At 42.0% G+C, this 144,179-nt stretch overlaps 2 protein-coding genes across 4 annotated transcripts; one reads left to right on the forward strand and one right to left on the reverse strand.

The window, feature by feature from the left end:
• The first annotated feature begins 9,594 nt into the window (after positions 1-9,594).
• LRP3 (LDL receptor related protein 3) lies at positions 9,595-35,985 on the forward strand. 3 transcript variants are annotated; one of them, XM_062586134.1, is made up of 7 exons: positions 9,595-9,686; positions 14,481-14,528; positions 20,543-20,681; positions 28,432-28,640; positions 28,920-30,006; positions 30,992-31,124; positions 31,661-35,985. In XM_062586134.1, the coding sequence occupies exons 1-7, from the start codon at positions 9,620-9,622 to the stop codon at positions 32,486-32,488; spliced, it is 2,511 nt and encodes an 836-aa protein (XP_062442118.1). In that variant the 5' UTR covers positions 9,595-9,619; the 3' UTR covers positions 32,489-35,985. The 3 variants fall into 3 exon arrangements, with proteins under 3 accessions (XP_062442118.1, XP_062442119.1, XP_062442120.1); XM_062586135.1 differs by lacking the exon at positions 14,481-14,528; XM_062586136.1 differs by lacking the exons at positions 9,595-9,686; positions 20,543-20,681 and adding an exon at positions 13,873-14,395.
• Positions 35,986-40,590: 4,605 nt separating this feature from the next.
• Positions 40,591-87,805, reverse strand: SLC7A10 (solute carrier family 7 member 10). Its single transcript, XM_062586233.1, has 11 exons — positions 87,703-87,805; positions 59,861-60,065; positions 50,658-50,809; positions 50,010-50,135; positions 48,780-48,933; positions 46,879-47,002; positions 46,680-46,783; positions 45,478-45,574; positions 42,519-42,668; positions 41,876-42,053; positions 40,591-40,797 (listed from the first exon to the last, which is right to left on the reverse strand). The coding sequence occupies exons 1-11, from the start codon at positions 87,803-87,805 to the stop codon at positions 40,670-40,672; spliced, it is 1,521 nt and encodes a 506-aa protein (XP_062442217.1). The 3' UTR covers positions 40,591-40,669.
• Positions 87,806-144,179: the final 56,374 nt, after the last annotated feature.

Here is a 144,179-nt window from a genome sequence, read left to right on the forward strand (position 1 = left end):
TAACTTTTACTACTCAACAACCACGGCAATGAGTGCATAAAAATATTTTTGCTCACTTGTTTTAAGATGGGCTGTGAATAATGATAGATACATAAAATCTAATTAGAGTGAGTTCCCAAAGCAGCTGGTTGGTTGAATCTGTAACTGAAAAACAACATAATCTGCCTCTAAATGCTTCTGACAAGGTAAATAAAAATTTAAGTGTAAATAATACTTTTCCTTCTCTTCAAATAAAATTTTAAACTGGATTAATCTTCACAGCATCTCTGCAGACATTGTGAACCGAAGTACATGCTGCCATGGGAAAATACATTATAAGGGTATTTGAACACTGATAGCTGTATATGAGTATGTCAAGCCGAGTATCATGAGAATTTCTGGAGTACATACATTGCACTTCCCTGAACCTCTCTCCAATCTGTACAAAGAGCAAAATACTTTTCTGTTATCTACTTTAAATTTAGAATTTGTAACTCTGCTAGTTCTTTCTACCAGCTTGGTTGCTTTCTGCCTAAGAAAATTCATAAACATGTAATGTGTAAATGTAGAAAAAAAATCTATTATTATTGTTATCTGTTGTAATATTCCCTACCCCCCCCCCCGGAACATCTGTTTACGTTTTAGCTTTTCCAGACCAAGAACTCTGTACAGACTCGACATATTTATGAAGGGTAAAATTACCTACGCATCAATTTGATTTTGAGTAGCTACTGTTTCTCACTCCTCTGCCTATTTCTCCGTATATTGACAACTGTATTTTTAAGATCATCTTTTTTTTTTTGATTTTATTTCCTTATTTCTGTTAAAATAATACTTTTTATTAATTTATTCAGTTTCTCTGTCTAGCCGCTTCATCTCCCACTCAATTAAGGGAATAACTGGAATGTTTTGACAGGCACATAAATATTCTGGGAAGGGATGACATCTCTGGGCAGTAGTGCATGCAGCCGTGCCACGGTTGCCCTCCAGGATAAATAAACAAATGTCAGCTCAGGGGAGTACCATAGGTCCTGTGCTGGGGTGTTGATGCATATGAAAGAGGATCTGAGAAGACTCTTTCTTAATAAAAAGAGAAATACAAGGGCAAGAATTTTCTCATATTTTCCTGGACTTTCTCTCTCTCAATTTTTGACAAATATTTCACCTCCTCTGTTTAGAAAGCTCTTTCTTTGCTAGCATCATATCTACACGGGATGTTGCATTACAATATATACAGTTACACAATATAGGTCTCAAAAGTCATTTGGAGGATTTCCCAAAAATCTTCTGAAAGCTTTGTGAAAACAAGTAGCTGTGCTCTCTTAATATGGTTTTGATCACTAAGTATCCTCATATTCTTTTTCTTTTTTCCTTCCCCCACCAGGCATATTTATATACTATGTGTGTATGAATCTGTGGGGCTGTATCTTGTTCGTTCAGATACTTTCTTATGATACCTCCTCTTGTCCAGGTTGTCAGGCAGTTGCTGCAAGGGGATTTCTCCTGCACGTTCTTCACCTCATTTACCATGTGCTGGTCCTTACGTACATGAGTTGGTCAGAAGGTACAGCTGGCATCCATAGCTCTGCTGCGCATAATGACTTGCAGTTAAAAGGATATATTGGATTACTTGGTTCTCTTTATGCCAAAAAAAAAAAAAAAATCTAGCTTTTCATGTTTTCGAGCTTCACTGAAGGATGAAGCAACTTTGATTCGTCTGCAAATCTCTTACATTAGTTCTGTTCCATGGTTCATGCTTATCCTCTTTTCTTTTGTTTGTTTTATTTTCTCCAGCTTTTTCAGTAATGTGTTTTGAATTAGCATGCTAATTTGTCATAATGTTACTCGTCTTTATTTTAACCAGTATACACTTCAATTCCATGCTTCAGACAGCTCTCACTTTGAAGAGATCTTGTACACTCTTCAACAAAAAAAAAAAATAGCCTAAGCAGTGAGGAGCAGAGATTAAATCGTTACACCGGGCAGGTATAGTTTCTCATCGGTAGCTATTAGCCCACCACTCTGATGACACGCTTCCAGTTTTTGTTTGAGACACCGAGTGTTCACACAATAGCTAGTTCTTGTTGCTGCTGACGGGTGCAGGCTCAGCGAGGCGCCCGAGGAGGGTGGCAGAGCTTCTGTGGCATGGAAACGTGCTGCACAGGCCAGTAGCTGAGGCACTGGCCTGTCTTGCAGCCCCTTTGTTTTAAGTATTGGCACGCGGTCTGCCCGGTGAGATGACCTTCAAGCACGTATCAGGATCTTCATCTCCTGGTGCTTTAAAATTGCCTCCCCTTTGAGTGCCTTTTTATAAGTTCCTCTTCAAATTAGCTGCCTGGTTATTGTCCTGATGAGCCAATGTATTGTCACTCGTATGCCCTTGCTAATATGTTGTCTATACTGTGAGCCTAGCTGCATTCTCTGGGTGGAAAACCATGGGGGAATTCGGTGAGTTCATGCACTCCTTTACATCCTTTCTCATCCCTGCTGTTGAACAGCCTCTTGGATGCTTAGTTCCAAATTTTTGCCATGTTTTCTGTCTATGCATATTAAGAAGAGCTTTGCAATCATTTGGGAAATAAGATGTAATTTGCTCTTTTATGAACCCAGAAATTACCGTGCTATGAATATGTATTGAGAACTTACATAAAAAGTGGAAAAAAGGGCTAGTAATGATTTTAGATAATTCAAAGGACATGCTCATAATGTAAAATCATTAGACTTTTAAAAATATATTGGCTATTGCAATGAATAAGAAACACAATGCTCTGTGCAGAACTTTACACTCAAAACCCTGCCACTGGAACATTGCAAAAATGTAACTCTAAAGTAAGCAAACAAAAGAAACAAAACTGCAAAGCAATGTTAGCTGCAACCCATGGGACAGGCGAAACACCAGCCATACTTCTCTGTTAGGACTGAATACGGGCTCTAAGGAAACTTAGTGGGCCAAATTTAGTGAAAAAGATTAGCCATAGCAGTTAAACTTTAGGTATCAGTAACACAATGACTAGTGGAAAAAATGCGCAAAATAATTTGTCAGCGAGGCACAAGGAGCCTGGTTATACTTACTCCTCTGTTGGGCTTTTCCTGCTGGACTAGTGATAGGATGCAAGTAAAGAGGGCCGTGTATAGTGGAACTGATATCTTCGGTTTGTACTGGAACCAGCGCGGTGCGTGGGCTCTCGCCTGCGGTGCTGTGATCTGCCCCGGCACGTCTGGCGGCAGGGGCAGAGCCCCGGCTCCCCGCTACTCGCCCTGCCGCTGCTCAGGCGTCAGCTCGCTGAACCTCCTCTTCTGGCTAACTGGTATCTGCCTCAAGCCTTTGCACAAGCTCCCCGGTGGTCAGAGGGGGTGAAAGACCACTTCCAACATTGCGAGCAGTGCGAGGCAGCGGGCAGCGGTACCCGCCGGAGCGTGCGGGGTGATGTGACGGGGAAGCCGCGCTGCAGCCTCTCCATCCCCTCTGCGCCCGTGTTCAGCCCTCCTACAGCTGGTGCAGAAGTCAGTCACTGAATGCATTTCAAGGTGTCTGTTCAGTCCTAAATATGTTTTGCTTTTCCATGCATGCTCAATTTTATGTATGGCTGACTGCATGCAACACCTTTTTAATTTTTTTTTCCATTACAAAATTGGGGACTAGAAGCATGTGGCTGAGCAACCTGATGCTGCTGTTTTCATCTGCTCTGATAACAATATACATTCTAAGCAAAGACAGCATTTGTCCTTTCCCTGGGAGGTAGTTTTAATGCACAGGCACTGTGTTCATCCTGACCTAGAGTATTCATATTTCTAATTCCAAGCAAAGATTTTGTATGTCAAGGAGAACAGTAAATCCTTTAATGACTCCAGCTACCAGAGAGAATAAGCCCCTAACATAACCAAAGCATAAAAGGATTTATCATAAATTAAATTAAATTGTCCAAAGTCTGCTCATCAGCAGATATGAGGGAACAGACAGAACAAATAAATTAATTTAGCATCTTAGTAGACTGGATTTTTACTATTGTCATGCAGTGCTTTTCCAGTATGTAGGTAATAAAACTAACATTATCACCGTTTAAATCAATCCAAATAAATTTATTAAATGATAAAGGTTGCCAAAGGGGGTAGGAGATGAACTGTGTTGTTGATTCTTCTTTATTTATTTATTTTTCCTACCGTGGGATCACAAGTGAAGTAAGTTTTGAGGAGCTCATCTGACCTACTTAAACTGCAGAGCCTCTGTGCCGCTTTGTGTGATTGGAAAGCTGCGCGGAGGATCCCAAGATGAAGCACTGCAGAGCGCGTTGCTGGTGGAGAACTGTGTGCATTGGCAGGTGGCAGCAGGGAACCTGGTGGAACAACTGACATAATTGCTGGCATAAAGCAGTGCTATGAGATTACACTCTAAAAAATGAATCATACTGAAAATATTTAAAGGTGAGGAGAGAAGTGAAAATGTGCTGCGCATGGTCTGGCCTTTTTTTCCATTGCCCAAAATAACTTACCTTCCAGTGGAACTTATTTATAAAGCGAAGTTTAATGGATTCTGATAAGAAACCTTGATAAACTCCTCAAGTTATTTTTGCAGCCAAGACAATTCTGTTCCTCTCCTGTAATTATGCCACTATATGCTTCAAAATTCTCATCTTAGTAATGCTGTTCAGTAAAAACATGACCTAATTTACTTAATGGAACAGGTTACATAGACCTTCAGATTTTTAAGCTAAGGTAAGTCACAAGTATGAAAAAAAAGATGTAATTAATGCTGTCTTGCTAGACAACAGAACCCTTTCAAGAGAAAATTATTTTATTTTTCAAGCAAAATTGCCTTAATGTAATAGCTACTCATAACGTGGTCTGCTTGATAAAAATTCAAGATCTTAGTGAACATTTACAGTATCACAGAGGAACATCACAGCTTTGTACTTTTTTTGAAATAATACCTGTATGTTGATGAACTTGTTACAATTTTTCTCCATCAAACAAAGTTATCTGGATTCGCTTTCTGTAATTCCAACTTGCTACCGTTTACTCCCACCACTTACATCTCGCAAAATGAATGTCGGCTACAACAGATTTTTTTCAGCTCTTTGTCGCATATGTGAATAACAAGTTCTTAAGGAAGAATAGAAAAATAGTTCATTGGTAAGTTTAGTAATGATCTATGTAGATGGATCAAGGCAGAATTAGTGTGAAGCTTGGTGCAGCAAAGTACCCTGCAGATTTTTCTTCTTTTCAGGGAGAGTGTAGTTATCAGTAAAGGTAAACATAATTAAATCCAATCAGATACTGATGGTGTGGTGATGCAGTAAAAACTCTTGTAAAAATAAAACTGACAGTAAGCTATGTCAGAGTGCAACAGATAATGTGTGTTGTTATATATACCTAAGATACTTTAACCAACTTGGCCTTAATGCCAGGTGTCTAAAGAGAACAGTGGCGATTAAAATCCCCAGGATTTCAGAGTTGCTCTCTACACAGCTCTGTATGCACTACCTTTGGCTTGAAGCTGATTTATGCTGAAAAAAAAGAAAGGAATGCAGGGAAAAGACTTGTGTGACAGGCAAAATTATGGTCTTCATTTACAGAATCTCAACCAAACAAGTCTAAAGAAAAAGATGCTTATAGCAGACACATAAGCTTTTAAGAGCTACAGAAATTAGATACAGAGGGCATGGAAGCAGAGAAGGTAGTAAGACGGTACATAGTCAAAGACAAGTGATTGCTCACATGAACAGGACAAGGTCCCAAGCTATTTAAATATTGGTGGTACTATATTGCTGAAACCCATAATCTCTTTTTCAATATTGCTATATCATTTTTTGATGTCTTAATTTTTACTGCACGTTTAAAAAATAACACTATTATAAATGTATTTACACTTAGTAAAAATTTAATCTGAACTTTATTTTGCTGTTGTTAAGAGATGTATGGTGTTTTTTGTGATGCAGTTCTGTCAAAGCATCGCAAGGAATGAATGTGCCTGTAGCTTCAGAAAGCGCAGTGCGAAAGTCACCTAGAGCCACATGTTCCAAAATAGAATCATAGAATCAGTAAGGTTGGAAGGGACCTCTGGAGATCATCTAGTCCAAGCTCCCCGCTCAGCAAATACGATATGAAGGCCTGAAACTTGGTTTGTAGATACAATTTAGCAGTGTACAACTACTTTAAAGTAATTTTGAAATGGTCTGCGGATCATTTGGAAGGAGAGAACCTGCAACAGGTCCTACGGGTCACCTTGTCAGCATGTTTCTGTGGATGTTGTATTACGATCACAAATCACCATGTGCCAAGAGATACATATGAATACATCACCTCATATACAGTTACCAGATTTGTATGGATATTTTTGTAAACACAGAGGTATTTAAAAATTAGGATTGAGAATTCTAAGTCTTACGTGAACGCTGAAGTATGACACTAATTCTTAAACTGAGTGGGTTATATTTGAACAATAATTTAGTGGCATGGATAGAGTTTGCTAAATATGAATGTGCATCTGTTGCTTTGCTTTCAGACCTATATATTCTACTCTTGCAGTGAGATTCAAGGATATTAGTCAATGGAAATGAGAGATGCACTTTAGTGGTAATTTTCATAAAAAGGGTTAATGCAGAATGTAGAGGTGATGAGATACATTATTTTATTACAATAATAGACTCACTGAGGAAAAACTCTTTTATGACACATTCCATTATTGCTTCTATAGACCCATAATTTGAAGATTACTGCTCAAAAACCAAGGCAGAAATGATTTTACAATCATGGGCCTATTAAAGGTTTAAGAATTGTCTGGTTAGATTAGGAAGAATTTAATTGTAGAATGTTTTGTGATTTATCATACTACTTATAAAGTGCACAGACACATGTACTTGTAAACCAGGCTAAATTGGCAGAACATCCAGGTCCCCTCCACGCTGCTTGCAAGGCCTTCTCACCTCCTGATAAACGCGTTTGTATTGATCAGTGTATTATTTCTGCATCTTTAGCACAGTCAAAATACTTATTTTGACATTCAGTTCTTTCATCCCAAACAGAGAATATGTGATACTATTGATCCTCTGGCCAGTCATCCATTAGGCATCCATTAAGGCACAGAACGATAGACAAATGTGAATTACAATTATTATAATTTCCTCAAAGGGTGGCTAAGACAAGGCTCAGCGAGGATAAGGATCACCTGAACCCTCAAGATAATGACTGTAGCCACGCTTTATATTGTTGAAATAAAAAAAGTTTAAAGCAGTATTTCAGTATGCTGAGAGATACCCTTTGGTGAACTGTGGAGCTTTCAGGCATTAAAGTCCTCTATTTCACCACTCTGCCAAAACTTTTCACCATCAGGTAACAGACAGCGAAGGGGAACCCGAGTCTGTGCTTCGAGCTCTAAGTGCGTTTTGCAGCCACCAGCATCTGTTTCAGGTATCTACCTCTGGAAAGTAATGACCACGGCCATCATGCTAAAATAGGTTCAGCCTGAGCTGGTATTTTCTTACCCATTTCTACCTTTTCCTTTCTTATCTAGCATTTCCTTGTCCATGTTTTTATCCGATCTTTTTCTCCATTTCCCTGAGAAATCATGCTTCAAAACGTGCTGAATGTATGAATTATAAGCAAGACGCAGTGCCGTGAGAGTAGCTCTAGTGAAGGAGTGGCTGTGGCATGGTTTTATGGTAGACGCATTTGAAGGTATTTGTTTAACTGCGCTATGTGTTTAAAATTACACTTAGGAGCTTATGGGCAAATGAAGATCATAGTTCTAATTAATACTTTTAAACTGATGCTTTTCTCTTGTATTTTAACCATATAAATAGACTTTTGGAATTGCACTGATATTTTCATAGATGAGGCATGCATAATTAACAAATGCATGAAATACCTGTCTGAATGTATACCTAGGTGTGTATCAACCAGGCCTTTGGTATGGGGAAGCCCATGATTTGCACATCTGTGGGTCTGCTGTGTACAAAGTCGTAGAAACCTGGCTCTCCTCACACCTGGTCACTTCACTTGCAGCATACATTTTTTGTTACTACTCAGGATGATTACTGTTCTTGAACGTGTATTTATTTTTAACTTTTTTTTTTGTAGTGCCTGATCTAAAGCTGACACTTAGATGACAACTGAAAGTTTGAAATGGCACAAAACTTCAAATATCGTGTATAGCAACTATTACTTATTTTGGTGCATCTTTTCTTATGAGGCTCTTACTCGTGCGTACTGCTGAAAGACGGTGCTTGCTGTTAGCAAACACCTCAGCATCCCGTCTCCTGTTACTGCTGTTTATTGCTTGCTGCATCTTTTCCCAGGATCGTTACCCTCTAGATGTGTTCACTCTGCCAAATCTGGTGATTCAGAGCAAAGAGCGAACCCTGGACGCTAAGACGACGACAGAATAACCGAGTCTGTGTTTTCCCAGCGGAGCTGCCGCCGCCGCCGCTCGCCCTGGGAGGTACCGCGGCCGCGCGGCTCGCTCCACGCGCGGAGAGCATTAGCGCGGCTGGGCCTTGATGTGCATGGGCAAGCCGTAAACATCAACGTTACTTAGAAACTGTGAGCTTTTCCTGGGAAATAACGGGTGCTATGGATTGTTCCATGATGCCGACTAGATATTGCCGATCAATATTTAATTTAGCGATAGGAGAGTTTGTTTTAATCGAGTCTGCGGACGGCGGGTCTGTTACCTCTCCGGTGGCGGAGCCGCAGAAGCGCACGTCTGCTCGGGGAAGCTGCCTGTGCGGCCAGTGAAACGCCGCGGGCGCTGGTGGTGGCCCGGGGGTGGAAGTGTCTCATCCCGCTACTCGCGCGGCGGAGCTTGCGCGGCGCGCGCAGGCCCGCGGGGCGCCCCGCGGAGCAGCTCCTCAGACTAGCGATCAGCGGCCCTCTTCGGCGCGGAGGGGAAGGTGTGAGCGCCTCAGACCGAGCGACAAGTTCAGGAGCCGCTGGAGGGGGCGCAGCGGCGGTTGCTGCCGCCGCCGCCGCCCCCGCAGGAGGGACCTCGCGGGCGCCCCGCTCTCCCCTCCGCCCCGGCTGCCCGCGGGGGCCGCGCAGCGCTGCGCCCCGCGCTGCCTTCCGGGACAGCGGCGCGCCGGGCCCCGCGGGCTCCCCTGCGGGCCGGCGGCCCCGAGCGCGCAGCGGGGCAGCGCCGAGCCCGCCGCCGCCGCCTCCGCGCCGCCCGCCGGGGGGCGGGGAGGGGGGGGCCGGCGGGCCGCGGCGGCGCTGGGCGCGGCCTCCCCGCCGTGGCCCCGCGGCGCGGCGCGGCCTGGCCCGCCCGGCGGGAGGCGCCCGGGCCGCCCCCGACCCCCACTCCCGCCCCGGCGGCGGGGAGCGCGGGCGCTCCGGTGCGCGGCGCGGGCGCTCCGGTGCGCGGCGCGGGGCGGCGCTGCCCCCGCGGCCCCGCCGCCGCCGCACGGCGGGCCGGTCACGTGGGGCGGCGCCGCCGCGCCCCGTCCTCCTCCACCTGCCCCGCGGCGCCGAGCGCGGCCGGCCATGGGGGCGCGGCGGCGGCGGCGTGCGGCAGCGCCGCTCCCCGCGGCCCGGCCTGCGGCGGCTCCGCGCGCTGGCCGCGCCGCCGGGCCCGGGCAGGCGGCGTAGAGCGGCGCCGGGCGCCGGTTGCGCCGCGCTGGAGGGCGGGCGGCGGCGGGGCGGCCCCGCCATGGAGACGGCGGCGGCCGCGGAGCTCCGGCAGGGCGCGCTGGGGCCGCTCGCCGCCATCTGCCTGGGTGAGTGCGGGCGGCGGGGCACGGCCGGGCGCGCCGCGGCGGGAGCCGGCGCCCGCGGCGGCCTGCGCGGCCCGGGGACTCGGCGGCGGCCGGGGGCAGCGCCGCGCCGGGGCCTCGGGGCGCCGGCTCCGCCGCCTGCCGCGCCGTGCCGCGCTGTGCCGCGCTTCGCCCTCGCCCCCGGCACCGACGCGGGAAAAGTTGCGGCGTGGCCGCGGCTCCGGGGCCGGCGGCTCTGGGGCCGCGCGGGGCGCCGCTGCCCCGCGCCCGCCCGGCTGCCCGCGGGGGAAGCGCCGCGTCCCTGCCGCGCTCGTCCCTCCCGCTCCGAGCGGCTGCTGCCGCCTCCCGCGGGGCTGAGGTCGCGGGAGGCGATGCAGCGTGTCCCCGCTCCCCGCTCATGCCAGCCGCTGCCCTCAGGGCTCCCCCCTGCGAGGCGCCGCAGCCGCCGCTGGGGTGGGCTGGCAGGAAGCCCCCTGTGTTTCGGCGGGTTGTGCTGGAGGGGGAAGTCGGTGCGGTGGAGCTGCGCGCTGCTGCGCGCCGCGGAAGGGCCGCGGGGGAGCCGCGGCGGTCCGGGACGGCGCGGCTGAGGGGCGCAGCGGCCGGTCCGGCTGCCCGCGGGCGGGCGGAGCTGTCACGGCTCGGCAAGCCGCGGGCGCTGAAGCAGCCGCTCCTCGCTGATGTAGTAAACCAGAGCTCTTTTTTAATGATCCCTGGTAGTTTGTGTGATGAATCCTGTTTATTGTCAGAAACGTGCATTTGTGGCCAGACTACGTCTTCGATTTATTAAATATGTGTGTATATATATCTGTACACACACACAGATATTTAATATTAGCAGTTGCCTAGAAAAATGTAGGAAGCTAAAATGTAGGAGTTCTCTGTTTGTCAGATAGGTGCATACTAATTAAAGGAAAAACGATGTAAGAAGCTGCTTGAACTACAAAACACTTTGGATGTTAGTTCTAATGCACGTAGCGTTTTTGCAGAGACTTAAAGGAGTGTCATGCACAGGATGAGTATGTCTGCTGCAATGCTTAGACAAAGTTAAGAAGGATACAAGTTTCAGCCAGGTTTCTTATTTTCTTGCTTTTTGTGGCCAAGTGACCTTTGTTGAAGCGTTTGTTATTTAAGGGACGTAGCACAATTGTTTTTTACATGACCAGTATCGTATTCAAAGATTATATAAACTCCAGAGTTTAAGTGAGAATGCTGCTTGTATTTTGCTGTGGGTAATGGGAAGTTGAAAGTTTCATAGACTTCTGCTTTCCGTGACTTCTAGAATATCGCTGTCTGGCTCTTGTTTTCAGCTGCAATGTTTTATTCCTATTTCTTGCACAAGTGACAGTTGGGGAGGCTGAGAAGCAGGAGAGGTGGGAAGCTTGGAAGGTATTCTGCTTCGGCGAACCCTGAAGAGCTCAGTGCTGCTTCTCCGACTGTTTTGGTGTTTCACTTCCTGCTTGTCTGTGCTTTCCTTTCATCTTTATTTTCTGTTCCTGCCCTCTTGCTTCTCCAGCCTTTCCTTTCTTACTTCTTTGTTTTCCTGTAGGCTTTTTGCGATGTTTGGTGTCTGCATAGACACGCTGCTGCTGGGTATTGCTGTACGTGGCTTCAGCTGTAAGCTGCTGCTCCGGAGCCTGGAACTGGGTCTGCTGCCAGGGTTCATTCGTGAAGCCATTTTGTTTCTCTTTCTTGAGAAATGCTGGAGGGCGTGGGTCATTGGCAGACAGAAAAAATACCGAAATAGTGAAGTTCATAGCTTGTCTTTGTGGGGAGAGACTGGCGGCTGCTGTTTGGTTCGGAGATGCGAATAATAACCGCTTTCCTCCTTGAAAACCTCACCCTGAGAATTACTTAGCAATTGAAGTGAAGGACGCAGCGAGTTTCCTATGTCGGGTGTGAGCCAACTGAACTGCCTCTGTTTTTCCTGGCTTTCCCATAAATGCCCTCAACTGCTAAGAAAAAGAGTATCTGGAGAACTTTCTAATATATCCTTAGACTTTGACTTGAAAATTTTATTTGACATGGGACAAGTAAACCAACAGGGAATGGCTGTTATTTCTTTTGGGCCTCTGACACTTAGAGTTGAGTGCTTCTGAAAATGCTAGTTTAGAGTACTCTTGCATTTTGATTTGATGGTCTTGAATAGAGGGGAAGAAAGATGCTGTAAACCACGTGGTTACTCGCTTGTTGGGGAAAGGACCTGATGTGAAATTTGGACTTTGTTTTAGAGAGCTATTCTTGACTGTTGTCTTAGTGTAAAAGAATTTGAAATGAGGACAGAGCAGCTCGCCCTTGCCAGCCAACAGATGTTTTGCTTTTGCGTAGCATTTTGGGTGTGCGGGGGGGTGCCGTCTTAGGTATCTGCCAGGCCCTCGGCGCAAAGCGGCCTGGAGCTCTTTATCTTTCTCTAGCAAACTGGGACTGCTTGGTTGAGGGTTCTCAGAAGAAAGTAACATGACTCTGAGTCAGCTAATTCCTCCCTCTCCCCGCGTCTTTGCGCTACGATTGCCTCTTAAAGGACACGCGGGCCTTTAGTGAGGCGCGTGCGGTAACCGCTGCGCAGGAGTTAGCGTTGGGTTACGACCCCTGCGGAGACTTCAGGTGGGAAACCTGAAGAAAGGTTGTAGTGTGACGCTAAAAGACCCAGACATTTCCATGCAGTGCAAAACAGTCCTTTTGGTTAAGGTGATAATAGTTGTGCAGAGTACATTTATATACTTCCTTTTGGAGCAAAATAAAATATTTTAAATTTCTTAAAATCAAACTTGTGACTTAATCGCTAGTTAATTTCTTTCTAGTCTTTATGATTAATTTACTGTGGTTACAGGAACAGTGGTGCTTTAATACCATGTGAGAAAATTTTGTGCAATGGTGAGCCAAGATACGCTGCTTTGTTGCAGAGAAATGGTTAATAGAACTAGCTTTTGAACCAGAGCCCTTTCCTGGTGCAGGACTACAGTATTGCTCTGAAGTATGCTTACTGACATTTCAGAGCACGTGAGTGCCGTGAAATAAATAATTACACGGCATATTGTTATTATGTGAGAATATTTCTCTGCGTTAGTTATGTAATAGTATCTCCATGCTATTCGGGTCCTTTGAAGGTGGTGGTAATGCTTGTTAACCCAGACCTGCAGATCAAGCCTGCATACGCGTGCTGTCATTCGGTTGCCCTCCTTGCCTCGTGCGTTACTGAAAAATTCAGCTCTGCAACCATTTAGGGGGAGCCACAGTCGTTCTCCCTTCTATCTGTGGTAATGTCCTGAAGTCAGTAATTCAAATTTTCTGTACTTAGTGATGCCAGGAACAGCGTTCACTTTGATGTGAAGGGCCTGGTCTCAGTCTGAGGTACTTAGCAGTCTGTATATGTGTTGAAATCAGAGTCTGTACTTAGCTGGCTTAGTCTGGCTTCAGGAAGGAAGAAGTCCAAACTGTGAACATCTAGATAAAAGTCACTGAAAAACCACCGAAGGCATCTGAATTGGTAGGATTTGGTAAAAGTTCAGATCCACAAATGACTGAAAACTGTGACTGGGCTCAAACTGGCAAGCCAAAAGCTAAAGGAATTGTTCTTAGCGTTTCTGTGTCCACCCCTTTACTGCTAGGTACTTTTTTTTTCTTTCTTTCTTTCTTTCTTTTTTCTTTTTTTTTTTCCCTTTGGTGCCAAATTACCGCAGAAGGTGCTTGGAACAAGGGTCATTTTTTTGTAGCGTCTGGGCAGTGTCTAAGATGATGGCCTGTGTTCATACATGCTACTGCAATAATAAATAGTATTAATTGTGAGCTTCCGAAGTGACCGTTGGGAACAGAGACAGTTTCTCTTCCTCTTTTCTCCTATTGTTCATTTTTAGTGATGTTTTTATTAAATACTTGCTGTACTATAAAAAGATATAGGATTTAATATGTGCAAAATTAAGCCAAAGTGGATGTTGGCCTGAGATGTTGTAAATTCAGTTTTGGTAACTTTTTAGACCTTCTTGATTTGTTCACGTTTTTCATGTTGTTATTAGGCTGTCTATGTGGAACAATGCTAAAAATGAGATGGTCTAACCATTAGAGAAGTGCCTTAAAGACTACGTGGGGAAACTAATATGGAACTATGTTTTACATTGACTTCTGAAGTAAAGATAGCATAGGAGAAATATTTTTTTGGCAATAGCACCTCTTACCAGATCACTCCAATGTGTATATACTGGGAGAGAAGACTTCTGAGAAAATAAAGAGTATTTGGAGATTAATTTGTAAGTGTTTTGCAGCATCTCCTCATCCTGCTTTGATTTTACCACTGGAGTTTTTTGAGAACTTCATTGCTTTTGATTAATCAAGTTAATCCTATTAGCTTTTGCGGTTTGTTTTCAAGGTGACATTTACCTGGGAGAAACAAACTTTGCTTTATTCAGAGGAGAGATATTTGAAGATAATAATCTCAATAATTATTTTCCAGTGCTTAAGCAGGTAAAGTGACTGGCTGTGATTATGAATGTTTTAGTGTAATCGTTCTTCTGTCTTCCCCAATCAAAACAAAACGACAACAAAAAACCCCCACAGAAGACGATTTAGAGTAGTTTGGCAACTGGTTCTCTTGGTGGCATATTTGAACTAACATTCTGTATTGGTTTTTTTATAGCTACAGTGAAGGATAATAGTTGATTATGTGAATTGTCAGTGTGGATATTGGTGGAAGAGTGCAAATCATTTATATTAGCATCATGGTAAATGTTTAGCAATGGTTAACTACTAACTGCCTCCTTATACCAATGCAATGTGTTTGAGCATTATTTTTCTGTCTTTACACAGTGAATCTCTTCCTAACTGGGAAAATAGAAAGTGCTGTTACCTCATTAGGTAAGACACATTTTTCTTATTTATGTTTATTGTTCTTTTGAAGTTGTTGCTTCTTTCCCACCTGAAGACATCTTTAAACAGGGCTGTGTGTGACCTTTGCTTGAGGAACAAGAGTAACATTGACATTTTAGGAAGTTCAGAACTTTAAATCTTCCTGGGGTTATTAAACTGCATGAATATCACTGTGCTAGGAAGAAAACGTAACCTTGAGGTTAAGGTCTTAGTGTGTGCTGATATGTTCAGGGGAAAAATCTCTGTCTAGGAAATGTGCCTGGGAATGTCAAGCTGGGAATAGTGGCCTGTTCCCGGGGGAAGCAGAACTGGAATGTTAAAAATGTCTCGTGAATGTCAAAGTGGAAATGCAACCAGAATTGCAGTGCTTGGTGTAATTTCCGTGTCGATAGCAGTACCATTACTTGCTTGCTTTATTGTGACATTGTAATTGGGGTGTGAGGGCCTCTTAGTGATAAGGGCCCCCTTGTGCCTGTCAGTCTACAGTCACACTGATAGACGTATTTTCTGCCCAAAGAGATTGCAACTTTTAGATTAAAACAGAGTAACCAAATATGGAAAACAGAGGAGAAAAGGAGATGGGAAAACACAAAAATAATTGTAAGTCAGTGGGTTGATTAGTGTGGGACTTTGAGCTTCCAAGTCAATATGGAGTTTTGGGAGAAGATTTAAATCAGGAAAATGTAGTAATTTTATGATTAAATTTAGCTTAGGGGAAGTTTAGGTGAACCACTTAGGACACATTTGTTGTTTTTAACGTTGTATTTCAATTCTTTCATTGGAAAAAAACCCAGACTGTAATCTATATCCTGGTCAGTGTTCTGTCTGGATGATTCTTTGGTTTTTGATAGAGCTTGGCATCTGTTGGCTGTATAGTATATGAGTGTAACTTGAGTAATTATGCAGTGGCTAGCTTAGATTGGTGATGCTGCTTTAGTTTGAAATATATAACACTCCATCCAGTTGGCTCTACTGCTTTCTAATGCTGCATTTTGCTAGAAACAGGAAGAGATAGATGAAACATTTCACTTTTATTCTTTCAGATCTGTGGAAAACCTTAGAGTATGGTAGCCTTCATGTTTTCTTGTCTCGATACAGCTTTGATTTGCTCTGTCTCCTGACAGTGTAACTAGAATGGGGGAAAAAATGATCATAAAAGGTTACAACAGTAGCGTGGTTCATGTGTGGCTTCTCTTACCTCTGTATTATAGGTTAGGATAATGCATTTTTAAGGCAGATGACCCTAGCAGGAATCGTTTTGCAGGAGGTGTGACTTAAGGAGCTCTGATAAAAGTTGGGAGGAATGCCTGCTCTCCTAAGCACATCCTAGCAGAGCAGCTCATTACAGAGTTGATCTTTACGATGGGGCAGAGTGTGGTTTCTTTTCGGAAAGCGAGCAGTCGCAGAAATAATGTGTGGTTTCTTTTCAGAAAGTGAGCAATTGCAGAAATAATGAGGTCTAGAGAACGCAGGGAGAGCCACCACCTCCACTGTATTTGTGCAAGCACTTCAAACTGGAGAAACCAGTGCTGCTGAAAGGAAGCTGTCCTCCCCCCTGCCATGTCCCCCTTTCCCCTTGCTCCCCTGTGAGCCAGTTTAGCCTGCTGATCCAGTGGAGTGCTAGCTAACTCTGGCTCTGTCTGATCAGCAGGTTGACTCCTTGGGCTGGGCTGGGCTCGCTCTGATGCGGGGACAGAAACAGCCTGCTGTTAGACTAGATAAAGTGGAGAGGAGCCCTCGGAAAGTCCTTTCTCTTCACTGATACAAGGAGTCTACATTAAGCAAAGTGTGCATTGAGAGAGCATTTTAGGGAACTGGGAAGAGTTTCCTGCCTATGCTGAGATAACTGCTGAGAAAATACATGCTGCCAAGCACTGAGTTTTGGAAGAAAGTTTCTTATGGCAGATGCAAACCATCCCTCACCCTGGAGCAGACGATTGAGGTGTGTCTCTTGCATCTGGGACAGACTCTGGAGTATTGCAGAACCGGCAAACGTGCGAAACGGCAGGATTTGTGCTGGGATCATCCTAAACATGTATTCCTGCACAGTTTAATGCCACCAGTGCAAACTGTCCTGTCCTTTGGTTGAGCTGGACCTCTTGCAAAAGTAGGAGTAATACTGTTCATGCACTATTTTGAAAACTTCAAGTTTTTAGTAGCAAGTATTTGTGACACATTTAACTGGTGGGGGGAATCAGCTGCTCTTTATGGTAGAAGGAACCCACTAGACACTTGATTATTACAGATAGAATCTCATTAAGATTTATGTCTGCTTGACAGAAACTGTAAACTCAAAACTTTTTGGGCATTGGTTTAAAGTTTTTTTGTGTTTTAAGCTATAAAGTAATCATTATTAATCTGTCTTCAGGATTTATCTGTTTTTAAATATGCCATCTCAGGAAAAATCTTTTTTGTTTGTTTATTGGTTTGCCAACTAAGTTGTGTTTTCACTCTTTGTACAGAAAGGCTGTAGGAAAAACAGTTGTAGAAGAATTGTTGAAAACAAAGGTTGTCGAATGATCTGTGATGAGGCCGTGTGAGGAATTGAGGATTGCCTCTCTTTTGTTTAGGGATTTGCTGCAGATGTTTTGGTGATTTGAAAAGGCTTTTGGTTGTTTTTCTTAAGGAATCACGCTGTCATGCTGAAGCCTAACTTAAAAATACAGTACTGTATGCTTGCATTGCTGTACTGAACTTTCTGACCGTATCTCTTCCACATCAGAAATGCAACCTGGAAGGCGTTAGGTACGACGGAGGGCTGCAGTTTCGTGCTGTGGAGTTCAGGCTGCAGTGCCAGCTTCAGCAGTTTCTGCCCCTGTTCCACAGTGCGGTGGCTGGAGGAAACGTATCTCGCCTTTCGTGCGAGGCAGCGCCTAACCACGATCGTTGGCTGACCTAGTTTGCAGCCCCGTCCCCGTGTTGCTGCTCGGTGCGTCCATGAGCTTCGCGGGCAGCTGCCGCTTGTTGCAGCGGAGGAGTGGGGTGTTGCGAGGGTGGGCTTGAGGAGCCGGGAAGGGAGTTGGGACTGCTCTACTGCCATTGAAACCCCAACAATATGAGACTGTGCCCTAACGTGGTTTTTCTGTTTTGTTCCCAGTACTGAGGGCTCTGTTCAGTGTAGGTTTTTCTTTCTAAAAAATTGTTGTTTAAGTAGGTGAAAGAACAACTGCTGTAAAAGCAGCACTTGGATATTTCACCTTGTTTAGCACGCAGCAGCGGTCACAAGGAGGAAAGAGGAGGAGACAGCTGATGAGGAAGCAGATCTGTTGACGTGCAAATACCATAGTAATGAGCACTGATGGGAAATGAAAGGTGTCGAAAGCATATGGCAAATAAGTGAGGTTTGGTAAACATAATAGCGGTTTCCTTCCTCTCCCTCCTCCTCCCCGCTGGTTTGTCACAATAGGGTTAGAGAGCCAGGACGGGCTGTTAAGGTAGTAAGTACATCTTGATACTTAGAGTTAAGATTTGTGGTCCATTAAAATTAGGAGCCTTTGTAAGAGTAAAGCAGTTGCCCTTTTAGTTTTGGATAGGCTAAGTCAGCATGACAGAAGGGTAAAGTCATCGGGAAGTACTGAAAACAACTAACGTGGCAAGAACTGCCTGAAATGGCATACAGTGTCAGCACAGGCCTTACCTTGCTTATGCCCTTAGATTTGCACAGCTACTATTTTGCTGTTAAAATGGAAAATCTTTTTTTCTGTCTGTTCCTCCCCATATACTGAAGATGCTAATAGCAGATGTGCAGTGTTAATAGTATTTCTCACTAAAAAACAAACGGTCATGTTATATCAGATCCACTGCTTCCAATCTAGCAGCTATATATTATTGCAGAAGAAAAGTTGCTAGTGATCTTGCTTCCAAAAAGCTGGAATACTTCAAATAACTATTGCTCAGGATTTTTGTAAATACCTCCTAAACCTGAAAAACAAGTATTTGGGAAAGGAAATGCTGCTTTACCACACTGATGAACGTGTGAGTAGAAGTGATGATGTGGAGTCACCAGTGTGTCCTTCTCAGAGTGGCTTTGCATAATTATCGTTTTGTTGTCTATTCTAATACATGTACTATCAAAAAGGTATTTTTAATCCAGAACAGGAGTTGATACAAAGGGAACAGAAATGTTTGCCATGCTGTTGGTGGAAGCCTCTGGATAGTGCTGTATGTCACGTTTGCTCTGTTTGCTTTGTCTCTGCTGTTTGTTTCCTATTGAAAAGTTTTACTAATCTGGCATTTATGAAATACAGTCTTACCAGGTTCCCTTTTTGTGGTTGTTATCTCAGGGTTGTCTTAGGCTGCTATGATACGCTTTTGCAGTGGTAAATGTGTGGAGGAGCACATTGAAAGATGCAGGTTGGGTGATTTTGTGTATATGATGAAATACATTGAGAACTATAGTTGAAAAGTCCCGTGGTCTTACTTTTACTTTTGTAACGCTGTAATTGTTCCTGTAGTCCAGGGTTTTTACTAGTGTGCAGTATGGAGCCTCTCTTTTTCCAAATGTGGCAATGGAAATTTTCTTGGTTTTGTAACTGCTTTGCTGTAAAATATTTGTTTGAAAAAATGGATATTTTCATGTATTGATGTATTCTGTACATTTTTGTGGCCTTTGAAAGCAGTAGGAATTATGTGTATATATTTCAGTGGAATGCCCTATTTAGAGGGGGAAAATAATGGATTTTTATATGTTTTGCCTCAAGTTACTCATGTAATGCTTTGTGTATTCTTGTGGCTCTCACCTCAAAAGTGCTTACTGCGAGCAAACTGAATAGCGGCAGGCGCGGATTCAGGGGTGAGGGATGCTGCAGCCGGTCCCAGCGTGGCGAGGCCCTGTGCAGGCGGCCGTGTCGTCTGACCCGACTGCAGCCAGGCAGCTTTGCTGGCGCTTCTTCACTCTGTCCCTCCAGTGCAGCTGAATCTGATCCTGGCTGTGATTGGGAAATGATGTGTTTGTGTGGCTACGTTTCAGGCAGCACTCTAAGTATGTGATTATAGTGCAGTGTACTTAAACATATATATGAAAAAGCTTGAGATATAAGGCATCATTTTTCTCTTTGCCACCTTTTGAAGCTATGAAAAATTAAGCTTTTATGAAAAATTGGAAAATTCTGCTGTGATCCACAAGTCAGGCTCTAAATAGTCATTTGTTTTAAAAATAGTTTTAAAAATATTTTTGAAGAATGATCAGAATAGCTATTGCATTACACAGAAGTTTTCCTCTTTTAATCTACTGAGAATGCATTTTCCCATCAGAGCAGCTTTCCCATTTGTCCTTGGAACATTTCACTTTCATTTTCAAATTGGTTAATTGCAAATTAAAATATTTTGATTTGGCTTTAATTACCCTTCTGTTGTCCATAGGAAGATCTGAAAGTACTTTGAAAATACTGAGCTTTATTTAGTCCTATTTGCTCCTTCCCCTATCTGGAAAATTTATCTGTGGTGTTCAGAAGGAATTTGGAATACTTAAATGAAAACATATCACGTCGAAGTCCAGCTTGCTTTAGTTCCTTCTATTTTGTTGAAGTTTTTTTTTTTTTTTTTTTTTTTTAATCCATTTAAAAAATCTTCAGGTTTCTGATACAGTTAGGAGAATGAACAAATATCCAGGAATGTATTATAGCAAAATAAGCTTCTAGATATTTTACAGTGAGTATGGATCTCCATTTGCTGAGTGACATACCCAGGCTTTGGGAAGCTGGTAAGAAGGATTTTTGTATTACATCCTCTTGGCAGGTCTGTGCAGTGTTATTGATTGTAGCCTTTGGTGGATTCATGCAAGGTTATTGATCGATTTTACATTGAAATGCAGGTTAGGCTTACCTACACTTAAAGCAGGTGTCTTAATTAAAAACCAAGGCAGGAAAGAAGGCAGTAAGAGGATGAAATTATTGACTCATTTGTCTGCAATCCACAGAAATTGATGAAAGCTCTTGTAGCTAATGTGAATTGTTGATTAGGCAAAGCATTAACAATAATATTTTTTCCCTCCTCATTAACAGCTGCTTGCAGTGGGGAACTGGAACAGCACACAGAGAGACGAGGAGTCATCTATAGCCCTTCCTGGCCACTAAACTATCCTCCAGCTGTAAACTGCAGCTGGTACATTCAAGGAGATCGTGGAGACATGATAACAATTAGGTATGGTTCATGAGGTTCTGTGGAGATAAAGGATTGCTTTGCTGAAATGAAACAAAATGTGAGCTGTTATATCCCGGTATGAAGCTGTCAGAGCTCCTTGAAGGTAGACTGGTTGAATGCAGGAAGCTGAAGCTGATGGTGCTAAAGCATGATTGCAGGTTGGGCACCCCACTCATTTTGGAAATGTTCTAGCATGTCCTGTAGGTTACTTCTGACATCCATTGTTATACATGTAAGTTGCTTGTAGCCTTTTAATATATTCATCTTCACATTGCCTATGTGAGATTTTACTCACCTCTAATAAATGAGGAGTTGGGAAACAGTGATACATTTACTCACATTAAGTAGACTTCACTCTCTTCATTGCCCTTAAATAGGAATGGGTGAAGGCTATAAAACCCAAAGTAGCCTGTATTCAGTTGGGCTACTTAAGGTTCTTAAAGCAAAAATGGCTTTGTCTATGATGTCTTGAAATGGTACTATATTTAATTGATAGGTGAAGGTAATCATTGCTTATTGTTACTTGTCAACCAAAACACACACTTTCTTTACTAAATATTTAATTTCTACAGAATTAAATAATAGTTATAATTTGTGGCACAATTTCAGCCATTTCTACGAAAGTACAACTCAGAAAGACTATAAGACTGTAATATGTTCTAAAAGGTTTGATAAGAATTTTAGCCTATAATATCAACATACTGTGAATGTGCATAATCTGTGTGCACTAGTCGTAGTATCCTCCTCAGACCAAGAATTGCTTATTAAAAAAAAAATAGGAAAGGGTTTTTGTTTTGTTTTTAGTACTGTTGTATTTGACACCATCTGCTCGTTCTTTGCTCAGCTGCTTAAAAAGACTGCAAACCTCTTCAGCTGCAGATGCTCTGCAATTAAAAACAAATCTGCTACAGATGGAATAATAGGAGGGCTCCTTTGTCCATTGTTCAAAATAGGAACAAGAGAAAGGAAGTAGATACCTGCCAGCATTTGAGATCCATAAATAGAAAGACGCTTTTAAACCCCATTAAGCCATATTGGACTTGGGGAATTTGTTTCAAAGCAGAGATTGTTGGAAACTCTGAGGAAGCACATAAATGAGACACAGAACTTTGCTCCTGAGAATAGCACTGTAGTTTATGCTGTGAAATCATCTCAGAGCTCCTAGTTAGAACTAGGATTCTCCTCTGCGAACATGAGTGTAACAGAGCCTGAAGAAATGAGGGAAGGCAGGATGAGGAAACTGGTGATAATGCATGTATACAGTTTGGAAACGTGCACAGCAAAAATGATTTTGAAAGATTTCTTTTTGAAGAGTTTGTGTTCTGTCACTGGATACGTACAGCCACGTCCTGCTCCCATGCACACAGGCGGACAATGGGAGCTATGTGTTTACATCCTAGGGAGTTGTTTGGCTTGTGGGTAGCAGATGTGTTGTGGTGTTACATTTCTGACTATAAACGCACTTGGAATGACTCACTCCAGTGATACATGAAATGCAAAGTGTTAACAGCATCTGAGGATGTCTTTAGATGCCCCAAACCGTTCAGAAAGTTGCAGCCCCTGTAAAGCCAGGGACCTAAGGGAGACAGCTGACTTGCCCAGGCTAGTGCGATGCAGGCAGATTGAGAGATGGAGTTCAGATACAAGTATTTTTTTCTTCTTTACTGCTGGGGATGTTTTTTATCCTAAAAATTTGCTGATAGGGGCAAAAACAGTGGCTTTTTTTCCCTAGGAAAATCAAACACAATTAGTTCTTACGATAAGATCTGGATTTTGAAAGGTTAAAAAAAAAAGAATTGTGCGTTATGTTACGCTAAATGCATTTCTTTTGGTCTTGAAATCTTGTTGACAGTAAGACAGCAATATTATGTAAGTTGCATACTTGGTATATAGGAAGAGTCATTAAGGGATAAAGTTGCAATTGAAAGTAGTTTTAATTTCTAGAAAAATTGCAGTTAGTGATTTTTTTTAAATAAACCTGTTATTCAGCACCTTTCCATGGAACAGTGTCCAGATCTACATTTGAATGAAGGATACTGTCTCCTGTGGGCATGTCCTTAATATCTACCTCTCATATGTTTGTATGAATTTTCTTCATGTCCTCATATTTCTATGCTTACTATTTTAGTTTATTATAGTTTACTTTTTAGAAATCCTTGGATCAGACTTAACAAAAGGAAATATATTTTCTTCTTGCCTGTGCCTCTCTGATAACTATACATGTTTCAGCACTTTTTTCTAAGTTTGTTTATTTGCCAGAATCATGCTGTTGAGACCTGGGGACAAATGGCGAATACTGGACTTGAGTTTTCCAGGATTCTGTTGTGTCATTTTGAAATCAGGCAGCCACCACTTATTTTTGCTCTCATTTTCTCTATTTTTATGCCTCTTCTCAGAGGGCTATGTGAAAATCCTGTAAGATCAAGTGAAAATGGGATGGAAATTGCCTTTGTACCATCCTTTATAGGCTTTATATGAGTATGTTTCTGTATATGAGAGAAAAATAAGATCTTTTTGTTTAGCAGGTCCTGTTATCTGTCTGTTTGTTTTAATTAACCATGGCATGAACAGAAGTTACACAAACTGCATTTTATTGTAGGAAGTTACAGGACTGAGAGTAAAACGTGCTCCATTTTCAGAATTCAGGATAGAGTAGTAAAAATGATTGCTGCTTCCTTAGTGACCCTCTCACGCTGTTTCTTATGAATTGAGGGTGGAGGAATTGCTTTCATTGACATTTACTTTGTGAAGTGACATGTCATGGCTTTGAAAGCAAATTTTTTTCAGATGCCACCTGAGCTTAAAATTCTGTGGAAAACTGAGGACTGTTCATGTAAAGGCTTGCTAGTATGTTGTTATATGACAAATTAAAGGGACTGCTTCAGATTATCTCTGCTGAACTCAGAGTTTCAAAATTCAACATTGATTGAAAAAACTCAGCCATTTATTTTATTCAGAGTTGCAGTGCTCCGCTCTTGAAAACCAGACTATGTATCTCTTGCCCAAGGTTACAGAGTTAGTTGGTGCTTGGGAGCTGGGAATAGAGCAGATTCCCCGACTTCCAGGTCCTTGTGCTTCAGTGGTTAAGCAGAAGTTTTTAACGAGCCAGTTAAGTCACCAGTTGTTCACAGTCTGCGCTTGCTGTGAGAGGCTGGCAAATGGAAGTGACTTCTCTTGCTTAATTGGCTGGTCTGCTTTATTTTGGGGCTGTTCTCTACTGATCTACCCGTAGTATTTGTTCTCCAATTTTTTAATGAGTTTAGAGGGCCAAATTGCACGTTTATTTACTTCCTTGCATTCAGCTTTTACATCTGCTGGACCTCCAACAGATTACTATTTCTTGTTTGCTTTCCTTATCATCTCATGGTTGTTCTTTTACAGTTATTAAGAATGTGTGTTTTTGTTGCTTTAATCTGTAGTTTTGTGCCTAAATTACTGAAGCGGGTTGTAGGAAATCCCCAATATTATTTATAGAACTAACATTTTGTAGCTGCTGTGACTCTTCCCAGTGCACATGGCAAAAAGCGTAACCCTGCTAAGCATTAGTTCTGCAGGTAGCACATTTTTTCGTGGTTACAGCAGTGAATGTGAGTATTTATGATAAGCTGTTCTAATTAAATTCTTTCCAGCAACATGCAAATACTAGAAAGTCAATAGGAAAATGTCATTGTACGCTACTGTTGCTTCATTTGAGTAATCTTACAGGCAGGATATGATACATAGCCAATCCTCTCATTCACAGGGTGCTCTCTGGAGTCCTCCGCAGTACTGGAAGTAACCTCTCTCCAGAATCATGCTGCTGACAGAAACATTAGATAATCTTACTGGAATTTTGTAAAAACAGATTTAGTGCTGCAGCCTCCGTGGCAGGGCATGCCTCGGGGCCCGCGCTGCGGTCCCTCGGACACCGCACGGTGGTCTGCTGGTGAGGGTCCGCGGCAGAGCAAGGCACACTTCTCTGCCAGCAGCTTTTCTGCCTCCTCAGTTTTCTCCCCAGACCGCAGTGGTTCCTTACCCAAGTTGTTCAGAAACACCCCAGTGCTGTCAGGTGTCGTGGGAGATGCAGGACGCTGGCCACCAGTACCCTCTGCTTCGGGTAGCTTGATTCTGTTTCTTGCTTTAGTCCCCCAAAACGCAGTGACTTACGCCCGTGAAGCGCCTCCCTCAAGAGGGACACGCAAACGGACTCTGTTCAGCCTGTCCTCAAAGAGCGCGTAAGGTGCTCGCACGGCCCTGCCAGGCAGTGGGCACACGCACCTTCGCCCTTGCTTCGCCTCGTACGGTAATCGTTCAACCACTGGGCTAGTCTTCTGGACAGGGAAAATCTGCGTACCGGTTTGAGACAGTTCAGCTGAACAACTAAATGTCCACACGCTCTGTTTGGTGGGTAGCAGGATTAAATTCTTCTTCAGAAGACTAACATCAGCGCTGGACCTAATTACAGGTGATGAAAGAAGTGAAATATTCGGAACTCTTGGGTAAAATAGATCAGCACGCTATTTAAGGTCAGATCAATATGGCAGAAATATTTCTTACATAAAACCTTGTTTTTGAAAATGCATTATAAACCAAAAAATAATTATGTATTTACATATACACACGTGTATACGTGTTTAGTATTTTGTTATAAAGGGATGTTTTGTGTGGTGAAAGATGCTTGACGCCTTGTTGAAATATATCACGTTTTTGGTCTGAAGTAAAATCACTATCAATTTATATGGAACAAAATTTGCTTCTATTGGAGACAGTATAACTTAACAGGAGGGCTCAGGAAGAATTGCTGTGGAGTGATAATGCCTTAATCAAAGCAAAGTATGTTTAAAATGTGTCTGATTATAGTTTGCATGAGAGAAGAGAGTTGCTTTGTTTTTGATTTTGCCCTTAGAAAAAGAAAGTTGTATGTAAAAATCTTAAATCAAAACTAGGACATCCATATTTCAGAGAAATTGTGTTTATTCAGTGATGTTTCAAACTTCCAGGTACTGGTATGCGATTAAGAGGCTTATTAGGAAAGGAGTTCATTCTTGTGAATATTCTGTATTGCCTCCTCCTAATATGAAGGCGTTTGTTGCAGTAAAGGCTTCCTTGCGAGACCTTGCGAGCGTTTGCAGGGAGGCTTTTAAAGGTGGTGCTTTGTACTTGGCGAGTGCCTGGAGCTTGGAGCTCTGAGTTGAGAAGTTTGGGGTTCTGTGCCGAGTCTGTTTCAGATCCACAAGCGACACTGGGGAAAATCCGTTATTCTCTCTACGCCTGTGCTTTGGAAAGTGGGGCTAAAGCTTCTTCCTCATCCGAACCTTTCATAATAAGCCAAGAACCCTCTTTATTAGCGATGTACTGTATGAAGTTCTCAATGGGCAAGTAGAAGATAATGTTAATTACATGCACGTGCAAGCTCTGCGTATGTATCCCTATCATCTGCAGAAGAGTGTGAAAACAAGACAAGTGAGTGTAGCTGATCTTTTTGTACTGTGTGCATCTTTTTTCTAGAAAGAAATGCATTTTAATATAAGGTGCAGACAGCTTATTAGAGACATTCTCCCCTTAGATGTCTGCAGCTGGTGTTACATAACAATACTGATATGTGAATTGTTGACGTGATAGACAGTAGTAGCTTTTTTCAGCAGAGTGGGGAAAGAGTGGGCCGTGACACTGCGGGAGTGTTGACAACCCGGAAGGACAGGAGAACAAACTGTTTAGTTCTTTAAGGTTGTTCCTGGTATATCTAATGGTAAAAGTAAGAGATCAAAAAGATTTAGTAAATGATCTCATCTGTCTCACCCAAGCCAGATGATTTTTTTTATTTGATATTTTTATTTGTGTGTGTGTGTGTGTTTTTTTTCTCTCAATTCTGAGTTTCCATTTCTGTATAGAACCACTGTTCCCTTTTCTTACAAAATTTGTTGCTGGGCAGGTATATAATTCCAATGCGTATATAAAAAGTCTTGATGGCAAGAAAATCCTACAGATAATCCTCTGTAGGAATGATAGAAACCTTTTTTTGATTCTGGTGCCAAAGTGAGTTACAGAAAGCAAAACCAACATGGTAGCTCAGTAATGCTGTCTCAGATCTCTTGCAAGAGTTGACACAGTGCCAGTAATTTATTACTGCTGCTCTATATAATTCCTTTTCATGATTTAGTGGCTGCTCATACACTTTCCTGGTCATTAAAAAGTTTTTTTGCAGAACACCTGGGACAGAGATACTCTCTAATTTATCTTTTTATGGTTGAATGCTTTATTTTTTTCATCCTGACTGTGAAGTCATCTAGAGCTTATCTGTTCATTTCAGAAGCTTGATGAGATCACTTAAAGCAAAGTTATTTCACCCATTCCCACATATGTCACTTCAAGAATGTTTCTTCCTAGTTAGGATACATACAGCGTAATGGGAGAGTTAGAAAAGAGGAATGACACTTTTGGGTGGGTTGTCCTTGCCTGCACATATGTTATTAGATATCTCTCAATTTTCATTTAATTTAACACTTTCAGTGTCCTCTTACTGTTCAAGAGTTTTTAAGCCAATATGTTTGGCAGAAGCTACAGGTGTGTGTAGGTTAAAACTCCTGCTTAAATGAATTGGCTAGTTCATGTAGTTGCTGCTCTTTCCCTTTCACCTTCAAAGGAAAAGATCTGGCAGGCTTTTGTAACTATCTGTGATACCAGAAAATTCTCTTTCCATTTATCTTTTTCATAGATTTCTCTTTTGCGTAATATTTTTGTGGAAAGTGGCCTCTGTTTCATAGGAGTATTTAAACCTTTCTGAAATTTCTTTCTGAGTGTTTGCATGGAGTATGCAAAAACTTTTAACATGCTTGTTTGTATAGCTGCATTATGTGGAAGAGGACCAAAATACATGCGAGTGTCCTTTCATAATGAGATATGCTTCTCTGTGCGTGGCTATTGTCATTGCAGATTACTGAATGTAAATCTAATCTGTGTAAACAGACTGAACAAATATGCTAGATGGTTCTTGAACCACAAGTTGTCATTTGGTTGTGTTCAGTGTCCTGTAAAAATTTGGTCACTACTTTGCCTTAGGCAGGTTACTATTGAGTAGCCATCGGGTTTGAGCTGGTGGAAAGGCTGAATGTTTGACTGTAAAAGGTTTTAGATTTGTTTACTCTGGACTTGCATTCCCAGGAAAGGAATATTTTAGCCTTTCAATTAAAAATCGTGGTGTTTGAGAGATTTTTATGGTTCCGTTTCCATTCCTTGCTGTCCTCATCTCCTCTTTTCCTCTCCCTGCCTATCCATAGCTTGAAGAACCAATTTTGTCTTAATTTTTGATCCCCTGAGGAGTCTTTGTACTGCTCCTTATTGCTTTTTGTTGTGTGTTTTCCCCCAACCCAGGACAGTAGTCTCCCCTTCCACAGATCTGTAATTTTTAAGGTTGGAAAAGAAATCATTTAATCTACCTTCTACATAATATGTACTAGAATTTTTGCTTTTACTCATGGCTGTGTTTTGGGAAGCATTTTTTTTTAAGAGCTTTGAGTGAAAGAAGGATTTGGAGTTATTTGGCATACTGTTTATGCCTGTGGGATGGGTCTCTTTTGAAACAGGGGGAAATTTGACTGGTGTGTTTACATGCACTCAAGGTACTGTAGGTGTTTTATTGTCTTTGAATGTGATCTCTTTATGTCAGTGCTGCTTGGTGCAGAAAGTCAACTGTTACAGCCTGTTCTTTTTTGTTTGGCTTTGTTCCAGATATGTTCTCTTTGTTACTTGTGTTTTTTTCTGTTTCTAACAGTTTTAAGAACTTTGATTTGGAAGACTCTCAGAAATGTGCAGTAGACTGGTTGATGATTGGCCCGTCTTCCAAGAGGGAGGAGTACAAAGTGTGTGGATCTTCCATACCTCCATCTTTCATTTCTGCAAGAGATCATGTTTGGATATTTTTTCACTCCGATGCATCAAGCTCAGGACAGGCTCAGGGATTTCGCCTTTCTTATATTAGAGGTAAAATTTTACAGTTTCATTGGCTTCACTGATACATTCTCTGGCAAAACCAGAAGATAATATTTTTTGACAAAGGTCTTGTGCCGATCTTGATGACTGTAAGGTGTTAGCCATGGTAACATTGATATTTTTTCCACTTGGCTTTATTTCAGTATTTCTGAAGCGTACTGGCCTGACAGATTGAATTGTGATGTGCAGGGGAGTAGATATTTAAAATGTGGCATTGGACGTTTCTGAAAGTTTCAATACTGACTTTCCTCCTCTCTCCCTCTTTCACAGGAAAAATAGGTCAGGCTGTTTGCCAGCCAGACGAATTCCGCTGTGCAAATGGAAAGTGTATTCCCAGTACTTGGAAGTGTAATTCCATGGATGAGTGTGGGGATAACTCGGACGAGAGAAATTGCACTGTCCCTCCAACAGAGCCTCAATCCAGCATCTGTCCCTCAGGAACATTCCAGTGTAGTGTAGCCCATTCCACCAAGTGCTTGATGAATGAGCTGAGATGTAATTCAGTCAAGGACTGCAGTGATGGTTCGGATGAAGATAATTGTCCTGATCTTTCCTGTGGTAAAAGACTGGGTAATTTTTATGGGTCTTTTGCTTCCCCAGATTTGTTCCGTGCTGATCACAGCAGAGCAGACCTTCGTTGCACGTGGTACGTGGACACACAGGATAATCGACATGTTCTGTTGCAGCTTGATTTACAGTTAGGCTACAATGACTATGTAAAGGTGTATGATGGCATTGGAGAGAGAGGTGATAAATTAATGCAAACATTTTCATATCACAACAACAGGCATTCGGTGAGTGTGGAGTCTTCAAAGGGCCAGCTCACTGTCTCATATCATGCCCGTTCCAAGAGTACTGGCCATGGATTCAATGCAACCTATCAGGTGAAAGGATATTGCCTTCCTTGGGAACACCCTTGTGGAAGTGATGAGGAGTGTTTCACTGATAAGCAGCATTGTGATGGCTGGTGGCACTGTCCAAATGGCAAGGACGAGGAGAACTGTCCTGCTTGCCAGAAGAATGAATACCCATGTGAAGGAAACAGTGGACTTTGTTACTCAATACTTGACCGATGTAATAACCAAAAGAACTGCCCAGATGGCTCAGATGAAAAGAACTGCTTTACTTGCCAGCCAGGAAACTTCCATTGTGGTACAAATCTGTGCATCTTTGAGACTTGGCGCTGTGATGGCCAAGAAGACTGCCAGGATGGAAGCGATGAACATAACTGTCTGGTGATTGTTCCCAGGAAGGTCATCACAGCCGCTCTGATTGGGAGTCTCGTGTGTGGCTTGCTGCTGGTGATAGCACTGGGCTGTGCATTTAAGCTGTATTCTTTGAGGACCAGGGAGTACAGGTGAACATCTTACTCTGGTGATGCTTTAATAGCTGAGGCTTTTATTCATTTATTTAAATGTATTATCCAAGAGAACTTGGATAATACAGTGAAATTAATCCATGGAATTGATGACAATTAGTCACTGCACTGGGCTTAGAGAAGAGTAATCTAGTTTTTCAGAAGTAGTGGAACAGCAGCTCTTGTGTGTGCCACTGCTAATGCTGTGTTTTAAGTATTTGCTGGGCGCATCAGTGTGAGCTCTCGCCTGTATCTCAGTGTCATTGGCCTTGCTGTGTAGATTGCACGTGTTTCTGTGCCTGTCCTTTGAATATTTGTGCAAGCATGTTTTTTTCCTTTAGGAGAAAGTGGCGAGGGACTTTTGACTCCTGTCTCCTTTCATATCCAGTAGCTCTCTGCTGTGTTGCTGCACCATTTGTGTTTTCAGCACAACGTGCTTTACATCCTCTCCTGGATCAAATCTGACTAAGAAGCTAGAAGAAGCTGCAGTGCTATGCTGGGAACCTTGGTGGTGCCGGGCTTCTGGCAGGAAAGCCAAAGTTCTCTGCAGCTGCAGGCCTGCCCCTGTTGTGTGATTCTTTCCAGTTCTTAATGTTGTATTTTCCAAAAATAACCTCTGGATCCTTGCTGAACAAGCTAATGCTGTTACTGGCCTGAGCTGGAACCAAAATGGAAAAACTTTCATAAGCACAGAATCCAAGTTGGAACTGCACCAAAGAGTTTGCTGGTTCGACTCCCTGATATTTATCCTTTACTCTTACTCCTTTTACATACTTTACTATCTTTGTGATAAGATTTTTCCCTGGGTCTACTTGAGTGACCTTTTCTTCTTGTTACTATGAATTCCTCTGCACTGCTTTTGTTACATTAATGTAGGGAAGGTAGGACAAAATGGCTGCTACTGCGCGCACTCTCTCTCTCTTTTTTTCTTTCTTTCTTTCTTTCTCTCTTTTTTTTTGTTTTTTTAATCTGGTTCTGTTTCCAGGGCATTTGAAACCCAGATGACACGACTAGAGGCAGAGTTTGTACGGCGGGAAGCTCCGCCTTCCTATGGGCAGCTGATTGCACAAGGACTTATCCCACCAGTTGAAGACTTCCCTGTGTACAATGCGTCGCAGGTATGGAGACATGAGTGCAAATGAATCTATGAGCAACCAGACTACTATAAATTAGATAAAGTCAGTCTGGAACTGTGTTCTTTTAGTAGTGAAATTGTGTTATAGAAGTTCCATAGAAAAGAAAAAAACGTAGTATGTTTTACTTTGTGGTGAAGAACCACAGTTATCTGTCTAAGTGTTGTGGCTACTTTTGAACACATTAAATGTATTGCTGATGATAGAAGACTCAGTGCCCTGCCGTCTGGTTCTTTAGTGGTGATCAGATAGGATGAAGGGGGCATCTTGCTGGCAGATAAGTAGAGATTAAACTCAAAGAAAACTCTTTAAGGATAGAAGTGTGGGTATGGTAATGGTTTTGGTAGGGGCAGAATGTCTTTGGTGGTTAGTTTATTGGAAAATATGCATTTAATAAGGAAGATGATAGATTAAGTATTCTGGTAAAATGTGAGAAATTAGTGGATTAGTGGAGAGAACAGGCTTTAGGGGAATTCTTTTAAATTTGTGTGAAACTATAGTTTGTTGTATCTGTATTACAGGCTTCTGTGCTGCAGAATATTCGAACAGCCATGAGGAGACAGATGAGACGTCACTCGTCAAGACGGAGCTCGTCTCGAAGGCGCTTGGGCAGGCTCTGGAACAGGCTTTTCCACAGGCCGCGAGCGAGGGGACAGATCCCCCTCCTGACGCCTGCCCGCACTTCCCAGACTACGCTGGGTGACGGCATCATCAACCATGCTGATGGAATCATCAGCTGTGCTGACGGAGCTGTTCGGAGCCCTCCGCCTTCCCCCGCAGGACCTAATTTAGAGACAGATGCCGCTGGCCAGGCCAGGGGCCTACAAGAAGCTGGATGCAGCAGCTTGCAGCCAGAGACTGAAAGCACAGAACTGTCGCCCTCTGTCTTACCTAGTAATTGCACAGCTGCACATGCAGAGCCCGAGACTGGACACGCTGATAAGTCTTTAGGTGCTGAGACCTCTAGCAGTGAGCTTAAACAGTCCAGCAAAGTGGAATCAGGAAAGGCTTTCAGAGATCCTTTGTCTGAAAGTGTTACAGAAATGATCCATGGAGGGTCAGCATCCAGAAGGACTGTCCCGGAGGGCAGTAGTTTAAGTAGAAGTCATCCGCTGAGTGAAGAGCCATGTAGGTTACCCTTAAAGTGGGAGTCTGCTTATTCAGACAGCTCTGTGAATGTTCATATCCAAGTGGATGGACAAAACCGATGTTGCCCTAACTCGTATCGGGAGGAGCCTTTGGGTATTCGTGCGGCTTGTTGCCATTCTGTGGAAGTGCCAATGTTAGAGTCCTCTGCTCGCCTCTCAGAAATCAATACCAGTGATGATGAATCTTTACTTGTTTGCTAATAAAATTTTCTTCCAGTCCTGTAGATTTTGTAACTTCATTGTTTATATGACAGTGCACTTTGATTATTGGTGGTAAGTCTGTGCTCTCGACTTTGTTAAAACCAGTGTGCTTTAATTCCCCAGGGAGTACAATACAGGACTAAATGGGACAAGTTTTTGTCTTTGTTGCTATTCCTGAAACTCCAGTGGGGCAGAAATAGGCCAGTCTGTGATATTAGGGGCTAGGAGAGCAAGAATGTGTTACTGCAGTTTGGAGGCATGTCCATCCTCTGTTACTTCTGTGCATTTATTCACTTTGCATTCAGGGAATTTGTGTTTCTTCACTTTTTCAAAGTGTTCTTATTGAAATTAGAACTCTGTTGGATCCTGGGGTAGGCACCAATCGTTGTGACTGCTAGTACTAAACTGATAATAAAATGTTGTCTTTTCAGACATCATAATTAAAACTTAATAATATTAGTTAAAAGGGTTATTTAGGAGGAAATAAAATCCTTGTAGCTTCCTCTTTTTCTCTTACAGAAATCTCTCCCTTCCTTTCCTCCCTTCAGAAACATTCATATGATGGCTGCATGTACCTTGAAGCATCCACTATTACCAAAGTTTCTTTATAGAATATGCAGAATGAAATCAGGCTTCCTCTCTGCTATAACTTTGTAATAAGAGATTATCTGTGTTCAGAATAAGTGGAGTGCATTGAACCCCATTTGCAGCAATATTTCTTTTTATATTGTCATATGTTACATTATTTTCATAGTGATGTTGTGAAGGTTGAGGTATTACTTATTTCCTCCCTGCCCTCTTTTTTCCCTCTCTCTGCTTCTTTTTTCAGGGACTTCTATGATTATACCACTTGTATAAGTGTGTGCCCTGAGGGATACTGAGGCTTCACAGCTCCCGTTGGCAGGAGGCAGTGAGCACGTGGTAACCGTCAGGATCAGACTTCTTATTTTGAAGCATAATCTGCTACCTGGGTGCAGATCTATAAATCATTTTTTTAACAGCTTTTATTTTTTTTAAAACTGAAATAGATGGGTGTGCATGTGTGTGTTTTTTTTTTAAGCTGACACTGTGGACTTTGCAACACTTTAATGTAAACGGGTGCCTTTTTGTTTTTTAGAGTGTAATTAAAAGCAAGCAAGCATTTTAGCTGGAGGAAGGGTGACATTGTGTAAATAGGAGTGACTCGGTGCAGAATGGCAGGATGTTACTGTGTGACGCTCGGCCCTGTTGCGACGGATGGGGCTCTGCCATTGCTTTACTTTTGGCCATGTCCTGGAGGGGAGTCTGAGTTAATTTCCCTGGGATGCTTTGTACAGAAATCAGCAAGGAAGTTAACGATGTTGCTTCTCTAAGGATCTCAGTGCTCTGAAGCTGATCTATTGCTGTAGGAATTCAAGCTGCCTGAAGCTCTTGAACTTGTAAAGCTGTGGTGGACTTTGTCATCCGTAGAACTGGGCTCTGCTGGCCACAGGTCCCTTGTGAGCGTAATGGGAAATAGGCTTTTGCAACAAACAGTAAGTTTACATCAGTCAAAGATGTTATTCCTTCAAATGGGCTGGATTTTTGTCCTGCATCTTCTACTGATCTCCCTTTGGGAGTTCCTTACAAAGAGCAAGGAATAGACCTTTGGCTTTACCAAAATATAATTCAGAAGAGTTACATTAAATTGATTTTTTTTCTGTTCAGATGCAAATTGTTTTCATAGTGTGTGTGTTCCAACAGCAGAAGATTCAAATTCTTTAAGAGCATTAATAGGAGGAAAGGGTTGTGGCAAAATACATAGTGAATAAGAATCATAGTTACATGAAACAAATACTGCACGCTCTTTTTTCTTAAGTGTTTTTGTGATTGGGATTCATTACATCAAAAGAAATGTAATTTTAGGAGAGATTTTACTTTCATAACCTTTGTAAACATTTTAGGTACAGTCCGTCTTTGAAAAGGTCAAGTACTGTAGTCATTACACTGCCCGGCAGTCTGTGTCTAAGGCTACAGATTTTAGGGTTTTTTATTTTTTTGTTTTGTTTTTGTCTAAAGGTAATTTTAAATGCAGAGAATTGTATTTATAAAATAGTAAACTTAATTGGAAGGAAGATTATATTTCAAGGTTAATATTGTGCAGATATGAAGGACCTTATAAATAAGTGTATATCTAGTTCTGTTACAGAAATGTATTTCTATAATAAAATAACTTTGATCATACTATGCCTTAAATTATTATCACCACTGTAAGGCTCTTACAATTGAAATACATGCTTCAAAATGCTATTATATTTTGGGTACAGGTCTGAATAGTTAGCACTGTATTGTAGTTTAAAATGTGTAACTTCACATAATTTTTCATATACATATTTTGTGTACAGATCCATTTGGTAATTCAACGGAAATTTCAGTGAGAAGATTTTACGTTAGAAACTTGCACAGATCCAGGTTAATGAAAATTCGATGCTTGTGTACAGAGATGTTAACAACCCTTGAAACTTAGAGCCCTATGTAAATGAGGGAGATGTCTGATGCTTTTTGCAAGCACGTAACTTTTGTATTCTGCAATAAATTACTGTCTGCTGCCTCCCCAAGCCTGTTCCTTAAAGGGAGGAGCCGCACATCTACTGTTAGTTTTGCAGGAGCAATCTGTGCGCTGCGCTGTAGGCACAGGCAAGGTGCGCGTTACAGCGTCTGCCTTGTTACGGCTACCCTTTCTCCAGCCTTTGAGCATTAAACAGTGAACCATCCTGCCTAGGAGATCACCTACGTTCTGTTTCATGTTAGCTGTCTCCGTATATTCAGAACTTCAAAAAAAAAAAAAAAAGAAAATATATATAAATATATTATTTATATAGGGGAAACTGCTGCTATGCCAGAAATGTAAACAGGAAAGTTTCGTCGTTCAGATTTCTTTGTTCGGCTTGAGAGTGGAAAATATCATCCCCTTTTAATGAGTGTAAGACCTGAAGTCAATCAGCTGCTCAGGAAATTTTTTTCCTAAGTAGTGTGTGCGTGTGTGTGCATGCACACACACACACACGTGTGCACACACACATACGCACACCCTCTAAAACCTTCCTGCACAAACAGCCTGGAAAACCTAACAAAAAATACCTGAATAAAGAACAATCCCTAAACTTTTCCTTAGTTTAAGAAGAACAGAAGTTCCTAGGCAGCAACCAGGGAACTGACTCTTACGGATGTTTTTCTTACTGCTATTAAACGATTTGGAATATTTCTGGGTTTGAGGTTGTCATTTTCCAGTTTGCATATGACTCTGTATCTTCCTTAAATGAAAAATTTTTTCCTTCTGTTTTCTGCTTTGCTTTTTATTTACAAACTAATTAATTGAAATACAACCTTTTGCCATAATGTATGTACACATATAAGGCACACTGCTTACCAGGCTTTTCTAGTTCTTGGACAGTGATATTAAGCAAGAAAGATGCTGGACATCATCATACTTTGCTCTTGATCTCATTATTAATTTTTAATAAAATTTCATATGCTGAGAGGCTGTGGGTTACTGACTGTCACTCAAACACCAAAGATTAAAGGTGCCTGGAGTGTATTTGCATAGTCCCCGTTTGAGGGGACTCACATTTGGATGTAAATGTGAGCGATGGTCTTGGTCTTTGCTTCTGGGCCGTGCCGGCCCTCCTGGGCGCGCGCGGCGCGGAGGAGGCCTGGGCTGCCTGCGCTCGCCCCGCGCGGCCCCGGCCTCGCGCGCCTTCTCCGTCCCCTGCCTTCTCTCGCTACCTTTTGTGTCGGGTCTTAAAGGGAAATTTCGTTTTGGCCTCGAATGTAAACCGCCTCTCTTGGCCCGTTCTGAATCCTTTTCCTTGAGTTTGCCCTTTTCACTTGCCCAAGCGCGGAGGGCGCGTTCCTTGCGTAGCTGACGTTGCAGCGCTGGCTTGGGCGCTGAGGAAGGAGAGGAGAAGGGTTTTGGTTTCGGGGTTTTTGGTGTTTTTTTACCACGCGGCGGCTTTGCTGTTCCTGCGAGCGGCAGTCGGGGCAGGGGACTCCAGGGGTGTTTCCTGGCGGGGCATGCGCCGAGCCAACGCCGCGGTGCCGGAGAAGCGCGCGTTGCGAACAAGGTTAACCCTGTTGTTATTTAATGTCTCCACTTGGGAAATGCTTCGTTATCTCTTAAAAAACTCCTCAGCAGCTCAACAGCTGCGAACTTCTTGTCGTTTTCTGGTTGGAGCAAAAGAGCCGGGAATCGAATGTGTTCTGTCTTCGAGGTTTCACGAGTTCGCAGATGAGAGTGAAAAATGAGGAACCCTCTGGCAGCGTGCCCCGCCGGGACGCCGCTTGCGAGGCAGCAGCCTCGCGCCCCCCCGGCGGCGAACGGTCCGTGCTGCTGAGGCTCCTGCGGCGGGTGAACGGGGAGGGGGCGGCAGCCTGCACCGACCGCGCTGGGGCTTTCAGCCTTCGCCACCGCTGCGTTGAGTTTCGGCCGCCGGGAGCAGGGCAGGGGCGCCGCAGGCCTCGCGCGGGGCCAGGCGCCGCTGGAAGCGCCGCCGCGCGCGGGGCGAAGGCGGGCGGCACCGGCGCGCCGAGGAGCGCAGCGGGCGCCGGCGGCCCCGCGGGCTCGCGCGGCCTAAGGTGGGCCGGGTTTGGGCGCCGAGCTGTGCTCAGCCTGGCGAGCGAAAGCTCGTTGCCGTGTTTATGAGTGTGTTTTAGTAACGGTACTTCCAACTCAGAGCGTTGCGTGTGAAACGCGCAGCGACTCGTCCAGGCTTTCTGCGTTCGCTGAAAGCTTTGAACTTGTCCCAGTCTCTTGCCTCGGCCCTGCTCAGCCCGGCTCTCCCGGTCTGTGTGCTGGTGTGAACTGGGAACAGCCCATCTCCTCCTGCGCTTCAGGGGAGCGCTCGGCGGGGTCCGGGCCGGCGGCGGCTGCGGGCCCGCTCGGCCCTGCGCTTTGCCGCCCGGGCCTGCGTGGCGAGCTCCCTGCTGGGGGCTGTCCTGCTTGGGAGGGGGGTTATCCTCCTGCAGGGGCTCTGGGTGCTACGATAATGCGTGCAGTAATGATCAAATGCATCTTTTACTGACTTCAAAGTCCGTAAAGCTTCTCATACTCTTGTAAGTACTTGGATTATCTCTTTTTCCACTGTTAAATTCTCTGAATGTTGTACTATTGCTGGTGCTAAAAGAATAAACAGCACCGAGTATGTTTCTGCACTATAGCCTACAATATTTTAAGTGTATATGCACCTCTATGAATATGATAGTATATCATATATAATAGCCTTTATTATATATGTTGCATTGATTTTAAAGCTTTGTTCAAACTGCCTTTTTAACACCACTTTTCCTACCAGTTTTGCTGGGTAGCTTTAATTCATTTTGTATGTAGATGCCTGTGAAACCATACTGTTGAATAAAAACACTTGGTCACTTGGTTCCAGAAACGGACAGTGGTAAGGTAAGAGGTAAGAGCATTTGCTGCTGCTAAGACACAGACCATGCATCTCTCTTTTTGCCTTAAGGTTTCTCCTTCAGAGCAGAAGAATTTATATGCAGGCTATCATGATTTATACGTCAGTGAAAGGAAAGCTAAAACACTGCGGGAAGAAAAATCAAGGAGTGCTTTAATCACTGTAGCAAGTCTATCAAAATTACAGGATCCCAAAGAGCACAACCTTTCTTTTGGAAGCTACTTGCTTTTCTCTATCAAATAGCACAAGGTCCTTGACATACTTTTCGTATCAGCTGTTGAGTTTTTCTTTTATTCGGTGAGCTTTAAAATGATAGCAAGTGTGTCTCCTTTGGGCCTTTTGCTTCATCTTTTGGAATAATCGTACGTGTGCAGGGTTGAGCATGCTGCTACATTTCTTTTAGCATATAAACTTATCTTTCTGGTTCTGCACACTGATTTCTGTGATTAGGAATTGTATATATTAGGAACTAACTTTTGCAAAACCTTTTAAAAATAATTTTAATGGGATGCTGGAAGCACAGATGAAGCTGCTTCTAAAAATGAAATAAGACATCTTGGAACAGCTTTCAGGGAATGGTAGATAACTCGGAGCTGAGCTCTGCTAAACCATTCTGTTCTAAATTCGGCCTTCTGATTTGAGGCTAAATGTTGATTATTTCAAAGCATGAAAGAACAATCAGGGAAAATTTGAGCCAAAAACTGTTAACAGCTATCAGGCAATTGTTCCTTCAATTCTGTTTTTGATTTTCTTAAACAAAACCCAAGGAAAGCCATGGTAGCAGTTACAGGGTATTGTTGTTATTATTTTCACCTTTCTTGTTACAATACAGATACGTTGTCTCAAGAACTCTGCAAAGTCTCAGTGCTGGCTGATTCCCATAGCGTTATCGTTCAAACAAACAGAAATAAAACTACACCACGGTCTGGCAATTCTGAAAGCGATGATTATTGCTGGTACTACACTATATTTAATTTGCCCACTAGATAATAAAGTTTTTGGAGAAATTAAGCTGTTTTAGAAAATATACCGCAGGAAGGGGATTTTAAACTATGGAAAGTAAGAGACTCAGCCCTATGTCTTGGACACAGGCAGACTGGGTGATGGTATAAATGTGATGGGTTTGCAGTCAATTGAAAAAATGACTGGACATATGTGACTTTCATTACAAACTTTACATATTCATAACATTATTTAAAATGTGGAATCTCTCTTTAAATGTGTGTATATGTACACCCAAACCACACACTTTTTTCTTTAGCTAAATATATATTTTAATCTCTTATGATTAACAGCTTTATACAAAGAAAAGAGTGTAAACTGTGCTTCTTTTTAGTATATACCATCTGAGAGTTTGAAGAGAGATGGATAGGTACTTAAAAATATTTCTCAATTAATTTTATTGGAAAGATGCTTTCCTTGAACTGGCACCATATTTTGAGTCTAATCTTAAGTGTATTGTCGAGAATATGGTACTTGACAAACTAAGAGATTAATGAATCCTTAGTATTTGTACCAAGGCCTGTAATACACAGAAAAATATTTTAAAAATTAAATTCATACGGCTGTTGCCAAGGCTACTGAATTTGATAGCCTATATTTTCAAAAGTTGCAGCAGAATAGTAGTTATTCAAAATATTGCCTAGAGCTAGTCTATGATTTTGTATTTTCAAAAGATTCTTTGGTATGAAAATGGACATATTGCTACAAAGCAGATCTTTATGAATTAACGAAATAACGAACTAGATCTTTTTTAACAGTTTGCCACAAATAATATATGCAAAACACCTTCTAAAGAGCATCTGATGTGAGAATAATTTAGGCTTGTTACTTCACTGAACATACTTGAAATGCGGGATTTGTCTTCAAAGCAATGTGAGGTGTCACCTGACTCGTTAGCAGCACAGAGAAATCTGCCAGGCTTTGTCCCCTTTTCCCCCTCCAGGTCCCACTGCTGCACCCGTCACAGAGCCCTGGACGTTTCTTGCCTTCGCCCCGTTGACAGCAGAGCTGAACTGAGCTTCGCAGAAATGGTTCTCGTTACTGTAATGAGGTTGCTCTAAATTCTTGATGCAGAAACCCAGCTCCTTGGCTGCAAAAATATTTCAGAAACGAAGTTTCTTGAGGCTTTGTCACTACTTCATATTTTTTTTCCATTTATGTCACCGAGCGATGCCTGAACGAGGGGAGCGGTGACGCGCGTACTGCTGGCGCGTGCCCGGCTCCGTCCCGCTCGGAGGGGCCAGCCCAGCCGCGCCAGTGACCCGCTCCGCGAACGCCCGCGCTCGCTGCGGTTCTGCTCTCGGAAGCGCGTGGAGACGTGATCGCCGGAGCCCTCGTGCCGGCGCGGCGTCCAGCGTCTCCGCTCGCGCTCCCCGACAGAGGCTGCCCTAGCTGCGAAGCGCCCGGGTCCGTGCCTCTGACAGACCCGGCCAGCGGCCACGTCAGCGGCTCAGAGCTGAGTCCGGGCTGCTGCTCCCTGCTGAGCAAGTACGCTGTCGGAAAGAAACAACCAGCCCTGTATTTCATATTTTATTTTTTCCTTTTCTTTTCTTTCTTTTTTCTTTCTTTTCTTTTTTTTTTTTTTTTTTTTTTTTTTTTAGGGAAAAATTAAAAGCTACAGATGCCGTAAAGGATGTAGCTCATTCTATGGGCTTCACTACTGGATCTCTAAAAACATTTTTTTTCCTAGAAAAACTTTTTGACAAAAATCAGCATGTAAACAAGAAGCTGCTTGAGCCTCGGAGATGCTTCGTTATTTCCTGGCGGCCGTCTCGCTTTGCGGCCGCGGCGAGCGGGCAGAAGGCAGGTCATCCTCTTCCGCGACTCCCCCCTGAGGGTAGACCACAAAACACAGCTTCTGTCCCCAGCACGTCACGGACTCTGGGAAGAGCAAACGTGTGGGTGGTTAGTGTGGTTCCTCGAGCGCTCCGAAACCCAAGCGCAACGCTGCAACGGCGCCAGGCGTGAGCAAACGCGCTCCCGCGCGCCGGGGCCCTGGTGCACCCAGGCTCCCGCCGCAGTTACTTCCCGTTAGCAGGTGAGCGGTTGCAAGTCAAAGCACGGGCAGATTAAAACGGGCAGCTTTGGAAAGGCCTTATGGGCTGCTGGCCCTGCCCGCCCGCGGAGATGCCCGTCCCTGCCGAGCCCGTGGGGCTCGGCGCTCGGCAGCCTGCGCCGCCCCGCGCGCCGCCTCCTCGCCCCGCGGTTCCCCGGGCGCGCGGGCTGCAGAGGGCCCGTCTCAAAGCGCTTGCTAGCCTCAGAGCAACACAATTAAAGGCCGAACGCAACTGAAACGTAAAAGACTTGTGCACGGTTTTAATTTTATGTGGTGGATGATAAAGTACGGCTTTCTGATCTTCCGAGTGTCAAGTAATCCATCAGGCTGTCATGCAAGGCAATACGCTTGCAGCGTGCGGGGAGAGAAGCAGGCAGAGGAGGGGCAGAGCGCCTGTGTCATTTATTATTCTTTTTGTGATAGCTCACTTAGGCTCCGCGTGCTTAAAGCTCTGCTGCTGCGTACATGCCTGGTGACGGGGGGTAACGAGCGAGCCGAAGGAAAGAGCAGCCGTGCAGGGTCAGGACAGGAGGCAGAATAGGCCCGGGAGCGAGGGAAGCGGTTGCCCAGGTGAGCGTGCCAGGCAGCCGTGAAAACCAGACTCCTCGTTTCCAGGGAGGGGGCCGACGGGGCCGCCTGCGTCCGCCTGGCAGCTCGAGGTTGCGAGCCAGGCCAGGCAGCACAAGCCCCCCGTGACGCGGGCTGTGCGGGCCGCGAGCGTTCTGCCTGGGATGTTTTCCCGTGCAGAAGGCACTAAAGCCTCCACAGCGCTTGCAAGGGAAGTTGTGTACAGCGGTCAGTCCCGCTCGAGGTGACTCACTGCCGTTCGTAGCGCTGCAGGCGTGGGAGGGTAAGTCAAACCCCGCGGCAGGCGCGCGGCAGGGAGTCGCGGTGTGCACTTACCTATTAGCCTATTCACACACTTTGGTTTGTTTCTCCAGTAGACTCCAAGAAAGAACACTGGCACTCCAGTTAAAATGATAATGAGTCCAACGCCACAGACGACGGGCTCCGAGTATAAGCTGAAGATCAACAGAAATGCCCAAAAGGCCAGGTAAGTGGCTGGGATGAGGAGGTTCACCTGTGTGGAGAGAGCAGAGCAGAGCTGTGCAGGGCGGTCACGGCGGCCGGCCGGCCGGTGCCCGGGGCTGCCCGCAGCGGGACGGGACGGGCGGCAGTACACCTGCACCACTGCAGCCCTCGCCTGTCTGAAAGTGCTAGCCTTAAACCATCACAGTGAAGCACAGAAGGCAACCAAAACTGAGGGAGCTGGGCACAATTTTAATCCTATGTCTCCCTGCATGCCTCCCTCCCTTCCCTCCACCTCTGTCCTCCTTTCCATCCATCATGGCAATCTTACTTTTAGCCAGGGTCTTTGTATCTTGCTTTTATACTGATGCACTTTGGAATGTTGTTTGAGACCTTAAAATATCACCACTACATACAAAAATAAATGATTCTTCAAAATCAGATAGAGGACTTGGTGCAACTGTCCCACCCTTCCCACTGTTATGGGAACCAAGACATTTAGCTTTGATATTTTCACCTTGATAGGTCTGAAGATCTTGGGTTTCTTCCAGCGTAACACAATCAGGCCTATAATTGTCACTCCGTAGCAGAGGTAGTTAATAAATGACACATAGTTAATTAACGTGTATGTGTCTCCAACAAGCATGATGATGACAGTGGCCAAACACTGGAAAGAGAGAAGCATAGCCTTCCTTGAGTCCTCAGTAGCAAAGGTAGCTTAAAAGCAATAAAACCACCAACAAAATAAGGTAGTTAAACTTTTATTTATAGCCCCTGCTGGGTGTTGCTGTTGCCTCCTGTGGTTCTGTGTTTTCTACCCAAACTGTGCCATGGAGGTCTAGGGCTGACTGGAAACGGTGGGTTATTCTGATAGTCCCGAAGTCAGAGATCGATGGACCTATTTATAGAAAATCCCTTGAAAGTGCTGTGCCAAGCAGCTCCGCGAGCCGCGGTCGTGCCGTGGCGGCTGTGCCGAGCACAGAGCTGCCCCCGGGAGTTTTCCCCACGCAGGCGATGAACACGGCCGCCCTTGGGACGTGACCATCGGGGAGGTGGTGTGGGAGGCGGCAGCCCTGCGAGCACCGTGTCCTGCTGAAAGCCCCTGGACAGGGCAAGCAGGTCATTCTTGGCAAGATGCTCTTCCCAGCCTGGTACCCCAAATTCCCCCCCCCCCCCCCCCAAGGACCAGGAGTTGTCTGCGCTTTCTCTGTGAATCTGGTGTCGACTTCCCTGTGCTGCCCGTACGAAAACGCTCACAGTATTGGCTTTCGGTGACTTCCCTCCACCAATTTGCTACGTGTTCTGAAAGCTACTCAACCCTATGATGAGGTCTTGGGGCAAAGTTCACATTGTCTATTATGAGAAAAGAGGGATTTCTTGCAGGCTACCACTTGGTGGTTAGCGTGCTACCTTGTTGCCCTGTGTGTTATGAAGAAGGAATGCTTCACCCTTTCCCCCGCCGACCAAAGGCCGGTGCTGCAGATGACCCAGCTCGTTAATCTCCGGAGCGTGAGCAGTGCCAGGGAACCGGCAGACGGATGGTGGAAATTTCTGTGCGAGACCTTGTGCTTGCTCGACTTCTGATGGAGCCGGTGAGCCGCTGGGAGGTGGCTCAGGGTGGAGGGGCCGCTCCGTGGGTGCCAGGGAGCCGGGCCGGGCGGCAGGCTGCCTGGCCCCACGGGGGCTATTGCAAGGGTGCCGCATGTGCCATGCGCTGGTGGCCAAAGCCCTGCAGAGGCATGTCCGAACCGCTCCCGAGAGCTCACACCATTTGCCTCTGGGTTACTCCAGGCTCTCTTTTTTGCTTCTGCCCCTTTCTCTTAATTAGCTGTCCCATAACGAATGTCACAGGCTTGGGGTGTGTGTGTGTGTGTGTGTGTGTGTGTGTGTGTGTGTGTGTGTGTTCAACATCTTGCAAAGTCCCACTACAAGATTCATTTAAATTAGCCCAGGGTTTTATACCAGTGTCATAGCTGCATTTCCCTGCTTTCCCCTGGAAGCTGCACCGTGTTACAAGCGCACGTGACCCTTTCCCATCGCTGCCGGGTTCGGTCGCGAAGGTGCTCGGCGCGACGAGGCTGCTCGCAGAGGCGACGGTGCTCGTTGGAGGTGCGCAGCGCACGGGCGTCGCACCGCGGCGTGGCCGGGCTGCAGGGACGCGTGCCGCTCCCCCCGCCGACGGCAGCCCAGCACCCCCGCCGTCTCGTAGAAATCGCTGATCAGTACCTCCCGTCGTGAAATACAGTTAGACGGGTTGAGTCTATCTATTTTACATTTATCTTGGAGCTTTGATTTTTTTTGAGAGGATTAGTAAAAATACAGGTCTCACTGGGGATGTTGAAAAAGACCTTTCTTGCTGCACAAAAACACCCCCTTTCTTAATGCAAATGCTAAGTGTGATTCATCAGAAACCAAAAAAGAACCTGGTGTATTAATTAGGTTTGCCTAAAGTCTGACCTAATTTGCCATTGTAACTGGCTGCGGTATATTATTTTTATATTTCTATTTGTTAAGAAATTAATATTTCATAGCAGTGTTGTTATACTGAGGTGCATTAAAATACCTTCAAGTGATTGATTAACATGCAGTGTTGGTTCTGTAATTTGCTCTGTAATTTAAGGAAAACGTTCTGAGGAGGCTGGGAGGCTGGCATATGTCTGATTTATCAGGCTTGTTCGGAGCAGGGAGCCTGCTCGTGTTGTGGCTGTTGTGCAGCGAAGCAGCTGCTGAAATTCAGCCTGTTATTTGAGCTGATGTGTTTTTAAGGCCAAATAAAGGCTGGGCTGCCCGTGGAGGTGTCTGCATGCATGGCGGGCAGAGCAGCTGGATGCTCCCCCGATGGCTGCACGGGCCAGGTCTGAGCACCAAGCCCAGGGGATGCAGCTATGACGTTGCTTTGTCGTAAAAGTGGAACATACAGAGGCTTAGTTGGTGAAATTAAGCCTGGGCATATTGTGCCAGAACTGCTGCAAGCACTGGGAGAGGTGTGTAAACGGGCACCTTTGTAGTGCAGGTGGGCCCAGGTCCTCACCGGTCTGAACTCAGGGCAACCTGGCTTCAACAGAGCCTGGATTTCAGCCAAATGCCCTGGGGGAATTTCCTTGCTTATGCCATGCGGGCAGAACTGCAGCATCAGGAGCTACCTTCCTCTTCAATGCTTTTTATCCCATAGTGCAAAACGTCACCTATTCTAACTACACTCTTGGTAAAGTATGTAAACCTGTGTTTCAAGTAACAGTTTCTCTGAAGCATCACAGGGGTGCTTAGGAGCGAGGCAGATTACTTAAAGGCTGATGAATGCCTCTCCTGGGAATCACTAGGAGCAGCTTGGCTAAGCGTCCGGCAGGAGGCCCAGGCCATGTGGTGCTCCTCCGGGGCAGCCTGGCCCAGAAGGCTTTCCTGTCTCCATTGCCCAGGGAGTGGGATCTCCTGGAGTGCCAATCCCACATGGGGGTGAGCAGCGCGCAGGCACTTACGCACACGAGCAGGGCCGGGATGGGTGTGCAGTGCTCCACGTGGATCATGGCAAGCAGGCTGGGCAAGTGGCCCTCTCTGGCACCGGAGAAACACAGCCTGCAAAGAAGAGCAAGAATGCTAAATCCACCAGGCATGCAGCAGCCATGTCGCTATCTAGCTGTACATGTTCTCTAACCTTAATCTTCCAAAGAAGCCAAGGAGCCCTTTGGAAGATGTAGTCACTAGATGCTGGCATGAGCCTGAAGATGCCACAATTCATTCCGTTTTTCTGCTACAGACTTCCTGTGAAACCTGGCATAAGTTATTTAAACTAGACCCTTGAGCATGCTAAGCCTCTAACTGCTAATGTAATTTGTGAAATCAACTGGTGTTCAATGCCCAATCTCTGCTGAGGCTGCGGACAGAAATCTGTCCTGTCCCTGTCATTGGAACGGCCTTGTTATCCAGTGCAGGGTAAGTACAGCGAGGCTGTGAGGTGATCAACCCTACACAGCTAACACATAAAAAATTAATCAAAAATATTTCCAGGGTCAAAAGGGTTATGGCTAAGGTTTAACATGCCTTAAGATTTTATCTTTAAATGCATAGCCTGTTACATATGCACTCAGATTTGTTGCATCTCACAACACTTGCGAAAGTGTGAAGATGAGTAACTTTCACAGGGTACTTTTAAGAGTTGGATGGTTTCCTCAAAAAAAGTAGAACTTTTTCATTAAGTCCAGAAAAGTCAATTAATACAAGTAGACTTCTAGTCACACTATCAGCAGTGTGGACTCAAAACACCTTGACTGAGAGGATTTTTCCAGTGCTGGAATGATGTGTCAGTAATTGGGAACAGAACCTGGCCCTGCAAATCCTTTTTGAGTTAAGTGTAGCTTGGCTTGTAGCTACTGCAACTTTATTGATGTAGAATTACATTGGTTCCATTTTAAAGCAGCGTTTGACTCTTGCTGTGAATTATTTCACATCTGCAGACACTTTCAGTAGCTCGTAAGGGTTATTTTGCAAGAGATTCTGCAATTCAGTATTACATTCGCTGATTGAAACAGAGCAATTCATAACTGAATGTATTCAACATGCCCAACCATGATCTCACGTTCTATAACATCCAAAATGTCTAGCTAGCATTTCTTTAGCAAATTAAATTAAAACAGCCCCTCCCCAAATTAGATAATGTTCATAAAATTGTACTCCATCTAACCTTGATGAGGTAAAAAGGTATCCATTTATTCCTCCAAATGTAGATAGGGCCACTGAGACTGGCATAACCCAGGAAAAATAGCCCAGTAACTTTTCACCAAATGTCTAAAGCAACAGAAGGCAGAGAAACTGAAATATACTGCAAAGCACAGAACTGAAATCAAAGTGTATTTTAGACATCCAGGGAATGGTTTACTTACTACCGCCACAGCGTTGGAGGACAAGAGCTCTTGGGGTGACATGGCAGTGAAATATGCAATGTTGGTGAACGTATACACAAATGTCACCAATGGGATGGATATGAATATGGCACGAGGTAGGTTCCTAATAAAAGAATTAGGAGGGTAGATAAGAACTTACAGTCAAACACAGCTAGAGCACAACAAGCTGGCACAGCCCGGGGTCGCTTTTTCCCCCATGTAGTTTAATCTGCTGTTTCTCGTGCAGCTACCGAATGAGAGCATCGCTTCTGTGTCTGCTTTGGGCAGCAGTGTGACTCAGAGCAGTTTTGGGAAGGCTAAAACTGTCACAAAACTTCATGTCTGGTGAGTGTCGCTCTCCAGACATGACAAAAGATACCACAGGCTTACATTGGGTTGGGAATTTGGATTTGAGGCAGCATGCTATTTAAAACTGAAAAAGCTGTTTCTCAGTAGGTAGTTTCACACCAGCTATGGAGTGAAATGCCTGGTTTTGCTTTATCTTCATCCACTCTGAAGAGGACCCGGCTCCTGTCACTCAGGTAGTTGCTTGGCCAGTCAGGCACCGTAAAGCTCATTCACCGTGCAGCACCACGGTAATTCACAGTGCTGAAGAGTTACTTAATCTCCAATCCAGGGATCTTTTTTAGAGGTGGATGCTTAGACTGTTCTGTATTTAAAGTGGTAATAGTTTTTTAATCTGTGTGTCAGATAAGGAAAACATTAATAAATATGTATTATAACCTGTTTGTTTTTGAAATGATTTAGTAAAACTGGGATTTTGGGGGGTTATTTAGTTACCTCAAAGGCTGAAAACTAAAAAAAGACCATTCATTCTTTTTTATTTCTCAACTGAAGCAATGTATGCCTTATTTAAGTTGTAACTTTTCATTATTTGGTTTTGAAATTGCAGTAGTCCATTAAAATGTTAGTGTTTTATTGAGGGAACACATTACCACTCTTTCTCAACCCTAAGATTTCTGGACATGCACAGCTTCATACCTGTGAACACTTTACCACTCATTTGTGTGAAGGCACATGTAGCGCTGCTTGGAAAACTGCAGCTTTAATTTATTTCCATCCAGGCTGTTTAATATCTTAAATTCCTGCTTGTTTAATTGCTGTGCTCACTGAATGCCCAGAAATAACTAAAGCTCCAGGAGCTGCTCGTGGCATTCATCATTCCACTTTATCATTTCAGAAATTTTAAAACATTTGAGCTTTGCTTTACTAAACTAAAAATCACTCTCCCTCAGGCTTTTCCAGCCTGCTGGTGATAAATCATTTCAGAGCCCATTGCTGAGTGTGTTATCACCAGCCAGCCCGCTGCTGCTGGCCCCAGCGGAGGGATGCCGGCAGCCGTGCTGCAGGCAGCAGCAGCAAAGGCAGCTTCAAAAATTTGTCCTATAAGTGGGACGAGGCTGGGAGAGCAGCCTGCCACTGCGCAGTAACTGTCTATTCTGCTCTTTCAGGTGTTTGTGCAAGATTCCCTTTTGTTCCCTTCTAGTGAAAAAACAAAACCACTTCCAGTATAATTCATTTTTTTTTCTTACAGCAGGGAGTGACTCTCTCTATAGATATTTGCATGGTATCTTAGCAATGGTTTACTTTCTACTATGGAAGCAATATATCATTTGATAGTGCCATAAGGATAAGACTCAGTCCATGGGGTGCTCTGACTCAGTTAATGCTGTGTGCAATATATTCTTAGTTTTAGTATGGCATTTCTTTAAGTTAGCTCTTATCTGGTCTAATTGAAAAAATTCTCTCTCCTTTAGATACTCCTTTCCTACAGACACGTAACAGCACTGTCGCAATTTATTAAATGAATGATATTAACAGATGGCTCCAGTGTCTCAGCGCTTCAGAAGTGTTTGGATCACACGGAAACAGATACTTGCCTGCGGGGATCAACTAATTCTTCTGTCACGTAGTTCAAGAAGTTCCAGCCGCTGAATGCGAAGGAGCCTTGAAGGAAAGCTAGGGCTAAATGCCCCACTGACGGAGTCATCCAAAAGTTGAACGCGTTGCTTGGTGCCAGTTCCTCGTAGTTTCCTGTGTGCAGAGCACAAGCGAGAGGTTATGCCTCCCCTTAAAAGCACTGACAGAGACCCTGAGAAATAAGACAGGAAAACTCTCTTTTTTGCGTGGTGCTTGCTAAAGTAGATTAGTGACTTTGTCTTCTTCGTTCCTGCACTATGGCGGGCTTCGCCGCCCCCCTGGCCGAGACCCTACACCAACCATCACCATCAGAAAATGGCTCCTCGAAGCTGCAAGGTCCTCACTGCTTTTAATGCAGTTTTCTTTTACAAGAATTTTATGTTGTTTAGTAGAAATACTGAAAAATAAAATATCTATGGGGCTGGATAATTTGTCAAAACTGTGGGACTATTATCATTGAGAAAACAAGATTTCTGCTTTCCTGTAAATGTCGTATTTCATCTTTCTTTATATGACTCATCATCTACATGATAAAAACATCATGAGCCTTTTGTGTTCTGTGCTTTTCATTAGGTTGATGAATCAGCAAGGCACATTTTTTTCCTATTCTTAATTTTCAAAGTGATTTTTTGAAGGAAATTGGACTATTCCTGTGCCTATGGTGAGCCAGGTATCTTCCTGAACTGGACTCAACATCACTTATTCAGTGTAGACCCAGAGCACTTTAAAATTTGAGACCTTGCAACTGATCACAAATTTTCTGCAAGTCTACTGCACTATATCTCTGACTTGTTAGTGCAGCCCTGTATTCGATCAGAAACAACAATGCAGCCTGGAAAGTAGCTCATACGAGGAGGATACGGATGATTTTTCTATTGTCTCATCCCTTTGGTGACGCTGTATGCTGTGATCATCTATAGGACACATCTGGATTTCACCTGCACTTGGGAGAAATCCTTTATCCCTGTATTGTGAGCTTTCAGCGGGGCTGCCTGTGCCCACTGTGGACAGTGGTGGGCTTTTGGGGGAGCCTGCACCCTGCTCCCTGTGAGCACCCAGCCAGAAATCCTGGATTCGTTCCTGGGGGTTTGTATAGGTGGAAAACAACATGGCAAGTGCACTGAGTCTGGCAAAGTCAAGTACGTCAACAGTACAGTAGCAGTGTTAAAGCTGTCTGTGTTGCCGAGTACCTTTAAAGATCTGTATGAAGCCCACAGTAATTATAAGGGCCAGGGCTAGCAGTTTTCCCGCAGTGAATATATCCTGAATGCGAGTTGCCCATCGCACGCTGGAGCCATTCACCCAGGTCAGGAGTACTGGAGAGCAAGAGACAGAGATTAGTGAAATGAAATTATGCCTATTTAAGAACGCACACTAAAGGCATTGAAAAACACAGACTGACACATACATTTTTACAGGGAGGTCTAGGCTGGCCATGACTGAGGGTGAGAAGGAAAATTTCTTTTTCCTAAATAATTAATTCAGAACTGGTGGCATTTTGCACTCCTACACGCTCCCATTTGCGAATATAGCGAACCCTAGGAGCAGCTAAAACTCCGGGCAGTGACCCCTGCCAGGTGGCCAGCTGCGCGAGGCCCTGATGCCGTGAGCCTGTCCTCGGGGCCCAGCAGCCCCCTGCGTTTGCAAGGGGCCACGGTCTGGCCCCAGCTTGTCCTTTGCACGGGAAGCTGCCAGGGGAAATCGGCACCGGGAGCTTCCCAACGGCATCACGGCCACAGCCGTCTGCCCGTCCCGTGGGGGAATTGGTCTTGGCTTGTTGCTCGGCTGCTCCCGGGCAAAAACAAGCCACACTGCGTGCCCGAGAAGTAAATACTCACATAAACACACCATGGAGAGGATCCTGGAGGCGTTATAGGGTGGGATGCAGTTTGGGAACACGGGCTGCAGGACGTAGTTTGAAAATGTCAATGCAATGACAGCCAGGCTGGTGGGGTACATGATCAGCACCGCACTCCAGAGCAGCAAAAACCTGGAAACGCAAGAGAAAGCACAAGAGAGCAGTGCTGCAGGTGACACACAGACGTGCCGCAGGTGCCACCCAGCTGTGCTGCAGCTGTGCCGGCTCGCGCAGTCCCAGGCCAGAGCTGTTGGCCAGGTCACCCTAAGCTATCACTTTCTTGTGCCTCTCCTCACCCTTTTTCTTCTATTCCCAGTGAAATTTGGATTTTAAATTAAACATTTTTAAGCCAAGCACAGTTTAGCAATATATCGAACAGTGGGGATGATTACCATGGGGAACATTTTGACTTAGCGTTGTGTGTCAAATTGCAAGCGTCTCCGTAGGCTTGCTGCTGCCACGGGACGGGCGTGCTCCCGCAGCGCCTGCGGGTATGGCGCTGTGCAAGGGGCGGTCGCGGGGAGCAAAGGGGGGCAGCGCCTGCTGCCAGGCGTGGGGCTGCCCCTCGTGCGCCACGGCTCTGCTCCTGCGCCGCGGGCACTGGGCTCGGCCCGGCTGCGCTCCTGGCTTCAGCTGCAGCTCAGCACCGGCGCCACAAACGAGGTGTTCTTGGAAATACAAAGTGTGAGTTTTCTTGGGTCCTCACTCGGTGAAAGGGAAAAAAACATCTCTCTAATAAGAGCAGCAATGGACTCAGTGTTTTAAAATACTCTGTTTCCTTCTAAAATATAATTTCTGTGGTGAGAAGCAGTTGTTGCAAGAAAGTAAAATACTTCTTGCCATACACATATACACACAGATGTGTGTATGCCTATATACATACATGTACATGTGTGCACTCCTGTTCATTCATAGATCTGCACGGATGTAGTGCGCAGGATGCACAGCACTAATGAGAGTCAGAAATCAACATTGCCAAATAAAATAATGTAATATCTAGGTTATGTTCAGCCTTCCCCATCCTGGATTGCCCTGCTCGTGGCCAGCATGCTTTTGGGGGGCTGGCCCCTTAAATTTGGGCAAGGGGGCAAGGGTGCTCCTTGGGAGTTGGCTTGGATTGCTGCTGCTGCTGCTGCTGCTCTTCTTCTTTCCTTGCTGGTGAGTGATTTTTGGGCTGGTTACTTTGCTTGCATTTGTTGTTTCTGAGAAGTATGAGGAAATTTGATGATTTCTTTTGCTTATTAACTACTACGGAGTTAATTTGGAGAACTGTTTGACGTGATGCAAGAGTTGGCTGCTGCCCCAAATGGCACTCTTTCTTTTTTTAAACACATTGTTTTCTCTTTCTTTTTACTTTTTTGAGTGATGGCTTTCTCCGGTTTCCAATGTTTTTTATTTTTAGTTCAACAAAGTTTCCTCAGGTGACTGACTGCTGCTCTGCTGTTTACTGCCAGTCACCACTTCTGGTAGCTCTGAAGACCCAGGGCCAGTCCCAGGGCAGGAGCCAGTGGGCTGGAGGAGTTCAGTACAAAACACAGCGCCCCACAGGTTCAGCTGCTGCAGACTAATATGACTAAAAGGCTGAAATAACTCTTTTTTCGTAGAGTTAAGATTCTGGTGGTGTTTTGTGACTTTAAGTTCAGACCTTGTTGCCCTTGAACAGCCCCAGCTGAGCAGGCCCTGATGGATTGAGGGCCAGCTGGGGGCAATCGTGGCAGGCCCACACTCACGCGTGAGGTGGCAAGGTGTGTGCAGATCCTGCTAGTCCTTTCCTGGGAGTTTTACTGGCTTCCCACAGCATTTATGCAGATCAGGGATATGCAGTCACATAAAAATGTTCAGTCAGGAGAATGATTCTAAAAAGAGTATTTTGGGCAATGTTGGCACTTGCCTCTATGTTATGAGATAAGGCACATTAAAGTTAGTTTTTGGTACAATACAGTTTAATGGAAATGTGAATAATTCAGTAGACTTCTGACAGTCGATTTGTTTTGTGCTGAACTGTAATCTGTGCAGGATTGATAATACCAATTAAAGCAAATGTAGAATTTTAGCAGAAGGTTATGCAGTTACGTTATGAAGCAGGAAGCTCAAACGAGAGATCGCATTAAAATAAAAAGAAGAGCTTGCCTAAGACTTAGGCTTTTTCTTAAGGTAAGTTTTAGCTGAAGCCTAGTTTTGAGGAGAAGATACCGGGGTTAGCGGTGGGGATCACCGCTGCTGGTGGCTGGGGAGTGCTGCCAGATGGCCCCTTGCTCAGGCACTCGGGCGCTCGGCCACGGGCACGCGCTGCTGGCTGCGGCGGAGGCTGGACCCTGAGCCAAGGCCCTTCTGGCCGGATATATCCGCTCTCACGTGGAGTCTCCTGTGGCTGGCAGGTGGTTAATCCTGATATGATTAGCCAGCTCCTGGAGTCTTCTAGGAAATCTTTGCTTTTAAAATACCACCTTTTATCATATCTTTTGCAGAAAGACTTAGAGTATGGTTTATCTAGCAGAGAATAATTGTTTTAAATCAGCCATAATTAACAGAAGTGACACAGAACTGAAACTTCTTATGGACGCAGTTGGGTCTGATGTGTGTGCTATCAGTGGTCTCCATAACTTGATAAATCAAGTGGCAAGCCCAGAGGCTGCAGGGCTGCTGGGTCTCCTTGCCAGCCCGCAACACCGGGACGTCTTGCAGAGGGCAGCTGGCTGTTGCTAGAAAGCCACAGTTGAGTCTGAAGCAGGCAAGTGTCAGTCATGCCACGCGCTCCGTTGCTGGCCCAACTATTACGGTGGAAAGTGAGGGAGCTGGTCTCCTGAGGGCTGACCTGCGTAACTGAGGGTGCCAGGAGCTGAAGGCTGTCTGACAAGCTTTCGATACTGCTCAGTAACTTGCAGCAGTAGAATAATTTGAGAAGTTAGCTTGTTGCTGTCCACAAGGCAATTAGGTCTTTAGAAAAAGGCTCAGCACGGCTGAGTAGAGAAAAAGGAGACGCAGCTGTTATAATCAGCGTTCAGCTGAAGAGGAGCCCAATGATGCTTATTTATGCTCAGGAGGTCTGAGTGTGCTGGAGTTCACGTGCCAAATCCAGGCTCCTGTGTACGTTAATGGCAAAAGGGCCAGTAAAATGACCTCTGTGGGTATTCTTGGAGCAAACTGTGGCTGTGTGTAATGAGCATAGATGTCTGCTCCCTGAAGGTCTCTGCAGTGTTTTTCAGTGTTGAGTCTGATCCAAAGTCCATCGAAGTTAATGGTCATATTCCCATCAACTTCAATGTTCTTTAGATAATGTCTCTAATTACGTTCCCCCCCCTCCATTTTAGGAACACTCTGGAATAAATGACAGTATCTTGTGGGACTTGCTGCTTTTAGGCAAGTGTGACCTTCACTGGAAGTGTGGGTCGTCCCTAGGTCGAAGCTGGATTTTTATGCAAACATCCTCCATGCTAATTCCTCAGCTAGGGAAAGAAATGAGCAGCATAGTGTGATCTGGATCTTGAAAAGAGAGAGTCTAGTGGATTTGGTACAAACAGTTCTCCAACCTATATTTGGATTGTGCCTGTGCTCCAAAGAGCATCTTGCATTATATATAAGCTAACATGGAATCAAAGTGGCTTGCAAAAACAGAAAGTCAGTGTGTGCTGTGCTTGGGCATCGTTAACAAAAGCAAACAGTTTGAAACAGAAACTGTGCTACAGTTCATCTTATAGCAGAAAAAGCTGAACTACTTCAAAGAAATTACATTATTATTAACATTATCCTGCACTAGTGGAAGAATTAGTGTTTTTGAAAACTTTAGGTTTTTCAACAATAAAAAAAAGGGAATATACAAGTACACTTGAAGCATGTGTTATTTGCAGTCTGGGATGACATTTATCAAAACGTTGGGTTAGAGCTCTCTGCTGATTTCAATACTTATGATTGATGTTAAGAACATGATATGTCCAGTCATCAATCACTGCTGGGGAAAAGACAGCTATATTAGTTGCAATGTTATTACTGAGCAGTCAGAAGAAAGTTGTATGTATCAGAAATGCACTAGTGAGTTTTCATGAAGCTAAATTTATCCATTCTCTTCTGCAAGGACACATGTTAAGCCTATTATTTACTATTTTGGGCAATGTTCTTATGACCTGTAGAAACAAGAAAATCCATATGTATGCAAATGTACTGCACTCAGTTATTCTGCTTCAGCAGCACAGGACATGATAAATTCCCTGCAGTTAGTCTGCTTGTATACAAATGCCATTTAAAACCCAGATGATTTCTAAATGAAAATAGAAGTGAGAAGTCTGCTGTTGGATACAGGATCGATCCCTCCGAATTTGCTGCCAGGCCTGCCTATCGCCTGAGGGCTGGGAGCTGCTGGGGTCTCCTTCCCTAGGCAGCATCCTGCGTTTGAGGCGGGTGCTGTGTCGGTTCTGCACGATAATCGCGCTTGCTTTAACCAGCTCTGCTGCTTTCGGTGATGATTTCAGGTACCTTGTTAAGGGTTCCCAGTGGGGCTGTTGGTCCCTGGCCTGGGTTGTCACACAAGCGTCAGCGCCTCATTCTTACAAATCCCACTTCTGTGTGCATGTTTGACATTCGCATCTTTATTGAAAAGTGAGGGGTACTTCGTTTGGTTTTGGGAAAAGGTCTAGATTATCATTTCTCTCAACCATAAACGACTCCACTCCTTTTTGTGTTCTTTTCACAGCTACGTTGTTATTAGACCTATTATTACTTAGTTGTGCATTTTTCTTGGCTGCTCTAGCTCAGTTTGCCTTTTGGTAATGCTCAAATAACCCCAAAGGTTCTGATACTCTGGATGAACATACTGAATTTCCTTTGCCTCTTCCAGCTTTGCTCTCTGAAAAGGAGTTGTCCAACAACAGCAAAATGTTGGGTAAAGACTATAAATAGACCAGTAAGTCTGAGTAATGTTCTTGTAGGTTTGTGTGGCTTTATATATATATATTTTTCTTTAGAAACAAAAGTCAGCCCAAGTGTCTGAAAACCCAGGTGGGATGTTTCAGATGGCTTTTGAGTCCTTCCCTGAAGCTTTTTGTTTTGAAGGAGGAATTTTTGCAGTCGTGGATACACCCTGTGTGTGTTTTAACTGGAGCATTTGTCAGGAGCTTAAACGTCAGTCATGTAACAGAGGCGTAAGTGGCTGCAGCACGTCTAGCTCTGCCTTGCCCTCTTGTTTCTGAGCACTTGCTGACTTCTCACGGCCTCTGTGATCTGGAGCGGGGCTGAAGAAAGGCCAGTGCGGAGGGATGCCCATGGTCCACGGCCATGTCTCTGGCTCCCGTTTGTCCTGGAAACCATTCCCGGGACTCAGCTGTGATCTCTTCTCCGGTGCTGCCTGCTGCCTCCTTCGTGGCTATGCAAACTGCCCTCTCTTCTGGTCAGTGGCCAGCCTAAGCCCCGGGGCAGCTGCTGGGCGCTGCTGCCTCTCATGAAGTGTGACAAGCACCAAAATCTCTGCCTCTCACCCTGCTAATTTCTTCAGCAACTTGTGCTCAGAGACACATCTGGCACTTCGCCATTTCCGAGGAAACCTTTGAGAATGACTTCCAAATCTAGGGTTAACTATGCAATCTGTTGGGCTGATACCTGTGTCCTGAGCGTGCTTTGAGATGAGACCGTGGCTGCGACGGTGGCCGGAGGAGGCTCCGTCTCGCTCGCCCTGAGCGTGCCGTGCCAGGGGATGCTTTTAAACAGCACCACCAGTGGCAAAGGATCCCCCTCCACGGAGAGCTGGTAAAGGCTGCACGCCTTCATCTCCTCGGTGTCTGAAAAAATCTTTGCCTTCTGCCCCAGGAGGTTTGACTGAATTTGGAAGTGTTTTAATGGAGAAGGGGGGTGGGGGGGAAGGAGAGAAGAGTGCATCTCCGTGGCCAGGGCTGCCGTGTGTGGTCTGCTGATGAGACGTAGGAGAGCTGGAAGATGGAATTGAAAGTTTTTGCAGCTGACTAGTATGCAGAGCTTAATTTCCTAGAAATTAGAGTGGCTGAGCTGTAAAGCTGACTGTCTTTGGTTATTTAACCTTTCTGTGTCTACCTCAGCATTTATGGAATGGCTGAAGCACTTCCGCCATCTGTGTGAATTTAAGATTATTTTTGTTGTATGAAAAGTGTTTCAGGAAACTTGTGTGGATGGTCTCCCTGAAATACAAAATCCAGCCACTTGTTTTGCTTCCTAACCCAGCTGCTACTGTTAGTAACTGTTGCTATGGAGCTGGTGATGTCTAGCTGCCTTGGAGGCTGTTAATTTTGACACATTTGTTAAAACTTCAGTAAGTTTTACCTTAATTGAGCTATTGTAATCAGATTTGAGACACAGCTGCTGTTCTGCAGCCAGAACGTGCATGTTTGGTGAGGAAATTGTTCTATCCTGCTTTTTTCAGTTTGCGTTCTTACATTACACTTAGCAGTGTTGCAATTTTTGATTTCTATTTAAGCAATCAAGTCTCTACAGTCAGTAACTGGAACCCATAGTATTGTAATAGTTGTTATGATCAACCTATGTATCTTTGTTTCTTATATGTGACGTAGGGAAATGTCATAACTAGGGAGGATCTGAGGTGAAGGAGATAGGGCAGGGGCTCAACAGCAGAGGTAAGTGAAAGAGGAAAGGTTTGGGTCTAGGTAGATACCTCACCTACTCCTGTAATAAAAAAATCTTCCATGTTAATAAACCAAACCACTCCTATTTGCCATTGGTAAAACTTTTCATTTGGCATGCTAAATCTGATAGTCTTTGCTGTAGTGGATACATGAGGATAAATCAGAAGAGAAAATTGAACTTTTTATTAGAGGAGATTTTGCAAGCTGCTGCTTTCAGCTCAGAGACCTGGGTATAAAGACACTGAAGAAGGAATGTGCATGTTTGAAATTAAAAAAAACCCACACCTTGTAAATGTTCCCAAAAGCTGCAGGCTTTAGGTGGTGACTCAGCAAAGAGCAGCAGGGTGTAATCCCAGCCCTGCTTTATTGAAACTGTCTCTCAGAAAAAAGTCATTGATCCCTCCTTGCCCAAGGAGAGGTTTCTGGATTCTTTTTAAATTAAGTTACCCCAAAACACCCCTGAAAGCTTCTTGTCTAAGACATCCCTTTGTCCTGCTTACGACGATAACTTTATTCTCTTGGGAGTAAAGATAGAGTCATTTTAGAAGTAAAGAATTAGAGCATTACTTTTTTTTGGGGGGGATGGCAAGGTCATACTTTTCTATTACTACTTGTGCAATGTAAATCTTGTTTAAAAAAGCAAAGCAACCCAACCTGCTGTCAGGGAAGACAGAGCCCTCTGCTTAGGGAGATGACATAGTTGTTCTGTTTCCAGATAAATGGTGTGCAGTGATCAACGAGTGGAGGTACATTTTTCATAGTAAGCATATAGCTTGACACGGGTGCAACGCAAATTCTCTGAGTACAGCAGAGCGATGTGAGGAACAACTGAATGCAAGATTCATTTAACTCGATTTTTACTTGTGTCTTTCCTTCTTAGCCTAGAAATCAAAGTTCATTTGTTTTTTGTCGAACTGCAATGGTGGAAACTGACTTTCTGGTCTTTTTTTGCGGTGGTATTCATGGGACTGCACTTCTGTTTGTTTGCAGAATTTTGTGCTCTTTCTTTTTTTCTGTGCCTTGCTCAGAGAACCTGCCTGGTGAAATAACGCTGGGTAGGAAAGCTGCAGACCCCCTGCGACAGCTGGGGTGTCCGGGCATCACGGGCCCTGCTGTGGCAGCCTGGCAGTGCCAGGGCTCGGGAGGTTGAGGGGCGATGCTGCGGCCATGCATGCTTTGCAGAGAAACAGCATTGCATTGGTTTTGCCCCCCAAAAGTCAAAGTTGTGCTGAATGTGAAGCTGTTTTTGCATTATTGTAGTGAGCAGAAGCTACGCTTTATCGCGCATGTGTCTCTGCAGCCTGCTCCTTGATGGGAAAACAAGCTCAGCCGAGGTTTCAGTTAAGTTAACAGAGTCAATGTTTTTATTCCCTCAATCTGTGCTGTGAGGACAGTGTAATTATTTTATGCAAAGTAGAACAGAATTTAGAAGAAAGATTCCTTTTCTGAAGAAACACGAACTTTTATGAAAATGAACATAATGTACCTCAGTGTCTGGCATATTTTCCAATGCTGCCTGTGCTCAGAGAAGGGGTGTTTGGTGGGGGGGAGGCTGACAAAACATGGCAAGCCTGAGGGAGGGAACAAGAAAAGGTGCACGGGGGCCTGCCTGCATTACTCCTGCCATCATTTTGCTAGCGCAATGCCTGGCTTGGTTGCTGCCAGCCTGTTTTATCAGATGAGAATGAATATTCTCCCCCTGCTCCCTGCCTCTGGTTTTCAGAGTGCATTTCGGAGTATTGTGCTTTTTTCCCCACAAATAAAAGACCAACACATTGCACAGCCTGTTTACTTGCAAATGACTAAATTGGCCAAATATCTAGGTGCTTCTCTACTGAGTTACAAACAGAGATCAGCAGATTAATTTTTCTTCTTGTCAAGTGTACAATAAAATATGCAGTAAAACATAAAATGGAGACCTCTTCTTACTTGTCCCTTCTCCCTTTGCCACACTACTGTTAGCAGTATTTTCAAAGAGAAACTATTTCCCGAGTTAGCATTTTCCCCCTCTTTGTATTTATGCTAGAATATTATTTTATAATGTTGTAGTAAATGAGCCAGTACTCCAAGCTAGCACTGTAAACCTGGCACACTTCTGTAAGCAAATTGTGCTCTTGAACAATTTTCTGTACTCTCCTGTAGGAAGATCAAGCAATATAATGCCAGAGAAATATTTGCTGCCTCTTGTTCTGATAGTTAAAGGAGGGCTTTGGTTTATGGCAAGTAGCTCCAGTCTTACTTCCCTGATGTGTGAAACCCCTTGGATACCGGGTACTGATAATTCATGGCACGTATGCAAGAACATTACCCTGGCACAGCATCATTTCTAGCATTGTCCTTTCCTATGAGTGATTTTATTGAGTCAAAGCTGTGAGTGAAAATGTCTGCTGCCTTCCCTGAAATGTAGAACTGGGAGCCTCACACGGGGCAAGCGGATATTTTTAGTGCAAACAGAAAATGACTTTATAAAAGCATTTTATTAACAAATGCTCCCTTTCATTTCTGTATTAGATGTCTTTTCCTCACTAAATATTTAAATTAAACAGGTTTTCAAGTGACTGAAAATAGATATGGCACTTACCCAGCTAATCCACCAAAGATTTCTGTGACATAGGAATAATCTCCTCCTGATTTAGGGATAGTAACTCCTAGTTCAGCATAACATAATGATCCAAGAGCAGCAATCCCTCCTCCGAGCACCCAAATAACGAGCGCAAGTCCCACTGAGCCAGTGTGCTCCAAAACTCCTTTTGGTGAAATAAAGATTCCAGAACCAATAATGTTACCTGGAATTAAAAAAAAGTTTTGCAGTGAGGTAAAAGAAAGCAAGAAATGCAATTTTTTTTTAAAAAAAATCTATTTGTTTTTAAGGTTATTTGAGATTTTGCGTACTTGTATTTTATCTGATTAAGCCCTAGGGAAAATGTTTCGGTTTATCAGAAGTCAAGTAACACAAGTGTCTACTCAGATCTGTTGAAGCACTTCAAGAAGCTGTTGAACATCTGTGTAACGTCTGTGTAAGAAGTGGTTCTGTGGCATGAATTCAGACAGCTGCAGAACTACCTAATGTCACCTGACAGGACCACGTATCCTATCTAAAGGAGTTTAAAATGTTGTATTTATAATGAAGATTATTTAATTTCTTCCTAAAAGGAATCTGAACAAGATGAAGCCCATCCTCAGGGCGGAGGGGAGTCCCAAAGAACAGAGCATTAACTGGAATGTAGTGGCTAAGAGGAGCTCTAGCCACAAGGGCAGATTTGAGATTGTGCTTGGGAGGGAGGGGAGGAGTTGTCGGGGGGGAAGATTCAAGCTTGTGCTTGAGGAAAAAGTCACCTTGAAGTCTGAAATATTAAAAATCTATTAAAAGTGTATTTGTAATATGTACTCTTTAGTCACTGTTCACAGATCTCAAAGGGACAGTGTGGTCTAACTAAAATATCAGACAAGGTGAGATTTGTCCTAGTAATTTTGCTAGATGTGACGTGAGCTACGGTCATGCAGGGCACAGGAGGGGAAAGCTGGATATTGCAAATGTTCCTTTTTCCTTTGAAGTCTGGCCTGGTCTGCCTTCCTGGTCAGCAGGAATTGCTCTCTGAGAGCCTTGTGGCTGGTCAGATTTGAGAGAGAGAGACATCTTTGTCAGACTTGGGGTTTTTGAGCAATCCCTATGTAGCGCTCCTCTAGTCAGTCCCCAAAAGACTTGAAGACATCAGCATCCTTGTGTTGCAGGACCCTGCTGAGGGCTTTCCTCTTGTGTGAGTTGATACTAACCAAGCTGGCCAACTTCCAGCCTGTGTTGAAATGCACTTTTTAATCAATGCAGCTGCAAAAACCATTGGGTGCTGGTAGTTAGCAAGTGTCCCCATCAGGACTGACTTTTCTGCAGCTTTCTCCCTTGTGTCTCATCAAAACTAAATTCTCATCTTCCCCTCTGGTTAAGAAATGCTTTTCCACCTGTGATGTATAGCCTATTCCACAAGCAGACTGCAACATTTATAGCTCCGACTCTGCTCTTCTGCTTCTTAAAGTAGGTTCAGAAAGAGCAGATCACTGCACTGCTCTGGTCTAGCCGTGTTTGGATGGAGCGATGAGTGTACAGCTCGTATGTTGAAGCAGATGCTCTACTTGTAGTTTGAAATGAAATTAAAGTGGAAGACAGACCCCTTGCGGCAAGCGACAAGCAGGCAGCCCCGCCGCAGGGAGGCTGAGCGACTGCGGGGGCCGCGGCTGCACCCGTCCTGGCTGGGGCCCTGCTGCAGCAAAGCAGCCCGGGCTGCGGCCGCGCGCGACCGGCTCCCTGGGGACGCGAGGGCCGGTGTCGCATCGCAGCGACAAACCGAAGCGCCTGGCTGAACGATGGGCTGCAGATGTGTCCTCGGGATGAGGCGCCTTTTCTGTTTGCTGGCTGGTCGGCTTGTGAAGGGCGCTCCTCCCCGCGGCCCCGCGGCGGGGGAACCCGTCGGGGTAAAAGCGGCCTTTGGTATCGCGGCTGAACAAAGCCCACGTGCTCCCCCGGGCAGTTTAAAGTAATGCTGTCCAAGCTCAGCAGGAAGGAAATAGTGATACAGATTAAAGAATTTGTGGCAGGTTGAAAAAAATCATGACACTAAAACCTCCTCTTTTTAAACTTTTCATTTTAAGTGTTAAGCTTTTAGAATACCCATGTTCACCTTTCAAGAATTGTTCAACTGACCGAAAAAAGGCTGGAATCGTTTTCTTCTTGGATAAAAGCAGGAGATTCACAGCTGTAATTTAAGAACCGCACTAAATATCAGCAGAATCTTGATAATGCCTTTAAAGCGAGATTATTAAATCGTAGATGGTGCCTGAAAGCCATGTAAAAAGAAAAAAGATTTTTTTTTTTTTCCCTGGCATATTGTTAAAGGGCTCAGCAAGCAACTTCTATAATTGGCTGGTCTTTGTGCTGTAGCAGCACTGAATCGGCTCTGGAGCAGTGTGCCGCCAGGTGACGCCCGCCGCGGAGCACGCGCCGCGGGGCGCCTTCGCCCTGCTGACGAACTGGGCGCTCGCGCCGCGCGTGGCACTGTCCCCGCGGGGCCGAACGGCGCCGCGCGGCTAGGGTGAGGTAATCTCACGCTATCCTGCTTAAAAGTTGGCAAAATCCAAGGCAGGAACTTGTTTGTATTCAGAAAGGAATTCTGTGTGCAGAGAAACGTAGATGAGAATGATATGTAAGGGTCTCCTTTTGCTTTATACCCTAGCACGATTTCCACTGGGTTGTAAAACTAGAAGTAGCCTTCTAAAATTCATGTTCTTGTGTCATCAAGAAAAAGACCTTAACGTTCTATTTTTCTCAGATTTTTTTTTTTTTTTTTTTTTTTTTTTGGCAGGGGGGAAGTAAATATGCAGAAAATGAGAACACAATTATTGAAAATAGAATTTCATCACTTTGAATTTTTGATGACCTGCCAAAAAAAATCTGTTGTACCAACAGACTGGATTGCCCAAAAGAGATGATACTACAGAGAAATTTGGTTAACTTTAAGCTTTTGGCTGACTATTTAGCCCAGGAGCAGATACCTAATTAACTTTCAAAAGGCTCTTTCCAGGGGAAGAGAGTCTGTTGGGAGGGCCAGTGAGGAGGGCGACAGACCTGCAAGCAACCCCTCTGAGCAAGAGCCACGCGCAGGCCCAGGGAGCCCCTTCCCAAAGCTGTGCATCCCGTAAGAGAAAATGGGAATAAGTAAGACAACGTGATTAGAAGCAGGGAAATTTGCAGGGGAAATGCAAAATACCTAGCCCTTCCTGTCTATAATTTTCCTTCCTTTCACTGTCTGAAGAGTGAGGATTGCATTAGAGAAGGAGATATGCTTATGTGCACAGCCTAGAACAGCGGTGATCCTACTGCGGGGGGCAGAAAGGGTGAAGGCAAGGCAAGCCCCTTCTTCCTAGGAAGCAGACAGAGCAGTGGCAGCAGGGAGCCAGGGAGCCTGGCCATGATGTGCTCGATCGAGGCCAGAGACCAGAAAATGCTTTGTAGGAGGGAGCGAGGGGCTGGGGTTGTCTAGTCTAGATGGGGGATGAGTCTCCAAACATACAGAAAATGTTTGTGAGGAGGAAGGCAATAGACTTTTAATTTTATTCTTCTAAATGCCTGTGCTGTAGAGATAAGATTAGCCAGAAATAACTGGTTTAAAGTGATGCAGGAGGAGGGTAGAGGTTAGGCAAATCTCTGTGGTGCAAGAGCTGGTGAGCTGTGGCAGAGGCTCCTGTGGGATGGGTGGGGAGTCTCCAGCCTGGAGTATAACGCTCTAGTTAAGGCTGGATAACTGTCTGCCGAACAGCTGCAGGCCCAACCGATCTTGTGCTGAGCAGGTTGGGCTTGGCCATCCCTCCCAGCCCAGTTCCTCTGGGTCTCAGTTTCAGTGGGAGTTTTGGAATTACTGTTTTTTCCAGCACTAGAGAATTCTGCTCCTCCTGTGTTGCCTGCAAGGAAATGGTTGTGTTTTCCATGCTGATTTCATATTTTTCCTCGCCTGGCAAACAAAATTGTGTGTGTAGTGTGTGTGTGTGTGTACACACACACACACACATACACACACACATATTTTTCCCCTTTCCTGTGTCTCTTAAACAAAAGACCAGCAGGTTGCTCCTGCTGAGCAGCCTCAGCGATGCATCAGGTGTATGGGCAGCAACGGGCTGTACCAGTTGAAGGGGCTGGGGCTGGCTGTCATGGGAGGCAGCCCTCAGCACCAAGGTCATACTAGAAAAACAGTAAAATTCTATATATATAGTTTGTTCTTGGCTGAAATAGTACAGATAGTCCTAATCACTGCTACAGCATTAATCATTGCAGTTTGTTCTGGATGGTTCTGTTTTGACCTGAATGAGTTGCACAATATTGTTTGTAGCGTTGATAGATTTATTCTGGGCCTTCCTTGCTGCCCCACCGGAACAGAGTGGTAAAATCTTCCAGAGAGATGATAAGTTAGATTATTGCATATGCTTTAGCAATATACTATAACATTTATGTTTTTAAACTTTGTTCATAGTTTCTACTGCTGACTGAAAAGTGGCATCATATCAAAAATGAGTGAGCTTTTCTGGAAAGCTAGTTATGTGCTGTTCAAGTTAAGCTGAAAAGAAAATAACTGTCTTTGGACCTTAAATTGTTTTGACAAACACTCTAGTAATACGATGTACTGCAGTTGTAACAATGCTATTCATATATATGGAGGAAAGCCTTAAGTTATATAGGATATGTTTAAAAAAAACTCCAACAGCATAGATAACTATATCTGTTTTTCACAGATCAATGTACCTGAAAATAATGCAGGTTTTGGTAGGAGCTGATTGTATTTTGGGAAGTATATTCAATTTTGGACATATCTAACTTCCCCCTTGGAATGGGATAGTATTCCTGTTTTGGCAACCTTGGTATCAAACAAATGGGAATCATCCAAATACAAAATAACCCCATGCCTTCTCTTTACGCTCAGTGCTTTTACCTTAGCTCAGGTTCTCTTCTATTTTTGGTAGCAAACAGCAGATGAAAACATCCTTCATTCAGCAAGCTCTCTGTAAGAGCTTCCACTCCCTCACTTATCTGTCACCATTTTATTATGTCACTATATGTAGAAAATCCAAACATAGCATGATATCCTTCAAACTGATCTGGAAGCAAAACAGAGGAGATTTTTTAAGAAGCAAACACGCAGTGTGAAAGGCAGGCTCTCTTTGAAGAGCTGTGCTGGGCGAGGGAGGCGCGAGCTGCTGTGCAACCTGCTTGCCTTTCCCTACTCAGCTCTTTTGATGTAACGCATGGGCTAGTGGATGGCGTAGATGAGGGGTGCAATGGAGAGAGAAGCAGCAGCAGTTGCAGAGCAGTGTGGTTGGCCCTTGGCATGGGAGCTAGGAAGCAAGAGGCAAAGTCAAAGGGTTGGCATAGTTCTTAGACACTTTCATTGGACTTTGAGGCCCTGAATCTCTACATGCTTCAGGTTTGCACCCCTGGAGAAGGGCATCACTCATCACTGAGTGCCCAGGCATGTGATGGCAGGGAGCACTGAGCACAGAGGTACAGCTCTTCCTCTTCTTGCAACCCCAAAGAGCTGTAGGGAGGCACGTGTGTGGGCATATGGTGCAGCACGTCTCAGTAACAACCTCCTGTTATGGCTTGACTGCCAAACCAGTCCTCTTCATGTGCAAGACCCTATTAAACTGGAAATAGCTAGTCTAATGCACCTAGAAAGCATTATCTTTAAGTAACTGGCCAAAGGGGCAGGACAAGAAAGGGAATAGGCAGTTTTCTGGGTATTCCTTCCATATGAAGGCTCATAGAATTCCTTGCTTATATTAAATAATCCATCATATTTAAAAATCTCATGTCCTTTGTGAGTGAGAACATTACAATGCAAAATTCTCCTCCAAACTCATTATGTATTTCCTCTTATTTCGCTCTTGCAACATGTGCAAAAGCTGTTATCAGCAGGAGTGGAAGTCCTACGCCCATTCTGACAACAAAATGTTCTAATGGAAGCGTGCCATGAATGTGGCAATGTGCCTGGGAAGTACCTTTGCTTCACTCAGTGTAGGACATGTTTAAAAATAGGTATGATGGAGCGAGTGAGATAGTCAAAGAAAACTAAATGTCAGAAACTTCCTGATGAGCAGATCTTAGAGGTGTTGCATTTCTTAGTGTAAGTTTTTAGGTCAGAAGATCAAGCAGTAAGGTAAATGCTTTACTGATAAATAGGTATTTTAAAGCAAACCCTGCTTAGCAGACACTAGAGGGAATCTGGAGAATGACACTATAGTAAGAAAGAAATTGGCTAAGGGAGATCCTCATTCCTCTGTTCACTATGTGGTAAATAATTCGTTTCAGCTTTATTAGTGTGGCCATTCTTGATACTCACTAAATTTTTTTTTCTTGCCAGATATGAATACATGGGAAAAAAAATGAATTCCTTCTTGTAAATAGTTGCTTTTTCTGTTCCTTCATGGCCTTGACTAGAGTTTCCTGTTATGGAACTGCTTATTTGAACCTAAAAGAAACTACCACTTGAATCACGCATCTTTGGACCATGGCCATGTTTTATAAAGATATTACTGAATAGGCTCTCTAGAACAATGCAAATGAATTCCTGTTTGTAATAACACAGATCTGACCCTGTCTGGGAGATATGAGCTAGTAGTTACCAGAGAAAGTTGTATGACCCATTCCTGCAAATCACTACTAGGCAACTGCAGTAAATGGGACCTAAACTAAAAGGGCCAGATTACAAACTTCTTACGTGGGCAGCACTTTCTCCACCTTCAGATCAAGACTAAGCAGAGACTGATGTGTTTATGTAGCACAACTACTTGCGCAGAGTAGGTTGGTACATACTTTATTGTGGTACCATGTGCCCCAAGTGTGTGCTTTGAGTACTCTGTGTTATGATACCTACAAAAGCAGAGGACAGATTAAGGCTGAGCAGCATGGAAATGGGCTGGTGATTGTGCTGAGAGAGGAGGAGCTGGATAGTGAGCTCAAGTTTGTCTCCATGTGCTGGCACAAGCCTGATCCTGGGGCTGGCCTGGTTCTGCTGTCCCACTGCAGCAGAGCTGGGGCATCATCTCCAGAGAGATGCTGGGTTTATACAGCGTCCCTGAAAGGAAGGCTTTACCCACAGATATGGTCTCATTGGTGAAGGAAATGACTGAATGGGCATTAACGGCCAGGTGGTGAAATCTAAGGGAAAGATGCAACAACCAAAGGACTTTCTGCTGTTTCTGAGCAATGCTACAAAAAAAGGCAGGGGTAACTTATTCAGAATGGGCAAACAATGTCAAAGTTAGTATTAAGACTATTACAGTGTGGTATTTTTGTTAAGTTGTTCTCTTCAGGGTAGCATATGCGTTACTGTAGCACCACGGCAAAGGAACTGTTCTTAGCTTTTCCTGATAGTATGCAGTGTGAAACTGCATGTAAGAGGCACCTTCAACACATGCACTGTGTTCTGCTGTCGTTCAAAACTGCCATGGACTAAAGACTTCTTTGGTTACCTTTATAGTTTGTATGCAAGTGTCTGGGATGCATATATACATACACACATACTGGTATAAATAATGTTTGACATATCTGGCATCTGTCTTGGATACTCAGTACCATAATTGGGTGCCTTCCTTAATGTCTGTGGCATCTAGTCTTTCACTGTCCCTGTGACTGGCACTATCTGCTTAAGGCAGAGAAGAGCACAGAGGCTTGATCTTGGTTACAAAATAAAAGCATGTTCTTACCTCTCTCTAGTTAAAACCCTTATTGAGGCTGAGAGCTCGTAATTCTTACATGAATCTGCAGACCAAGTCCCTTATTGGAACTGTTCCCTCATGTGATAATTGCTTTGGCTTTCTTAGGATTTTTACCTTGACTTGAACATAATTCTTGCAGTGGAAGATAGATGTGAACATAGGTCAGCCAGGCTCCAGACTGGGCTCAGAGCCTGACCACTTATCCACTCTCCCTCTTGTTTTCCTGGTGTGGGGTAGAGCAACTTGAGGTTAATTCTAAAGCCTCTTTGGACCATTTCCATATATGGAAAGGAAAATAAAATTGCTTTGTGAGGAGTAAGCAGCATGAACAGACTTTTGAGGAAAAAAACATGGTAATTTGAGAATTTTATTTTTTTAAGTAGGAACACAGGAACAAAGACAATCACTTGCTCAGCCCTCTCAGAAATTCTTAACCTTAAATAACTATCAGTTTTCTATAGGACAGAAACAGTCTGTGAAACACCACCTGTGGCATTCAAAAGCCTTGAAAGGAGACCATGTAAAAATACTGACCTTTGGAATGAAATCCTCTTTCTGCTCTACTAAGTTGAGAATCTGTAAACGAGATATTTTTGAGCCCTTAACTTGACAAATTCCGTGACTTTGTGTTTATTTACAATGACAATGCCCCCTGATGGAGGGAGAGGGGAAAGGTAGATCTCACAGCTATGTCTGCTTGCTGTTAAAGAAAAGCCTTTTTGCTCTTAATAACTTAGAGAAATTGGCCCATAAAATTGCTCAAGAGCTGCTCATTCATGTGAAAAGATGACCCCCGTAGTACTGCCAAAGTCGGTGAGACCTTCCGTGATCTGCTCCAGAATTTCTCGTAGCACAAATTTGCTCAGCCCCTGGGGTGCTTTCATTCGCACTGCAGTGCTTCCAAGATGTGTTAGTAGACTGGAGGGGTAAAAAGACATAGCTGCTTTTATGTTGTTTTTCTTTTCTCTTTCTTTTTCCCCTCTTCCTCCCCCCCCACTCCTTTTCCATTTTTCTGGGATATTTAAACCATTCTCAGTACCGTCAAAAAAGCCATAATATGGGATTAGAAGTCGTAAGATCTTTAAAATGGTATATTACAGGCTATTTTACTTGCCTTCTGTGTTGTTATATGTGTGTGTGTGTGTGTGTGTGTGTGTATATATATATATATATAAAGCTGTCATTGTTCGTATCTTGAAGACTTTCCAAAAGACCATGAAGGTTGGGAACATACATTATCTTTAAACAAAAGCTGATTCTCATGGAATAATGCAACTTTAAGAATTATCATGAAAGGAACACTTAGATGTTATAAGAGATGATGAAATGATGTACTGCCTATAGGAGAAGGCATATTGCTGCAACTGATAGTGAAGAGCATATCAGATCATAGGATACAGATGAAAAATGTAATATAGGAATTTGTCAGGTTTATTTTTAAGTATATAACAAATCTTTTACCCGTTACACCTTGTCTGTAGTGCTGTTATCTACTGGAGGGGATTTTTTTGATGCTGGTGTTCAGGTTGTGTCCTCTGTAAACACCTTCGTACACCGAGAGCGCCCCGGGGAGCTTTGTCAGAACAAAGAGCTGTTGCAGTGCGGCGGGAGCCGTGTGCTTTGCAGCCCCCGCCTTGGGGACTAATTGATACTGGATAATAACAGGTTTCTTGGGAAGGGTGACATGAACTGTTCCCGAGTGGATATCCCTAGCACTCTAAGAAGGGTGTTGCCCAGGCCAGGTTTTAAACTGGCATGTTAAGGCTTTTGATTTCCCATGACTTTAGCAGTATTTGCCTATGTGCTGGAGGACATTTTTCCTGTGCGCTAATTCTGGACCACGTGTTGTGATACTGCCACAATATCACACTGAAGAAAACTAAAGCTAGCCTCTAGCTTTGCAACTAGCCAGGTTCTGACAGCAGCCAAGTTCTGTCTCCAGTGGGGCACTGGAAGCGATCTGATGCGGATTTTCTTGCTGAGCCAAATGCTGAAAGCCCCGTCCTTTCAAATTTTCAGTCCTTTATTTAGACAACCATCTGCTTCATTTGGGCCCTTTGCTCGTGCTTTTGACATTGAGACCTGACTCTTTGTTGAGGGAAACCCAACCATCTCTCACATGTGTAGTGTTAACTTTTGCTCTTAGGCAAGCACCTTTTGCAGGCCTGAAATATTCAAGAACCGTGATTCAGACTTGGAAAATTAAGGCATGTGATTTTTTTAATTGAAAAACATATTGTTTTTAATTTGCCTCTGGAACCATTAGACAGTGCCTTTGAGTTTTTATTTATTTATTTATTTATTTATTTTTAAGCAACTACAGGAGCTGAAATTCCTTTTTTTTAAAAAAAAAAAACAAAAGCTGAATACTTACTAAAGCGCATGAAGAACTGCATTTTGAAGGAAAACACAAAATATCATGGGGCTTGTGATTAAAATAAAGGGATCTGGTAATACTTTATTCATTCACTTAGAATGCAAAGTTGTTAGGGCATCTTTTCTTTTTTTTTAAACAGTCCATATGGATTGTGTGGAATGAGCTCATTGATTTGTATTGGAAACCGTATTTCTGATAAAACTAAGCAATTTCCTGTATGGTTAGCAAAGAAAGTATCACTTGTTCCTTTATACTGATTGTGCTTGTCATTAAAGATGCATATTATACATCTGAAATTATAAATGGGCCTGTAATAGAAATTTATATAAGCAATCCTTTCCCCTAAAAAGTGAAATATTAACAAATAATAAGTTCTGCACTCTTTTCCTGCCATAGTCACGTAAATCACTGTGGGATTAGTTGTTTTGTGAAGAACTGCAGCAGGCAACGTTCTTCAAAAACTATGTATGTTGTGTTCCTGAGCGCAAATCGTGCCAGGCTCGTTCTTTCACTTGGTGCTCTTTATTATCAGCTCCTGCTGATATATTCCAAGCCAGACAGACACAGGGTAACACAGTGTCTGAGGCATGCTGTAGATCCTGAAGTGGAGAGGCGGTGATGTACCACGGCATTATCTAGCGGGTAGCTCTGCCATGGTGAAAAGCTGTGTTACCCAAGTGTGGTGCTTCCTTGGCTTCATTGCTAATGTGTGTCCCACCCACGTTTATTCAGTCAGAATAGGAATTTCAGAAGTGACATTTTCTCCTTAAACGTAGTAGTCAACACCATTAAGAATTACATTCCCCAACTGTCTATTGTGTGTTACATTCCTACAGTTGTAACAGATGGTACAAGTGTATTTCTCGGTATTTCTGCTACAGAAGGTGCATCTAATATCCCTCTTCAGTACTGATGTGGGGAATGGAAATGCAGCCTTGTAGAATGTCATTGCTACTTACTCTTTTATGGAGTCCTTAAAAAAAAAAAAAGATTTTAATAAAATGTTTGAGACAAACCCACTTTGTCAATTTAGATTTGGTCCTTTTAATATATTGGTATGCTGCATCCTTAACTGTATATGGAGATGGTTTTCACTGATGGCTGTAAATAAAGGAATAATCAAAAGTTTGCCCATCTTCTCAGGACTCCTGCATCGAAGTAGACATTGCTCAGTCCAACAGAAAGACAGCCAAGGTCACTGCTTAAAATAGCTTTCTTATTAAAAAAAAGTGCTGAACCTTTGCCTTATTCCTGTGAGTTGATAAATATATTGAATATGGAATGCTGTCAAGATTTTGGATTTCTGCTTAAAAAACTCCTAGTTGAAAGGAATCCTGCTTCACAAATTTTTAAAATCCAAATTAAATATGAAATAAATTACGTCAACTGCGATAATGATGCAACTCAAGGCAGGTATTTCTTTATTTGCTTAGCAGAAAGCTGCTAAACTAAGCTGCCTTCAGTCCAGCTAATTATGCCAATTCTTAATTGACTTTCAGGAGTTAAGCACTCATAATTGAGCAAAGCTACTGACCAGGTTTGATTATCAGGGTCTGCTTGTAGACTCAGGACATGTCAAACCTGCAAAGCCAGACAAGAAGTAACGTGCATAGCTTGTAGTTTTGGTGCTACCTGAAAGTGCTGTCCCAGCACAGGTGGTCACACTGCCTGCATTAATCCCGGTAAGTAAGGACATGTGCGTGGGTAGCGTGTGCTGGCATGGCTAACGCCGGGCCCTCACCCGGGCTGCTTGCATGGGCCATGCTTTCCCAAGCCCTGCACAGCGCTTCTGGGAGTGTGACCACTGGATGAGTCAAAGCTCTGCCCGGTGCTTAATGGGACAGGCATTTGCAGGGTGGCCTTCAGTCCGTGCCTCAGTGTAGCCTTACTACGAGAGACTGCAAGCCCCCCTCCCCGTTAAAATGCAAAGGGCAGCTTACAAGTTCTGAGTCGACAAAGCAGTCAGGCTTACAAATTTACTGGAGTACGGGGACTCTGCTGAATTAAGAATAGGCTTAGCGAACACTCTAAGTGCCCCCCTTTTTTTTTAAGCTTATGTTGAGGCTTGACTAGGGCTTACGTAGCAATGTTTTAGTTATTTTATATAACGGCCTTGAGCTTCTTTGCTTTTAAATAGCATTTAGAAAACTCTTAATTAAGAATGGATGAAGGATAGAAGAATCTGTGGAGCCTGGCATTAAAATAATAGCCATTTAATTTTATATGCGAGTAAAAATGACTACTGCACCAGCAGAAGATAAATTATGGCTCCTCTGTTAATACGCTTGTAAAGAAAGAAAATGAAAAATGGCTATAAAAATAACAATGATAACTTAATGTCTACTGGGATTGGTATTTAACAAAATTAAATGATTTTAAAATCTGACTTCAGTTCAAATATCTATGTTAAAATTCTTAGCAGGTAAGAACATGACCAATCATTATAAACTGTAATTCCAGCATTCCAAGTGGACTTTACTAGGTTAAGAATTTATAATCTGATTATAACATTTTTAAAATTAGGCTTCTTAAAATACAGACAAAAGTGCTTTCTTTGACATAACAGATTTATAAAGGAGATACTTGCCTTTTGAGCACAAAAGTACAGGTCAAGTCAATGAGGATTGCAAGAAACAGGTTTTTCTATGAATGAAGGTGCGGTTAAAATAAAAAAAAATGAATTCTGAAAGACAAGTAAATACTTCAGCCATAACTTCAGTAATAATACTTGATGAAGTCTCATGTATAGTGTGTCTGTTTTAGTATTATGGTTAGATTTTGCACAAGATACTATGAAGAATTGTCAATATACTACTTATATTTGAGGATGCTTGACGATTATCGTACTACATTTTCCATTTTTCAAAGCAACAACTACAATTTTTCATAAGCTAGGCTTGGTTTTCCTGGAAGACTGTTTCACTTAAGCAATGGAACAAAAATCCTTTAATGAATGTAAAAAAAAAACCCTAAGAACACTGTTGTATATTAATCTAGCTAAGAATAAAGCCTATTTAAAGGATTGTTTCTCTCTCTCACTGCAGCCTATTGCCCAGTCCTTTAACAGGAACTCCTATACTCATTTGCACTGCAGCGAGGTAGGAGAGATGACTGAGTTGTGTGCCAAGTCTGAAAATGAGAAACTTGAGGAAAGAGCAAAAGTCTGTCCAGGCTCGGACTCCTCCTGAAGGCCCTCAGGGGAATATCTTGAACGTGAGGGAGGATAGAGCTTTGGGCACCTAGGGTGCACTACATGGTTCAAATTGGAGGAGTAGAGACCTTGTGAGACAAATTTGAGGTCTAAATCACTCAAATGATAAACTGGGCTGGAGATTGCTTTTTTTGTGAGATGGTAGCCCGATAGCCAGTGTGATGGGTATTACACTAGCAAGGATAATCCCTTGCTATTCTCAAAACAGTCATTTGGCACTTTCCAATGTGGGTCAGCCCTCTGGAGACAGGCTTGACGGTGTTGTGGAGGAGTGGGAACTACGGCCAGTGTGGAGCTGGGGTGCCCACAGCAAAGTTTGACTGCCAATGATGATGATGTCTGGCCCTTGCCACTGAAACAGGTCTGCATGCAGGTGCTCTGGAGCCCTAATTTTCCCCCCATTCCCTCTTTTCTCCCCAAAACAAGGATGCCTGCAGTCCTGACCAAGTTCTGTGCCCCGGCACCTCCAGAGCTGTGCCCATAGGCACAGGACATGGCTCTGCACAGCTCCAGTAAAAGTCAGTAGCAGATGGCCCACTAGCCACCCTTTCCCAGCACCACGCACCCATCTCCCAGCCAAAGCTGCCCTCTTCAGGCTTGGAAGTGCATAACTTCTGTTTTTGTACAGATGTGAGTACACATTTGTGCTGTTAGCTATCTCTTGAAGGAGCTTACAAATGGAGATAAAAAACTAAAAATCAAGCTGTGACATAGATAGGGAAAAATCAAGAAATTAAAAGTACTTTAATGCATGGAATTATTTAGACAATTCAGGAAGTTGCAGTGTGGCTAGAATATCTTTCTTAACTTGAATTTTAATGAATATTATCATGTTAGTGGCTGTCGTATTTCTGGTTTATTGTTTTCCCAAGTGTTGTTAGAACCAGCCTGTTTGTAAGATCACCGTATACATCTTTCCCTTGAGAGGGAAGAACCTCTATTTGCTTGTTATCGTTGATGTTTTTAAAAAAGTCTTCTGTTGCAAAGAGATGGCTAAGCAGAAATAATAAGTGGATACTACTCGCATGTGAAGACTACATTGTGGTGATTTTGATGTGCATTAGACAGCTGTGTGTTGCAACTGAATACAAAGCTCGCACATTAGAGAACTGCCATCAAAGCAAATTTGTGCAAATTTCTAACTGCAGTCTTTAAAACAACGCGCTCAGGGTTAAGTTCTCCTGAAAACAGTGCTCTGTGTGGCAGAAAGGCTTCCTGGGTGCCACTGAGCGCTGCTGAAGCCTTTCGTCTGGCCTCCCCGCAACGCGTACATGAAGTGTGGAGGGTTACCTTTAGTATGCTTGGGGCTATCTGAAAGATTCTTAGAAGTAGCAAGCTCTGTGTTGGGCTCTGGCTAAAGCTGTATAGGGAACTGTGCTTTTACATGCTGCAGTCTGGATAACTGCTTGGTAAGGACTATTAGTCTGGAGCTATTTTCCACTAGCAGTGGAAAGAAGCCTTAGAAAAGCAGTAGGTGTGTGTATGGGATCCTAGTACTTTGTTGTTTATGTGAAGGCTACTTGTTATCATACACAGCTGACCACTGCTCAGACCATTAATAATTCAACCTCTGCCAAGGTATCTGGTAACTTAAAAAGAGACTGTGGCTGGTTAAAATGTCCAGCTCTCTGAAAGGGGATGCTCCTTTCATCTTCTCTCTGTAAAATTAGTGATAATTTGTCAATTACTTTTCTTTTACAATAGAAGCTAAATAAAAACTTCCTTGATGAAGTTTGTCCTGAACTTCTGTTTGGTAACAGAAATAATCTTAAAATAATCTGCAATGAATAACATTTGATATTGACTTCACTGTAGGAAGGACACATCAGTATTGTAAATGACCTTATGGCCAAAGATATGATGCTGGATGTTATTACTATAGTACTTGGACAAATGCAAACACTCTTAATTAAAAACACCCTTGAAAACTATTTCTGATTACATTTGCTGGTTTGCAAGGCCCATTTCAGATTTTTCACGAGCCCTTATGTGGGCATACACGCATATGATACATTAATATACAAATCTACATGTTCTGCACACAGGGCTGAGCTTAGCGTCTGCATGGAGACATGCCTTTGTCCCATCAGTCAGCGCTGGTGCCCGTCTGCATTAATGCTCTCCTGGCTTCTCTACGCTGAGACCAAACATATAGATTACTTTTTTTGTAGGGAACAGACGTGCAGTAATATAGATAGATGGTGAGGTGAACCTAGAGACCGTGCCTCTTAGGAGCATGTGAAATAATAAAGATGGATGTACTGCTAATGTGTGGTTCTATTCAGCTTTATTTGAGTAACACTACTGCAATGTGTTTATGTCAAAGGAGACATAAGGAGAAGTTTAAGATTGTATGATACAATCTTTTTGTTGTTCTAAACTGGGAACTCCTTTCATTCTCCTAATCCTTTCACCAGCTGCAAAAAGCTGCTCTTTTCAGGCATACAGTCTATGGCTTTATTTCCTGCTCCTCTGTTCTGACTCTTGTACTTAGTCTGATTGCTCTACTTCCTTAACTTTTGACTTGTTCTCCCTCTGCTCTTGCCAGTGTTAGTTTATGCAGGCTGCATTTCATTACCATGGAGAGCAAACCTCAGTCTCCCATGCCCTTTTCTATGTACTGCAGAGAATATCACAGATAAGATAAACTGGTGTGTTTTCTCCTATGCACTAACAGGCATTTTCCTTGGTATTTTCTCAGTGGAGTAACACTGAGCCATCCCCAGCATGCTATCAGACTGGAAGAGACACACGCAGTTGCAGGGCTGCATGTCTGTAGGAGGCTTGCTACCAGCCAACTTTGCTGGAGTTCATCTTGCACCCTCCCTTTCCTCTTTCTTCCCTGGGAGCAGGTACCTTGAACAGGAATTGTGGTAGGTCAGTGCTGCCAGGTGAAGATGATGGTGTCCCTGCAGAGCTGTCTAGCAGCCCTCTCTGGGTCCTGCGGCATCACCACTCATGTGGTTTGGGGGTGGCTGAGGGCACTGAGGCTTGAGCTTCCCTGATGACTGCACAAGTTAAGTGCATAAAGGAGCTAGTGTCACCTTCAAAGAAAAACATTCTCATGGTGGTAGAGAAGACTTCCTCCCTTCCAATGATTTCCATGGAGAAACTGAGTGCCAATCCCACATGTCATTGCTCTGAATGGAATATATAGGAGCCCCCCTCTAGTGCTCCTAAAAATCCCTGGGTTGCAGTGTGTAGTGCTGTGCTCTTATCTGTGTGCTGTATGAAACAGTGCAGCTTCAGGCTGTGTTAGTCTTTATTGGTCCTATACCTGTTTTTTTTGTCATGCTCTGGACCAAAACATCCTCAACTTGAATAGCAGAAATGTGTCATTAGATCTCCCCAACATAGAAGTTCACAATTGCTAACGCTCTCCCTGCAAGCATGCTGGAGGAGGTGGGGGTCTTGACAGGACACTCTCTGAGTGATTACTACCAGATAAATCCTGATTTTAAGGAAAGCAACTGATAGCTAAATGAGGTCCTCCTGGCTTAAAGGGCAGATACCAGCCTATAAAACTGATACAGGACTTGTTCTCTCAGCTGGAGAATCTTCTAAATGACAGCTCTGCCTCCAGAGAGCTCTCATGGTGCCCACTCCACCTGCACTGGTTTTCAGTATTTATCAAGTAGAAAAGCAAGTGTAAAATGCTGCTCTAAAATTCACCAACCTCGTTCTAATAACCTAGCCAAAGATTTTGGCTGTATAGGGAATACTATGGGTTAGACAAAGACAATATGACAAATACAGCTTTTTGCCATCCCAAATTTCTTCAGTACTACACAGCCCAATGGCAAGGATACTTGTGCTATCTTTGAAGCATAATTTGTGTCATGGAAAATGCTATTTTTTTTCCCCCTATCTGTTCTTGTTCATTGTGCACGAGTACAATAAACAGATCAATTGAACTATCTAGGAAATTTATCAGCAACTGCTGCATAGCACAGAAGTCTTATCCTGTCTGTTCCTGAAAGTTTAGCCATTATGGAAGTACCATCATTTGCCTAATTAGAAAGATGCAATGAAATGTCAGTATGAAATTTCAAGAGTTGCAGAGTATACTGATGTAAATGCACAGAGGGAATACCTGGGCAAATCTAGGCTCTAGCAGAAAGAAAAAAACCAAAAACCAAAAAACAAACAAACAAACAAACAAAAAAAAAAAAACAGCCTGGAAGCTGTTCTGGTCTTTGTTTTGCTCCTCAGTCCTGCTGAGGTACCTTCCTGCTTACCTGGCAGGGTAGCATTCTGGAGTTTTTTGCAGGGAAAAATGTTCCTCCTTTAATGCAATATTTAGCAAAAGAAACTTCATCTTTGTATACGTTTGAGCCTCTCTAACCTTGCACTGGCACTCAAAATGCCCTACCAGAACATGTGCATGAGCCTTATTTACCCCAGGGCTCTGCAGCCAAAGTGAGTGTGATGATTCATGGCAGGACACTACAAGAACAAACAGGTCTGGAGAAAAGATGCAACTTGAAGTGAATTGCTTAGGTTCAAACGAGGTAAAATTGATCCTCCTTCCTCCCCCACCCCTCTTAAAGCAGCAGGTTTTAAGCCTCCTGCTCAGACTGCACAAAGATAAGCCCTGCAACAGTGCACTCCATACTCAGAGGTCAGTTAGTGAATTTGAGGTAGTACTTAAACAACATCTAAAATCTTACTGCAACATTATAACCTAGGATCCAACAAGAGCATCTCTAATCTAGGTATTACTTGATCCTTAATCTCTGAAGGTATATCCTGGGAATTAAAACATGTTAAACCTAACTTTAAACTAAAGCCTAGTCTTCAATATTGTCTCGAACAGCAGAGTCAAATGTTGAAAGTGCCTTGCTAAATCAAAATTCCAGGCAATAAACAATAGAAACAAAGTAATCTGAAAATAGCAGCAATAGTAACAGTTAGCCTGTTTGGATGGTTTTATGTGTTATGTCTCAACTTACATTACTGAGATGAGAGGATGAACAAGAATCTCTTGTAAGATCCTGGGCAATGGCAATAGAGCTTAAAAGAACCTCCACGTTCTTATGTTACATCTGATGCGGCTGTAAACACGACACAAGTTCTTTGCTATACCAAAGTTTGCTGCACTTGCAGGTATTACAGATCCTTGACTGGAAATCATTCAGCCTCTCAAGTTTACGTTCTTCTCTGTTTGCATGTGGTTGGAAACTTCTGTTAGCAAATTCTAGTGTAGCCAGGGCAGCCTGGCTGGCTCAACAGCTCATGTCCCCTGAAGCATTTTATCAGTGGTAAGCATTATTGTTATTAGATTTGTGGTAAAAGGACTGTGTGAGGCTGGCCCCCTGTAACTTTAAATAATGAGAACAGATTATACTTGTTCCCCATAGCTCTCCGCTATGCTGTGCAACTAAAATATAGTGCAGTCTAGTCACACACAACTTCACTGAAATATGACTGCCACCCTGCATTCATTTATTTGGTTAATAAAGTATTTATGCGCTTCATACATAGCTGCTTTAATTTAATTCTGGGCCTAATCCTATGAAGCAGCGAAGTCTTCAGCTCTCCTTGACTTTAGTACAATTTGAGGGACTTGGCACCTGTTACAAAAAGGGTCTTTAATCTTCCACTGGGACCTGGGCATCCTAAAGGGGAGGCATTCCTTCTGTACATTCTTATAATATGTACAGGATTTTGGTACCTTTTGTAATAGTCTGCTTAAACCTTAATGTGTTGCTAAGTAACCAGCTGTATCCACAATGAAAAAACATGCAGACGTCATGTCCTACTGGTCTCTGGCAGAGTTTAGCATAAGAAATTGCTTTATTACAGCAAGATTTATTAGCAGTAGTACAAAAAAGTAGTTTGTCAGCTTTTTTAAAAAAATTCCAAATATTTTAATTCTATCATAAAAACAGAAATCCCTTCCAAGCTGAAGACTAGGCATGTGAGGACACCACCCGGAATCAGTTACTCCTTTCCCTTATTCTTAAAAATACTGACTCAGCTATTTTAATACACTTGAGTCTAAGTACAGGGCTTGGAAGCTTAACAAGCTTGGATACTTTCTGCTGTCTTGTACTACATAATGCTATTGCTATTTTCATGACACTTATAAAAAGAGCTGATTATTTATGCCTTTAAAGTGTATGGCTTTTAAAGTTTTCAGACTGAATATTGGAAACAATGAAATTTAAAAGCATTTACAAGAGTCCAAGTTCAGCACTAGTGTTTCTGAAAACTAAACCTAAAAAAAGCTTCTCCCACAAACCCTCCTAATTTAGGGGGATTATCAGCTATCAGTAACACTATTTATTTCCCAAATTATTAATTCATTTTGTTCTTTAGTGTACATAGAGTCCTAGAACATCTCTGCTGAAATGGTTTGCTCTCTCTTTCATGGTCTGTCTATGTAGTTTTAAATTATGAATAAAACAAAGATTGAATCTCTGACTATGCAGGAAATAAGTCTGCTATCAAAACAGGACAAAATCTGGTCAGAGAAAAAACAACTTGGAAGGAAAGGGAAATGAAACATAGCTTTAGATGATCCTCTGTTAAAAACAAGCAAAAAAACCCCCTATTCATCAAGCTGTTGAGAGAGCTGTTAGGGAATTCTGAAAATAATTCAAAATGGGAACTCAATACCTTGTTTTCATTCTTCTTGGTTCATTCTTTGCTACTCCCTAGGAAAAAGGGATCCCTTGGGCTTTATGTTCACAAGGATTAATTTTTGATATAAAAACAAAGCTTAAAGCCATGGGTCCTCAAACTCCTTGACAGCCAATATCTCAAAGCTTATGGAGAACCACGTATTGATCCTTACCCCAACTGATCCCAACCCAGCTGGGAGGGGAGGCGAGGAATATTCTTTTGGATTCGCGAACCTTCCTCATGGGGCCATAGCAGGAGTGAGTGATCTCACAGCAAAACACAGGACTATTAAGACCATCACATACACTAATAATTGTGTCTCACTGTCTTATCATGATTGTACAATATAACAGTGAAAACAAGGAAGACACTTAGGAACCACAAGAGACTAGCCAACTAATGATGCTTTTTCCTGTCAAACCAGTAGCTTATTGTATCATGCACACAGGCATGTATCCAAGCGCAATGACCTTTTTGGACTGCTTAACTTACAAAGAAAATGTTTCTGCAATAGAGCTTATGTTCTGCTCTCTGAATACATTTTGATACTAACTAAAGAGATCTAGAAAAGAAAGGCAACCTTTTCTGGCCTCACTGCTCATCCCTGTGTGATTACCTGACCCAGAGTTAATGCAGCATTATTAATACCTTGGCAGCTTGTCTAGCATCACAGGTGAATTAGCGGTCTTGTGATGCGTAGCCTTGCGACATACATTGTTGCACATCATATAATACAGATTTTAGTTCTCTGACCTAGTGTATTCAATCAAAGAATGAGATTTCTCCCTTAATTTGATTTTCCTGGCTTTTATGAGTCTAAATAAGGTTCTCATATTACTTAAACATAATTTTTGTGGTTTATTATATTAAGATGTTTGGTCTGATCTAGATTATGTGGCTTCATGTAAGTGATGAAAGAACTATTGTTCTTCAAAGCAGAAAAATTGCCACTCATCCAGATTAGTGACCTATTTCTTGGACTCATAAATAACCTTTCTGAAGTCCTACTGATTTATAATGCTATGTTTTATACTGTTCATTATGTATCCCCACGTCTGACATGCGATTACAACAGTATTCAGGAATCAACCCCCCCCCCCGAAACTCAGACTCTTCCACATCTGAAGACTTATTTTTTATTATTATTGATTTCTATTTTTCCATAAATTTGGTACTATTCCAGTGTTACATGAATTGGACCAATTCAGACCAGGGGCTTATTCTGTTACTGAATGATATGGAATTTCCTCAAGCTTAAACAAGATCAGTATATTTCTCTCCACCTTTCTTACTTTGGGATCCTGTGGAATTTTTGTTTGCTGACCCAAAGAAATGATAGACTATGTTCAGAAGCAGGAATTTAATCTGCTCACACTAACACTTGACTGGATCATCCATAACTCTGAAATCAGAAAAATGGAATCTACAAGTTTCTGAAATGGGAACAATTTTGTTCCCACTCATCTGATCTTGCTTTTCTATCCTGACTTGCAGAGGCCAGTGCCAGAAGAGCACTTCAGGAAAGTCAGCCAATAATGAATAAAGAGATTCTGCTGAGGCTGGTCTGTGAATAAATGTATTTACCATTACATACAGTTTCGCTGTGCAAGAGAGTAGGGTTTGTGTATTCTCTAACCTTTCTTGCTATGCAGAGAGGAATATAGACATCTAAAAAGTAAATGGATTTTGAGATGTTCACTCCATGCTGCATCACTGGCTGCCTGTTCTTCATTGTGGAGCAGCTGCTAAATAATTCTTTGGAAGACATTTTTTTTTTCTAGGACCAGGAGGAAAAAACAGTTAGGATGTTTTATATTTGGGGCACTTAAGTTCTGACAAATGCCTTCTCCTTTTATCATGCTGCAATCAAGATGACAAAAAAGCGTGGCAGCTAGCTGAAAACACTCCCCCCACCAACTCTAACAAAAAAGGGGTCTTGAAAGGAAAAGTTTGGCACACAAAAAGCTCTAAACACAAAAAAGCAAAACCTCTACCAAACCATTTCTGTTTGCTGTGAGCCTGCCAAAGCAGAAAAGACTTTCTCAACAGAAAAGGCTACATTATGCTAGAAGGAAATGAGCTGCAAGGCACAGGAAAAGGGAACACGAGTGGAGATTTATGGTGCTGCTGAAAGCAGGCACTGTACTGCCAGATCAGGAGTAAGACACTACCAAAGGATGCTACCTTTCCTTCTTCATCTATCAAGGCAGAAGGAGAATTTGTTTCAGGGTATCTGAACTGCTGACATCCACGATAATAAGCTCATTGCTTCAGCTTTCTCATTAGAGTGGTTGTGTTCTACATAATGAGAATTTTCTACTTTTTGAGTACAGAATGAGGGGAAAAAAAACAACCCACAAATCAAACTATACTCGCCAATTAATATCTGGTAAACAGAACTGTATTACAATGTTGCAAATTTCACCAATTTTATAAGATACAAACTGAGGCTTCCCCTCACTCCCATCTTCCTTATCTCTATCTGCTGTTTCTGAAGATCATACAGGAATGAGGATCATTTGTACTTTGCTTTTTGCTGCTGTTTTGACTCTTGCTCTTTGGTACATGTGGGACTTCACACGATGAATTCTCCCAGATAGAAACTGTCTGTGTAGAAAGGCACTTCGGTGGACAAACACAACTGCTTTCTATGTGCTGCAAGACTCAATTCAGAAAAACATAAAGTAGTTTTGTTCTTCTTCTTTGCTGCAAGGAATCTCTAATTACAACTCTCCTCACCCCTGTGCCTTCCCCCCCGGCTCCCTGTGGCCTGTGAAATCAGTCTCAGAGGTAAGCCTCTAGCCCAAAGAAGCTGCACATTTTCTCCCTAGAATTTTACCAAGCTTAATCAGAACTTTGCCATGGTTTCACTTGCAGGTGAACTTACAGGATGTTTTCAGCTCCCTAAACTCAGGTGAGCATCTATCAACTCCAAATGATGTTGATAAATATCTGCATGTTGGCACAGCCATGAAGGACACTAAAACATGATATCACCCTAAAATGGGTTTGGGAGAACAGGGATACATAAATGTAACTTGCACAACATATTTGGATGGGCATTCCTAGATTTTTCTTTCAAAATGTGAAGTCTGATCTTTTTCAGCAGTGAAAACCTTTTTCACAATGAGTATCATGCCAAATTACAGACACTTATCAGCTTTTTTGTACATGGAACCTGGGTATTTAATATTCAGTAAAACTGAACATGAAACAGACTCTTGATTGTACAAAAAAAAATCTTTACAAACACTACAAAACTGTCTTTTTTCACTACTAAAGCAGACATAGTACTTATCTCAAACAAAAACTGACTGCTGCCTTTATTTGAATACAATTTGAGTTTAGAAAAGAATAAGATGTTGAATTATGTTTCTCTACAGACCAAAATTGGATCTATCTTATTGTTCTGGAAAAATGTAGTCATATTTGTGGAAATACATTGTGTGCCACATCAGCAAATGTCATGTGGGATAGAATGCTCAATATAGTAGTTAGCCAGGTGCATGACAGAGATAAGGAAGACTCTTTTCAGAAATCACTATTTTTTTTTCTTTGAGAGAACCACTGAGGAAATAAATCTATACTACTGCCATGAATCAGTGAACGTAACCAGCTGGCTATAAAAGTGAAATGCTCGCACACAGATTAGAGAGAGAACAGATTCTTCCTGCAACACCGTTGTTTTCCATGATCTTGAGTAATATTAGGAAGAAATCATCTAAAAATTGTGGATTTTGTTGTTTTTCTTATATTTCTTCCTGCTACAGTTCCGCAACATGAATGCTATTCCAGTAATGTCCATTTGGCCTGTCTAGGAATGAGCTTCTAATCATTCAGTATGTTACTTGATATAATGGTGAACCTGACAGTATGTCAGCTAATTAAATGACCAATAACCATCTCCTTAAGTAATTGTAGTATATGAAGGATAATTGGAGAGGACTCTGCAAGTAGCAGGTGGTAACACATATCCATTTTTCACTTGAGTCCTGTCATTTTATGAGAAACATTAAAACTATTCTCAATCCATGTGTTCTTCTTCACTAGTGTTTTGTTAAAATAGTAGGCTAAGGAATCCTGTAGAGTAGGTTTCTGTCTATAAAGACTGCCTGTGGGATGTAGGGTGAGTTAGAATGACAGAAGACATAGTTGTAAGAAGGGAGTGAATCTACATGCAGGAAGGCTGGTAAATAGAATTTTCTATGAATGGCCAAGAGGAAATGATCATATCTAGTGCAATTACACCTCTGAACCTGGTGGTATCTCAGAAGCACTGTCCTTGGAAATGATACTACTTAGGCAAATGAAGACTTGCCTGTGGATGTACCCAGAACTATTCGTAAATGAATGCACGGTCAGGCAGGTGTAATAATAACCAATGAAATAATTTGTTTATCCAGATCATGACGATCCATCAAGGTAATGGTATTTGTACTACATATTAGGACAATCCTGATATAAGGAGCCATCTCCAATGTGAGGGGGCTTTTGAGGTTTTGCTCTTTCTGCTGAGACCATCTAATGCTAACTGTGGAAAAAAGTGAGTATTTGGCCTCTTTGTGGGTGATGTGGACATACGCATTATGGAAAGTATGTAGCAATAACTGAATATATTGTTCATAGGCCATATAATAATAATTTTGATATTATCACTGAGGGAAGGCTTTGAATTGGGAACTTGTTTTTAAGTGGTACTCCAAACATTTTTTTAAGCAATACAAAATCAAGTGATACAGGTAACTTGATAGCCCGTGCTCAGCAATAGAAGAAGATTTATTTAGTTTTAGCTGACACACTTTATTGTGGCTTAATCTGTAGGTCTTCTTGTGGGTGTTACACAGCCTGACATTAAAATCATTCCCATGCATACAATAGCCATTCTAAAACATGAGTGTGGCTCTATAGCTTCTTTCATGAAACTTTTACAGGTGGGAAACTGAGTGAACAAATGTTTTAAGAAATGTTTATATTTTGCTTGTTTTATATAAAACTTCTCAGTTTGTACCACAAGTTATATATGTGGTTTTGTCTAAAGTTGAACGTACATTTTGAATGCAAGAATGTGAACTTTGTTATTCAGATTGAAAGTATCAGGCTGGTATCAGACATTAATCAGACTGGTGTTTTTAATTCTTGTACTTTCCTAAAGAACAGTGGAATGTGGTAGAAATTACACAGAGCCAAGTTATAGAGCTTCTTATTTTGTTTTTAATCTACACAGTCAAAGTTCCCACTGAAAGCACCGAGTAAGAACTTTTGTATAGCTCATATTCTTAGGTACATAGAAAAGTTAGATGTGTAATTATGGTCACTGCATATGGAGCTCTACAAAAGATATGTAAGCAGCTATGTAGAACATACATAAAATAACTGTCAAATTAAACAGTGCACTTAGATTTGTCTGCTAAATAAATACTAACTGGGTTTTCAAGCAATGAGATAGTATCTGTAAGTTATTTAGTAGACAATGTGTTACTACTTTTCAAGCGGTATATACTCATTTAATCTGAGTATTGGTAAACTTTATTTTCAGCATAATTAAGTGCATTAGAAAATTATTAATAACTGAATCTGTAAGAGATTTGTTTTCCCTGTATATGACCATGCTTAAGACAGAACAGTTTGGGTGCTCCTACAGTGAGTCTCAGGCACTTTCCAAAACTCTATTGCAGGGATAAACTGCCAGAAAGACTTGTTACTATTATTAAACACAGTGTTCGGCTTTAGTCATTAAGCATCAGAACAGAAAGTTTTTTGTATATAGTATCTGAACTTATATTAGGATACCCAGAAGGGAGTTTTCTGCCTTAACATCAAACAACCTTTGGACTCGCTTTCTCTGAGTATCCCTGTTTGAATGCAATTAAAAAAAAAGGTTAAGGTTATGAAAGGTAGTCTTAAGTGACATAAGAAAGCAAAGGAAGAAGCTGGGGAAAATAGGGAGACTGTCCTACGGGATGGAACTAGGACACGCAGCCTTATATTCCTAATTCCTTTTATTTTTGAGTATTTTTTGTTATATGAACTGGTAGTTCTTAGAGCAAAGCATTTCAAACATCTGTAAAGGGAGGATTTAAATTTGAAAGGATGTCTTGTGAGTATATTATGATGACATAAAAATTTTCATTGTATCAACAAATATTTCAGTTGTAAAAGTTGTAAGAATGTTGTCCTAAAACTCAACAGGTAGAAAGAAGACAAAAAAGAAGCAGCTATTTTGCAGGGAATTAGCACAGGACTTGGGTGTTGCAGAGCAGCTGACAAGATGGGTGTCTGCCTCTCTTGTCACGTAGCTTTCAAGTAATGTGACTTTGACATGGAACACACTGGCATTTGATATCTTAACATTTGAAAGAACAAATAATAGATATGAACAGATAATGCATGATGATGGCCCACATGAGAATCCTGTTCTGTCATCGGCGCAAAAGTATGTGACACCGTATCCATTTTTTCCCCCACATTCAATCATTTGGATGAAAGTCTTCCCACTTAGATGTCAGATTTTATCATACAGAAGATTTGCGAGCGACGTGGTTGCCTAATATCAGTTCAGGTTAACAGGTAGTTTAGTTTTCTGCAGAGAGTCTTAAATAAGACTTCTCATTTAACTTGCTCAATAATGGCTTTCAAGCCAATTTTGGATACTTTAGCATCCTCAATTTTCAGGTTGCCACATTCTATGTAGAGGCATCATCTACAAAGCCACTGCTATTACTATATATTTCTTTTTACTATTGAAGATTTTGATACATGATGTAATTTCATATATGCATCCACACGTGCATAAACAAAAATCAAACCCAGATCTAATAAGATGTTAGGGTTGTTTTTCAAACTTCTTTTATAAAAATGTAGGGGAATTCGCAGCAGAACTTCTAGGTTTTCTTTGGCAATGCAGATAATCTAATACTTAAACTGCTTGACAGTACTAGAATTTCTCGTAAATATCAGCATTTTTCGCTACTCAAATGTCTGTCTCTGCTAAGAGAGGATGTTTTACAATATTCTTTTTGTACAAGAGTTACATATTTATTCTGCTTGCAACATGTTGCAAATATCATGTTGTAAGTCAATATGGCTGATTGATCTGGGAAAGGATCTGAAAAAAGCTAGATGCAAGTTTTAAGCTATAGTTATCTAAAGCTAGAACTAACAGATGATGTAGATGCCCTAAAGTCAATTTAGACTCTATTATTGCAGATACAAGCCTGAGAAATGGTCCCAACCCCATGCGCTGGTGGTCCTGAGACAGAAACCAGAGGTTTTGTCAGAAAAAGCACGCGTAGGTCTGCCAGGGAGCAGTGGGAAGGGGAATCGTACCGCTGCTGACGGCCGTCCCACCGTGTCCTGTTGTGTTAGCACCAGTCCCGTGACACTGGGTGACTTTTTGAGGACCCAAGCTACCACTTTCCCCTTGAGAAAACCCAATTTGAAATAAAAGAAGGACATTTTTAGCCTGTATGAGTTCAGGGAAAACCTTAGAAATAATTAAAAAAAAAAAACCCAAATAAACCTTAACCTGAAGGCCATGAGGACCCAGGCACAGAAAAATCCCGTTTTAGGGTATCTCGTGATTTTGTGGTGAGCCGAGTGAGTGTGTGGGGGGTGGCTTTTCTCCGTGTTTTCTTGGTCCAGGACCACCTGCACGGCTGGAGCAGGACTGCGCGCTGTAGGAAACACCGCGCCGCTGTCCCTGCCGCCGCTATCCAACTTACTGCTGCCCGAGAGGCCGTGTCCGAGGCAAAAACAGCCGGCAATCTTTCAGGTGCTGCTGCAGGAACTTTGCCTGGGAACTTGGATTTCGTTTGACCCCTAACGTGCCCGACCTTTTATATATACATACACACACACACACACACACACATATATATATATATTTCGTGTGTGTCTATTTCAAAGCTGGATAGCGGTGTGAGACCGTTAGGTCCCGCACCGCCCTTACCGATGATGATGGCACAGGCGCTGACCAGCCCGATCTCCTTCTTCAGCGCCACTCGCGCGGGGCCGCCCGGCGCGCCGCGCTGCTCGCCGTCCCCGCCGGCCATCGCTGCCCGCCGCCGCCGCCGCTCTGCCCGCCGCCCGCCCGCCCGCGGCCGCGCGCATGCGCCGCCCCCCGCCCGCGGCCCGGCCCGGCCCTGCCCGGGCGGTCACCGCGGGGCGCGTGTCAGGGCGGGCAGGTGCGCGCGGGGCGGCGGCGCGAGGCGCGTGTCAGGGCGCGCGCGCGCGCGGGGCGTCCTTCGCCCTCTGAGGCGAGGCGGCCGCCATCAGGCCCCCCCGGCCCCGCCGGCGTTGGGGCTGCGTTTCTGCAGGGCCGTGCAGGCGGCAATGCCCTTCCTGCTGTGCGCCAGGCTCCAGGGTGCTGTCCCGCCTGTCTTCCTGGCCCTAATTCGTGGAAGTTTGTACCCAGGGAGCGCGAGTGTGCGCTCGGGTTTGAGTGTGATGGCAGGAGGGTCCCCAAGGCTGCGGTCGAGCATCGAAGGCACAGTGGTGTCATGCAGCGTGTGCCTGAGGTGGTCGTCGCTGGTCTGGTGGAGCCGCCTGTGGTTTTTTGGCGTGGCTGGGGGTGCTCCTGGTGCCTATGTGCTGAGGGGCGCCCTGTGGGTCTGCAGGTGCCCTGTGAGCAAAAGGAGTGATGGAAATGAGGCCACATGCGCCCTTTTCTGTGATGTAGAACTAATGCAGATGCACACATTTGCTTGCATATAGCCATGCACGGTAAATGAACTGCTAGCGTGTCTGAGGTACTGCATACCTGAATAATGTTACGAATTGTTGAACAAAATGCTAATCCCTGCACAACACAAAACTAATTTAGTATTAATGACATTGAAGATGATAACATATATTATGTGTTTAACATGTTTAATATGTCAGACAATAAGAGAGTCTGCCACCACCACACGAAGGGACTTGTGTACCCCCAGCTGATTTTTGGTGACTTTTGAGACCTTACTCATTGCTGGGCACACAAGGCTCACAGCTCTGACATCACACGGATCTTCTTTGTGGTGGTCCACGAACTTGTGTTTAACTAATTGTGACAATGCAATGATTTAAAGGAAAAAAAATCTGATTTTATATAGTCAGCACTAGCAGCATATGGCCAAGCAAGCATAATTAAAACCAGTAGAGTAATTCTAGAAACTGTAAATGCCTGGCTTCTACATTTACTTTTCTTGATTGTCTCTTCCTCTCTCCTTCCTATTTTCTTTCAAAATGCTCTCTGAACTGTAAAAGCCCCCGTGTGTTCAAGAGCTCCACAGGCACCTCTGGTGGTGGTGTCCCCCTGCGAGGCCGCCTGAGCTGCCTTGCGGTGAAGGCTCTGGGCTCCTGGCACTTCATAAGCTGCAATTGTAGTCCTGTGCTGGCAAACTTAAGGAAATATTTACTATTTCATTTTCTCACACAGGAATTGAGGGTAAATAAGTGAATACTGGGCTACTCCATTCTTGGGAGAACATAGGAATGCCAAGGTAAAGATAAGGAAATAACATCACACAGTCATTCACAAACTTATTTGCTCTGTGAACAAACTGCATGCACTGAATGTTGATGGATGATATCTTTTCTGCTTGCAGATGGAAGCAGAAAGTTAAATCTTAGCTTGGGAGTCTAGGCTCTTCAGTTCACACTGTAACCTGATTTACTGATGAAATACTGGTTCACTTCCTTGCGTGTGAATCAAGACCTCCCTGTGAGCAGCTCTGCGTTCAGTGTGTGGGCCCTGCTAGCTTGAGAGGACTCCTGTAGGAGTGGCCTTTTCTGAGAGTTAATAGGTAGAAAATTTTTTTCAGTAAGAGTATTTGCTATCTGGGAGGTGTGGGAAGTAGTCAGCATGCATCAGTGTGGCAACCAGTCTGGTAGCAGAAATTGGACGTGGTGCAGTGATGTAAATGGGAAAAAGAAAATCTTGGATTTTATGACTTCCATTAAGAAAGATGGGAAGCTTTTGTGGTGACTTCAGTCTGATTTTGTTTGACTTTAGAATGACAAGTGTGACCTGAAAACGGACAAGTCATTTGAGGAAATCAGTGGACTATTCTACAAAGCTGATATTAGTAGGTAACTTTATTTTATAGAGCTGCTTGGTACTGCTTCTACTATAGGAAGGCTTATTGATTTTCAGAGGCTGAGACTTGTTTTCTAAATTGATCTATTGCTCTATAGAATGGTAGTTTCTAAATGAACTGTCTCACTAACTACATCTAAACTGTGCCTGTATTGAATTTTCGTGTACTTTTTACAAAGAAGCATTTTACAAGAAGAACTGCGTTCTGAACTCTGTAAACAATATTACTGTTCTTATTTTATAGATGGGGAAGTGTGAAGACTAGAAATGAAGGTTCAGATGTTCTAAGGCAGGCTGTTGTTTTAGGTGTTTCTTCTAGATGATTTAAAAATGATCATTTCAGAGCTATGCTTTCCACTGGTAGCAACTAAAATAATTTTCAGCACATCTGAAATTCAGTCTGTACATGGCAGGCTTAGATTATTAGATTAACTCTGCGCAGACTCATCTATGACAGTCTATTGGTTTTGTTTAAGAAAAAACATCAAAGAAAGTACAAAAATCAAGAAACACTGGAACTATATAGTGTTACTAACTGTATTGCTATGTTCTAAGAGCCTAGTGAAAGTTAGGATCAATTAACCGTAACAGAACAACCACAAAATCTGTTAAATGAATGACCAGGTAGAAGAATAAGACTTTACTGTGTTGTTTGGTTTGCTGTGGTAGAAATTGTTGGGTTGCTCTGAAGTATGTGCATGCATAAACTTTGTGGCTTTGTGCAGTAGATAAAAATCATGGTCAGCCACCTTATTTTGATTAGCAAGAAACGGTGGATGCTGGTTGTGAGATGATGAAAATGAATACTAGAATTTAATTAACTCTAATAATCTTCAACTCTGCTGTAGCTGCAGGATTTTTTTTAAATACATTCTGGCCAGTTCAGGGGCTCTTGCCAAAGAAAATGATAAAAACTTCTACATGTGTGCATGCTCCCTGATGACATAAATACCTTGTTCTGTAATTCTTCTTCCTTGTTAAAAGCTGTGAGGCACGATTGTGTGATTTTATTTGTTTTCAATTATTTTACTAATAATAAGAAAAAACCTAACAGGAAAAACTCAATAAATGTCTCCTAAGGATAGGTAGCTAATAACCATGATAACCCTTGCAAGCACAGAAACCCTAAGAGCATTCTGTCATCCCATCCAGTTTCACATATGGTGCATTTTGAATGAGGCTAAAAGAACAGCGCTGGTATGGGAAAAGCTTGGGGGTGAAATCTCAGCACTATTCCAGGGAAACTTTTTGGAGCAGAAATGTTAATGAACTGGCACATCTGATTGCGTTGCAGCCAGGATATGCTTTATCACGCTTTCCAGTTTCAGGACTAGGTCCTGTTTTGGGGTGTCACCCTTGTGGGCAGCATCTATGTCCTTGCCTTTTTGTAGGGCTGTTCCCAGAAACAAGAGGACACCTTTGGCTGCTCGCTGGCTTGTGCTCCCTGGACAGCAGGATCCTAATGGTGAGACTCAGCCCCTGGACTGCCTGCTGGACCTCACTGAAAGCTGTCTGTATAGGTTGCTCAAGGGACAGCAGAGAAGTTTGAGAGTGCTGGCTCGTACTGATTTCCAGGTTTCCATCAATGGCAGGGCAAATCCAGTTGTTCTGAAGAATGCCAGCACCATGCAAAAAGTTTTCTTGAGTAAGGTCTTTCAGATGTCCATTTGAAGGGGGCTGTACCCTTGCCTTGGGAGATGAAGAAAAGAGATGAGAATGCTGTCCTCAGTGTGCACAGCATTTTTTTTTTTGGTAGGTGCTTATTTGTGGTATTTACCAGAACATACTTCCTCATGCAGGCAATAACACCGTAAGAAGTTTAGCTTAATAATTAAGTAGCATGGGAGTAGGCTGGCAGGGCTGGCTGCATCTGTGTTGGTGTTAGAAGCTGAGGATGACTGCTGTGCAGCAGCAGTGCAGTCTCTCTCTGCCATGTGAAACTGAGCATATGGTGTATGGGATGTGGTTATAGGTGAGCAGATAGAGCCAGGAGATGTGTGATTGTAACTGTTATCAAAGCTTAAATGAGTTGCTCTAGAGGTTTACTTTGGAAACTACTGCTTCACCTTAAGAAAAAAGTTGCAGCATACCCAAAGTTAATTTAGGAATGTAGTCTTGGACCTTGGCAGAATATTTCATTTTCTCATCTTGTTACCTAGGAAAGAGGATAAATTCTTTATCTAAATCCATATTAAGAACATTAATTCACTACTACTTTTCCCAGTGTGTGCATAAGAAATGACTTCCCTTTCCAAAGTTTTGACTGTTTTTGCTTTGTTTGTAAGGAGAAAGCAGGTAGTATTTATAACATGAGCTTTTGATATGCACATATACATAGCAAAACACAGGAGTTTAAAACAGCAATAGGTCTGAAACCTGTTGGAAAAGACAACAGTGACTAAGGATTGCCCATATTAGCTGCCAAAAAGAAGTGTTATTTTTTTTAGGCTGAGTGCCTGCTGATTTCACTGTTTTTTTGCATGAGGGTGAAGAGAGGATTTTTTTCTCTGCTTTTTGTGGTAGCATTGGCTGCTTATTTAGGTTACATATTCTGTCCTGTGGTTAATACAGCTCCAAAATGAGCAAGTCATAGGGCATGTACATTCTAATTAGTAGTTATCTGAGACAGCTTCTCAGAGCAAAGACTTCTCTTAAATTGTTTTGGATCTGAACATACTGTATCTACTTGAATGACGAAATGTTAGTAAGCAAAAAAGCCAAAGTTCTTTGTGGGAAGGCAATTGCTGCATAGCAACTGCACAGAGAGAATGCAGTGGAGCTTGCATGTATTCTCTTTTGTTGCTATTTTTGTCCTCATTTTCTCAATGTTCTGAAATTTACAGAAATTAATAAAGTTGGGACCAGTTATCTCATTCATTGCTACTTCTTCTCTCTTAAAAAAAGACAAACAATGCCAGTTCTGTTATTGTATTTTGGGAAGAAATAATAAAGAGCATTTAATATGCCAGTTAAGTAGGGATGCTGCTACTGAGCTTTCAAATGAATATGGTCATGAATATTTAATATATGTGAAGTGTATGGGAAGAGAGCTAAGTTAAAGAAATGTAAAGATTGTCTGTGACAGTAGAGATGTTTCTAGGCTTTCTCCATTTTTGTATTCCCCCCAAACAGATTGCTATTGTCTTAAAAAAATAAGCAACTGTGCAAAAATAAAATAGATCACATCTGTTGCTGAAGATAGTTGTTAAAGAAACATATTTCAACTTTAAATTTAATGAGGTCAGTGTAAACAAGAGTTGGGAAATAGTTACTTTTGAGTAACTTTTTGAGGCAATTTGAGGAGCAATGAGATTGGTATTGTAAAGCGATTTTTAATTGATAGTAAACTTGAGAGTAAAAAGTTTGCCGTATTGAATAGTGTCTATGCAGAACCTGTTAGGTCCATACAAAGTGTGGGAGGCTGTCATATGAGCTATCCTTACAGATTTGCTCTGTGCCAAGTCTGTGTTAGAGGGATTTGGCCAGCCTTACCACAGATGGCTGAGCTGGGGATGTGGGATCCCATTGTCATACAAATGCTGTCCCTTTGTGCCTCAGAACTGTTACGTAGTATGACAGTGAATTGTAGCTCATTAAGATTAAGAGTAGTAATGTAAGCAGGACCTACTGGGAGACAAATGATGACATCAGTGGGAGGGAACCGTATGAAGCCTTTTCAGTTAAATTGGATTAATGTGAGTGGGACCCAACAGACAACCCTAAATATAGGCAGGTGCAGGAGGGGCAGGTATTGGTGAAAACATCCCATTTTCTATCACCTTGTTCTATCATGTTCTGTCTGTATATGATAAAAAGGGGAAAAATGGTGTGTTTTGCGTTTCTGGTAGTGTATGATATTGTACCTCTGTGTTTTCAGAAATCTGTATCAGAGGAAGCTGCATTAATGTGCAACTCCTGTGCGACTCCTCTGTAATTAAACAAGGAAATGGGGGACAGGTGAACTTGAAAAAGGAAGACAGAATCATTTCTTCTAGTCCAGTGAAGGAGTAAATTTTCCAGAGTGGCTTTTTTTTGGGAAACTCTGATTGCCTTCTGCAATAATAGCAATAGGAAAGAGATTCCTCCAATTGTGTTCCAGTTCTGGAGTAGGTCAAAGAGGCTAATTAGCTTGTGCAAACTAGCTAAACATCTAAAGCAGATAAGGAAAATTCTTGTGGCTAAATATATTTAGCTTACTAATATATTTGCTTTTGTTTTTATCATCCTCTTTGATTATTACAAAATTCTTTATAAAAAATAAATGGTATCCTTTAATCTTTGTACCTTTTTAAGTGATACAGCGAAGATTCATTAACCAGAATGCATGGGGCATTTTCTGTCAGCAAGTGTGAAGATAATTCACAGTAGGCACTGCACTACCCTTACAAAGCAGAGGCCAATTCAAACATGGTGTGCCAAAGAGTAAGTGGAGTCTTCCATAATGATTAGTATGGGAGCTGGAATCACATGATTTTACATGGAAATCCAGCAACCCCCTTGAACCAAAAACATCCTGTAGGATGCAGTAAGACAGTTGGAGGTCTGTGTTTATAATGAAATGTTTAATTGTCTCTTCTCGTTGTTTGAAGTTCTTGGGAAGGGTCTCTTTCATTTCAGTAAAGGGAAGGACTGGCAACAGAGAACTGGAGATAGCAGCTACGTAGTGATCTTCAGGCTTACAAGAGTAGCTTTTAAGTGGGTTGAGTTTTAAGAGTGTGTTCCAGTGGCTTGCTGAACAGGGCCTGGGTGTGATCCTGGGAAAAGCAGGCTGAGAATCAGGCCTTCTGCAAAGCCTTCTCATCTGTGCTAGATTCAACAAGTTTGTTTTCTGACTTTTGCAAGGTATTGCATTCCTTGGGCATCAGGAAGAGCATTAGTAGGTCTCCTGTTTGGGCTGTTCTGGTTGTACTCTTTTCTGGTTGTACAAGATTTAGAAGCTTGATTCCCCAAATTTAGGAAGTTTAAGGATACCTCAGGCACTATCACTGTATTTGGAGCTCTGTTAGGAGGAATATGGGCCTGTATCTAGTGGAGGCTCACCTAGTATGAATAACTCCCTCCACAGCCCCTACAAAAGCCCGTGTTTTAGCAATGTAGAGAAGAATCTACAAACTCACAAAGCGAGTTGTATGTGCAGATGCTTCACTGCATGTACAACTCGCTTTGTGCGGAGGCTTTCATCTTTAGATTCTGGTGATCAGAATATTTGCTGTCTTTAAGTGAATTCTACATCAAATATGCATTGCTGGACACTTAAATGTTTGTGTAAAATCTCCACATTTCTGAATCTGCCACTGTATGAAATAGGCCGTAGTATGTTCAAATTGTAATGCCCCCTCAAAAGATTCAGGGCAGCTCGTAGGGAGCTGGAATATGAGTAGATTATGTAAAGAGCTGTTCCTAGATGTGGATGAATGAGGTTTGTAGAGCCAGGGTCATTGAAAGAAACTGTTTTCAGTTAAGCATCTGTACAGTTGGTGTATTTTTCAGAGCAGAAAGAAAAGCAGTGATGAAAGAGAACTCAAAGGGTAAGCTCAAAACATTGTTTTATGATTTTTTTTAAAAGATCTCTGACAACACTGTAATATTTTTTTTTAATATTTAACTGCTATAACAATTACAAAGCTTTTCTTACTGGCCAATCTAAATTTTGTTTATTGCAATTTATATAGTAATCCTATCTTGTCTTCCTTAGTCATCACTGGGAAACTGACCTTTATTTTTTCTAGTTTGCTAGAACACTTTTAGTCTCATATTTTATAGATTAAAAAAGCCTTATTTCTTCAAATTTTCCTCAAGGGACATGCTTTCTAAACCTTGTTCTTGTTGTTTTTCCTAGACTGTCTTTAGTTGCTGAAGATGGTGTCTTAAACTGTACATAGAAGTGAACCTAACACATCACAACTGCTAACTAGATTGGAATAATCACCTCCACTTCTTAAAAGTGACATTTCTCCCAGCTTGAGACTTGCTTTTTTGATGCAAAAAAGCAAGTTATGCTTTGTTGTGCTTTTGACTTCAGGTTCGCTGTGGTCTGTTCTACATCCTTTGCAGGAGAAGACTCTTCAGATCCTTTTCCATCTGCATTGCTACCTACTCTGTCCTTCCCCATTCTGTATTTGGATCCCTCCTTTCTTTATGGACCACTTTTTCAGTTGCATTTAGTCTTCCTTATCTTGCATCAGTGAGTTGAGATCATTCAGATTTTGAATCCTCTCTGCTTCTGTGTTTGCAATTGCTCTCAGCTGAGGCACACACACAAATTCTTAGTCTCTGGTCACTCAAAATAGTGAATCGTATCGGGCCCTGGATAAATGCCAGGGAACTCACCTTGAAATTTCTTAACAGTTTGTCAGTTCATTGTGAATGACTACATTTGAGAAGGATTTTTTTAACCAGTTACACACATAGACTCATAGAATCAGTAAGGTTGGAAGGGACCTCTGGAGATCATCTAGTCCAACCTCCCCACAGCAGAGAGTGTCCTAGAGCATGTTAGACAGGGTTGCATCCAGGCGGGCCTTGAAGATCTCCAGAGAAGGAGACTCCACCACCTCTCTGGGCAACCTGGTCCAGTGCTCCGTCACTCCCACAGGGAAGAAATTCCCCCTCACGTTCAGGCAGAACTTCCTGTGCTTCAATTTCTGCCTATTGCCTCTTGTCCTGTCACACGGGGCAACTGAAAAGAGTCTGGCCCCGTCCCCTTGACACCCTCCCTTCAGGTACTTGTACACATCAATAAGATTCCCCCTCAGTCTTCTCTTCCCCAGGCTGAAGAGGCCCAGCTCTCACAGCCGTTCCTCATAGGGCAGGTGCTCCAGCCCTCTGATCATCTTTGTAGCCTTGCACTGGATTCTTTCCAGTAGCTCCATGTCTCTCTTGTACTGGGGAGCCCAGACCTGGACACAGCACTCCCCAGGGCTGAGTAGAGGGGCAGGATCACCTCCCTCGACCTGCTGGCAACACTTCCCAATGCACCCCAGGATACCGTTGGCCTTCTTGGCCGCAAGGGCACATTGCTGGCTCACGGTCAATCTGTCATGCACCAACACTCCCAGGTCCTTCTCTGCAGAGCTGCTCTCCAGAAGGTCAGCCCCCAGCTTGTACTGGTGCCTCGGGTTATTTTCCCTAGGTGCAGGACTCTGTGCTTGCCCTTGTTGAACCTCAGGAGGTTCCTCTCTGCCCAACTCTCCAGCCTGTCCAGGTCTCTCTGAATGGCAGCAGAGCCCTCAGGTGTATCAGCCACTCCTCCCAGCTTGGTGTCATCAGCAAACTTGTTGAGGATGCACTCTGTTCCCTCATCCAGGTCATTGATGAATAAGTTGAACAGGATGGGACCCAGTACTGAGCCCTGGGGGACGCCACTAGCCACAGGCCTCCAACTAGACTCCACGCCACTGATGACAGCTCTCTGAGCTCTGCCTTTCAGCCAGTTCTCAATCCACCTCACTGTCCACTCGTCTAGCCCACACTTCCTGCGCTTATCTAGGAGGATGTTATAGGAGACATCTTGTGATAATTATCAATTGTCTCTTATTTCCTTATCTTTCTTTTGAGCATGATATATTAAACAGAGTCAAAAGCTATAGTTTCTAAAGGAAACTAGATCATATTTAATGCTTCCCTTTTATCCACTGAAACAATTTCTCTATCAGACACAAAAACCACGATTCTAATCAGCCCTTATTTCTGTGAGCTTTTGTCACTCTTGTCATTCTCTGAAAAGCCCAATAGATGGCAATCTAGTCCTGTAACTCAATATTTTAAAGTGCTTGCAGTTGTCTCCTTTGCTGATTATTTTAAATACAAGTTTCTCAAAGTTTGGCTTATTAGCTTCAAATTAAAATTACCATAGCAGTAAAAAATCTTTATGATGAAGACTGTGAAGTCTTGTTGAAATAGATTTGAGTTCACATAGTCTTTAAAAAAAATCTAGAGATCCCTCAGTTTATTTCTGTAAAACAGAGTATGCCATAAAGGGAGTTATTTCTGGAGGGTGGCTGGAACACGTTCAGTGTTATCATGCAGTTTACTTGTGTATCTGCAGCTGATGAATGAAAAGGCAGAACAGGAGGAGCAGGGGACTTAGGATCATTCTGCCACATGTTCTCCTGGTCTGAGTATGGCCAAATTATAGTTTAGATGAAGGTTGTTCTCAGATCAGGTCAGATGTTATCACTGTTATCTATAGAAAAGATAGTTTCTTTTTTAAAGGCTTGTAGTAATATTAGTTCTGCTAATGGCATTTGCTCTGGAATTCTGTTTCTGGTTGCATTTAGGTTGTTTGAAACTATATGTATTGGTACTACATACATACTGCATCGTATCGATCATATTACAAAGTAATTGTGCCTGCAACTGGGATCTGGTGGCTATGCTCTCCCTCAGTGCTTGGGGGACTGCTGCGGTGGTTTGGGCCGCGTAGCCTGCATTCTGCTTTTACAGCAGCTCAGAGCATGGCTGTGTCAGTGTGCTATGGGCCTGCACTGAAGACACCAGGGCAGAGCAGCTCTATGCTTGCCAGGGGATAAGTCAGCTGCCAGGGGAAGTTGCCTAAAGCTCAAGGCTGTTAGTCTGAAGACTTACCACTGAGACACAACATAGCAGACCACTGCCTCCTATCTTTTAGTATCAGGCTTTGCCCTGAAAAGAACCAGTGCTTGAGGTGTCAGTTACCTCCTTTCATCTGTAGGTTTGGAGCTCCCTCTCAACTCTTTCTGACCTGTAAGCAGTTCTGACTCTTCCAGGACAAAATCAAACAAGTTAGCTGAGCCACCTGGCAATGGTTTGAACCAACTTGTTTGGCTTTGCCCAAGAATTGACTAGAAGTGCTTACGCAGCCAATTACTAGGTCTCAGGTGGAAAGTGTTAACTAACAAATGAGAAACAGTAAGGAACAACTTTCTAAATGGTTTCTGAACCTCATGCCCTGGATGAGAGGCTTTAGATTAGCCTGTTGGCTTTTCCTGAGGAGGACAAGGTGCACTCCTATAGCCTATTCCAGCAGAGGAGTGTTAAGAAGCTGTCATGTTTCAGCTGCTAGTGAGTATCTTATTGCAAAGGTGTGTTCCCTGCCTGTTCAGCATGGATGGGATTGATACACAGGAATATGTCTGATGGAGCCACACAGTGTGCGTCACAGGTGTGCTGTGAATGGCTTGGGGTTGAGAGTCCATTGCAGAATCTTATTTTGTTATGTGCTTCAGAGAATGAGGAAACCAATCTGGCATACCAGGTTAGATAACAGTCTTCAAAATACAAAATAATCTTTTTTTGCCTTCTTGCTATTCAGGCTGTATATCTGTTGTATCGTAGACTAGTAAGAAACAGATAGTATTTCTTATCTATACAATACTATATTTTTTGAGAAGAGTAACAAAGTTGGAACATGCATAATGTTCTGCATTTAATGTATGAGCAAATGGTTAATCAGAAGACCACAAAAAAATGAATATCCTCAGTCTTAGCCAAGAGCTCATCTGCACACAAGATACAGAGCTTTCTTAGAGACAGAAATGTATATTTGGTTTAAGTAATAACCAGTGCATTTTGCTTACAGTTCATACACACCCCCTCCAGTACTTACCTATTAAGAGAGTTCACAGAAACTACACTGTAAACCCACTGGAATAATTTTTATTAAATAATGTTCCCTGGTAAACAGGGAAAACTCAGAGCTGCAAGGAGGTTAAAATCTGGGCTTGTCTTCCCCACTAATGACAAAATCAGGCCCCAAAATTTGCTGATACAGAGATGACAGGCTCTCACAAGTACATCATGTCATCTATCCACCCCTCCTTTCTGTTTGCTGCAGGGTACAGGTGCTCTCAGACAGAACAGGACTGAGTTACTTTCAGGCCTTGCTCACACAAAAGGCAGAGCAAGAGGGAGGTATGGATACTGCTGTGCATCTGTCCCACTTGCATACGCTAGATCTGCTCCACCAAACTTTCCTTACCTTGCACTGCTCAAAGAATAGGGACTTCACTTCATTGCAGCAGTGTTGGTGGTTTTCTTTTAGCATTGGTAGGTCATTTACAATCTGCCAGCCTTGTATGGTTCCCAGTCAAAATAATTTTTGTTTAGAGAAAAGCTGCATGGGAGCAAGGATGCTAGAGGTAGGCAAAATTGTCAGTGAGCCTATTTGTTCACATTTACTATGTGCCCCAGACCAGGATACAGTGAGTGGTGCGTAGACATTGGTACTTACTGTATTCCTGGACAAATTTTTTACCTCTCTGGACCTGGTTGCCTATCTGTCTAAAAGAGATGTTTCCTTCCCATTGCAATTTGCCCTGAGACTTAAGGTCTCATTATGTATTGTACTGTACTTTGGTATTATCACTGGTGAACTTTTTCAAGTGGGAAGTTTTTTCAAGTTTCAAGCAGGAGGCTGTTTCTTTATGTTAGGCTTTGACAACATCATCATGGGGGTGGGGGATTTGCTGTGCACTGCATCATCCCAAACGTTTTTGATGATAGCATCACATTTTTCTCCTACTTGCCCTTTTGCCAAGAAAGGGGTTAGGCTCTTTGGGTGTTGCCTGACAAAATTCAGGAGGTGGGTGGCTGCAGTGAGATTTTCTGGCTGCACCTCTCCCTAGGGTTACCGAGAGTGCAGAGGGCCCTCAATGCAAACAAGGAGCAGCCTGCACAAATGCAAGTAGAAGCAGAAGGTTCTCCTAGGCAGCATGTTTCTTCTTTCTGGCACAACATGCCAGTAGAGAAGGAGAAAATGTTGGAAAGCAGCTGGTCTTCCCTGTATGTGTGTGTATTTGGCCAATCACCCTTCATGTGAATGTATCAACATCTTGGAAAGATGCAATTTAAGCCAGGTGTTGGTATTCACTTACTGTCTGCACATCATGTTTAAGGAAATGCAAAGGGAATTTGAAAGATAGTGAAAGTCTGTGTCTCTCACAGAGATGAGGACCAGAATCTGGAGCTCATCCTCTGCTCATATTCTTACTCGTCTCCCTTTCAGTAGTATTCCCAGCTGCTACACAACAAACCTGCATTGCTGCAGGATGCCCTTGTTTCCTGCAGCTCACTCTAATTCTGGTTTCTTCTTTCTGAGTCCCTTCACTGCTCTGCTTGGTGTCCTTCATTGACCCTCTGCATATGTGCTTACATACCCCCTGCTTCCTCTCTGCAAACCTCCATCCATCTTTCAGATTTGGAAGAGATGGACAGCTAGATGTACCTGTAGACACATGGCCTTATTTTCTTCAGAAATCTTGCTCAAAAGAGTGATGTCTTCAACTGCAGCCTGTTCTAAAGTGCTGAGGCACAGAAATCCAGCATTGCATGGAGTGTAGTGTTGAAAATAGTGATAACTTAGACTTTGTATCACCTGTGAACTGTAGGAGAGGAGACTGTTCTGCAAGTGCTCTTAAGGAAGCATATGCTTTAGTGCTTTGTTGAACTGGAATCACAGTCAGGTTGTGGTACATGGATTATTTTCAGGTGGAAGGTCTCAGATTATTGAGTCAAGTCCTGTATTGTTTCAGGAATAGCTGAGGGAGCTGCTGACAACTCGGGCAGCTGTTTTTCTACCTGAGGTGGCTGTTCATTCTAAGCACAGAGCAAATCTTTGGGGCTTTGGGGAAGCCAGTGGCAAATCAAAGAACTTTGCTTACCTAGGCCATAGCTGCACTCCTTGTTAGGCTTGGTTAGGCTCCTCTGATTCAAACATCTGCTTCTCTTCCGTGACAATTCTTTGGATGAACTTTTGAAGGAAAGGGAACAAGGATAATTGTTTGAAATACTGGTGATTCCCTCAGTGGAGCAATTGCAGGTATGTGCAGAAGGCCAAAACTAAGCAGGCTGGGTGAATACTTGTGTGCTGCCGTGGCTGACTACACCTGCTTTCCTATTTCTCTTTGCTGACTTGTCATTGATTGCTGATGGCACCACATAGTGCATGGATTTCAGGGTGCTCAGTCACCTAAACTCTAAAGGGCATAGTTAAATGTTCTCCGAGGACTAAGAACCAGCATACATCTGTGTGTTCTTTCTGGTACCTAATACTAAGTACTGAAAATACTTCGCAGCAGCTGAAGACTAGCACTTCATTTCTGCTTGTCTCTAATCACAGTATTTTCTATCTTCATATATACCTTTTCTACTCATTCCTTTCAGAGACCCACCGTCTCTCATGCACGTTCTACCTTACATGGGCAGAGTGTACATGGACCTAGATAATAGTTTTGTTTGACTAAGGGCTTCTTGCAAATGGCAACTTGGAGGGCCTAGCCCACTCTGGTGGCACAAACTTTTGAAGTCCCATTATTGCTCTGAATCATATCTTTGTCTCTACATCCTGAGTCATTTATTAAAACAAAACAGTGGGAAATAATAAAACCCAGTTATATGAATGTGTTTTTTTAAATATAGGAGTTCTTAAATATTTGTTTTATTACTGCTTTGGGGTGAACTCATTGCCTTTTGTTATTTTCCAGTTTGCTCCAGTCCCTATTCACTTAAAGAGAAATGAACGCAGTGTGCAGGGATGCGCTTGGTGGCATCCGTTCCCACGCACTCAGTGCTTCGCAGTCTCTATCGCGGCTACCCTACAAGAGCCCCCTCTGGGGTGGGTGGTGTTGCAGAGGAGGTTAACCAGGCAAGTTTGCAGAGAGAGACTCACGGAAAGGGGCTCAGATCCAGTTCTCTTAAATCACTGACAGAGAGCTCTAGCCCCTGGCTTCTGTCATTACATGCACTTCTGAAGTGAATAACTGTCCTTTATCAGGCAAATATGGAAACAGCTTTCAGCTTTGCAGATGTCATGCTGGCCTGTCCCTAGAAAAGAGCAAGAAGTCTTTCTCAGTCACCAAGAGGTAGAGGATGAGATGGTAGAAGAAGAGAAAAGAAAGCAGAGAGGGACAAACTTATTTATATTTGCTAATTAGAAAAGTAAATCACTGTACTTTAAAAAGGAATAATTTGCAAGACCATGTTTTTGCTAAATATTTAGGCTCTGTAGATTTGGGGTGGATGGAGCCCTTTTCTTCTTAGTACTTTGTAAAGGGAAGTGTGTGCATCTTGGTTAGTGCTTGGGAAATCCCTTTTCCTATTTAGTTTTAGGGTGTACTTGTTGACCAAACCAGTACCAGCGCTCCTCTCATTACTCACAGAACAGCACTTCACCTGTGTGTGCTTTCCCACCCTAAAAAGGGGCTGAATTAAGTTTGCCTGCATTCAGCTCGGGATCAATGCTCTCCACTGGAGCCTGGCCTCATACTAAAATAAATAACTCCTCTGTGCATCTCTGGCTACTGTTGCCAAAGCCTTTTCTTTCATCTGTCTCTGTTTCCTCAGAGACTGGCGTGGACTGTAGCCTGCATGCTAGGATTAATCTGACAGCTGACCTTATTTCAGTCTACTACTTTCTTATATTCCTGTCTCACACTTCTCTAGCTTGTTTGATTTTTCTTTTGGCTTTTAGAAAAGCAGGCACTTCTGAGCCTAAAGCCTGAAGTTCTGATGGAGCAGGTCAGTCAGAAGGTATTTTCCCTGTTACTCTGTGGGTAGAGGGTGGTAAAGTCTTTGTTACAGACCTACCTTGGCTTTCTTCTGAAGCTTCTCATAGAGGTACTAGTCAGAATGATGTTTTTGTGTGATATAAGCTTCTGTTCATGTGAAATCGTGCTGCCACTAAAGTAACAGTTCATAGGGCAGCAAATAGCTGTCCGGTGTTGAGGACTTCTAGTGGTGAATGACTGTGCCATTATTTCCCTGTAGTGCTTTTTATGTATCTACTTCCGTCTGTTTCTGGACAATGTATTAAATAATTCTCCTGCATCAGAAATGTGTTAAATGTTCCCTGACTGACCATTCACAAATCATTTAAATAGCATTCTTCTAGTTTATTGAATATCTTGTGACATGTGTTATTCTCTGCTTAATAAACCATGCAAGTTCTAAAACTATGGCAAGTCCACTTGATCTCTGAGGAAGGCAAGTATTTAAAATGATTTTTAGCTGTAGACTCGTTAAATCATGAGGCATTTTCTGGTTCAGTGCTGGGAAATAAATAGGAGTTCCTGTCAGGTAATGAAAAACCCAACAGACCAAACAAATGGCTCTTGAAAGATACAATAGATCACCAGGATAGCCCTATGTGGACCAAATGTCTGAAAATTCAGGATCATCTAAAAAATAATATATATAATGATTTGAAACCTCTTGGCATAGGTGTGTAATCCTTGCAGGTATTTTATTCCTGTTTGTCAGTAATTCAGGGGGCTTTCTAAGGCAAATGCCTAGAGAGATCCCATGGAAACAGAAAGTAAATGATGGTATAAATAGAGCAGGAGAAAAATAGCAAAATTGGGAAACATGCTACAAAGGCTTCACCAAAGTTCTTAATCTATGAGATCTAGCATATACTATTAAGAATATGCAATAATGAATTTGCATACTCTACAAATAAAAAGCTTGTTACAGGTACATTTCGCTAACTGACATTCTGAAAGTATTCATAGAGGCTCTAATATTCATCTTTTCTGGCATTGAATTACTGTACTAGGATAGATCATCAAACTGAAATACTGGCTGTTATGCTCTTTCTGTTTCTGTGGTTTGCCAATGCTTCTGCATTTCTGAAAAGTATGTCTTTAAGGGAAGAAGATGATAGCTTTGAATCTGTGTGTTTTCCCACAGAGTAGCTGTTCGTCGTCCTTTTGGTTCTGTGAATAATCAGTCTGGTCCTGGGCACTCAGTATCTAACATTTTGCATACGATGAGTGAGTGAATGACTTATATCCATGGCAGTGGTGCCTGCAGGTATATAGAGCAATTGGGAAATTCTGTTCTTATAAATCCATAAAAATAGCTAAGAGGTGTAATGCACTATAAAGCTGCCACATTAACACGCACTGGGCTGTCTTTCCACTGTTTTGATATGCAGCAACAGTTTTACAGCTGTCTCAGAAAGTGTTATAAAGCTTTGTTGCGACAGGAGTAATATTCCAAACCCCAATTTTGCTTCATTTTTATGTGGTTTCAGAAAACTAAAATTAAGTAGTGTGTATTTGCATTTACCCTGTTTGTCACAATTACAAGGCAGGTGCAGAAATAATGAGAGTTGGTTTCATTTAATAGCAAAGATTCAGCAATGTTTGTCCTGTTCAACTGTTTAATTTTTTTTTCCTTGTAAGTGTATTAAGAACAAGAACTTGAGTTTGAGATGTGCAGTCACTAGCTTCCTCCTGTTGCTTGGCATTTCTTTGCATTTCTTACCCTGTAACTCCATGAGGTCATTCAGGAAAGCTAGTGCAAATCACCTAACAGTGAGAAGCACGTACAAAGTGTGTCAATCACCAAAGCAAATGGGAGCAAGGAGGCTCAGTGCGTTGGAAGGTGGCAGACACCAATGCTGCTTTGCTCCTGGGAGAGCACCCTGCCACATCTGTGCATTTACTGTCCCTCCGTTAGTTTGCCTTTGTCCCCATGCAAAGCTCTCAGGCTCTTCCTTCTACCCGCAGGCTGTCCTTTCCTTCCTCCTCCTTCATCCCCTGCAGTGGAAGGGGGTCACTTGTTGACTTCATAATGCTAATTCGTTATCTCTTTTTCATGCTTTCTACCTCTCTTCCACCACCCTTGCTAATAAGATGAAGAGCAGGGGGAAGAACCTTGAGGAAACTGAAGCTATGAAAAGCTCAGGCTTGGTATCAAGAGATCCATGATTTTTTTTTCCTCAGTGGCAGCAGTAGAAGGGCTAGATACTCCTTTCCTGTGGTGCTTCCCCTTCCCCTTGTAGTGAGACAGGCTTTCATTTGCAACAGTTCCTGGGGCAGATGTAGCTCAGGGCCCAGCAGAGAAGCCCTGCCATGTGACACTTGCCTGGACTTGTTGCGCATCTGCATGGTGCCTGGACTAGAGGGAAGAGCAGTCTAAAGTGGAGCCATGAGCAGAGCTATGCCTGGCCTCATTCTCACTTATTCTGCTATGTTTACTGTCTGAAAGGTGGAGCCCCCTTTAGTGATTAACTTCCCCCGTGATGTTTCCCTGAGAAAGGATCCTGATTTCCTCCCATGTGTGGGAGCACTCGTGTGCTGCTGTGTTCAGAAGAATTAAATTCTGTTCTGTGACAGAAAGCCTGACTAGGTCATCATCCAGTGCCTACTTTGTTTATTGTCAAATGTGTTGCTGGTGCTTAAAAAATAATCTTAAGTTTATCCTTCAGGTAGAAATTCCTTCTGAGATCCAGATAGCATATGACTGCTAAGAGAGCCAAATAAATTAAGTGTCCAAAGCAAATCATGCTCAGTGTCTGAGATCCAAATATGGCAAATGTATATGTGTATTTAGACTGCACTTTAGTTTATTAGACACATAAAACTGAGGAGGTTTGGATCTTCATATGGTTGTTTCTTAATGAGATTTGTTCTAGTGCTAGTAGTGGAGGCCAGGAACTTTGCTCTGTTCATTGCTCTCAGGTCATTGGGAAGTCTCTCAGCTCTCTTTCCAACTCTGGAATGGGGATTATATTATGGCTTTCTTTTCTTGTGGCCTCTGGTCCAAGGTGATACTGGACAGTTGAAAATGAACAGTTAAACCACCTTGTAGATTAAGACCTTCAGAGTGATGTGATATCAGTAGTGGCTATTTTGTGCGTCTGCACAAACAAAATACTTCTAAGGTTGACAAAGAGGAGAATATAATCTCAATCCTTTTAACTCTCTCTGCTTTATATGCTGGTATAGTATATATTGCATAACATATAGCCGATACTTTTGCTATTACACTGTACCAGCAGACTGCAGCTCTGGCTGAGAATTATCCTCCAACCTACATCCATGTGGAGAGAGAGGTGAACTCTGAATAGAGATTTTAAATCTTAATTAATCTTAGAAATTAATCTTAAATTCTTTCGCAGTATAGATAGACCTAATTAATAAATGTGTTTCAATTTTAGGGGAAATGACAAATAGATCACTCTGAGTATGTCGAGTGATAGTGCACAAATGGAACTGTGATGATTGGGAATATAAAAGAGTCTTTGTAGGTGGTTTGAATTTTAGCTCTATGTGTTAGATTATGACGCATATAATGCTTCTGTGCTGTAAGGATGGGGGAAGAGGGGCTGGCATATTCCTCTCTTCTGGCTGTCTGTATTTACTACAAACTGGGGAAAAAATAGTAGGAGCAGTGAAGGGGCCATCGCACACTTTCTTTTCCCTCTGCTCAGAGATAAGCTGAGGTCGGTGTTTTGCTCCGTGAGAGCTCACATTCTTTTTTGAGCCCTTCCAAAGATGTTTTTTAAAAATATTCCATTTGCTTAAGGCCAACCTATTTCTATGTTCTTTGTGTGTGAATCAGTGGTTCAGTTTTGATAATGCAGGCGAATAGAGTCTACCTACTTCCTATTAGGATAATAAAGTATTTATTCTTTCCTGGAAACCCATAATCCTAGTGAGTTTTTGTCTGCCTTTTTACCACTCCTTGCCACCAGTGACTCCTCCAAATCAACCTCTTTCCGGTGTTCCTGGAGAAGGGGATCAGACAGGGAAAGGAGATGCAGAACTAGCATTTTAAATTATTCTTCATTTTTTTTTCCCTTCAAACATTGTGTTAAACTTGAATCTCATACAGGAGCACAGTCATGGGAAAACTTGCCTAGCTATAAAAAGCAAATGCAGATAAAGTTTGCTTGTAGGAATGCCATTTTAACTCTTCTGATACTGGCCCTATTGCAAGATCTATGGAGGAGAACATAGACACTTCAGTGTCTGAGTTCTTCAAAGCTTTAGTGTTGTAACAGTTACAAAGATTTTTTCGGCTCACTGTCTTTTCTTGAATTCACTTTCACTTTGGGGTTTCTCGGTTCTTGTGGATTACATGTACTAATGAAGTCTTTTTTGCTTGTCAGCAATACTTCTAAAGGAAAATTCAGCATATAAGAAAGTGTTATTCCAAAGATATTACAATAAAGAATCAGTAGATGAATGTAAGCTTGAATGGAACAATAATTACCTAGAATGAAGTATTTAAAAAACTAGCCGTGGTTAACTTGAAACTGTTTTGAGACTAATAAATGCAAGTGAAGGATCTCATTCTGCAAATACAATGCTTAATGCCATGAGATGCTGGCAAGCTAAGCATTAAGCTCAATAAGATATATTTGGAGGATTGGGCCCCAAATGGGATTCTCTGGTTTTACCGGGAGCTGTGGGTGAGTAGGTGTATACTGTATGACAGCAAGGTTGCTGTAGTAATTATTCATTAGCTTTAAATAACAGGGTAATTATGAAGGCAAAATTCATATACCCTGACACACCCTTTTTTTGCTAGCTTTTCAATTTCTAAAGAGTGCCTACAGCCCTCTGCTTTGTGTTATAAAACAGGGCACTGCTCCTAGTTGTACATGGTTGTTTCTTAGCCTTCTTGCATATTCCTTGCAAGAATGTGAACAGGGGTGAAAAGGTAACATGAATCAGGGAGGCAGGCACTTAAGAGAATCAAAACTCAGTTTCTCCTATGCTTCCAATGATTAAGAAGGTCACTCTGGTGCCTATAAACACCTTTATACAGCATGCAGGATTGGTTTATCCCTGAAAAATCCTCTATTTTCTCTTTTCTCAATGTCTGCTGATTTCTCTTCTGGAGCAAAAAGCACCCAGCAGAGCAGAACTGAAAAGGGCAAGAGGGAGTATTTAGTTATTACAAATCTGGTAATATATACTCTGATTACTTAACACATCAGGTGCTTTTGGGAGGCATGGCATGAACAGTGAACCTGTGTTACACAGAATTTGAGAGCTTTGGATAAAAGTCCGGGTCCCAGCATCAGTTTATCTCAGGTGGATTGAACGTGATTCAATATATTCAGAATCTCGGGGTTAAGCCCACAGAAAGGATTCTGCCATCTTAGCTATAATTTGGACTGTTGCATGTGATGCAATGTGGTTATGCTCAGCATGTCTTGTAGAGCAGCTCTGATTCACTGCATACATGGAGGTCTGCCACAGAGCATGGTACGGGGAGGACTGTGGTGCCAAGTGTGCTGGATACAGCACGGTGTCCTGTATGCACAGCAGATGAAAGTCATCTGCACCCCAGCGCTTCTGTGTATAAACACAGCCTCACTGTACACCCTTTTATGTGCTGCAAAACTTGTAACCCTGCATTAGACACCAGGGCCTTTACCCAGCGAATGGAGTGGAGGCTTGAGTAAAGGCAGTGTGCTCAGCTGTGCTCTACCAACTAGCTTGTCAGGAAGTTGGAGGCTGCTACTGGCCTCTTAGTGGAGCTGTTCAATTCTATGTGGAGTGGCTTGTACTCATCGGAAGAGATGCCCTCACCTTCCTTCACTCAGCTGATTACTGTAACCATTGGCTGTTACTGTAACCATTTCATTCTGTTTCTTGCACTGTGAATATTATATTGTGGATGCACAGTGGAACATAGGTCTTGTCAAGAAGAACAGACATGAGAGTTCAGGTCCTCACATAGCAAATATGTCAGGTGTCTGACATCCCAGATAAATTCTCTGAGCTCTGGACTGTTGGGATAAAAGGCTCACGTACAATACCATACTTGGCTTTCTTCAGATGTACCTTCTTCAAGGCACAATCTGGTAGCTGTGCTCTACAATCTCACAGTGAGCTTTCCAAATGAGATCAACAAGAGGATACTGAGTTTGTCTTTCCAGATGTATCTTAAATATGAGATCGATGCCTACTACCTAGTGCCCATGCAAATTAAATGGTTTTTCATCTCTTGGCAGTACTTAAGCACTCCCAGGGCTCAGTACCAATGGTGGGGAGGAAAGTGCTAATAATTTTGGACCCAGTCACCTGATGTATTAGTTAAGTACCAAAAATCTCCTGTGGAAATAGCATTTTGCATTTTTCTATTTTAGTGGCAAGGATGAGACCAAGAATTAAGTCTAGAAAGACCCATGTGGACCATATTTCTGATGTGTTCTGCACTTGAGAGTAGAAATAGCTTTAGTACAGCTGGTGCAATTTACATAGCAGCTGAAGTGTTGAGGAAACTGGAGAGGAGATGGACAGAGTTGTGGAAAGAGAAGAAATAAACTGTTAGAAACCTGAAATAACTGAAAGTATTTGGAAGAAAACTATCCCTGTCTTGGGATGCAAATCTGCAGGTCTAACAGTGGGAAATCGTTTGAAAATGAAAAGGTTATTTGAAAGCTTATCCTTGGGGAAGGGGCCTTATGTTAATCTGAGATATCCTATTATGTCTTAAAACCTGTTTTTAAGGAAAGAAAAAGTGTGACATGGAAGCTGCTGCATATCTTTATGGGCAATGGTTGGTTGTCTTACCCCCCCCAAAACAAACAAACAAACAAACCCAAACTCCTTGGCATGATCACTGAATTATAAACTGAACAGTAAGAGTCCAGGCCTACCAGGACAGGAGAGCTACTTTACAGGCAGCCTGCAGAGGGCAGCTCTTCATATCCTGACCATTACACAAGCAGAGCCATGCCTTTGTCTGGTTCGATACTTTTCCTTGCTCTCTGTCCTCAAACCAGCACTGTTATTTTTACACACCTTGGCAGTTTGGACAAACTGCCTTCTTATTAACTGCTTATGAACTGCTCATGAACTGCTCTTCTATTAACTATCCTTTCCTCTCTGTTGACTTTCAGAGAAATCCCGAAGGCCCACCAGCTCCTCTGTGCCCTCCAGCAGAAATGGCATTTGTTTAAGGGATATTGCTGCTGCTGTTATAGGCATTTGAGCAGCTCAGCTGGAAGTGCTGAGGGGCAGACTTGTGTGATACAATTTGTGTAACGGAGGTGCCAGGCAAAATTGCAGCACACAGCACCATGCAGCATGACACACAGCTGTGTGCAGAACACTGGGCAACTACTCAGTGTTTGATGTTAAAAGAGTATTTTAGACCTTACTGAAATAAGCTTGGAATCTCTATAAGACATAAAGTAAATAGTCCTTTAAATAACAGGCAAATGAAAATTGATATAGAAATAATTAGTAATAGATAATGTGTGATAGTGTGGTTTTTTGCATTAGACCAAGTGAGGTAGGGAAGCTGTACTCAAAATGGAAAAATAAAGGAAAACGAAAAGATAAAAAAAAATAAAAAATGCATAGACCCTTTTATTGCAAAATAGTGTAAGCTACAAGAATAGTTGATGTATAAATGTATAAATATATACATTGTACACTGACGCGTATTCCTTGAACTTCCTAGTTTTATCATTTCATAACTAGAATCTGTAAATGCCTGTTGTACAGAGCCTTTGGTTATTCATAATACTAATACTTTGTTTTTCATAGTATTCATCTGTGAACATCTGAGAGCTTAGCAGCTCTTTAAAGGAAGCATGTTTGCCTCTATTAGTGAATTACTTAGCCAATGGCCTCTGGTCTCATCACCGCTTTTGTATCCTCCCATCACAGAAACACTAAACCATTTTAAGGGATACATAAACACAACTTTTGAGTCCTAGAGACAGAGGCCTTTACATTTGCAAAGTGTATCTTCAAACTTTGGATGCCCAGCTTTGTGCGCTCAGGACCTGACTCTGCTGGACAGTCACAAATGCAGTTGTTCTTCGAAGGAACTTAGCACCTCTGAAAAACTGGATGAGGTGAGGTTTCTTAGACATGATACCCTGAACTAGCTAAGACTTCTGTGAATCTTAGCCTCAACTCACATTGATCAAATTTAGGCCTGATTCTTACAGGTTGTTAGTGTACCAGGCAGGAACAGGACTTTCTCATTACCTTTTAGTGCTCTGCATTAACCACAGGGTTATCTTTCATCTTGTGTTGCTCTCATGAAATGATTGACATGTCAGTCCACTACTTCAGAAGTGAATGGCTGTATGGAAAGTAATACGGCAGGCTCCTGCGGCAACACACAAATGCTATCACACTACTTCCTTACAGATTCCCTCAGCTGTGACAACTGTTACAGGGAAAAAAATGATCTTTGTACTTGAGGTCTCTAACACAATAAACATAGGATTTTTTTTTGTTTTGCTTTTCCTCTTTCTTCCCTTTGCTGAACAGCAGCGAAGGAAGCATGAATTTTTGAACCAAGTGATTGAGACTGATCTCTTCATTCTTTAAAACAAATCAATTTGTGGAATTTTGAAATATTTTGTAGAAGGAAGTGAATAAAATTTGCATTACAGACTCTTTGAGAAAACTGGGACTGTAAAAGCAGGACTCCCGTAAAATGAGTGCCTGCTTATTAAGCAGGATTATCTCTGTTATACAAGTGCCCAGGTGTAGTGAGTACAGGCAGAAAACAAGCAATTTTCTCACCTTTAGAGAATGACGTCCTGTCTTTTTCTTTATGGTATCCTGTACCAGCTTAACATTACGGCTTCAGTTAAAAGCTCTACATTTGAAAGAAGTAGAGACAGAACAAAATTGCAAAATATTTTAAACAGGAAAAGCTGCTGCTACAGTAAAAAAAGAAGAAGGTTTTATTGCTAAATTAGGAAGTGGAAGTTCATATGAAAGACGTTTTCCTCAGGAAAAAGGTTGGTAAATATGAGGCAAGGTGATCTGCTATTGCAATATAGCAGTTCCTAGCTTTTTCTCGCTCAGCTCTGTCTCTCTGTAACATACAGTTCTTCCAGTATCATGCTTTATCTATGTACATCACATACTCAGTTCTCAAACAGTAGAAGCATAGAATGAGATTCTAGAGGATAGTCTGGATAGTGAGTGAGGATTCTGCAGTAGCAATGTATTTGGCATTAGTGACTGCTAAGGATTATCCGCTATTTTTAGCTCTTCCTCTCCCTCCCCACCCCCTCCATCCTCCCCCAGGAACAATATAGAGAAATCTGTATTACATTTTGTGGTTGATGTGTTCTATGCAGATAATAATTTGACATAAATATTTCAATGTTCATTCAAAAAGTTATTCTGGAACATTTTAGGGGTGAGTGGCAGTGGTATAAGATCTTCTTATTTCCATTCCAGTCCTAGAGTGGCATAGAGTTATTAAACCATGTTTTCCCAAATCAGGAAAAAGGCTTTTTCAACCAGTAAAACTTGTTAAAAGCCTCAAAACTATTATTTTAAAATTATTAACAAATGTAATAATCACAGCAATTATTTGCAAACCATCAGTGAAAAGGTTCTTGGTCTACAAGAATTAGCCATTCTGACTGCAGATACCTTGGTTTCAAGAATGTCATTCAAAATATAATTATTTTTACAGACCGTTACAAAAAGAGATGGAAAGAAATGTCTGTTCTTTTGCAGATGTTACATCTCTTCTAATATGAAATGTTATTCTAATGTTTTAGAAAGTGTTTCTCTTTAGTCTCAGCAATTACGTGATCGACACCTTCTCTCTTTCTTATCCCCCACTTTCTCTTCCCTTGTCTGGCTTCTTTCCCTCCTTCTTTCTTAAGTACTGAAAAAAAGAGTCTCATTAAAATCCTATTAATTATATATGTGTATATTAACAATTATTTTTAATGGAAAACTTCAGTTGTGATGGCTGCTATTATTATTTATGTTTTGAAATCATACTAGATTTGGAAAGTGCATCTTGCATGGACAGACAAAACCTTTCCCTTCCATGGATAATTTCTCTCTTGATGGTGCTTGATTCAACATGCTTAGACTATGTATGAGATGAAAAACTGGAGAATGGAAAAGCAGCATATGTAGAGCCTGAAGAAAATAGTCAGTTATTAAAACAATTTAGCTTGCCATTAAATCTCACAATTTTTGAATATAAATAGGTTGCTCTTCATTATGCCTCATCATTATACCAGAAAACCTGGTGCTGAACAGAAGGGGAAATGAAGCCTAACAGTTAAAACTGAAAATTAGAAGCCAGGATCTTGATTTTTGGTCTGATTCCACCAATGACAAACTGTATCATCCTGTGCAGCTTAACGAACCTCTCTGAGTCTCACTTACCACTCTGTAAATGTCATATAACTACATAGGATGCTGAGAGGTTTAATTAGAATTAATTTTAGTCTTTCAAGTACTGTGTGTTTCTCAGATGAAACGTGCTGTGCAAGTGTTAAGGATAATTATTATGTTGCGTCTGTGTTTTTCTGATACATTATTGCTATTCTTTTATTAACCATGTTTTGAAAAAAACCTCACCGTACCTACTGGTTTTCAGGTTTGTTTGCATGGGTAAAGTTAGTCCCTATGAGCATAGTAGGTAATTAAACTAATATTAGCATTGAAATGTGGCTTTTTATCATTTAAAAATGTTCATGGCTGTTAGTAGATTGTCACAAAGTGTCTGGCTGTTTTGATACTTCCAGTGGGAACACCTTGAATCACGCACTTAAGTGTAAAATGGGTCATATTCCTTTTAAATGTAGTGAAGTAGCCAAGGAATAATGGCTTGCAAAGTCTCTGTTGATAGTTTCCTTGTAGCTGGTCAGACTTGACTCAGATAGCATTACAGAGCAATCATTCAGAAAATTGTCCTAGCAATCAGTGCTTGGTGGCTCCTTAATTGTTTGCCAGTCTTGGCAGGAGGTGAGCATACCTTGTACACTGGTCAATAGGCCACAGCCTGTTTCTGTTTTTGACTGAAACCTTCAAGTCCAGAGAAAGCTGAGATACCAGTAGATGACACGTAGCACATGGAAGCATGCTGTCTTGTTGGATAGGAGATAATTGTGTTGTTTCCAGATGGAATCACTGCAATATGAGAAATAAAAATAACTGATTGTAGTAGAAACTCCGTGTCCCTAGGACATAATAAAGTGAAAGTGTTGAGTTATAAACTCTACTTATACTTTAACATGGATTTGAGCATGTGATTGGGCTTTTCTTGTAGCTGAGCATTCATGAGCCTTAAATAGAAAGGCAGTATTAACAAATAAGATCAGATCATTCTGGGATAATGAACATCTTTCAATAAAGTTATTGTTTTATAGGCAGGTCACACTCTTTTTGTCTTTACTTGCTGTTTACTGTAAAGTGTGACTATGCAATTACTTTAACACACAGAACTCTTGCGGTGATTTCAATGAAACAAACATATCCAGAGAATCAGTCTTCTCCTCCGGTCAAGGCCACGGATGCGATGGAGATTTCTCTTGCTGTTAGACATGCTAACTGGAAAACTACTTGACTACTTTAGTGTCCTTCTGTTCCAAAATAGGTTACAGTATAAAAATGAAAAGGAAGGGATTAGGTTTATACCATTCTTCTTCCTTTTGGGTACAGCATGCAAATAAGTTTAGGCGTACCAGGATGCTACGCAGGCAAAATGCAGGCCCAGCCCATCTACCGAAGCTGCGTTTTGTGCTGCTCTGGTATAACCACTCTTGAACAAAGCCATTAAGAGTAGCGGTCTGACTGGTGGTATAGTTATGTCTCCAGTCTCCATCCTGTGGATTAAGCAAGGATGGTACCTTTTCATGATCTTGACAGACATAGGATAAGACTGGCCAGAAACTCTAAGTGTAAGTCTGGCCAATGTAAGCTTTATTGCCTTTATGGAATAGATTTCTTCACTAGCATAGACCAGATACTAACCTAAGATTTCCAATCTCTCTCTCTCTCTCTCTCTCTCTCTCTCTCTCGTGTGCACACACACATGCGCACACACACACACACACACACGTGCGCGCGCACACACATATGCGCGCTTCTTAAATGCACCTCCAGCTGTGATTAAGACAGGGGAACTCCAGGCTAGTAGCAAAATGCCACATGTTTGTTGATTGTTTTTTTGCATGTGGGCATCTTGTCTTTGGCTTACCTAGAAACTTGTTTATCTGTAGGATAGAATTCCAAACAAAAAGGCGCATATATTCTTTAAGGCTTATTAGCTCAAAAATGTTACTTGCCATACCTTCACTACTGTTGAAGAATGGCACTGTACTGGAGTGTTTCAAGAGCAGGAAATTGGCACAGATACATTTGATGACCCCAGCAGTTTCTTGTTTCTGTCTTGGTTGCTGGGTCAGCCTGCGATGCTTGCTTTATCACGTAGGGTTAGAGATCCGAAGTCAAGTAACAAACTGAACGCTGACTCTGCTGTAATTTCTGATGACCACTTGGACGCCTGGGGCCTGATGGTTCTGGCACCATACTGGGCAGACAGCAGTTTGCTGTCCAGCACATCTCCGTTGCCTTGTGAGAAATAACTGGTCATGGATATGAATTTAGCTGAGGCAATGACAAAGAGACTACCAGGTCTATGAAGATGGACTGCAAGGGAACGCAGATGGGTACTGCACGTTTGCAAGTGTTTATTATTTTAGCCTGTTACTGTAAAATATATAGAATGAAAAGGTCAGAGAAAGACAGTATGCCTTGCTGGCTTTGCCTTTCAGACTTTGGGATCAAAAAAGAAAGAAGGAGGAATATGTCACATTGCAGGTAATTAAAGATTCATCAGGAAATAGGGAACACTTGGTCCCTCTCATAGTTTTGAGGACAAAAGGTGAAGGGTATCTGGCATAATATCTTCCATATGTGGCATGCTAATTGGAGGATAGAAGTGAGGTATTTGGAAATCTGAATCTAAGCTGTTATAAATGGAAATTGCTTTTTCTTAATGAATTTGCTTGTAGAGTCAGTGCTTTATATTTGGAAAATAAAAGATTTTTGATGATAAATTTGCAAATTAGCGCTAAGCTACTTGTCAGTTGAGCCATAAGGGTTAAATAACCTATCTGCAAGAAAATATTTTTTTCTTTGCCTATAACAGTTTGGTAATAGAATGATGGTTATTAAGCACTGCAGTACCTCCTCATTACTGGTGCCTGAGAGTTGCTGTAAATGTAGCCTAGGCTGTTGACATTTTAGTTTAAGCCTTTTCAGAGTTTTGAAACCCTCAAATTGGGAATGGCATATAGAAATCCTTTGTTTTTCAGTATTTAAAAAAGTGCGGAGCTGATTGCAATTAGGTTTAGCTTTGTTTCTAAGGATGGAAAAGAGTCACTACCGTTTGGATTTGATGGACATTTGCTGGTGCAGATGAAATAGGTCACTGTGCCCAGATGAATTTAGCCAGAATAAATACCTTTTGTGTAACTATGTCTTGCAAGTTTATAAGTCTGTTAGGGGTGGACTGGACAGGATTTATCTATTAAAGGCTGTAAGGTGGGAAACATCAAGCGGAGTTATGTATTATTACCACTAGATGGCAGTTAAAACACACCAGATAAAACTGGCTGGTAAACCTAGCCAAAAACTTTCAAACTCATGTAGCTTATTTCAAAGTGTTAAAAGCTCGGCTTTTGAGTAAGACTTTGGGATATCTGTATTTTCCTTGGAGCAGAGCACAGAATAATTTCCATATGACAAAGGAAATATTGTTAAAACTGAACCAAATTTTGGATTGCACATTTGGATTCATACATGTCTTGGCAGTTTTGGGAAAGATGTATTTGGTTTCTGTGCTGTAGAACCCCCACCTCCCTGGGGAGGGGGAGTAGTAGAGTCAGCAGCAAGTAGGAGAGGTCTTGGCAGGGTGGCCTCTTGGAAATTTGCTGCCAGGAAGCCCTAAATAGGCAGGCAAAAAGAGCCTGATCCAAAGCCTGCTGAAGTTAATGGGAGTATCTTGGGTTTGTGCATTTTTTCCTGTTTCCAGGTAAATCTACCAAATGAGGCTGTCCTCTTTAACATATTGCTTTATATGCATGACATCATCTATTGCAATTGCTGGCAGTGGTATAAATGCATGTCTGTATTACTTGTAATGAAGATATGGCATTTTCATACTCTGTATGAATAACTTACAGGAATACATGTGAGGTAATTTCAGGTTTTTTTTTTCTAATTAGGGTTTAAGACAATATAATTTTCTCACGTGTGTGTTGGAGAGTAAAATTTCTTCTGAATAAAGGGGAGGGGCACCTTTTATCCTGACTTTTGCCTCAATATATTTCAGTTAAAGCTCTAATTAAATGCAGAATGTCACATGTCAGGCTGCCCTAGAATACACCCAGGGACCTTAATCACAGCTGGTCCGGACTTACAAAATGTCATAGCTAGCAAAATTCAAGCAAAAGGTACAATGGAGTTAATCCTGCTTCTCTATTTAAAGTTATTCCAGTACTGGCAATACTCATCTCAGAGATAACTAATGTAAAATACTGGAAATGATTCTGGGTTCCATAATCAGGAAAAAAATCCCCATAGATTCAGTGGGAATTCTGCCTGGGTAAACCCGCAGGTATTGTGAGATTGCATGCAAAGGAAGATAGCCACTATAAACTAACTTTATGGCTTGATTAAAAAAAAAAAAAAAAAAAAAAAAACTAAATAAAGATTAATGGAAATAGCTTCTCTGATTACACCACTACTTTATGCTTATTTGAGCAACTTTAAATAGATAAGGAAATATGAGTTTCAATCTGTGCCTGGTGCCCCAGAGTAATTGAAACTCCCCTTTGTTGCAGAAGTGTTGGCTAGTACCACTGTAAAGCAGTAAAATTTCTGTCAGATATTCTTGCAGAATTCTGTTTGTCTGTCAAAGTTTATTCTCCAGATTTACACACTGTTAATGTAATTTTTTATTCATTTTAAAAGATGCACTTAATCCTTTCATTACAGAAACAACATATGAAAAATGGAAGATTAGCACTTTCAGGATTTTCATATTTGTAAGTCACAACTGGGTTCAGATAGCTTTATGCTAAGTTTTGTACAGAGCTTTGCAAAAGAATGTGAGTTTCCTAATGGCTGACTATGAGTATTACACATTGTACACAGAGAAGGGTTTTCATGTTTTTTAGTTTGTCTGAATTAGTGTTGCAGCCCTGAAAGGCTCAGTTTACTTCTGCAAGATGTTCAGCTGCAAGCCTAAGGAAGCAATGTAGTTCCCTATGTATGTGAATGGGTAATGTAACTATCTTTTACCCTCAAGACAGATGTGTGTGTTTGCCCCATCTCTTCTCAGGCAATTCTCCATACGCTCTGGGTAGACACTCTCATATTCTAGACTTGAGCTCCACTATTAATGTTTCAGTTCTCTCATTCTCTTACTGAATCTCCTGCTGTGATGCCCTTTTCAGCATAGTGGATGGGATCAAGGATTTGATCAGTTTGCAAGGGGACATAGCAGGATTAATTTGGGAGGGAAATGCAAGCTCATGTACTTAGTGAGATGGAGGAAACTGTTGGTTTATGTCCTTTCGGGCTGAGGGGTAGATTCAGGTAGGAGCTTAGTTCTTAGGCAGTGATGGCTTTAAGCCCCTGTGTGGAGCAGTGCAGGGCTGTGCACTGGTACAAAGGCAGCTGCCAAACAAGCTAGCTTGGATCCAAGAAGCAGTGTAACTGCATTGGTGCATTGCTCCTTTGGGGTGAGGCTGCCCTTCTCATGAGGGTAGACTAGCCTGGACAATTCACACATTTGTATAACCTCTGGTACCTGAGCTCCCTCACTGAGAGCTCATTCTGGACTCTCCACATGCCTTTATGCTGTATCTTGTAGGCCTATACTGCAGTGCTTGGCCTGCGGAGAGTGCAGAGCCCTACATCAGCTCCCTGTGGAGGGCACTGAGTCTTCAGCCAGGGGTAGGTGGCATGGCAGGTGGATCTGTGGGCCCGTGTAGAGCAGATGTGCATTTGTAGCTCAAACTGTCTTCCTGAGGATGGGCGGTGGCTGCTATTCTTTCAAAGAAATATGTAGAAATCCATATCTTTAAAAGATAATTTCACCCACCTTTGTATATATTGTATATAATAGTCTAGCAGTTTAATGAGGGAGCCATTGCCCAGAGCCTCCTCAAGTAGGAAAGGCTCCAACCTGCACCTTCCCTCTCCCTGGAGAGCTCACTTGCTCCCCTCCTGTGGCGTCTGCTGCCTGCAAGAAAGAATACAAGGCAGTGTGAGAGGGAGAGTGCAAGGGAGGGAACAAATCTGTCAGTGACTAGTGAATTCATCAGAAATTAGGGTCTAATCCCAGTTCCAAATGCTCTCTATATATTTTACCCATAATCATGGAATCAAGGACAGGAAACCCTGACTTCTCCCAGGTGAACTTCCTGAACACTTGATTAAGGAAGCAGGTTTGTTTGCCTCTCCCCCTTTTTTTCTCTGGTCCAGTGAATTCTGAGTTCCTTTCTGTGCATGTGTGGTATTGCTCTCCAGCTGCCCTTTTTAAGACTATGGGTATGGAGGTGGGGAAGGGCTGAATTCCTGCATCCTGACCCAGTTTAGCCATGGCATAGGTACTAAGCAGAACTCAAAGAACAAGAAAATGAGGTAAAAAGTAAGGGTTCCTCTGGAATTAGGGCATATCCATTTTTTTTCAAATCACAGTTTTCTACTAAGGCACCTCTCTTCCTTATAAGTCCTACTTTAAGTGCCTGCATCACTTACTGAAGTTAATCCTTGGTTTGCTATGCATTTTTGTAAATAAAAGAGGCCTGATTTTCAGAATGCGTGTATCTAATGCTTCAGTTTAGTTAAAGTGCATTAGAATATGCCCAGGTTACAGAATGCCTTGTACTTTCACCTGGGTTACTGCTAGACCTTGAGTGCCTTGACAGGATATTGGTAGATTGTCCCATGTCAAAAATGGAATATGAAAAAATACAAGATGATGCCAGTGCAGTCACTGAACATGTCAGAACCCTGAGAGAAGTATATGTTCAATTACTGTCCATGACAGCATGTTAACCTTGCTTCACTGGTGATTGGGGGTAATTTTTAAAGGATTTCTTGCAGTGTTTGAACTTAATTTAAGACTCCACAGAACTGAAATATGCAGAATAAGTTAGTGTGAGACTTCTTTACCCTGAATGAGGTGCTATGACAGATCCTACAAATAAAACAGGGAAGGTTTCATTTTGTTGGCAACATGAGATCCGAGTAGAGCAAAGGCCTAATGGAATAGTGCAATAACCACTGGAGAGTCCTTGGTCAGAGAGGACTGATGTGCTGATTCATGCTCTGGCACTCAGAGCGATTGTGCTGTTTGTTGGGAATCACTTCATTGTATCAGTGGAACTGAGGTGGAAAAAATCTAGGAATTCATTCTGGCTCTTCATTAGACTTCATGACTCCTGGCTGTGTTTTACATTGCAGTATCTTTCTGCTGCCAGGGGAGGTTTGAAAGAACCATGTGGCAGTGTTCCCTGGCAGGAGTGAGCCTGATATTAGTTTGCTGGTGGGCTTCTATCCCATCTCCTCACACACAAAGATGACCTCCATTTCCCCTTTCTTTAATAATTCCAGGCAAGTTAATGGTTGCTACTGGAGGTTAATTAAAAGGTGGAAAGATGCCCAGAGGATGGAAGGAATGTAGTTCTAGTGAATAAGTCATGGAACAGGAAATGTGAGAAGACCTGGGTTCCAGTACCAGCTCTTCTGCAGAGCTGATGTCTGTTTGCTTGCCTGTGAAATGAAACTAAAATTTTGCCTCTGCTTTGGAGTATTTGAGGTTTATGAATGAAAATGTCTATGTTACTGCTGAGCAAATCTTAAAAATTACTTTCTGTATTGTGGGCCCATTTCACATCAGATAAAAGCTCTGAAAGTCTCTCAATTTTTTGACTGTTCAAAATTATTTGGGAATGTGTAGCAGGATTTCAGATGAAGTGAAGCTATAACAGTCATACAGTGCTGTAGTGTTTCAGTGCCTCAGCTGTTGTGTGAAGAAAGGACTTAATTTTGAAAATTGCCAGAGGTTGCCAGACAGCAGAAACAAATGAAAACATTATTACAATTAGTGGAGGTAACATTATTAAAAGTAATGGACAATAGGCTTGTACAACTGGTATTTATGTATTTATCCCAAGTTATGTCGTTATGTCTTTTTTTTTTTTTTTTTTTTTTTTGCTGAGGGGTGGTAAGGGAAGGTGTAATGGCTTAGCAGCTAGTTAGAAAGGTGCTTTTCTGCGAATTTTGTTTTACAGTGGAAGCAGAAACCACATATAACACCCAGAGTGCCAGAGGATGAATTCCAAGCCGGTCTGCTGTATTGCTGTATTCCAACAGCCGTTTTAATAGACATCTGCTATAGTTCTGCTAGAGTTCCAACTCAAAAATACATATATAAAGCATGAAGATATGTTTTAGTAAACTCATCTTCTATTTATCTAACCACAAAGATATGGGTTGATTTTGCTTGACAGTCAGCTGTTAGCTATCTTTGCTGACAAAGGTATTCCATTCAAGAACTACTTTTTCATAGTTTAGTTTCAATTTATCTTGAAAATCTTTTACGCTTGAGTTACCCTAAGGAAAGCCACAAAACAGCAAGTAAATAAATCCCTAGTGCTACGAATCCTGTGATACGTTCTCTAAATCCCAGATGGGAATGTGTCAGGAGGAAAGGGGTCAGCCTTGCATATGAGCAATCAAACAAAAAAAGTCATGTAAATGTCTCTCCCATCAACCTTGTTGTGTTCCTATTAAAGATTTTCTGATTGGTGTCATGCTACTGAAAAAAGGCATAAGTACATTAGTGTACCTGGAGCCCCAGTATTGTGGTGGAGGTGATTGCTACAGCAGGCTGAGCTGCTTGGACTCTTCACTCTCAACCTTACCAGCTTAGAGCTGCTCTATCAGGTTGGTCTTGTGACTGCTTGTGGCAAGGAGGAACATCTGGAGCTCTGATACTAGTGTGTCCTGTAGCAACAAGTGCTGTTTTCTCCCCCATTGATGTGAAGCTTTTCCATTGCTTCTGACGCAGCATGAACCTATTGAGAATAAGGGCCAGTGTAAGACAACATCCTCTGAGAAACATGCTGCCAAATCCCTGTTGATCCCAACCTGTATTGCTGGTTTTCCTTTGTCCTGTTGTAAAGGATCCAAACTAAGTCAGTTGCCTTGTCTTGAATTATGTTTCCTAGGGCAGCTGCAATTTAGTATTACTTCTTGGCGTCTTGCACCTCCAACTTGAAAAGAGTATGTGTCAGTGTTTTGGTTTTTAGCTTTTGAGATTTGCATAGATTGAAAAGTGATAATAACTGAGTGTTGCTAGCGCAACTTCCATTGTTTTAAATACTCATTTTCTTTCACAGGAAATCCCTGGAAGTTCAGTTTGACATTAGAGTGAAGAAATGTGTTAAAAATCAGTAGTAAATTAGAACATGCATTAAATGAATGAATGAGTGCAGAGCTACTTCTGAATTTCTTATGCAAACATTGTGTGACAGTATACAAATTGGACACTGTATATGTCTTTGTGTGCCTGCCTATGCAAGTACTCTTATGGTACCTGTCTGTGCAAGTACCCTTATCCATATACAGTATTTGCATAGGCCAGTTTGTTTTTTGCATACAAGACATCCTTCACTATCTGGAAATTTTGCTCAAATTGTACTTTCACATGTAATACTTTTGTTTAAGACTGTAGAAGAGTGAAAAGTAAAGAATTGCACTAGTAATTCACATTCAATAAATGCCTTAAAATACAGGTAAAATGGGAATGTTTATGGACATGTCACAGCAGAAAAGAAAATCTCAACTATGAAAGTCTCAAAGCAAGAAGCGTATGTATTCGGGAGGATAATTCTGGTCTGTTATGGAAGATACACATGTAGCCAGCTAGAGAATGAAACTGTAACCAGTGCCAGTAGTGTGAGGACAGGGGACAGATCTCAGCTAGCAGAGCTGTACTGTTCCAGCATGTTTGGTATGTCTGTACCTCCTCCAGTCAAACAGCACTTGCCTTCACTGGCTTCCTTCTCTGTATGATACCCTCCAGGCCAGTGTCTGACAGACATACAGCCAGACTGAACTGGACAGTCAGCTGCGGAAAGCGTCAACAAAATGGTTCTGATCCTGCAGAGCAGACAACAGCAATTATGATGTTGCAGAAGATGACCCAAATGTGTTTCATGACTTCTGTGCTCATGAGATTCATCTGCCCTTATTTACAAATCACTAGTGATAAAATCCTAAGGGGAGGATGACAAGAATTAGATGGCTGGTATTTTTTCAGGGGTTATGTATGCCCTGATTGACTTGCATATAACATGTCTTGCTTTCTTGCTTGCAGCAAAATGATTTCAGCGGTACAGGCAAGAAGGGTTAATGTCACCCTTTGGCAATGATAAGGTTCTTAAATCCCACATAAGGCCCATTTAGAGAGTTTCAGTGAGACTTCAGTGGTGCATAGGACCTGCCAAGAGTTTTTGCACTGGAGGAGTACGGGTTGGCAGGATCAGCCCTAGCATGTTAAGTGCTGTTTATGATATTATTACTGCTTTGTGAATTCATTTCCCACAGAGAGAGACTGGAGATGCAATGTTCAGATCCAAACTTCCTCTAAGCTCTGCTGGAGTGTCAGCTCCATGGTTTAGATTTGGGCCCATTTCAAATGTCTAGTCATTAACAGCTAGACTCAATGTTGTGTTTATAGGCTATACTATAAACTATATGAAGAATGTATACTATTGCTTTAAGGAAAAGGCTAAGAAAATGTTATTTTCAAGAATAAAAGGAATATAATCACCCTTCATAGGTAAGATATGTTATTTACACTATGGGGATTCATGTCAGTACATTTTAAGTAAGTTGCTTGGCTGAACTTGTTATCTAGCTGCCAAGAACGGAAGTGAGAGAGAAGAGCCAGTGAGAATTATTGGACTCTACACTCCAAACTTACATCATGTAAACATTTATAATATGACTTTTATTTTCAGCATTGACTGTTTCGGTGAGGGCCCCTTTGTTGTTTTATAGCTGGCAGATTACTTTTGATGGCACTTTTTGGCTAATTTGTGAGGATACTGTAAGCCAACAGAACTGCATAATATTTGCAAGATGAACAATGAAGACTGCTAGTTGGCCCTTTCTCTCTCCAGGTTCCCAGCAACAGACAGCTGCTTCGGTTTAAGCACTTCCTTATGCCCCTGCTGTTAATGCTGACTTGCAATGACCAGTGGTCCCACCCTGCTTTCTCAGTGTACAATAGTGAAATCAATAATCGTGCATGAGAGAGAGGTTGATTTTCCATTTCTCTTCTTAGTCTCACTGTTACAGAAAAGGATATCAATTCTAAGTACATCATTTTCCATTGAAGAATAGCAGCAGACAACAATTTGCAGTATGCCTAGCAACATCTACCTTGGGACAGGAAGCAGAGTCTTTCAGTGAAGTCTAGCCTTCCTGCAAGTATCAGAAGTGTTTTTCTCTTTCATAGTATTAAGATATTTTCTTCCAAAATCACTTGTGTTCATATTAAGAATCCAATGCATAATTCAGACAAGGTATTTATTGCTTTTAGATGCATGTTATCTCTGAAACATAGAAGTGCAGTGCAGCGGGGAAAAGATGAAAAATTCAGGTTTCTTCCTTTATGTAGTTTTCAGATTTGTGATGATGCTACAAGTATCTGACCCAGTGCAATTGTGTGGGTGAACTCCATAAGGTTTTCTTAGCATCTGTTGCAGTAAATCAGCATGTAGCATTTAGGCTGTAGCCACAGCTTAGTTTATACATGGATTTTTTTTGTTTGTTGTTGTTGTTTTTCAGAACCTCTTAGTGCTCCTCACTGACCCTTTTATAAGCTATAACTTTTGCTCGCACTCCATAAGTCACTGAGTCTTTAGTGAAAGAGCCTATCAAGAAAAAAAACTGGGATCCTTTCCAGGGAAAGGCATGTATAATAGAGAATTCTGGCAGTTTTTCATCTGGCACTAATTTATTATTTCAAGCTGGCTTGCTCTTTAGACTATAATAAACAGTATTTTACATCTAACAAATCACTTTTAATATCCCTGACCTTGACAATGTGTATCTACTATGAGTTCAAAAGAAAAAACTATCCAGAAAGACACTGGGTCACAAACTGATGTAATCATGGTTCTTCTTTAAGTTTCAGCATTTCTAGTTAAATGAAAGATAGATGGAAGAATAGGTTGTGCTTAATGGAGACATCTACTATCTCCAGCTTTGCCATATAGTCTAAGTTTTGCAGAAGACAGTCTTTATGTTTAGTCTAAAAGGAATTAAATGATACAATCATGGAAGATGATGTTGGATTCACCAAAGTAAAGGCAGCGTTTTGCAGAAGCCAGGAAGCTGCTGTTTCTGCACCCTTAAGAATTCAAACAAATATAGTATCAACAGAGTCAAACTGTGTTTAAATGGAAGTCACATCCTTTCTTATCTTCCTTTTAAGGTCAAGGAGAAAAAGATTGCTCTTGTCGTTATTAAAAAGCCCCCAAAAGACAACAACATCAAAAGGCTCTCCATGCCATTGGGACATGCTGTTTTTCTTACAATCCAAATGGTAGCTTCGGAGTTTCTCACCAGGTCTCTGAATGGGAGAAAGGACAAGAAGCTGAAATACATTTTGATCAAAGAGCTGCAGAAGACTGCTTGTTTCATGATCCAAGCAACAGCTTGACTCTTTCCCGTTCTTCACTACTATTTCTAAGTGTGCAGATAGAATATTTCAGTTCTATTGAAACATGAAACTGGTCACTAGGCAGAAGTTTTTCATCCTTTTCAAGCGACATTATCTGCATTTCAATTGCTAAACCAATTAGGGTAAAGGTAAAACAGATAGATGCTTTGAATAATTTAAAAGCAGTCCCTACACATACACACACATGTACAGAGCCAAGTATAAAATGTGGTATTCTGTTATAATTTGAATTACCTTGATCAATTACTGATAAAAGAAAGCTCTAAGGCTTGGTTTGGTACAACCATTCAAATTGTAAAGAAATGGCTTCTGATTGGTATAATATTATTAGCAGACATGCTCCTGGGAATGCTGACCTGTGTTTCTCTTAATAGCCTGCACCTGACTTCAAAGCTCACTGAAATTAAGCTTATTAGTTCTACTCATGTTGTCGTTATAGAGACACCTGTTCAATAGTAGTCCTTGTAGTCTTCTCTCTTCTTCTTTTCTTTTTTTTTTTTCTTTTTTTTTCTTCCTCAGCCCTTAGTTAAGGTGAGACTTGGCTCTCTTGAGGACTTTTTCATTTCAAATTTAGGCATTGTTAGTTTTGTTTCTCTCTGCTAGTATTTTTCAAAGGCACAAAGATGATTCCCCAAATAAATGGCAAATGTTTATTGAAGAGTATTATAGCATCCTTTCTATTGTTTTAATACTCAGGAGTAGATTAGGCTGATATTGCTTCTCTTTAGCATTTCCTTCCAGCAGCTTAAGTATGTGTGCGTGCACATGTATGTATAAAATGTGTGTGCAAGGATGTTTTTGATACAGAAGCTGAAGGACATAGAAAGGTATCCTTGCTTTAATATTAAGGAGGATAGATAGAACTTTCTAAGCGTGTCCATTTAAGGATGTTGGGATGTGCTATTATGAGAGTTTAAGATGACAAGAAGACAAAGGTTATGACAGTTTGTAATAGCTTTCCAAATATTAACTCCCTTCTACTTAATGTGTGTAACGGAGGGGAACAAGCTGACCTTTCCAAGCTCTGATCCTAACGGCCCCAGAAGTTTTGGTTCAGGAACACTGTAGTCAGGGATATGTGTACGATGTGGACACACTAAAAGAGTTTAAAGAGCAATCCATTATTATTTTTTATGGGGATGTGGCATAAATCCTGCTTGTCTCATTCATGCATGCACTCCCTTTGAAGCCATGAGATTGATTATATGAGCAGAAATTGGTTCAATGTATACAAAATGTCTTATAAATTTACAGTGCTAAATAGAGGAATTTGAATAATTGTAAAATATGCAGACATCCAGTCGTATTGGGTACCTCTAGTCTGGTGATTGCAGCAAAGAAAATTTCTTTCTGTTTCAGCGGTCGAGGTAAAGTTAGTGAAACATTTAGAGTATGTGAATGCACAGCAAAAAAATAGCTTTTTGAGGAAACAGTTTAGCTAAAAACATGCCAGATGTTCAGACTAAAATACCAGTTATCCAATTTCCTTGTGAAAAGTTAATCTCTTCTTACATTTCAACCATGCTGTGTTATGTGAGGTTATGCCGGAGTACAATGTGAAGGGATAGAGCATGCCATATTGTTAGCAATACAATGGAATAGCTTATATTTGAATGGAGAAACACATTTTCAGATTTGTTGCCAGGAAGATTTGCACATTTTATGTTTCAATGGGACAGTCAACCAGATTTCACAAGCCATGCTGTTAAAGAACAAATTAACTGGGGCCAATACCATAATATCTTTCCTCAAAGTACTGCCTACATATTAATTAACATTTGTAAAGCACTTTGAGGTGCTGGATGAAAGGCAGCATAGAGTACAAAGTTGTTGCTATGATTAATTAGTTATCACATTGAACATGTGAAGTGCTACATGAGAGAGTTGCAGACTACTGTTTATTAATTGTTTCTTTTGCCTGTGGCCCTCTTTGTTCCATCCCTTACCTACTGTGTTACTGCCCTTATTAATCACATTCTTTAGGCTGCAAGGGACCGCTTGACCTGTACGGCAAAGGCAATAGACTTTCATCAAGTGGATACCTACAGGACGCCAGTATCTTCTGGTTAGATACCAAGACGTCTGACCCTGATGTAAAGACTTCAATAACAATGAGTCTGCCACCTCCCTGACAACTTGTTCTAGTGCTTAATTACCTGCACTATTAAAAATACATGGCCTATATTTTGCTTGTCTGAAAACTTCTGCTTCCTTTTGTCCTGTTATACTTTTTTTTTGTAAATTTAAGAATGTCAGAATTTTTCTCCTAACATGGAATCAACTGAATGGGTCAATTGAGTATATCTAGACAGGCAGACACTGGAGTGGTACCCCCATAGTACTGATGTGCTGGGCCTGTGTGCCTATCAGTAGCAGTGTAGCTACAACAGCAGTAAATTCCAGGTATGCTACAGACCATTTGAGGGGGAGGAAAAGTTATCCTAGTATGTCTTTGTGTGGACTCATCAAGCCTTTTCCTGAGCTCAAACTTCTTCCTTTAAAACTAGCAAGGATATCACTTTATTACCCTCATGTCACTTTTGAGATTTCTGTATAGGTATTGCCTGTGGTCAAATCACTTCCTTATCTTTTCTTCTGTAAACAGATTGAGCTACTTAAGTGTCTGATTATAAGGTGGGTTTTTCAGAGCTGAAGTTATTTTTCTTCAGTTTTCTTCTGATTCTTGTCAAAGCTCCTTTGAGGCAGGGACACAAAACTCACTGAGCTGTGTCTTGTCACTGTGCTAATATTCTCTTTCTGCCGCTGCCAATATTCTTCTGTTATGTGTCTGGGCTGCCTGTGCTTTTTTACCAGTGCATTACAGTTGGCCCTCCCACTTTACATTATGTTAAAAATGTGGATAAGGGTTTTCCTCTGACTACAGATTCTGTATTATAATGTGAGTAGTGTTATAAAAATTAATACAAAAAAAGGATAAGTTGAAATACATTCTGGGCTTTGGGAATTGAAGCATCAAATGTTTATGTTCATTTCTTTAGAGAAAATGTGGTGGCTGTTTTAGTGGTATAGCATGTCTGTGCACGTGGAAGTGTGTGTGCCAGTGCTGCAGTTGGAAAAGTGGCAGATATTAGGGCCTGGAGCAGGAGTCCTGGACTAGACTGCTATAGGAGTAGAGAGTTACAGAGAGTTCACAGAAGTGAAGAAATTGGTGTCAAACAGTAAAGTGGGAAATACTTTTGTATAACTGTAACATCCAGTTAAAATATATAAAGGGTCCCCATGTGAATGGAACTCAAGAGGGGGAATAGTCTACTTTACATGTATGAGATTGGATCTCATTGCTGAGAACAGGGAGCATATTCTCTGAAATACGACCTATTTTCGTGGCCCTTGATCTCCACACTGGAAAACTTCTTTGCAGCTCAGTTCAGCTTGTTTCTTTGGCTTTTCAGGAAGCTAGATTATGGGTAGGAAAGCCCAGTCCATGTTCTCATTAGGCCTGTAGCTTTTCTGACACAAATGTTGGCAGAAACCAAATCCAGAGCATGGCTGGGTGTTTTCAGGGCCTTGAAACAAATACTGTAACTTGTTTTGTCCAATGGTGCTGGAAGCCGTACTCTGTCACTGTGAGTGGGCATTTGCTTCCCTGTTTTTCTTACCTATTTCTTTGATTAAAGAACAAAATGTAAAACCTATACACACTGCTTAGGTTCATAAAAAAAATCAGTCTGGAAAGGTTGTTTCATCCCTATTCCTCCTCCAGGGTAGAATCAGCTCTGTCTAGAATTTTTAGACAGAAACTTCTGTAACCTGTGTCAAAGGACCTTCGGTGGCCCCAGGGCAGCATGTTCCTCTGCTGTGCTTGGTATCAGACAGCTCTTTCTAATGGTGAGCTGCAATGTCTCTTGACGCAATTCTTGTTCCAAACAGAAACCTTTTACTTACTTGAAAATGCCTTACCTAGTCCGTGGTTTTCTCTTATTTGGACAACTTTAGCTCTTTCTTTTTCTCCTCACAAACCATGATTTCTAGCTCCCTAAGGGTTATCATTGCTCTTTGAATTCCCACCTCATTCCACATCTGAGCGCAGAGCTCTGGCTAAGACTACGAATTCCCCAAGGGAAAGGAGGTAACTTTGAGTTTCGTATGCATAACGCTCCTGTTTGCACTTCTCCACCTGACTAGTGCCCGCTCTGCAGGACCGGGGTGCTACGGACGCCACGGCAGCCCGCCGTTCCGGGGCGCTCTCTTCTGCAGGCCTGCTGCCTAGCAGTCGTTGTCATGCGTTGCCCAGCTTGTTTCTCAGGAGTTAATGACACTTGCAAAATGCTAATTGAAGGTGCTGTGTGACAGCCAGTCTCTCTCGGAATGACAGCTTTATTTTCTAATGTTTTTATCTAACACCAACCTAGATATAAAAAATTTCCTTGTGGTAGTGCTTGGCAGGCTGAAGCAGTAACAGCTGTAAAAGTCTGAAATGTATGCGATAGTTTTTTGTCCAAAGCTATTTGTCACTACTAATTGTGTCATTTGACTTCTACTTTTATTTAGAGTTAAAAAGAGCAATTTTAACACTGACATTTTTGTTAGAAGATGAACAATAAACTAGATTTTCTGTAAGAACAGTTATTTCATTGCATTTGACGATATCAGTTGCTGACAATTGACATAGAAGGTACGTGTTTTTTTTTTCCTTCCGCTGGCAGATCAGTATTACCAATTTGCTTGGAAGTTTGCAACAACCTATTTTAATTCAATAGAAAGGAAACCATAGCAAAGGCAAAAATGCTCTGATGAGTGTCAGAGATACTAAAAAGCCTTTCATTTTGATGAAGATTTTGATAATATTTTCACAAATGTTTGTTCCTTTAAAGAAGGGCTATTTTATTGTGGGAAGAATGTATATAGAAAAATTAATCTGGCCAGCTGTCTGCTAATCTGTTAGCTCAATGTATGAAATTATTAAGAGACAATAAAATTAAATGATTCAGCTGGATGTCCATTGGAATCTTGTAGATTTGTTCTAGTTTGTATTTACATTGATTTCTTTGCATTTAAGGTAAATTAATTTGAGAACAGGCCAAAGATCAGGACAAACCTTCATGGTATTACAAATTAATACAAGCCTTTTCAAAGGGGCTATCACAGGTTGATTTTATAATTTTTTTTTGATCCTAGCCAGCTGTCTTATATATTTGAAATATTACATGGACAGGCACTCCAGCTGTACTTCCCAAGCCACCCCATTTCAATCTCCTAAAGTGTTCAGATATCAGTCTGCCAAAATAGTGTCTTCCAGCAGGCCCTGAAGCCTGCTCCGTTGTTGTTCTTACTCTTGGAGGAGTGAGATTTACAAGCAAAGGCCCTGTCTGGAAAATGCCTTCTCAGTAGTGCTAGAAAATTTTGTCTAAGGAAATACAGCCGAAGCTTTGTAACAGTTTGTAATGGGCACAGCCACAACCGCAGCCTCACTGGATTTTGAATTAAGATATCCTGTACGTGGAAAATTTCCCAAGTTTTCTGGTTAGTAATAGTGAAAGCAGATCTTAGATATCTGCTCTTCTTTTCAATGTGGTCATAGCAGATCATGAACTGCAAGAGACTTGAATTGTGCCAGTAAATAATAACAGATTAAAATACCAATTTGCCGGTCAGTGTAAACTGTATTCTGGACACACAAACAAAACTTTTTGAAGTGATCAATGAATACACCTTTAGCTGTGAAACTTCTGCTATACACACACACACACACACACACACACACACAAAAAAAAGTAAATTTGGAATTCTAGGAATAAGTTTTGTGCTGTCCCATGTGTACTGCATTACAAAAGAGATATCGTTAGCACTAATACAACATAAATCAAAATTTTGCCATGAGAAGACTGTTGCAGTACAGCTGTAAGGGATGATTTCATGAATGTGAGAATCTTGCTTTAAAACTGTAACTGTCAGTGTATTGGAAGAGAAGGGAAAGGCTGCAGTGGTGCCTTCTAGCAGGTAATAAGTGAGGAAAACAACTCATCTTTCTCTCTTAGTCTGTTGCTTACCTGCTAGGACTAAGAAATTACTTTGTGTAAAAGCAGTCTTCTGAGGATCTACAACCAAAAAGACTACAGGACTGACCTCAAAGGACTTCTTTTGGGTAACCTCATTCAGGAATTAGTATCCCAAATGAAAGGATGTGCAGAGATTGAGTCAGGAAGTGTCATTTACCCAAAATGTTAGCTAGCAGTGTGTAGCTGAAGGTTCTTGTGCCAGGCTGGGTGGTTGGACTGTCTGTTGCATCCTCTCTGTGGATCAGCTCCCAGTAAAAGTGTTGAAAGCCAAGAGCAGGAAGTAAATACTTCTATCTTTAATATTTCTCTCTAGTCTAAAGCTCCCTTGCAGAGAAACAAAAGAGAGGACTCTAGATGCCTTTGTCTTTTGAACAACTGTTTAATGGATGGTAGTGACTTAAATAGAACAACCTGGAGCCAGGCCAGATTTGATGTAGCTTTATATCTTAGAAACAGAATAAAAACGTTCTCTATTTTTTAAGCTCTATTAAGGGTAAAATTCATTAAATGTAAGCAACACTGGAACGTGACACCTTTTCTGAAAATAACCTGATCAATCAAGTCGATACCCTTGAAAACTGACTCACTCCATACAAATAATTTGTGTTTTTGTAAGACAGTATTTGAAACAGATTACAAACTTAATGTTCATTGCAACTAGCAGGAAGCCATTCTTTAATTTTTTTCCTATTCTTTTAAAGTCTGGTGAGATTGTAAAGGAGTAAGCTGTATTAATCCTTGTCTCTAATACAGGAAGATTCAGTGCTGCACTGCTGGGCAGTACTGCCATTTTCAAATTGTCAAGGACAGATTGCAGCTGACAGTTAAAAGAGTCTGTGCCTACTGCAGTCACAATATCAGCACCAGGCATATTAAGTATGGGGGCTGTAACAGACCTTACGTTATCTGGGTACCCTTAAATCTACACTGCATTGAGGGTGAGCTTCTACTGCTTGATCATTCTTTATCCATTCCTATAAGGCCAACCAAAGAGACTTTCATGGAGGTTAATATAACGGAGGAAGAACTTATCTTGTCTGGTAGGGTTTCTGTCAATGCTTACATTCTTTGATAAACGAGGCCAGTGTTTTGCATTTCATGTTCTCTTCCTTTTCCCCTGAGATATGCGAGTACTCAAGATTTTCAAACTTTAGGATCACTGAGACTATTCTACACAGACCCCAACAGTATATGCTTCTCCTTATAGGTATATTGAAGGTCATCAAATCCATTATGCTTTTTTGTCTGCTCTGTTTGAAGGCTTTTCCAAAATTTGATTGCTCTGGTACTTAAAATGTTTTTTCTGTTATCATCTGCCATTGTTCCAGGTCAGCTTATGTTCGTTTGTCAATGAGCAAATATTGTTTATGTATTTAAATGGGCCCTTCTTTAGCGCTTATTCCTGTGGCTGTACTCAAACAACAGTCCTGTCCCCTCTTGGCCTTTGCTAAGCAAACCAGTTTTTTTGGGTTCCTTTCATGAGGCTTTCTGTTTTCCCCTTTCATCCTAAAGACCATCTCTGCACACACATCCCAATTTCAGATGATATATATTGAAGAGAGGGGACTGTAATTTTCATTTTTTTGCATGGCACTATTGTTTTCCTAACTGCTGGGTATGCCTCTTCTGATTCATACTGGAAGTACAGTTGCCTTTGTAATTTTGTACTGGTTCATAGTCATTTCATGATCCAGATCCGAATCTTCGTTATTTCAAGCTGATGAACTCCTAGTTTATTGCAGTTTTTTTGGTTATTAATCCAATACAGCACGGCTGGGACCTTTATGACTACCAGACACACAATGTTCACAGTGGCTATTCTGAGATTGTTGAGGAATTAAAGTAGAATATACCAATTCTAAAAGATGCCTTATTTTGAGGCATAAATACAATGTCACTAATTGTGCTACATGTTCCTAGAAATTACCAGAACGCATTATGATGGTGATGGCTCACAGGTGCCAGGCAATTAACATTCTACATTCAGTATTTTAAAAGATACTCTTTACAAATACTTTCTTGTGTAGAAAACTGTTCGTAAATCATTATAGATTTCTTTGAACGCATCAGACTTTGTAGGTGAAAGCTACTTAATCTAAAAGTTTTGGATAAGCTATGTCTGTGCCTTGTGTGTGCATCAGTCAGTGGAAAGAGAAAGACCATACAGAATATAGATTAATATATGGAGTATTGTTAGAGAGAATACGAGATGGAGGGGAGTAGTGCAAAGATTTTACTGGCACTTGCTTGAGACTATTGGTATTCCTCACTGTTTATGAGATGGTGTGGCTCTCCCAAGCTCATGCTGATAAAGCAGTCACCATCCCATAGTATCTGGCAATTACAGTGTCTACACCAGGTATTATAAATACAGACAGAGAAGGGAAGAGAAAAAAACAATGCAGTGCTAAAAGATTAAACAAGTGGCATAATTAATTAGTTGCAATTGATGAATTTGATCTTGCCTTCAAACACCTTAATTCCTTAAAAGCTGTTACATGGACAGATGTAAAAGCTCAACCTGTGGAAATGGAGAAAATTCTTGGATTGCCTCACCCTTCCATATATCTTCAAAAGCTATTTCTAATCTTGCACAGGCTGTTAATGTGGAGATAGTAGTAGTTATGAAACCTGGGCTAGATTCCAGATATGTTGTATCAAAGTGTAGAATGAAAAGGAAATCAATAGTCACTCCTCGAGGAAAGTTGTGCCAGAATTGTCCAGTATGGTCTAGATTAATCAAAGCCATAACAGCTTTTTTTCATTAGTAGAACATTAACAAGTAAACAACATTCCTGTTTTGTTATTTAGCTATGTTAACCTTTTTCAACAGCTAGGCTCAGTGATAAGTTTGGATTTTCTCTGTTTATAGAAAACTAGTTCATCAGCAGATAATGGTACAACTCAATATTTATGGAGTGCTGGTTTTCTGGAAATGGAGGAAACTGGAAGTTATTACTAGAAGAGTTCATTAAAATATAAACAGGGGTGAGGAGACAGCACTGACTATATTTATGGCTTTCTTTCTTTCCTCTTTTTTTTTTTTTTTTTTTTTTTTTTTTTGCTATTGTCTGATTATATAGCAATGTCATGGCTGTGGTGTGAAAGTCGAACTTGGTTTGGGCAGAAGCTTTTCTGCCGAGCCCCTGAAAGGAGGTGAATACCAGCAGAGTGCAATACCTCTGATTCAGTGACATATCTGTGTGTAGATGCAATGTTACACATCATAGTGTCTGTATGAGCAGGGCCTGTTTTCTGATTATAATATATATCAATATTTAAATTAGAATAGAATTTCAGTCCTTGTGGTATCTGCTACAACATCGGAACAATACGTTTTAAAGATAACTGGCAGAATTCCTGTCCAGTTGAACACTTTAATGTTGCTTTGATTTAGTTGACTAATACTTGGTATTTTTGGATACCAAACATATAGGTATAGTTGAGCTGTTACATAAGTCTAATAATAAATATATTAGAGGATGACAAACTATTTGGCTCTTAACAGTGCAAAAAAATGGATCAGTACTTGTTCTACAGTTTATTATCTTATTATCGTAAGTGATAGAGATCTTACGCATAATTAGATAGTGAGCCATACATGCTTTAGCTATTGTTTTTAACTTTGCCTTCCTCCTTGAGTTGTGTTGCTCAACTTTTTTGTGAGGAAGGAGTTGAATGAGTAGATGTCTGAACAGCACAAAGGAGCAGGAAGAGCTGTTCTTAGCCTGACAGGCGAGCGTGGAAGCGACAAGGCAAGGAACGTGAGATGTGCGGAACTCATTTAGGGGAGTCAGAAGTTTGGATGTTCCCTAACAGAACTCAAGTGTGAAGTAGTTCTATGGTGTATCCCATGTTAAAATACTTGCAAGATTGTCTCAGGATTGCATTCTTCCAAGTGAGACAAATGCAAAAGTTTCAGTGAGCTTCCTGTATATTAGAGCCGAGCTCCTATCTGCCTTGTAAGGGTTTTAAAGTCCTGCGGTACTTTCCAGCTGTGACAGGGTCTGCCTTGGTGCACGTGGCCAAGAGCTTGTATCCCTATTTGCTGAATGCTCCCTGTGACAGGGAATTGTTGCCTGAGGATTCTAGAGCTTACAGTGCTTTTTTAGATGTTCTTTGTAGACAGCTTTTAAAGTACTTTTGGACGAAAAGTACTATGCAAATACAAAAGATTAATAATTAAGATTGTGTTAATTTGCAGTAATTGTGCGTAATGTTGTGCACCACAGGAATCCCTCTTTTGGGCTAACTGGTCTATTGTTTTTTTTAAGATGCAGGTTAATTATAAGATTCATAAACATAACTGTGCAATTATCACAGGATAGGCAATGCTATGCATAAAAATGAGTTCATGAAGCACAATAGCTTTTTGGCTCATTTAGCCCATAATGAAAACTCAACACATCTCGTGTTTCATAAGCCTGTACTTTCCTTGAGTTGCTGCAGGAGTAGCAGGGATATGGTGAACTGCAAAAGCCTCAGACCATTCCTCAGCTGTGGGGTTGTTACTGATCATGCGGGTAAAGTGCTCGTAGACTGCCCTGTGCTGTCTTTCAAGAGAGGACATTTAAATACATTCAGGGTAAATCACTGGAAAATTTTCAATTTTCTACTGGTGGCATAAAAGAAACAAGAGATTGTTTGAAGTAATACATGAGCTTTATTTTATACTCGAAGTCTTGAAGACGTTATTATTTGCTTACTTTGCACACAGAAGTTCCGCAGTATTAAAGACATAAAGATCTGATCTTCTACACGCTTGTGCATTTGGTCCTCTTAAATTACCTGGGCTGATCATGTACATAAGGCTGAATGTGGCTGAGTCTTCAACACATCTCTCTGTCCCTCAGTTGAAGTGTTCTTAATTATGAGGCAGAGAACTGCATTTTCACACTGAGAGTCATAACTGGCTCTACTCAGCCTTTGAGCACCTTTCAGGTAAGGTAAAAAGTGTACCATAAATCGAAAATCTCTTGTAAGCTAATATGGCTTAGGTTTGAACTAAATTAGAAATATTAAGGGTGTTACTTCTATTCATGCTGGAAACTGAAAAGTGGGCCTTGGGAAAATGTAAAGAAGTATCCTGAAAGACAACCCACTGAAAGACAAGTTGTTCTGAACAAAATCTCACTGCACGCACTGAATGCTTTCACTGTCACTCATACCCAATGATTTTGAACTTATGGATGAAAAATGAAGTGAATGAATGAAATCATGCTTGCACCTGTCTAACTAGTTTCATTTTATTAGTTAAAGAATGTGCATGTTTAGATACGGGTTTAGCTCAGTTGGTTAGAGTGTGGTGCTAATAATGCCAAGGTCGTGGGTTCGATCCCTGTATGGGCCAATCATTTGCGGGTTAGACTAGATGATCTCCAGAGGTCCCTTCCAACCTTACCAATTCTATGATTCTATTCTATAATTCTGTGATACACAGCTGGCAGTGAATAGTCAGGCACTGCTAAAGAACTTGCTTCTCTTAAGGGTACACTCACAGCTTCAGTGGGACTTGCACAGATTTCCTCAGGTCTGTTTCAGGATCAAAGCAGACCCTCGTAACCTTAGCACATTCAGACTGAAGTGGAGGAGGGAGAAGAGAATGTTGCCAAGAGAAAATTTGAATTTTAGCAATTCTGAATCTTATATGTAGGTGGAAAATGGGAGATAAGAAGAAGGCGTGGTAGAAATCAAGTGATTCCTCCTACTCCTGTAATACAGTGGAAGAAATCATGTGTCATGTACTCTGGATGCTTGTGGTGCCAGAAAGAATAGGGTGGAGTTAGCTCTTCCTCTTTGTCTCTTATTTTTCCTTTTTCAGCTTTCTTGCCTTTGATTTTGGCTACTCTTTGCAGCTTCCCCACAGCTGATGCCTGAATTCTCCTGAAACTTCCTGTGTCTGCCAGCCAAAAGACCACTGTTTCTGTTCCTGTCTCTTATTCAGATCTGCATAAGAAATCAATTTTTGACTTGATTGCCAAACTAAAGAGTACTCAAAAAAAACCCAAAAAACCCACAAACCAATAAATTGCAGGTTTTCTTTACCAAATTGAAAAACACACAAATTATTACTTGTCGCAGGGTGAAATTCTACTTTTGTTCCAAACATTTTTTTTCTTTCATTATTTGTTTAAATTTATTTTTATCCAGTTGCCCAGTAGTTAAAAAAGTTGCTCCGAATTATAGATAGTTCATTCCTATTCTGCCTGAGATGATTTGAAAGGGCATCTTCTAAGAGAGCACCTGGCTGCCCTTGCTAGGATGCAATCTGGGCTCCCTTACTCTCAGCCTCTCATTTGGTTGCTGTTCTGTGTTGCAGAAATTCTTCAACACCCACTAGAGCAGAGACTTCAACCTTTTCATCCCATCTTGTCAACAACCGGGTTATGCAGTAATTTTCGCCCTGCTCCCTCACCCTTCACACATGCTGAATAAAAAAGTATTTCATAGGCAGTGAAACAGCATTAACATTAGAGACTCCTCCATTCCTTCCTCCCTTCTCAACACACCCCTCCAAATGCCCTAGAGCAAGGTATTTCCAGAAATGTAGGTTCATATCACGTCAGCCAGAAAAGGCAACTGATCCCGTGCAACCTGAGTGAGCGTGCTGACAGCTGAGCTTTCGACTAAAGGGGGCTGACACTACCACTTCCTCAGGCAGTTTTGTGTATCTGCTCCCCCTCTGCCCCTGCTAATTCTCTCCAGATGAAACTAGTTGGCCACTTAACAGTTTCAGGATGACTAAAGCAGCATTTCCCAGTAAATTCACCCTCCTCCCCTCTATTGCTGACCTTGTTCCGTTGTGGCATTCTTGTTTCTTTAGCATGTCTCTCCATTCCTTCTTCCTCCTCTCTATATTCCCCTTTCCTGCCTAACTTCTTCCCCATTTCTGTGCTCTTCTGAGCTGTCCCTCCACTATTGCTTTCCAGTGTGATTCTGCTCTTTTTTTGAAGCTCTCACTTCCATTGCCCTAGTCACCAGGACACCCAGATCCTAAGGGTTGGTCAGAAATACCCGAGAGATCTCCAAATGGACTTTCTTAGTGGTAGGAAACATTCTGCATAGACCAACTGGCTCTGTTGAGAAGCAATTCACTTGGAAAGAACATTTTAATGTTATGACTATACAACTTTGCATTTAGCTACCATTATACCTGCCTGGCTGTGCAGTGGTAGTGTAATAATTCATTCAGTGCCACTCTTCAGTGGCTCTGAATGTTGTCCTTAAACATGGATTCTGTGAGGAAGATGTAGCTTGACATCTAGTTCTTTCCAGTATCTTCTCCGGGGCAGATAATGGACAATAATATCAAACAATTTCAATAGATTAATAAGAAGAAACAGTGGTGCCACAAGGATGTCTTCCCTTTCAACATTGGCTGTTCATTTTGCCCAGATCTATCTCTGGTTCAAGTGTATTGTAGTGAAAGAGGCTTTTTTATGCTGTCAAAGCAGCAGGTGTGACTACACAAAGCTGTACAGGGGCAAAGTAACACTGTTCTTAGATTCAGCTTGAACGAGGAACAGCTAACCCTTTATCCTGCATTGACTCTGGTGCTGAGCTGTCACAGCTCCTATGTTAACTGAAGTCATGCTGTACATCCAGAGCTTCTTCTGACATTTCAGAGAATGAAGGGTGCTCATGTTATGCCTAAAGCAACTTTAAAAAATACAATCGCTTTTCTCCCTGCTCATTCATTATGTACATTGTGGCATTTGCAACTCACAGTGGTCACTGTGCATTTCAGGTGATGCATTTGTGAATGATGAATTACTTAACACCAGTTGGCAGTACAAAGCAGGCATAAAAACTAAGTGAAGCCTTTAAGCTTTTTGAGGGTATCAGAATGCCGTAAGATTTAATGCATTATATATAGTCTCATGCCTATAAGGCATTAAGAGGACTGAAATATTAAAACTAATGTATATATAAACATGGGAAAACAGATTTGGGATGCACTTCTGTTCCAGCAAAAATATGTCTGTCGTCTTCATATTTTTCAGATATACCATGAGTATACTGTAGATCTATCTTAAACAGGTTAAAAAAGGGACAGATTTTTAGAACAAGAACAAAAAAACACACAGAAGAAATTTTAGGCTTCATTTGCTGTCTCGTTGCGCAACTGAAATAATGACAAGAAATTATTCAGCAGTTTGTGATTACTACAAACAATGGAAGGAGATTGTTTATCTGTTTGCCTCTACAATGAAATGTGAATGCTATGCAGCTGACTACTCTGATCTTAATAACCATGAAATCACTTCTCCCTTAGTCTGTTCATGTCTTTTAATGATTAAGTGAAATTTTTCTAGTTTAAAGTTCCAGCTTTTTTTCAATTTAAAATTTGTAAACCTCTGTGATCAGATTTATGGCCAGCTAATAGTTTTTAACTTAGCAGGAACAGAAAATACAGAAGTAGCTTATTCAGTTTTTAGTGACTGCGTAGTCCCTGAAGCTTCTGCCTCAGCCCTTTCCTTACAGAGATGAAAAAAGCCTCCAGGAACCCTTTCCTTAGCCATTTTCTGTTGGTGTAAGTGCAGGAAGCTCCTCTTAAGGGCAAGGAGATTTTGGTAGGAACTTTGGTAGTGCTTTGCAGTACCAAAGCAAAAGAGTCAGGAGAAATCAGTAGGGTAAGAAAGCCTGCCTTGCTCACATCCTGAGCATATCTGCTCCTTCCTGAAATGAGATGGGAGCAGGTCAATAACCACACCAGTGCCGGTTTCCCTTGTGCACAGGGCAGCAACAGCAGCTGCACTGTGTTGGACCAATGATCCCTCTTCCCTGAGGCCTGTCTCTGTCAGTGAACAGAAGCAGATGGTAAGGGAAGAGAAGGGATGCAGGCAAACGTAGGTGATACCTTGCTCCACGGATCCCTCCTACCTCCAGTTGTTTGCAGCTCAGGAGCTCAGCAGCTTTCTCCGTTCCCCCCTGCAGAATTAATGCCACGCTTGAGCTCTGTCCTTCTCCTTCAAACCTCAGGCGCCTGTTGATTCAGATATATATAAATCAAAAACTGTAACTGGGCAATTTTCTCGTATTAGTGACCCCAAAAGAGACAAGTGTAATTTTAATGAGCTTGATCTGGTTAGCAGCCATGGACTTATTCCTGGGAGGTTTCTGGTATTCTGATGCAACCCAATGACATTAGGGGGAGTGCTGAGACATAGTCAGACCCAACATGCATGGTGAAGACACAGATACTGCTTAAATGCTTATCTCTTTTCTGTTTAAACTGCTGACCTTCTCAATTCTTTCACTGAAGAAAGTGAAAATGAAGCAATTCCCTGCAAACAAATAAAGGCAGACAAATTTTAGGCAGCATGTTCCTGTAAGCCAATGATGGCAATAGATTATATGACAGTCTTCCTCCTCCCTCCTTTTTTTCCTTCCTTTTTTTCTCACTTACCAGTGAGACAGTAGTGGGAGCTTTCAGTAGATACGACATTGGCTTTGCTGCAGTAGGAGGATAATCCAGCAGTGTCATGTGTAATGCTTTAGAGCAGGAGTTGCAGTCTAGGAAGAAGGTGCATCAGTGTGAAGGGAGCGCCTTGTAAGACCATCTTTGTGATGATACTTAGAATTTGAGGCTCTTACAGCTTTCGGAGTGTATACATGTGAGGTGTACTGCACTCAAATCTGCACAGACTCATGTGGATTGCAGATATGATCTCTTACTCACTATCATGGAATTTACAAGGGAAGTAGAGGAGGCCTAGTCCCATCTTGAAATAAGCATAGGCTGCCAAGGGGAGAACAGAGGAAAGTATTTCTTTCTAAGTCAAGAGGTTGCTCCGTGGCTATCTGCATTTACTCAAAGTTCAACATTGCTTGAAATGGGGAAAAAAACCTTGGTACCAAGGAGATTGTGTCATATCTCCTGGTAGGTATCTAATCCTATTGCTAGGTCCCTTAGTTTTTGTTTCAGATTGCTAATGAAATCAGAGCGTATCCTGGGCCTATCCAGGGAGTGGTTTAGTTTGTGTAGCTGAAGAACAATCACAAGACAATTTTCTAAAAACAATAGGAGATGAAAGAGGAAGTTTAAACCACTTCCCGGTTGAGAAAACACAATTTTGCTGATTCACATTGGTGCAGAATGATAGGATTTTTCTTTTGCCCAGTTGTTCTCAGATTGCCCGAATTGTATTAATATAAGAGTGCAATTGGACACTCCCAGACATAAAGCTCAGTAATCAAACACAAGTTTTTTAACTATAATTATCTCTTCAAATTTCATCTTCGGTTTCAGTCTTTAGCTTCCCTTCCTGCCAAATTCTTTGTATTCAAATTTAAGGATGCTGGGGCAGAAAAAACACATTTACTGATGCACCACAGCTCCTGAAAGGGTGTATCAAACAATAGCACAGATACCATTCATAGTTCAGAAATTCACCCTGTGCAGGATGTGAATGTTTAACTGAAATAACCCATTAGCTAGGTAAATTGTACACTGCCACTGTGAACAAACAGAGGGACATTATGGCCTTTTAAAGTTAACTCCCGAGTCCTTCATAAAATCAACTGCTGGCCAGTCTCTGCCCTTTTAACCTAAGGAAACTGGTCATGAAGAGAGAGTTCAAGATGTAATGAAAGCAGCACTCTCTGGACAAGATATATCCTCTGTTAAAGAGGAACTTCAGACATTTTCACTGTCCAGTTTCATAATACTGAAGATTAGGAAAAAATTTCAAATCTCTGTGACCTTCATAAAGAAACCAAGTTGATATGTAAGCTTTTAACTAAAATTAATTGGCTAATTATGATTCAATATACAGCTTCGAAAGGAAATGCAGTCACATACATTGTGATTTACCTTGAGTTACAATCAAAAATAAAAATCTCTATGGAGCACTGCTATTTGGTTTGAACGAAGCGCATGGTCAAATCCTGCTATGGCTGTTCCAGTACTGAGAAACAGTACAAAACAGAACCCCCCTACTGTCCTGCTTGCCAGGAATGGCAAGAGTTGGCCAAGGAGTTCTGAAGAGAGAGGCTGAGTTATTTCCGCAGTGGTGGTTGTCTCCAGACAGGAGAAAGTACATTGGTTTCCTGTGAGAAAGTAAGAGACTTACAGTATAGAGACTCTTTTGGCCATCTTCCATGTTCTGCACACTCATCTAAGCAGGGTTTCAGAAAAGGAATTTTAGCGTGGAGACCCAATAAATCTCTTGGAGAGAAATCTCCATTTTGTTGAGTCATGGATTTGCCCTTTGGTGTTGAGTCGTGGGGGTGGTGTGCCACTCTTTCACACCTGCCAGAACTTAAGCTTATAATAACGGCTGTTATCTTGCACAAGTCTCGTAAGTGGGATTTGTGATTAATGACACAGTGCAGGTTCCTGGGACACCGGATAGGCCTTTGACTGTTCCACAATCCCTCTGCGAGGTGAGAACTCACCACAGTCCTTGGTCCTGTCCCTAGATGTATCCTCTCTTTTGCTTATGTGCTTGCAAGACAAGAGCATTTGACTTTTTCTCTGCACGGAAGGAAGGTGAAAAGAAGTGGCAAGATGTACTTGCAGTGTAGCACTCAGGAGAACTTTAGGGGAAACTGCTTCCAACTGAAAAGACCAGAAAAAAAGTGATTTTACGTTCAAACAAGTCAAATGCATAAAGATTCAAAGTGATCACTGGTTGTCATTAATATTCTGGGTTTAGTGTAATGACTCACTATTTTTTTCATTGAAATTCAGGGCTAATTTTCATGAAACTAATCATAATTTAAAAATCAGTTACTTAAACTTGACATTCCTTGTTAGGAACTCAAGTTCTTAGGAGACATTGCTTTTGAGAAATTTTATGATCTATTCAAATTATCCAGTGAATTAAAAAAAAAATCTTAAGTATTTGTCCATCTGCTTTATTATTCAGAAAAATCAAGTTTTATAGCCTATTCTGAAAACTCTGCTACTTCTATAGCTGTCAGTTTTAAAATAGCCATGCATGCAGCATGCTTGACTTGCATCTCACTGCATGTGTGCATGCGCTGTCCATTTGCACCAATACTAACTAGAATGAGTACAGACTCTGACCTGTCCAC

Source organism: Rhea pennata, chromosome 13 (genome assembly GCF_028389875.1).
Source record: "Rhea pennata isolate bPtePen1 chromosome 13, bPtePen1.pri, whole genome shotgun sequence".
In the NCBI taxonomy this organism is placed as follows: domain Eukaryota; kingdom Metazoa; phylum Chordata; class Aves; order Rheiformes; family Rheidae; genus Rhea; species Rhea pennata.

Coding starts and splice junctions, on each gene's coding strand:
- LRP3 (XM_062586134.1), top strand. CDS start 9,620: ATGGAGACGGCGGCGGCCGCGGAGCTCCGGCAGGGCGCGCTGGGGCCG. Junction 14,529..20,542: donor AAGTGCTGTTACCTCATTAG/GTAAGACACATT, acceptor CCTCATTAACAG/CTGCTTGCAGTGGGGAACTG. Junction 28,641..28,919: donor TCGCCTTTCTTATATTAGAG/GTAAAATTTTAC, acceptor CCTCTTTCACAG/GAAAAATAGGTCAGGCTGTT.
- SLC7A10 (XM_062586233.1), bottom strand. CDS start 87,805: ATGGCCGGCGGGGACGGCGAGCAGCGCGGCGCGCCGGGCGGCCCCGCG. Junction 48,934..50,009: donor CTTCATACAGATCTTTAAAG/GTACTCGGCAAC, acceptor CTCTGCACACAG/GAAACTACGAGGAACTGGCA. Junction 46,784..46,878: donor CCTCCAACGCTGTGGCGGTA/GTAAGTAAACCA, acceptor CTGTTGCTTTAG/ACATTTGGTGAAAAGTTACT.